This window comes from Rhea pennata, chromosome 3, assembly GCF_028389875.1.
Source record: "Rhea pennata isolate bPtePen1 chromosome 3, bPtePen1.pri, whole genome shotgun sequence".
NCBI classification, from domain to species: domain Eukaryota; kingdom Metazoa; phylum Chordata; class Aves; order Rheiformes; family Rheidae; genus Rhea; species Rhea pennata.
The window spans coordinates 27,312,773-27,440,874 of record NC_084665.1 but is presented as its reverse complement, the minus strand read 5'-3'; the positions used below and the strand labels follow the sequence as shown (position 1 = coordinate 27,440,874).

At 39.5% G+C, this 128,102-nt stretch overlaps 2 protein-coding genes across 11 annotated transcripts; both read left to right on the top strand.

Annotated features, from left to right (window-relative positions):
* Positions 1-12,591: 12,591 nt before the first annotated feature.
* Positions 12,592-115,525, top strand: TRERF1 (transcriptional regulating factor 1). Of its 10 annotated transcripts, XM_062571870.1 has the most exons (19): positions 12,592-12,903; positions 13,064-13,266; positions 41,883-41,938; positions 83,812-83,909; positions 91,846-93,493; positions 94,107-94,156; positions 94,891-95,041; positions 95,985-96,233; positions 97,395-97,469; positions 99,657-100,026; positions 102,111-102,171; positions 102,979-103,118; positions 103,872-103,975; positions 105,369-105,444; positions 110,088-110,176; positions 111,021-111,134; positions 111,890-112,078; positions 112,592-112,800; positions 113,452-115,525. In XM_062571870.1, the coding sequence occupies exons 5-19, from the start codon at positions 92,111-92,113 to the stop codon at positions 113,771-113,773; spliced, it is 3,582 nt and encodes a 1,193-aa protein (XP_062427854.1). In that variant the 5' UTR covers positions 12,592-12,903; positions 13,064-13,266; positions 41,883-41,938; positions 83,812-83,909; positions 91,846-92,110; the 3' UTR covers positions 113,774-115,525. The 10 variants fall into 10 exon arrangements, with proteins under 10 accessions (XP_062427854.1, XP_062427853.1, XP_062427858.1 ...); XM_062571869.1 differs by lacking the exon at positions 13,064-13,266; XM_062571874.1 differs by lacking the exon at positions 12,592-12,903 and having other exon boundaries at positions 12,975-13,266; positions 94,110-94,156.
* A 1,823-nt stretch (positions 115,526-117,348) lies between these two features.
* On the top strand, positions 117,349-122,431 carry MRPS10 (mitochondrial ribosomal protein S10). The gene is made up of 7 exons (XM_062571879.1): positions 117,349-117,453; positions 118,625-118,689; positions 118,790-118,862; positions 119,960-120,099; positions 120,575-120,683; positions 121,844-121,933; positions 122,232-122,431. Exons 1-7 carry the CDS (start codon positions 117,418-117,420, stop codon positions 122,316-122,318), a joined length of 600 nt encoding a protein of 199 aa, XP_062427863.1. The 5' UTR covers positions 117,349-117,417; the 3' UTR covers positions 122,319-122,431.
* Positions 122,432-128,102: the final 5,671 nt, after the last annotated feature.

Here is a 128,102-nt window from a genome sequence, read left to right as displayed (position 1 = left end):
GTGAACAGGAGATAAAGTGGAAAGCATAAAGATACTGCAGCCATCATGCCGTCTGGTGAATGCTCTATGAATGTCTTGCAAAGGCAGTTATATAACTGATTTTTATTGTATTAGGCAACAGCAGTATTGCTAAGCAAACCAATGTGCAGAATTAGAAAGCTTCTTCCACAGCGAAAATGAGGGGAAAAAAAGACAGTGGAAAGGTTCTTACAATAAGAGGGTAGCGTAAGAGGGGATGCATCTTCATTAATGTATCACGTCAGGGTGGCAACATGATTTATTCATATCATGCGACGTCTTAAAAAAATACAATGCAAACTCAGGCCGTGGTTATTTTGCTGTTTTCTGCACTTTAATATGTCAACAATATAGAACTCAAGCTGGTAAGTTAAAATGCCAGCCTCTGAAAGAGATTTAGTGGAAGCTAAGCTAATAATCAGCAATGAGTTATGCAGGGAGAAAAAATAACACAAAAGTGAAGCGAAAATATACACAAAAATTATGCCTGGTCTCATTTGATTCACTGTAAATTCAGAGCAATGCTAACAGATATTTAGACATACTAGTAAAGCAAGCAGTTCCATGAGCTGGTACTGAGAACACCTAAGCTTGTTTCCCACAGGTGATCAACTCTGACACCTAAAAAGGTGCAAGCCCCACTTAATTTTTAATGCAGCAAATGCCTTTTTCCCCTGCTTACTCTCTGATACCTATGAATATACAGGTTTACGTTGCAACCTTCCCCCCAGCAGGCCTTTCTTTCATGTAGCTATTTTTCAAGACTGCACAGACTTAATTACCCTTGAGGCTTCCACCAAGGTCACGAGCGTGGCAAACAAAATGAAGTTATGGGAAGGAGGGCATGCAGGCAGGTATATGCTTTGTTGCCTTGAGACCCCACTTTAAAACCCTCTTTAAAAAAATGAACAGTCTTGATATTGAGTACCAACTGCAGCATACAAGTAAGCGCAGCCTCAAAGGTAAGCGACCCACACTGCAATAGTGAGCGTAGGATTCGGCACGGCAGAAGGCTCAGCGGGCAGGTCCAGGACAGTGGGTAAGAGCCCGAGAGCTGCTCCAGCGGAGGAGGACGCTCTGGCTCACGGCCTCTTCGGTGGGCACCTTGCAAGATTTTCAGTCCTGAGCAGAAGGGGAATCTTGCTTTTCCATATTCGCAGCACTAGGTGGCAATACCTTGCGTAGCCGTTTCGTTGCAGAAGTCCTCTGCTGCCGCTTCCAGTCCAAGCCCTCGGCAGCTCCCACTCACTCCAGTCTGCAACCGGAAGGGTGTGGGTGGTGGCACTGGAGGAGCCATCCGACTTAGATCTTTCTCTCGAGTCAGGCTTTAACTGCTTAGTGACTTAGCACTGAGAAAATTGAAGGCACTTTTGGAATGAGTCAGGCGGTAGGAGGACGAGAGGCGCGTTGTGAAGTTGCCAGGGATGGCGGATGGGGCCTTGGGCGGTGGGGAGAGGGGAGCAGGGCTGGCGTGGAGGTCACTGCCTGCCCCACACGGCACCTCCGCTCCCGAGGCCCTGACCCACCACGCCGCAGAGGAGCGGCGGCGACAGGGGACACGGAGGGGCCATGAATAACTCGACACCCTGCCGGTGACGCTCAGCCCCGCTGCTTGCTCTGAGCTGATACGGACATGAACGGGTGCTGACCCGGTGGGTGAAGAGCTCTTGGCTCCGACTCAGACTGTGCGTTTGTCCAGTTACGCAGGGGATGCACAGAGGAAATGGGAGTACTGCAACCCACGAGCAAAGACGGGGTAGATGAAATATCAACCTGGGAATATGTGAACATTTTGGACAAGTGAACTAATTCTTCATTTTATCCATTTTCCCCTTCATTTACACAACAGAGTCATTTTAAATTAGAACAGATTATAACAGATTTAATTTAGATCACCAGGGTGTTTAGCATGCTGCTGCTGCTGCATTTTCTAGTGTATCTTTCTCCCTGATTTTTAAGAGCTAAATAGTTTTAAATTGTGAATTTGTAACAGAATGCATGGCTGCTAGATGATCCTACCCAATTAGAAAATTTTCACTGCAACATGATTGGTTTTGCTAGATAAAACTACTGAAATACAACTGAAGGTAGAAATAAAAAGCATTTAAGTGCTGCACGTCCACGATTTACTCTTCGGAGATGCATTTAACGCTGTCTCCAGCAGAACAGCTTCATCCATTTTCCAAACATTCATTTGTTTATTTCAAGATTAGTCTCAGTTATAAACAGACATTAAATCACCTCCAGGCCCTAATACATTGTAATGAAGTATTGTAAACCATGTAGTATGTTGGTTTAAACAATGTAATCAAAAAGCAACAAAGCCATTTTCTTCCAGCTCTCGCTGGCTCGCTAACTTGTCCTGTCTGTTCAAAGAAAAGTTCTTTTTAGTTTGCAAATGTCAAGGTCAATCAGAGGTCAAGTTTGTGCTTTTGAGCCATGGTTCCTTTCAGGTTATTGGCTTTGTTTTATTGCTGAAAGGAACCATCCATTTTGGCATATAGAGCAAAGAAGTCATGTAATCCCATTAAACACAAAACCAACATGTACAAATAATGGCGAGGGCTTGACAATTGCACAAAAGCCCCCTTTTTCTGCCCACAGCGAAGCCTGCGTGGAGTAATTAATGGGCCTCCGATGAGCCTGCCTGCACTGGGAAAACTGCCTAACTGGTCCTCAAATATGTGCGTGCTAAAACTGGCTAGAAACACAGCAAAGAGCCACTTTTAGGCAGCCTGGCTTGATTCCACTACAAAGCCCAGGGATGGGGGGGGGGGGCGCGAGGGGCTACCTGTCAGGCTTCATCTCCAAGCAGAATATGCAAGGTGGCACAGAAGGAGACGAGCAAAATCCTGGGCAAGAGATCCTTGAAAGGAAAGAAGAGAGACTTGAATGAACAAGGAAGAAGAACAGAAGCATCTGTGGAGAGTTAAGGATAAAAAGAGGTATTTGAAATTATTAGCAAATAAACTTGCTTTGTTGGCAGCAGAGAAAAGAAGGAGTGGAAAGCTGGGATTACCGCACGCAAGTTCAGCTGTAACTAGATCATTATGTACTGGGCACAAAATCTAAAACTTAAAAAATTAACTGCAAATATCACACTGATTTCCTTAGTAAGAGCGTTTGTGCATAGTACAAAGTCAGTAAAAAAAAATAGGATGATGAAAGAAGGTATAATCAGAGGTAAAAATGGAGCAAAGGCAGCATAGGTTAATTTAAAGAAAACCATCCTCACAGTGGTATTTACACAGAAGTAACGGAGGGAATTCTTAAGGACTTTCATATTTGATTAATTATGATCAGATGCAAAAAAAGGACTTAGAATGCTGTGAGTTCTACTTGTCACTTCTCTGAGGACAACCAAATACAGTATGCAAAAAGTACAGAACTGATTAAAAAAACAGTTATCATAAACAACATTCATAAAATTGCTTTCAGATCCCTTAGAAAGATACGTAGGTTATCACAACCTTAAAATCTCTGTCTGCTGGCAAGGCAAAATGTTACCATGCTCCAGCATCCTACTGAAAGCGCATGTACTGACTGCATCTATTACTAATAAAAAGAGATGAGCTGATTGAGAGGGCAGATAGCAATCGCAGATAAGACGAAGAACTAGATGAAATATAGGCAGGAGCTGCAGAAACGAACTCCAAACCAGACATACAATTGAACATAATAAACATTACTGAAGTGGAAATGGAAAGCAGAGAAATCTGCATTACCCAGATTGTGAAACAAGTCTTACAAAAAGGCAGACAGTAAAAGTTTCAGGACTATCATATTACAAGGTCAGATAGACAACAAAGATGCTTGGAGTATAAGTGTGGAGCTGGTCCAAGAACTTCAGATAGCCTTGTAATAGGAAGGGAAAGACGCTGGCAAATTACTAACAAAGCACGGGCTTCATCCTTACACAGGCTTGAGGTTTCAGGAGACCCTTCAACAAGAATTGCTTTGAATGGTGCGATCTTAAATCAGAGGTCTGGTGCACATGGAACGAGCCTCACGCAACCCTGGGCTCACTCCTGGAGCTGAGCATATTTTAAGAAGGTCACAAGTTCAGAATTAATAATTAGGAGCTGATTTTTTTGTCCTTTTTGTTCCCAGTGCGCTACTCAATGGGGGCAAAGAAAGTGAAATAAACCCACAACTCCCCATCGAGGGGGGGGATTTGCTCAACTGACATACAGCAGGTATAATTAGCTCTTTTGTTTCTCCTCGTGGTTCGGAGAAATTATGGAATTATCAGTGTCTCAGTCTTCAGCTGTCACTAGCAGGCAGATTATTCAGCTGGTGTGGGGCTTAAAACAGAAAGTCACGGAGTTGTACCTGCCCTTCTGAGGGCTTAACGGAGGTGCTTGCACAATATAAGGACATAAATATTGTAAAATAAATATGCCCATAAAAATGCAAATTAATGTCATTATTGTTGAATAAAGTGAATTAGATTCCTCAGATGAACTCGTCAACTAAAGAAATCTTAATTTGAGAAACCTCTCTTCCCTCTCTCATGCACCTCCCTATATTTCTCCAAGGCTTTCTAGCAAGCTGGCGATGCTGTAGGTACCACAGACTACAGGGTGAGCCTTCCTGCCCCTAGTCATCACTGGTGGGTTCCCAGGGAGCTCTTGGATAACAGGAGGGCAAGTTAGTACTACACATGGATAGAAGAAAAACTCGGAGACTTTTACAGGAAAGTTCCACATTAGCGACCCAGAAGTCTTTTTTCCTCTCTGAAAAGAATCTCATTCCCAACTTGCATCGTTAGTTCTCTTCTCAGCAAGACAGACTTAAAAGTCTGAGAGCTTTAGTCTCACAGACCTAAGCTTGCCTCAGCCTTTTGTGTCTGGCGCACTAGCCAGAGATTGTTCAGACGATCCTCTGTTTAATTTCTGAATTTCCATATCGATTTGGAGAGTTACAGGCCATCTGAGTGGGAAGGAGGTAGTTCCATCATCTCTAGAAGCAAAATTTGTCCATTAGAAAATGTAAGACTCCAAGGATTTACCTATGCACACATTTATTTGTCATCTGCTACCCTTCAGCTGCTGCTGACAAAACTTCCATGACTGCAGATCAAAATGCTTTTCACCTACTATTAATTAATTTTCTTAACCTGCTTTATAGGGCTCCCTTGAAATTCCCAGTCTCACTGCAACTATAAAGTAGCTCCATCACATTTTCTGCTTTTTGTTTTTCAGTGCAGCTATCAGCTCCTCAAGTGCTTTGGAGTGAACAAACAAAAACACTGACACAGAAATGTAAATGTGCCTAAATGCATTTCCATCACTATAAAAATATGCAAAACAATACAACTTATTTCAGCTTGATGATATATAGTGCCTTATATCACTATAAACAGAATATATTGTGTATATATTGAATATACAATTAGTCTAATCTCATTAGCTGATATTTTTTAATCATGACAGCTGTGTCCTTACATTTTAAATGTATATCTGCCCATAGTGACATATGTGAAAAACAAAAAAGATATGTAAGAAACAGCAGTACAGTAAAGTCGACCAGTATATATGACTATAGCAAACTTGCATAAAAATTCTGGTTACAGGTCTGAATGCAAAGTTCAAAGCAGAACATGGGGCAGTTTTTTCTTTTAAACTGTCTCAACAAATCCTACATAAACTACATTTAAGTCTGTATGAAATCAGCAAAGTAGTTTACTTCTGAGGAATACAAAATAGAAAACCGAGGAAATGTTGAAAGAAGGGTTATATAATTATTGTGATAGTTCTGATCACATGCCTGAGCTCTTTCCAAACAGTATGCAGTATGCTATACGCAATATAGCACAATATTGTGTCCACCTCTGATGGACAAAACCTGAGAAAATAACACTGCTGTGATTGCACTGAAATTCACTATATGTACTTGAAAAATCTTTATCCTTGATCTTACTGGTCAGCGTGGACGTGGATGTGTTACACATTGAGGAAAAGAACCACACTGACTTAATCATATCTGTATTTAGATATTATCCTTCTATTACAGAAAATAATTTGGATTCACTGCAAATTAAAACTAAGATGCCAGTCCTTCTTCTGTTCCTATCACCCATCTTTTCCATAACTGCTTACTTTTTATCTTTATCAATTTTTTTGCATATAATCTATCATTTTTCCTTCCTGTACTCAAAAGTATGATTTCTCTCATTCAACAAACACCTTATAAATGAGTACAGCTTTCTGTAACATGCTGTAAGAAAGACTGTGTTTGTTTATTTTACCACTTTTTTTTTTTTTTTTTTTTTTTTAATAGCTAAGCAAACAGAACTCATGAAGACTGGTGGGAGCATTCAGCACAAGTCATAGGGGACACTATGTTAAATCTATCACTATGTTTTACTTCTGCAAATGAGACTGTGTATTTCATTCGAGCAGTACAGTGCAAGGACATTTAAAAGATGGTGTGTTTTCTCACACAACACTTTTCAATTCTTACCACTGGGAGTGCATGCCAAGGCAGGAGGATAACATTTACTACTCGTTGCACGTCGGTCAAAGCTCCAAGCACTTTGAGTTGGATGTATAAATACAGAAAAGACTGATCTGAAAAATAATGGTCTCACTTTGAGACAGAACATGGTGCCAAGACTTAACGGACTTGGCTTCTTGCTTTAACTCTGCTGCTGGTTACCTGGATGACCTTTGACTACTTCAGCTCGCCAGTTTACCCATCTATAACATGGGGACAGTGTTACTGACTTCCCAGTTTTAAGGCCTTCTCTATCTGCTCATACAAAAAGCTAACAAGACTAGTGGTTTTGAAGTTTAGAATAGCTGAAACCACACAACAATTTAAAATCTGGAAATTATTTTAAAAAAAGAAAGGATAAAAGTTTCACTTATATTGATTTTACAATGATGAATGTATATTATATCTTTTATACATCTGTATATTATCTCTTATGTATTTAAAACAAACTTTTATTTAATGAATATGAATATATATAATCACTATACAATGATATATAAATTTCATATGTATGATAGATTTGTTAATGTATTATAAATACCTATTTATGTATTTATACATATTTATGTATCATATGTATACATGTTTAGGTATTTGATAAATAGAACATTTCATCTTTTCCAGTGTGTGGAAAAGCCACACAAGCTGGAAAGTTACTCAGGACATGATCCTGCAAGATGATCCATGTCGCTAGGTTTCTTGTATGCCCATGTGCACGCCCACATATTATTCCTCACAGGATGATAGCAGAAATGATTCTTTGTGGAGAAAAGGGAACTGACACAAACAAACAAAACAAAACAACCTGGGGGAAAACAAAACCAGAACGTCCCCTTTAAAACTCTGAACGTCTCTAGCTCATCTTCCTCCCTACAGCTCTCACATGCTTGCAAAACGGAGTAATAAAGTCATTGAAAAAAAAATCTCTGACTTGGCACTATTTCTAATTTGCATATCTGTAACGTCTTTACCAAAACATTTTTAAGCACTTTGCATGCTTTGTTTCACAGTGTCCTCGGGAAGAGGCATTATACCCATTTGCAGACAACTGAATCAGGATGCAGGCAAGTTAAGGCCCAGGATCTGCTGGGAGCTGCTAAGTGCTCCCATCACACAGCTCCCTGATTCAATCACAGCTCCTTCAAAGCCCTGGGTGCTCAGGCACCTCTTTCAGACACCACCAGAAAAACAGTTAAGTAATGTACTTGTGTACAACTGGCTCTGTGCTATGTTAAAAACAGATTCCCAAGGTTCGAGTGAAGACAAAACTACAGCTTTTCAACCCACAGAATTGACCAAAGCGTAAACAAAGTGGGGTGTGTTTGGAGATGCTGAGGGTTCACTTTTCTTCCCTTTTTCGGAGGTGGTAGTTCACTTCCTGGACTGACCTTGCTAAAGAGCATCTTATCTGCTAGATGAGATAGCAGCTGTGGTTTCACAATTAAAGGCAATTTAAAGTGGTGCTGCTACACAATCCCACTTTTGGGCACACAACTCTGCCTCCTTCTCTGCTACTCACCGGACCAATTCAGTGAAGCAATTCAGGGGAAAAATTAAAACGGCTTTCTGCCAGTTGCATGCGTTGATCTGGCTCACCAGGGGAAATGGATTGAGTGCCAGCGCTGGTGCAAACAGGAGGCAAAAACATGCAGCTAGAGGCAGTAACTTGCAGAAGGGACAGCGGGACTATAGCTGTCCGGGTTTAACTTGGTTTCAGCTGTGGTGAAAAGGCAGCCGCAGGGCAGGGCTTTCACCAGCAGTTTAAATGACTGCAGCATGGGTCCATACTCCTTCTCGCATGTTCTGCGCCATTTCTTATGCTGTGCAATCAGCAAGCTGATCTGGCTGAAAACTAAAAAACAAACAAACAAACAAAACAAAAAAAAAAGTCTTACTTCCAATATTAGTTTTCAAATAGCAGCAGCACAGTTTGAGACCAGGTTAGGCAGCAGCTGGTGAAATCTACGTCTTTCCCACACATCTCTGCTCCGTCCTCCCCTCAACCAGGGCAGCAGCTTTCCTGGGCAACAGGCAACTGAGATGAGCAACACTGAGACAACTACTTGTCTTACATGGGTCTGCTTCTTATTGAGGCTGTGGAAGCAGGGAAAAGGATTTCTGCTGTAATTGTCAGTACTTTGGGTCCTGATGCATTTCTATTACAAGTTACTCAGCTCCATTTCAGACTTGACCATTTTCCTAACTTGCAATGGATATGCCAGGAACTGATACCAAAGAGTCAAAGCTGTTTTATCCTAGAAGGTCTCAATGACCTTAGCTTACTGGGAAGGGGAGGTAAGAGTGAGACACTAAGAATTAAGAAACACAAACACAAGAGAAGGGTTGTGCACACTACCTTCAAACACCACAGAAAAATAGAGATTCTTGAGCACAGGGGTAATTGGAATGATATGCTTGCAGATCTCCAAGCAAAACCACTGCCAACTCTCATTTATTTTTCTGGTACTCAGGAATATGAGATGCAGTGGATACTTCCATTATGACACACAGTGAACATTACAGAAAACACACTTTAACTCCTTAAATTATTCTTAGTCTGCTAGTATCACCCCTATAAGGCACTAGTGTTCCTTATTTAGCTTATCAACGATACTAAACCAATCTAGGAGAAAAAGAATGAGTAGAGTCATGCAAGAAAACTGACAAATTAAAATGAAAAATCAAGTCCAAACGTTTAACCACGAGGTCATCAATAATTAAACAACCACTAACAGAGGGTGTATTTGCCATTTCTGAAAACCTACACACTGACTGACTTTGTTTTGAGAAATAAACTTTAAGCAAGCTCCTGTCTTTATTAAAGATATTACGGTCCACATTATGTAGGACGTCAGACCCCATGACAGATTTTTTTTTTTAATCTTAAAGCCTGTGTCAGGACACTGTAAGGGCCAGAAGGCCTATGTTAAAACACAGCTAAACCTGATGCTAATTTTGTCTGACCAATTTGATAATAGCCTGGATTTTTTTTTTTTTTTTTTTTGATAACACATGTCCACAATTCAAAATCCTGCCTGGAAACAAGCATCTAAAGTCAAGAAACTGGATGGACATCCATATTTTGGCTGCTGTGATTTTGACCAGTAAGACACTTGAAGACTCTTGCATAAATGTGTTTCATTAAGGAATCTTAAGCGATTTATTTTAAACACTACAGGCACTGAACAAAGTTATGTTGTCTTCCATCACAGTCATATTGTGTTTTCTTTAGCACTGCATTTCTTGGAAATTCCATAGATTCAAGGGAAATTCTTCTAAGAAAAATTAAGCTAGGCAGGACATTTGGGATGATAATGACACAACAATCCTATATCAGAAAAGAGTTAACCAGAAGGATGAACAGAGAACGCTGTCATTTCTAGACTTCTGCAATGCTTTCATTTCTAAAACGATGATGCTCAGAAAAAAATTAAAATTCAGTAATCTCTAACAAAAATCTGACAGAGCGATGGCAGTTACCATAAGACGTTTGCTGCTTTACTGTTATTTGTAAGTGGTGGGAGGTTTCAGGAGACAGCCGAGCCAACGTGACAGCTTGCTAGTGCCACAAGAGGCTGCTCCCCAGACCTTCCCCATCCCACTCCCAGCCATGCGGTCCCCATGGCTCCCCTTGTGCTGACCCTGACGCTCAGCCCACCTCCCAGGGAGCCAACTGAGCTCACTAAAACGGCACAAAATTAACCCAGAGAGTGAAGTCTCCTGGCTTAGTGACCTGAACCAGCTTGCCACGGGCCGAGAGGAGCACTGGCGGGAGGGCCAGGTAGCGGGCAGGGAAGAGTGAGCATGAACTCTCCTGATGGCAGTGGGCTAGTAGGGGACAGTTCAGTCAGCTAGGACTTCACCCCTGGCCTTAGGGTTCCCAGCATGCACATTCTTCTCAGTTATCGTTACCAAAATTCTGTTAAAGAAAATCATGATCAAGACATAGAATTATTCTGAGGTTTAATATGGTGAATAATAACATGACTTGTTATTCAAAACTGGGAAGCCTGGTACTCAAACTCTCAAAGATTACGAGAAGGATCAGGAAAACTGAGAACGTAAATGAAAGCTTTTTGCTTTTGATGAAGACCGATTCATAAATTACAGGATAAGTACAAAGAATGTAGCCTAGCTATAGCCAGCCCTCATATTTTTCTTGAAATATTGTCCAATACCAATAAACTATTTTACCTAATACAGAACAGATCTGTGTATCTAAATGTGTTATGGCAGAATAACACAGGTAGTTTGTAGTTTGTCAGAAAGCTGCTTGATAAGGGCTCTCTGCTTACATTTAGACTATTTGGCACATTTGCTTCCATCTTGAACACTGTAACAAAACCCGCCATATTTTAGGCAAATCAAATACCACCACCAGCCTGGCCAACACAGAACTGTCTGCACTGATTAGCTGAACAAGTCAAGTTGCTAAGGTAAACCTACAAAGACTGTGTTAACATATATTGCTTATTCTCAAAGGTCATTTTGAAAATCGTAAGTAATACAGGCTGTTCTGGGCTTCAGAATAGACACACAAACACAAAAAAAAAAAAAGAAAGAAAGAAAGAAAAGGAGGCAAGGCGTAAGTTGAGTTGTGGTTTTAATTCTATTTTCAACACAGTTTACATGACTTAGAACTCTAGCAAGCAAACAAGCCTACCTTTGAATTCAAAACAGCACAGATTCTGCCTAGCTCAGCACAGAGAAGTTACAATATCTAAATGGTATTTTTCACTTAAGTAAAAATAAAATTAGAAAATGATGACTATTTGCCTGAGGAGGGAAAAAAAAGGAAGAAAAACCTTTCTCTTAAGAAAAACCTTTCTCTTAACACTTTAAACAACAGTGACCTTTGCATATAGTGCAGTAGTGCAGAGTTAAATGGCCAGTTGTGTGATAGCACACTTCCTCACTCTCCACACTGTAAATCAAAACAATCTCATAAAAGGTTAAATTACTAAAACCAGTGGCCCAATGGAAGTGTCATGAAACCAGGAAACCAGCATGGCCATAAAAAGAAAACGAGGCCGATGGTAACCATTATAACGTAAGATCGAATCAGAAACACGAACACCAAAGACGTGTTTCTGTTCAAGTTATCACCCCTACGAGTTCTGTCTGCCCTCTGCCCCCCCCCCTTTTTTCTCCTCCCCTCTGAAAAGAGAAGTAGGCCCTAAAACCATCCCTGTTTCAGTTTCTCTCTTTCCAGCCACGGTTTCTTACAGTAACTTGTCTGCCGTTCTCCATGAGCCTAAAGAGAGCACGCTGTAAGTGGGGGGCAGATACGTGATACCTACGAGATCCAAAACCCTTCCCTGCAAGAGGATATTTTGGTGCAATCTAATGCAAACTCTGAGCTCCACGGAGGCAGGACTGACAGAGAACACGGCCCCCAGATTTCTGCAGAATTAAAAACAAATAAATAAATGAAGGAGAAGGAGGATAATTTAAGTGGCAAAACGCGATGGCCACAGGAGCAAGCTTCTACCCGGCTCCTCGCACCGGGGAATCCGCTGTCGAAGCACCCGCGAAGACCGGCAGCCGCCCGGAGCCCCGGGCAAGCCGCAGTGCCGACCCCCGCACCCCTTCCCCCGGCGGGGAGCGGCTGATGCCGCGGCGGCTGCCCCGGGCGGTGGCTGCCCCGGGCGGTGGCGGCGGCGGCGCCTCGCCGGGAGGCCCCGGCCCGGCCGCGCCGTAACGGCGCCCCCTCCCCCCCCGCCGGCTCTAACGGTCGCGGCACGCGGCGGCGGCGGCGGCGCCGCACCCTCCCCCCCCGCCCGCTCGTCGCCGCCCGGGCGGGAGCCGGCCCCGGCCCCGGCCCCGCGGCATGGGGCGGCCCCGCGGCCCCACCGCGCCCGCCCGCGGCTCCCGCCGCGCCGCGCCGCTGACAGGTCGCAGCCGGCGGCCCCGGCACCTGCGCGGCGCCCGCAGCCCTCAGAGGAGGGGCTGCCGCCGACACCGCGCCGCGGCCGGGGCCGCGGCCGGGGCCGGGGGCGGGGGGAGGCGGCGGCGGCGGCCCGAGGGCGGCGGGCGCCCCTCGCCCTCGCCCCGCCGCGGGGCCGGGCGGCCGCAACCGCGGCGCCGCCGACACCTTACTTCCTGCTTCGCTACCCAGGGCCAGACCCATCGCGGCGGAGGGATCCCGCCGCCGCCAGCAGCAGCCTCCTCCCCTTTCTGCTTCTGCTTTTTTTTTTTTTTTTTTTTTTTTCCTCCCTCTCTCTCTCTTTTCCCTCCCTCCCTCTTCTCTCTCTTTTGCAAGAAAATAATTTGACAGCGATTTGCTGACACCGGGATTTTTTGCATCAGGACCGAGGGGAAGGCGAAGCGGCGAGCCCCCGCGGGAGCGCGGCGGCGGCGGCGGCGGCGGGGGAGGCCGAGACGGAGGTAAGTGCCGGTGCCCGGAGCCGCCCCCGGCGCGGAGGGCGGCGGCGGCGGCGGCGGCGGGGGGCGCCCCCGCCCGCTCCATGTGCCGCCGCCGGGTCGCTGCCGCACCGGGGCCGGGCGGGGGGAGTATGTTTCCTGGCGGAGCGATATTTGTTTACAGGATGAGCGCCGTACTGTAAGTAAAGTAGGACCGAGCGAAGGCAGCTCTGTAATAAATCTAATAATATTGCAATTGCTCCATCAACGCCAAAAAAAAAAAAAAAAGAAAGAAAAAGAAAAATAAATAAATAAATAAACTGCGCCCAGCCCCGCCAGGTCCCTGCTCCCGGCTCCTGCGTGCACTTGTTGCAGACTTAACGCCAGGTAGGCAAACGCTTAGCAAGTTTCATTTTTGCATTAGCTGGGGTTCGCTTAAAAAAAAAAAAAAGAAAAAAAAGAAAAAGGAAAAGAACCAAAAAAAAAAAAAAAGTTTGCAGTTCACTTTCGGTCCGTAGCGCCGAGTAGGCGAGGCCCTGCCTCCTCCTGCAGGCAGCGCGGCGGGGCGGCCCGCGGCGGGGGGCGCCGCCGGCCCGCACCCCCCGCCCCCGCCCCCGGCTCCCGGGCCCCCGCGGGGCGGCGCGGGGCGGCGGCCGCCCGGTGCGCGGGCGCGGAGCCGCCGCGGGGGAAGTTGTCAAAAGTCGCGCGAGGGGGCCTGGCCCGTGGCGGTGCCGTCCCGCGGCGGGACCCCGCGGCACCTCGCCACGCGTGTGGGCGCCGCGGGGTCCCCACGCCCCGCGCCGCCGGCAGAAACGCGCGTGAAGTGATACGGGTGTAGGTCTCCTCGCTGCTAGCGAGGTCGCCCTGGGATCGTTCCCGGAGCCCTTCCTTACCTTCAGATGACACTGTTGCATGTGGCCTCTCAGCAGTGTGAAATTCCCCACCACCACCACCCCATCGCCCCCCGGAAAAAGAATATATGGGGAGTTGGTAACTGTCAGCGTGCAGACTACTTATTTTGTTCGTTTGTTCCCTCTAAATATGTGGAGTAATGAACAAAAACTGTTCTCCAGATATTTAAATACCAGAGAGATGATTTGCAAGTAAAATTAACTGGCAGTTAACCAGTTAATAAATGGATAATGCCTACTCATCCTTCTGCTGACTTCACAGATCGGTTTTCGTGTCTACCAGTCAACTACTCAGACTTGAACGTGCAAAACGTAAACTTACAGATTTTAATGTATTAGTCTAGTAGAATCTGACCTGTTCTTGCTGTCCCAGTCCATAAATACTGATCAGAATTCCTGTAGTTACTGTCGGTGTTCATGGATTCTTACAGACTAAAATAATAGCAGCAAAAGCATTAGAAAATATGATGACCCATAACTAAACTATTTATGGAAAATGTTGCAAAGTAATTAACTGCATGATTAATGTTTTTATCCCCAATGATTACCTGCTTAAAGTTTTATATCTCTAACAGCTATAATTTTCCTGTAAGTATCTAATGGGAAGAGGGGAGAGTTCACTTAGCAAGCTTGGGCCTTGCTTCTCTGTCGGAGCCATCCCGCTGGCTGTGTGCATCCCAGCTTGCACACTGGCCCACAGGCTTCCTCTCGCGGACCTGGCAGCTGTCCGCGCTGAGGATGCGCTGTTGTGATGAGATGACCTGTCTTTATAATACTGGTGTGGGTATAAGTCATTTCTGTGGTGGTTTTGGGGCGCGCTGCTGTTTGCTGTGATTGGTTATATACTTCATGGTCTTGTTTGGATGCTGAATTGGATCAGAACAGAGCCATTTCTTTAATGAGACACATCTGTCTAAAAATACTTAACACATATCACTTTGTTACCCAAGTGACATGGCACATTGCCCCCTCGTATGTTAAATTCTTTTTCCTAAGGCATAACCCAAAGTGCTGCTTCATCAACGCTCCATGTATGCACATAGGGCCTGGAAGTTAAGCTATGCGGCTTTGTAACAAACAAAAATATGTCATGGCAAATAAACTTATTTACAAGTTATGAGAATTCAGATAAGTAATTTTTCCTTTTTGTATGAAAAAAACACGTTATACACATTTTTCTTTTATAACTCATCTGCTGTGTCTACTTTGGAAAAATTAAATGCTTAAATATACCATAGTTACAGGTTTGGGCACAAGTAAGTACTTTTACGATCCTTTCCACTATGACTGATAAACAGCTTATATTTCTGAAGTTGGGAGACTCCCAGGAAGGAACTGAACAGCTTTGTCAGTGTGATAGTCAAACCAGTGCACCTTGAGAAGCCCAAAAACCTCAAGTACAAGTAGTACAACTTTAATGGAAAAAGCAAATAAAGGCACTGTATGATGGAAACTATGCCTGAGTACAGAGTGCAGAATCAGGCCCTCGGAGAACTGAGAAGGGCGCCGCTGAAGCGCTCAGGTGTCCACCAACGTGCTGCCATTGGCTCCGCAGTGGAGGGATGGGGCCAAGGGGAGCGAGGTAGGGGTCCTGCCTCCAGTGTTTACATCACTCGCAAACGGGCCAATGTTAGTGTAAATAAACCACAACATGACTAACCTCTTTATCTGATATTGACTCATGCTGTATTTAGATAGACTCAAAAAGTCTTCATTTCCTATCCATTTAATTTTCTCGACCTTTATGTTACTATTGATCACGTCTGTGAGAGTATTATTATACGTATTTAAGACCATAAAATGAGTCCTTGTTTTAGATTTGTTTGACTTTTGTGTAGCACTCATCCAACCTAGGTAGGAAGGGAGAATTCCTGGGTTTTAAATTCTAGATTCTGTTACTTTCACTTCTTCCGGTCATTTTAATTTTTCCAGTGATAAAGCTGTTTGCCATTATAAATTGAGATTATAACTTAACATCAGGTTGGGAGTATGAGAGGAGCATAGGAAAAGCACTATTGTAACATACCATAGATTTCATAATTTTAGTGTTAATTTTGTGTTTAATTTGGCAGGGAATATGTCATTTAAAAATTTAAGTGTTTAAGAAGATTTTATTTTCCCTTTCCTAGTTCTATAGTGGGACAACAGTAACAAACCAAAGAAGACAGATCCTGTGGTCTGTAATGTCATCATAAAATTATGGTGCTGGAAGGTGATTTTATGTCTCTTTATGATGTGTCATAGTAACTTTCAAGACAAATTTCGTTTCAGCTTCCTTAGAATTCTTTTTTTTTTTTTTTTTTTTTTTTAAGCAAGAAGTGTTTTATAGATATAAAGTAGTTGTTGATATGGAAATGATATTCTCCCCCCTGCCCTGCCTTAAATTTTTTTGAGGCTGCATGTTTTCCAATGAAAAATTAGGATCAAAATTATATATTTTTCTGTCTCTAAAATTCTGTTTAATTCTTTTCACTCTCCTCAACCTGTGAGGTGTGAATAGAACCATCTCTACATGCATGTATCAATTCTGTCTGGTGTTGCTTGTAAGCACTCGATTATTTACATAAGTAGAGCAGCATGAGTAGTCACATTGACTTCCATGGCACTATCTAGAAGAGTAGAATTAGTATGCATTTGTGTATTTGTGGGATGAAGGGGCTGGATTTGAAACTAAAGAATTAAGGTAGCAAATTCCATACATTTTGCTGCATACAGAGTTATAAAACCTATTCTTAATCTGTCTGCCCCTGAGAAACTTCTTATTGTAATCAATTGCAGGGTTGTGAGGGGAAATCAGGCCTTCTAAGATAAAGACAAAAATAGCACATTTAAATGTATTTTAAGAAAGGCTGCTCTTCCTTCAAAGAGTATGTCTGAGCATAGTTCAAAGAACAGTGGCAAAATTTTATTTTTTTTTCCTCTGTGCTTGAAACCAAGCAGATTTAAGAGATACATTTAATTTACTTTTGAGTGGCATGTGTTTATGTACAGTGTTATCTGGCAGTATTTCGGAGGGTATCCTGAGATCCCTTAGCTCTTGAGAGCTGAGAGCCTTGCACCCTCTACTTGCATCTGCCTTAGGTGCTAGGCTCTAGGTAGTCTACAGTCAAGCACGGTCAGGAGGATGAATTAGGTAATATACTCAGTCAACAAGTCATATTGGTACTTGTTGGCTATTGGTTGCCAACCAATAGCACAGAAATTTTTGAGAGCTATTTATTTTCTCTGCTTCTGCCTTGGCTATCCTGTTGCGGGGTCTCATAGTGAGGCCCCACGTGGTGGCTGGCGGGTGTGGATTCACCTAGCCCTGCTTGAGGACAGAGGCTGGAAACAACATCAGCTCTTTGTTCAGCGCTTGCGTCCTCCAGACAAGTACAAAATAGGCCCCCAATTCTGAATAATAGTTTATCCTTTAAAAAGGCGTACCTAGTTCTAGTATTGATCAAAAGAATCGACTTAAGCCCAGTGACATTTTCCTGCTTTTTTCTAAAATTCTATTTCTGAGAGTTCTATGAACAGAACGGTTGAAAGAAGAAAGACTTTGATTTGTGTGAAGAAAAGCTAGAAAATGTGATCAGGTTACAACCTGCTGCTTTAAAAACCAGAAGGCAAATCTAGAGTTTGTGTTACTTTCTTCATGAGAGAATAATGATTTGAGGGATCTAGTGCATGCTTTTAACATGTGCTATATTACTTATTTTATAATAGGGTTTTTTTTAGATTAAACTACATATTACAGTGAGGATGTTGCAACATTTTGGATGATTTCTGTAGTGTTAGGTATATTTTGAGGTTCTGAGTGAAATGAGTTTTGTGGTTTTAGCTTGCTCTATAACAAAGCGTAATATGTCTCACACAAGCAGCCCACCTAAGTTTTCATAATTGATGGATGAATTGCTCTGGAAAGACCCAAGATACTGATGTGATGTGATGTAGACTCAAAAAGTAGTTGATCTTTTAGTTTGCCTTTCTGCAATTTACAGTTCAAAATTTGTTAGAATTTTCTCTTGAGTTCCTGATCTTCAGTATTCCATCCTCAGGCCAGTGCAGATCGCTTTAGGGGCACAGATGAACACAAATACTGAATTTACCTGCCCCACCAATAAGACATTTATAGTTTTGTAGGCCTTATCAGAAATGTTCTGATGCTTTTTTAGGGCAGCTAGAAAATGTTTGCTCTCTTTACCCTTCTTCCCCTTGTCAACTGCTCATTGTAAGATTTTTGATAGAGACTACATTATAATATGTCCTTGAAGTGCTGTGCTGCAAGGTTTTGTTTTGCTTTTGTTTTTCATCCCTCATGTTTAGACTTTATTGCCTCTATAGCAAAGCAGAATTGTTGTAGCTACTTTTTTTTTTGATATTTGGATTTTTTGTGGCAAACATCTTCGTGTTCACTAATAAGGAAAAGTTTTGTTTCAAGTATGTTAAAACTGCAAAAATAGGGATTGGGGAAAGATTTCCCCAACAAAACAAGGTGCAAGTCAATTGTTAAATTATCAGCAGCTTTGTCTTAAAAGATACGTCATGGTGAGAGATTTTTGTTCACATTGTCCAGTTAGAATGACTCGTACTGGGACTCTTAAAAGATTGGATCTGTTTGCAATGCAGAACTTTTATCAGCTCCTTTCTCTTTAAATAGAAATAAATTCCTAAATAATTGCAATGTGGGGGTGTGGAAAACAAATCTTATCCAACCCCATGTAGCAAGGGACTATTAAATTTAAAATCTGATAATGACTAGAGTTCTCTACCTTAAAAAAATTTCTTGACTGTTAGTTGGCCATAAAAGATGCTGTACAGACCCATTTTTGTCTCTGTTCTCCACCCCCCCACACACTATTTTCATTGATGGGGAAGTTTCATTTCCTTTATTAATATATTTTTAGTGTGTGTGTGTTTAGGGGTGTGTGTGTAGGAATGGAGGGAAGTCTGTGTTCTAATTTTTATATTTAAAAGAAAAAATCTCATGTTGATGTATTTAGACATGGCCTTAAACACATTTTCCCCTTTAAACCAAAAATTCTTCTGGTAAATGTTCATGTTAGGGGAGCGTGGTGTTTTGCAACAGTTCGATATGGGTAAGAGTCCTCTCTGAGCTCCAATTGTATTAGCAGAAAAGAGCTTTTCCCAGTATTGTCAAGTTTTACATGCCAAATCAAAACTAGAAATGCCTTTTCCTGGAAAGGGCTCTGCTTACACTTGGAGGATTATGCCAATTACAGCTATATGAACAAAACTTTTACAAAAATCTTACACTTGGCCTCGATAATGACTTCTTTCTCTTTCTTAGCGGAACACCCACTGCAAACCTTGCATGTGCTTTTGGACAGATCAGTGTGGTAAACACTACAGTCCTGTGGCAGAAATGCATATAGGCACTCTTGCAAGATTATCAGTCTTACGCGTTATACTCTTAACTGAGTCCTAGTGAAATGAATGCTGTTATTGATAGAGCTTTTCATAGGTTGAAATAGCCCTCTGCTCTGCACGCAGAACTGAATACAATTTATCGCTGAGCAGGAAGTATATCATGTAGTATACTGTTCATATGCTAAAATACATTCTCTTAATTAGTGATCCCATGTACTTTAATTTTGAATTCAATTTTAAAATCCTGCACGTTAGGAAATACTGTATTAATTTGTGAAAGTTTGGAGGCATGCAATAGGTTGCTAGTAATATTCATTTTGGTCACAGGCTAAATATTATTTACTCTCTTTGGGCAATGTTGCAATGTATGAAGAAGGGATAGATAAAAGAGAATTTTTTGACAAGCATCTGTAACTCATAGCTGTTTCAGTAGGAGTACTGCTAACAGTTTTGTAAACTGAACTTGTACCATCAATGCTACATCGCTGCTACCTGTCTCATTTTCTGTTGATGGGGAAGATACAATAGTGGAAGATCCTGTCTGTTCCAGAAAAAAGGAATAAATAATTTCATAGTTATTTCATATGCAATTTTCCTAGTTATATGCTTTTTTTTATGAAGATAAGATTTGCTTTGTTAGCAACAACAGAAGTTTGTTAAATAAAAAATAAGTGCTGACCACTGTTGAAGCAATTCACATCTGCTACAAAAATTAGTTCTTAAAGGACCCTACATAGCTAATTGACCTTTCTTTTCCCTAAAATGTAGGCTGCTGAAGTCCTCAAATGCTTATGGTGCTGACTTTGAGTTCCTTAAATATCCTCCCAATTGTTTCTTTTTAGCCTGCTTCTGATTCATTTTGTCTTACCCTGAATATAAAAGCTGGGTGTAGCTTGCGTAGAAGTGGTCTTCTTTGAGTTGGATGCACTTCACTTTTAGCAAAGACAGAGCATTGCATGTTGCACTCTCTCTGAAGGCTGAAAGCATCACCTTTGCAATGGTACCTTGATTGCAGTGAATCTTTTAATAAATAAGAGTTCTGTGGCCTTTACCAAAGCTGTATCTGCTGAGCATAGGAGGCTATAATCGTCTGAACCACAAGTTTACATTATCTATAGCTCAGCATTTAGGGCAACTGTTTTGTTGCTGCTTGTACCCCTAATATATCAGGGAAGGAGGATGAAAGCAGTTTAATGGCTAATCCACTTGATCCTTTGGGGTTTCTCTTTTATTTTTTGTTACTTTTCAAAAGCTTATATTCTGGGTTGCAAAGGAAAACTTACATCTTCTGATAGAACAAAATAAATGGTTAATGTTAACCTGCGTTGAACAGTGCTGCTTTGCAGAAGCGTTGATGCTTCATACGTCTCTTCAGCATGCCATACAGTTCAAATTCAAGCGAAGATCTCCCATGTGGTTATTTGCATGTGTTCTCCCTATCTCTGTTTTGTATCTGCAATTTCAGTATGTGCTTCCAGAATTATTTCTGTTCATTTCCAATCATTCTTCAAAGATAACTGGTGAAAACCAACAGGCTGGTTGTGATTTTACAGTAGCAGAAGGTAGACAACTTTGATCTCCTTGTTAAATGAATTTTCTTCATGTGTGGGCTGGGTGTGTAGTGTGTTGATTCAGTTTTTATTGATCAGTGTAAAAATGTAAATTCAGCATCATAGCAATGATAATAAACAAGTTTTTGAAGATATTGTAATGAGTTCCTGGCAAAAATAGGGCAGAAAACCATCTCAAGAGGTTGACATGCTTTAGTGATGAGGTGCTGAACCAGGATACTTTTATATAAAAAGGACTAGGTGAAACTGAAGTTTTTACTTTCCTTGGCAACATAACGGATGAGAGCAGTGGCGCATTGAGCAGAGCAGGATACACTATCTTTTGTATACATTCAAGTGTCAGAAATGGCATTCTTGCCTCTGTCCAGAAGGACTTTTCACCATCCTACTTGCTCCAAGATAGGACAGATTGAAGGAACCACATCTGCTTTGTTAGAGAGTGTCTCTTGAATTCAAGCAATGAAGCCCTAATTTCCTTTCGGACTTCATGTATAAGAGTGCCCTGTGAACCATCCACACGTGTTTCGGTAAGCCTCCGTGGCAGAGCATCAGGTACAGAGCAGAAGGGAGAGGAGGCAGATTTTTAAATAAACAGACCATGTATGCCTGGAAAGGTGAGATTCATATTCATAACTATGTTAAACCTAATAAATAACAATATTACAACTTGCATCATATTTATGAGTATGATAGAGACGTATCTCCATTTAAGATGGCAGTGGTACTTTTAAGCCAAAATATTTGCAGAAACACAGGCAGGTAGCTTCTCCCACTTTCTTTCATTGATGCTGTGTGTTTCCAGGACTGGGGGAGACTTCTGAGTGATGGTGATGGACAGTAATTCTCTATATTTTTTCATCAGATAAACTTGTTTTATGCTGTCAGAATTCAGTAAACTACTATCTGAGCTCCATGGATCAGGATGAAAAAGTATTGCTGCTGCCTGTGTGTGTGTTTGATAAATGAGAAGCAGAATATCCCTGAAAGAAGAAAAGTGTTTTTTCAGGAATATGAAATTTTGAAAGAGCTAGATCATAATGAACTTTAATACTTTTCTAAAGTTGCTGCTATTATAATGAAAAAGCATGAATAAGAGAATATGCCTTGCAGGTAAAATGGAAAAAAGGCTTCTCCATTTATATGCTTGAAAACCAAAAAGGCATTGCAGAAGATGAATTTTACCCTTCATTTTGCCTGTAGTAAAAATTAGCCTTTGAAGTTTAAACAGCTTTAGATTTAAAGAAATAATACACCTGAAAATGGAGGTGCGCAAAAAAAAAGAGATGGTGATAAATCCTGTTTTGTTTATGAAAAGTACCTATGTTAAACCAAATGTGGCTACCTGTGTACTACTTAATATGAGCAGAGGTGATAAAATAAGGCCCTAGCAGATTTTCATTTCAACAATTTTCGAATTTTAGAAGAAATTTTAATCTGAATATTAAATGTGTATATATAAATGATAGACTAAACTCATACAATTAGAATAACTAATGAAAGGAACGATACCTTCTCACTTAAGATCTCTTAGCATCCCAAGGCTAACTATGTGATCGTTAGTTAAAGTAGGAGATCATTAAAATAACATAGGCTTACCTGGTTTTAAAGACCAGCTCTCAGCCAGTAGGCAGTGGTCCAAAACTAATAGGGTTGCAATGCAGACTTTTGGAAATGGTAGATAGATTATTACATTAAGCTGTTTGATGGAAAGCTTTCTGTTGGATTATGTGCACTATGTATCGGGCCAAAGTTTTCAATTTTAGGTCATCTGTAGCAATGTCTGTTCATACTGTAGTCAGTTGAACTGCTTGTGTGACTGTTTGAAAGGAGGTACAAGACTGAGTCTTGATACTGATACAGCTCTTAGCTGTAATTATTATGTTCTGTAATCATTGTATGCTTCTAATTGAAGAATTCTAATTACAAAGTGGACAATATGCTTCAGTTACGTAAAGAAAATCCTTACATTTAAGCCCATAAATTTAAAACATAAACATTTTTTTCAGGCAGAACCTTTGCGAAGGTTATTTCTGGAAAATCCTTACTGCTATTTATGTAAATTGCAAGAAATGAAAAAAGAGAACAAAAGAGCAAGGCATCTTATTTTAAGATTTCCTCAAATGTAAAGTCAAATGTGCACGTTCTAGTTATCTGTAGTACATCTGTGTTGTTCTGCTATTGGTTTTACTGCCAGTACACCAGATCACTTAAATTTGTCATTTCTTGCACTCCTTGTGCAGTCAGATTGCCTGACTATCAGCCAAATGTTGGAACTAGGAAGTTCTTTCGATAGCAGGGTCACGATGCCCACTGACATAAGACTCTCTTCACAGGGCTCCTTCCTTGGAGATACAAAAGGGTCTTGCTGAAAGAAGACATGAGGTGTTTGTTTGTTTGTTCGTTCTCGTTTTTATGGTGCTGTGTAGGCAAGTCAATGTTGTGTTAGGTCAGTGCTGTACAATAGCAGTAAGTTCTTGCACCTGCACCTATTTACCTATTAAGGCAATAAGAATCACTCCTTGAATTAAGTGAAGCTGGATTTCTGATCTGTTTACAGATCAGAAAGAAGAGAATGGAAGAAGAAGTGGTGTTCAAGTGAATGAACAAACTTTCAAGCTGACTCACTGTTGCACATACAGTATATGCTGTACAGATTAGTCATCGCTTACTGTAAATCTTTCTTTATGATGCTTGGTGGACATGTGGCTGTATCAAACAACAGTTAGCTGGCTTTGTAGACTGGGAATTCAGGTAAATGTTATTTCCACAGTATTTATACATTAAACAGCAACAAAAAACACAAAACCTGAAGACATGTAAATTACTGAGGTAAAGGCAAAAGAAATCTTTTAGTTATCTCATGGTGTTACTATCTCTCTTAATCTGTGAAAGTAGTAGGAAAGCGAATAAATTATGCAACAACTTTTTTTTTTTTTTTTTTTTTTTTTTTAAAGAAACCTGTGCTTACATGTTACTAGTACTAAGCAGTGTTCTGCCCTGTCCTGTGCAGGTTGGTTTGATTTTTCCTTTTTTTTTTTTTGTGTGTGTGTTTTTTTCCATTCGGTAGGTTTCAAGCTGTGTAAAACACCAATTTACATCTTGGTAACAGAATAACAATTACAGGGAAGGGTATTTATCTATTAAAAGCACTGCTTTCATTTGCCAACCAAAAACTAAAGGAAGATTACCCTGTAGATGAATTTTCTCATAAAAGTTCCCAAGTTCCAGAATTATTTACTGGCATAATAGGTATGCATAACGCTTAAGGCAAAGTTCGTATTTAAGGAGTTACTTTGGAGGCGGAAAAGTGATTTTTTTTTTAATTTTAAAAAGTTTGTAAAGACTCTTGTGCAGCCTTTTCTGAGTTACCCAAATACAGTTAACTGTATGTTTTGTGCTTTCTATCTTTTCTTTCAGTGTCTTTTTTTCTATTTGGCTGAAGTTTATTTTCCTTTTAAATTTAGCTGTGCATATTTTTAATTCTTAGATACCTTTTCTCTCTGATCTTAACCTGTTTCGCTTGGCTCTTTTTATCTCTCCTTAGAGAATTGTTAATTTCAGACGGATTGGACCGAAATGCCTTCAGAGTTGTTACAGCAAGATTTTTTTTTGATAGTTTGTTTAAAATTACTTCCTCCCAAAAGAAAAAAAAAGCATTTCATTGAAGAGTGGGAACTAGAGTCTGCTGGCACTGTTGGGTGGGATTCCACTGAAGTTACATGCCTCCACAAGTGGTTTGGCTCGGTATTCTCAAAATGATCTGATCCGTAGTAGTGTTCAAGTCCTCAGAAGAGCAGGAATGAAATCTGAAAGAGAGTTATTAAATTTTGAGTTATCTCACACTATTTATTTGAAATGGAGGCCAAGCAGTTTGCATATCTCTGTATCTTGGATCTTAAAAAAAAAGATTTTTTCCTCCACTAGCCTTTGTGTGGAAATGACATCACAGCTTCTGTCAGCCACGCTAAATTCAGACCTGTTTCTCCTCCCTGCTGGATTTTTAACCGAGTATTAGCTCTGTGCTGTGATTCCTTCCCTACTGACTCTGACACATTGATAACTTAATTTTAAATGCAGTTACGGCCTTCTGAATTTTGTAGGATGAAATGTGAGAAATAAACATCTGGTCTAAAACCTTTTGAAATCAATGAGAATGTAATTTAATTCATTTCTGTGTGCAGAATCAGAGTCAGAGCCCCCCAAATACTGTGCTGTTTCTGGGGTCACTGATATGGAGCATTAATGGCAGGGATAATGAGTTGTCTTTTTGCAGATTCACTGACCAGGTGATCTGATCTTGAGTTTGCTGTGTTGTACTGTTGTGTAGGTAAGTCCTCTCAGCAGTGCAGAAAAGAAATGCCCATATGAGGTTGGCTAGGTTTTTGAACTAAAGCTAATATTCCTAGATTTTTGTCTGAATGTCCCATATGCAAAGCCAAGCTCTGTAATAAGGATTGCATTGTGGGCATGCATGTTAGATCACCATTGATTACCACCGTTGTGGTAGTTTTTGATCTTACTTCTCTTTCCACCGTCTGAAAAAGAGCAGTCACTGAGAAAGACATGGAGAGACTTGTAAATCGCTCTGCACTTGCAGTGATGCAGCTGCGTCCCTGAAAATCGTTTTTGGATATTTTGTGGCTTGAATCCTCCGGTATCCCTGATATTTTTGTCATACTGTCTTCACATCTCCATAAATGGCTCTCTTAATTGCCATTCTCTCTGAAATTCGGCCAGGGAACTTTTAGCCAGGTATAACAGATTTCTAATAGACAATTCAGAGGTGAAGTATTGTATGTTTCAGTGTGTCAGGGAAGTCATAGTGCCCTTAAAAATCCTTTTTTTTTTTTTTTTTTTTTTTTTTTTTTTGCATTTCTGGTTAATAACTAATAAAATATAGAGCACATAGGGAAATGGCAGATGTTGTTGTTGGGTTTTTGAAAATTTTTTATTGTCCTTGTTTGTAAAATTAAGCACACAGGATTTCACAGGATCTTGCAGAGAATTCAAGTGGTATTGTACAATCATGTGTTCATGGACTTTTAATCCAGTCACATACATGTAAGAATCAGAATCCAAATCAAAAAAAAAATACGTTGGAGCAAGGAAAGATAAACCAAATGGGATAAAAACATAATACTGCTAAATACCTATTGTTATACTAAGTGAAATGTTTAGATTTGTGCTTCCTTTTTCTTGATTGTCCTTCTTGTTCTTCCCTATGTAAGAAAATAACTTGTGGTAGTAGCCGTTCCGCTATCTTTCTCGTATAGGTAGATTAGAAATCTATTACACTTGTATCCATGTACACAAGTAGTGGAATTATTATTCTAACACTAAAATGTGTTTCTGAGTTCAGGTACAGAAGGAGTAGTGATCTTACAGCTTGACCGCAAGTGTGTTTGGTGATACTCACGTGGGCATAGTTGGTTACAGAATTTGGGTCAGCAGAACAGTATATGATGAGCTGTCTAACACAGGACCGTAGTGGCTCTAAGACTTGTTAACTGTATTGTGTTAGATGTGGCCGTATTTAGCAGTTAAAGAGACCATAAAAACTTTACTGAATGATTCTACTATTTAATCTCTTGAGCTGGACCTTAAACTACTACAGGACTTCTTCCTTTCTGAAATAATTTTAATAGCGTATCCCATACCACTCTGGGGAAAATTTATTCAAGTTAGACGCTAAAGTCAAGTTTATGCTTTGTAACTGAAAAAGATGTACAGCATGTGTTATAACTGTATTTGATATTCCTTTAAGTGTTTCGGAGAGAAAATTTAGAAAAAAATATTTTTATGTATATTTTTATATAAAATATATACATATACCCTGCAGATCTGAAAAACAATGAACATATACACATATGCATTACATTGCAATAGTTTTCTTGTGGGGTTTTTGTTGTTGTTGTCCCTCTCACAAATTGCAAACCTGTAATTTTTCATGTGCTGTTCTTTGGCCCTTTCTACCAGAGAGGCTCAATCTATCATGTTAAAAAAAAATCAATAAAAAGTCTAGAGGTTTATTTATAAAGTAGAGCATGGAGACAGGGTGCAAAATTCCATTAAAATGGCAGTTTTGTGCTAGCTATATCTCTTTGGGACTAAGCTCATGATATTTTAAACTATTAAAATTATTATAAAAGTGCTTTTAAAAATACCACAAATCACAGCAAAGCTTTTCAGTTCAAACTTGCCTTTATATAGTGCACTAGAATTCAGCTAATGTATGTTTTTGAAATGTCTGATGTTGGCCTCAAACACCATTTTAGCATCCATTTTAGAGCTTTGTTATAGTTAATAATCTTTACAGGTTTTTCTCAAGTGAAAATACACGGATATAGCAAGTCAGAATTTATTTTCTTTCAGAAGCATGAATGTGTGTTATGTCTTGCAGTTGCAGGTCTGTGTAAATTAATTATTTCTGAGAAGTCTGTAAGCTTCTAATGTAATCATCAGAATTGCTTGGCTTGGCATACAGTACTTTGTTAGAAGAACTTATAAATTAAGGTGGCTGTGTTATTTTATTTCATAGCAGTTTTCACCATTGATGTGATGATCATCAACTCCATGTTTCTTCTTGCCAAAAAAAAAGGTGCCCCTGTGCCCATAAATGTGATGCTGAAGAGTTTATGGGATTGTGTCTGTATTAAACCTCTCAAATATCAGAAGCAGTGTGTCTGAAGTGCAACCTCCACGCCCCAATATCTTTCTGACTTATTTTAATAGTTGAAGTAGACTGATCTTGAAACTGTTGAGTTTTAAATATAAAAGGCCATGCATGGTTTTGTGTTGTGTCAGATTTTTTCCTGAGATGGGGAGAATTGTTTCTAATGAAAATACCCTTTGTTTATTAAAAAAAAAAAAGAGAGAGAGAAAAAAAAAGAAAAGAAAAACCCCCCAAAGATAGCGTACTGTTATTTGGGTAAGAAGAGATTTGTATAATGTGAAGTTTGGAGTTTTCTGTTTTTTAATCTCTAGTGGAAATTTGTATGATTTGAAAGATTATGGAACTATGTGGAACTGAACCAAAATCATCCTTTTCAATCTCCAGAAGGCAAAGCAGGCCGTCAGAGAGCAGAGCTCTTGTGAAAGCTACATAAATGAATGTGAGAGAAGGCAAAAGAGAAACTCCGACTGACCAAACATGTCTCTGAGCTATAAATACGTGCCCTATCACACAGTCAGATCCCTGCATACAACTGAATTACCCAATCCGTCTTTTCTGCATTATTCATTCATCAACTTTTTCTTTTCGTAGTAATTCACAATCTAGTTCTACCTCACTTCTGTCTGTCTTTGCTTGTATACATTTTCTCTTTCTTGTCTGTATTAAGTTGGAGTAAAGTAAGTCTCAGACAACTCAGAAAAATGAAAAATTAATATGGCCCTTTCACTGTTGAGTAACATTAAGATCTTAGTCTATGTAATTACCATGTGGTAGGAAACTGTGGAAAATTCATGCTGATATTTGGGGAGTGGAGACTCTAAAGGAAGACCATTAACCTTGAAAAACATAAATATTTTTCTGTCCATTTTTCTAAGTGAAGGCAGCTAAAATATATTCCATAAAGTGCTTCTCCATTTGAAAAGGAAAGTGTTTAGCTGTGTTACACAACTTTGAGTAGAAATTATAGTTAGTTTTCCCACTTTTGAAAGAAATATCCTCCATTAATGACCATAAAGGAGAATAGCATTAATGGGGAAAATATAGCTTCCTGTGCAGCCCTTATAATCTAGGGTCAGCAGTCTACCAGAAACCAGGATTGCAGGTGGGTTAATTTGATTTGGCCAATTTGTGACTGCTGCCAGCTGAGGCTGCCCCCCCCCCCCCCCCCAGTCAGCTCTTCTGCCCTGTGCAGAGCTCTAGGGCTCTTCCTGGCTGGTGAGGAAACAAACTGGCTTTCTCATGTCTGGGTGCTTGTACTGAGCGATGCTCTTGTGCCCAGAGTGATGCAAAAAGCCATAAGGTAGGGGAGGGAGGCTAGAGAGATGATAAAAGGTGTGAAAAGGAGCAAATGAGAGAAAGTAACGCAAACCAAAGTATCAAACTGAGAGCTTTCAAATGCAATCATTAGGTTAGGATGCTGCAGTGTTTGGATGATCATCCAAGATAACTTAGAAAAGATGATGTTTCTGAAGGGAAATTAAGGGAATTAAGGGAAATTAAGATCTCTTTCTCTCATCTAGGAATCCTGCAGCCCTTTCTTCTGCTCTCCATACTTCTTTAGAAGTTATTTTTCCAGCAGAGTGGTTGGCAGAGTAGCTGTCTGCAAAGCTTTTAACACACTATGCTTTAGAGCATTGATTTCCATTTCTTCTCTTTCTCTTGTATGTGAACATGTTCTTATTCTAGTAATAGGATTTTTTGCATGGTTTCCTCTCAGTTTTATGTTTTTTTTTTCTTTTATTGTCTTATGCGAGTGATATGGAGATGTGAGAAAAGTAGTTTTTATAAAATATTTGCACTAGGGTAGGCCTGCTGGGCCCTGAGTATTGCAACATGTGGTGTGCCAGTGCTGTAGCACTATTTCAGGAGTGGATCCTCTTTTTCAGTAACAGCCACTCCTTTTCTCAGCTCCTCTTCTTTCAACAGACAGGGCTAAGTACTGTGTTGTTATGACACCTCTTTTCCCTCTGTGCCTACAGTTGTAGTGTTTCTCTTCTGTCTCTTCCCCCCTGGTAGGACATGTGGCAGAGGATGTGGGACATGTTGATTACAGAGAGCCTGGGCAACTCATGGCACCTGCCGTGGCCTGAAAAACTACTGTCAGAGAGCTATATTCATATTGGAAAGCAGGGTGTTAGGACAAGCAAAATGACCTGCAAGGGAAAACTTGCTACTTGTCTCCTTACCTGTAGTATTGGCCTTTTGCGGGTGGTTCTTGTTGAATGTGGGTCATTTGTGGTGGGGTCATTGAGGATAGCAGGCTTGCAAGGTGCATTGTCCCAGCACAGTGAGTGGCCAGCTGGTAATTTTTGCAGTCAGTGAAATATTTTGGAGTAGAGTTGAACAGCTCTGATTTAGCTCTGGATCAGAGTCAAAATGAGTGCTTCCGGTTCGCCTCTTGGGTAGGCGGTGACAGCTTTAGCTTCTGAAATTCCTTCAGGAACAATGTGGCCTTTTGCTTGCTGCCCACAGGGTGATCTGCTATTAACCATGTTGCCCTTCCGCAAGCAGTATTACAAGCAGATGACAAATCCTTGGAATGTGGAAGGAAGAATGTCTGTGAAGACTATGCCTGACAACTGCTGTTTGTGTGTCTTGCACTTCATTTACATCATTTTGACCCTGTACTTTGGCAGGGGCAGCCAAAGGGTTTCTATTCCTTAGCCATTGCTGTGCCATCTAGCTACTCAGTCTTTCTCTGTTAGTTTCTTCACACAGATGATGAATGAGGTGTATGGTTACTTTCAGTGGTGTTGGTTTCTCTTGCTCAAATACTGAAGTCCACTGACTTCCCCCCCCTTTCAGATTTAGCATCAAAAAAAGATTCCCCAAATCAGTTGGACAGAGACTTTGTGACTTGATTTATACTTCATTGCATAGTCTTCCTTTCTAGGATGGAGCATGGTCTGGTTCCAAAAGAATTTGAATGTTCCACCTAGCACATTCTCTTATTACAGAGGCTTGGGACATGGTGATTTTCTGGATCTCTTCTGCTTTCTTCATGTGAAAAAGTTTGGGGTTTTTTTTGTTTTTGCTATAGGAGGTTGTGTGTTTTAGGATTTTCTGTGTTTTTTATAGGCCTTGATGTTCTACGGAGCTTTCCGAACTAAACAGGTATCACGTAGCTGCTGGTGACTGGTGAGGACTGTCCTTCTCATGGTCCAAGCCCCTCTATATCTATGTTTTTATTTTTGTGACACTAACTCTGCAAAACATTTGACAGAGTCACCATTTAACCAAACTGGTGAAACTTTGTTTCTGGCTTTGGGGAGTTTCCCCACCAAATCTGCTGATTTTGCCACTTTTCCAGGTTGTGCATCCATGCCAGCATTGGCTCTCTGCTGCATCAAGGGCCAAGTCTGCAACAAGCAATGAAGGACTCTCTAGTTTTTATATATATATATATATGTATATGTGTGTGTGTGTGTATATATATATATATATATATATGTATGTATGTATGTATATTTTTGTCTGAAGAGAGGAAGTGGTAGATGCCAATCTTTCTCTCTCACACATCCTTCCATGTGCATCTTGCTGGTGGCCACCCAAAGTGTCCCCTTGAGATGTTATTCCACTGTGACTAATTTCCTGGCTTTTATTTTGAAAATGTAGTCATCAAAGCTTGCACAGATCAGCTGATGTGAGTTCCATTCTGTTTTGTATAAGAAAACCTAGAAAGCATAGTTCTGGGAAGAGGTACTGGAGATGGTTTTTGTGATACGAAAACAGGGAGGAAGGGAGGGACGTTCCTTTGGAATGGGTACTCCTGCTCTTTTGGACTCACTAAGCCTGGGAATCTGGTAGTTCAGGGTTTCTTCCATACCTATCTCTTAAGTTTTGTAAAATCCTTTGAGCTACTTTTGTATGTGCAAATGGAAAATTCTAGTATTGCTACGTATGTGTAGTCAAGGTCTAGAGAACCGTGACATAATATAAAACAAAATGCTTTGGGCTTGAATCAATCAGGGGGTGGGGGAGAGGTGAATATTCATGGCTTTCATAATTTAATTGGTGTATTTTGATTTCAAAATGAAGATTAAGTGCATTGGGAAAAGTAGATGCACACTCTGCCAGCTATGAAAACTAACCAAGATTATAATTGTTAAAAATTTATACTGTTAATTATAATTCCATAAAAGCTTCATGTCTGATTAGTAAAATGATCCACCTATGTAATAAATATTGCCATATCTTTCCATTGCTGCTTATGCAAAAAATACTACTAACACAAGCATTTATATTTTACCATTTATGTGACACTGTATCTTAGGCATAACTCTATTAATAGTTAAACGTTCTTAAAAAATAATTTAACTAACAGACATACATGTACTAACACATGACTTGAGCAAATTTTAAGGCATTGTTTTCCCAGCTATAGGAAATATATAGCTATATATTTATTTTTCTCAACAAGTAAATACTACTCCAGGAAGGTGATTTTATTTTTTTCTGTTGTTATTACTTTTGTTTTGATTTTTTTTTTAGGACAACTGCTATCAATAAAAATTTTTGTTTGAAGTATTAATAAGGTAGGGTCAGGTATTTATATTTATTTTAATGTGTGCTGCTCCTTTGAAAACAAAAGCCTAGTCTGCAGTTGGTATACAACTGTAGGTGTTGTAAAATACAGAGCATCATGTAGAATAACAAAAATAAACTTTTGTTTACTAAAGTAAACTTTTGTTTTATTTTGTAAGTTTACAAAAGTAAACTTCAGTTGTAATAGATACCCTGAATTAACTGAAGTGCCTGAGGAAATGACCGTGACAGGTCCCTCCTTAAAACTGGTCAGTTCAAAAGCTAGCTGAAGTCTACTAGAAGCATCTTCTAAGGCTAGTGCAGATTGAATATCTGAAAACCATTATTGCTGGATTTTGCATTTATTGACAAAGCTGTCAATGCAGAATAATTTTCTTGAACTTCATGGAGTTTGTTCAGATCTGTATCAGCCCAACAGCTATCTGAAGCTATCCTCACTTCCTCATTGTCTGGAAAAGCCAACATACTTCTTAAAAACAGTGGGGAAACTAGCTGCGCATTAATCTCAGATAACTGGGTTCTCTTTCTCTCTCTTTTTTTTTTTTTATTTTTTTTTTTTAAGTCTCCTTTTCAGACAGATTGTTTCCTAGGAATGCTAGGAGAAATGGTTAAGTAAAGAGTTTCCTGTTACCAGTCTTATTAGTCTTAGCATTTGACTCCAAAAAAACAAAACAAAGCCCACTAGCCTGTCAGAAGTCTTACTAAATCCTTCAAATAGCCTCTGCTTTACTGCAGCTACCCTAATATAAACAAGAGTGAATAAAGTTCATATTTTCAGACTTGTTTGGAGCAAAAAAAAACCCTTAGCATTTTGGAAACTGAAAAAAGGGGGGACTCTGCTGTTTCAGTATGGGAACTGAAAGAGAAGCAAAAGGCTTTATTGTAAGTATTCTGAGAACAAGGTTAGTACATTTCTTTGAGCCTTTGATAGTACAAAACTAGCTTTCTTGCAGTGAACAGATTTTAAATTGCTTAGCTCTTTAGGAACTGGTCCCTATCATTGAATTTGAGGGAAAAGTTAGTAAGTCAATAACCTAAAATAACATTTTGTTAAAGCCCTACACCAGTATAAAATATTTTAAATATTTTTTTTAAAGGGGGGGGGAGCAGCTAGTCATTTTTTTTTTTTAATTGTCCTGCAGGGATAGGACAGCAAGCTGTGAAATAGTTTTTATACTTACTATCTTGATTTCAGCCTGTGTGGAGATTCCACTCCAGGGAGTGCAATCATGCGATAAGCTGCCTAGTCAAACGTTTCTTAATTGCAGCATACTGGATTTAGAAGCTTTCTGAGGCATTCTCTTTGTGGGATATTTTGCAGGATCAGGACCATGGATTATTTTCTTAACATACTATCAGTGTCCCTTGACTGAATATGATAAAGAAAAAAAAAAGTTACATACATACCCTAAAGGCAAATAAAAAGATAGTTCACCTTTTATTTTCACTATTGGCAGAGTAGGTTTTATGCAATCTCACCAGGTCTGTTCAACAGCAATTCAAACAGACTTCTAACTTCCTCCAATTATCCCGACACTTAAATGCTGTAATGCTAGTAATACGTTTCTTCTTTAAGAAGAGTAAAGAGAGGCAGCAGGAAGTGAGGATGTAAACGGCACATACTTCTCAGAAGCAAAAAGAAAAGGACATAAGTGTTTTTCTGACTTCAAGGAATCTTAAATTTATGTAGGAGTTCTCGCTATATTAATTTTATGAAAGAAAAATGTATATATTCCACAGTGTTGATGTGATCATATTCCTAAATTTAACAGTGATGCATTATACAGACACATTATAATAACTACTTTGAAATGGTTTCTGTTTTATTAAAGACCTGATCAGCTAGTAGGGAGTAGAAATTATGCATTTTAATAATAACAAGTACTGGCATATTTATTTTCTTTTTTTCCCTGCCCATTTAAATATCTTATCCTTTCTTTTATTTGTTTGTGTTACTCACTAAAACCTTAGTATATGAGATACTTGTAATTTAGCATTTTGTGTAGTAATCTAATTCAGCAAAAGTATTGTGATTTTTTTTAATCATTAAGAAATAAACAAAATAAACATTCTGAAAGTCCTGGGTCTGGAATCCCATTATTTTTCATTTAAAATTCTTACTTGTTGGTCTAATTCTTTTCAAGAGGGTCTGCTGCTTTCTGGAAAAAAAAAAAGTGATGCTCAATGAATATCTTGGGATAATATGGAAGCTTTTGTAAGATGTGCACTGACCTACCTAAGAAACCCAAGAGAAATAATTACAACCTTTCTTAGTCTACATGCAAATGCACTTTGCAAACATTTTTCCATGCAAAGAATGTGAACTAGTTACATTTTGGAAACTATAGGTATATGGAAAGTAGACTATAAAACAGATGCCTCTTACAGGAGATTTTTGAAGAGTTCCATATATGTGTGTGTGTATATATATATGTATGTATATACACACACACATATGTATGTGTGGTATGTATGTATATGTACATATATAAAATAATCTGTATATCATATTATATTATTAGGCATCTTTACGGGTGTATAAGGAAGATTTCTGCTGTAATGAAATATTGCTGTAGCCTAATTTAGGACTTGACAAATCCGGTTTTATAGGGCTGAATTATAAGGGATACCTCATTATTTGAGGGGAAAGCTTTTACTATTATTTTTGGCATCCTTTTCTTCTCTTTGCTTGGGTTGTGCTGTTTAGGAGCTGCTTTGGGCAAGAAGTCTCAGCTGATTCTTTTTCAAGGGAGCTGTACAGGATGAAGTCATAATTAAGGATCATATCCTGGCAAGCCTTTCTTACCACATGTGGTCACTGATTTCAAGTTAAATGCTTACAGTCCTCCTTGCTCCTCTGGATAAGAAATGTAGATCTTTGGAAAAGTACCGTGTTCTACCTTGTACTCAGACGTACCTTACTGATAACCTGCATTGTTATCAGTAGCACACAAAATATAGCTACACAAAAATGACATGTATATTGCTTAAAAACAATCTTTCCTTCTGTATACAGGTCTCTTGATTGTCTCTTAATTTTAAACTCTAACATGCTATTGCATACTCTGAATATAACCTCACTGTGACTTGCAGCAGACTATAGAAAACATTACAAGAAAATGTTGTTTAGTAAATTTAGGAAGTCTACACAGAATTTTGAATAGCAAATACCTCTTTAAAATCTTTTAAGACTGCTTGCACTACTCTTGTGTTGCTGTTTACAAGTATTGTCACAACTGAGAAACAAAACTGAAAACAGAAGTTGTACATTTGACTGAAGTGAATAGCAAATTTTAGCGGGAAATAGTATTTCTTTATAGAGAAATGAGTTTCTTGTGTGCAGGGCTTTTGTTTCCCCTGCTTCCCTGGCAAGGAAAGTGGTTAATTTTAAACAAATTACACTGACTTGTAACTACAACCATATATGCACGCATATGTGAGCATGTGACAAAGGAAAACGAGATGTGCAGTTCAAACTCAGCCAGTAAATATTTTCAGAAATCTTTTATTCTCCTTCCTAGGAGAGAAAAATTTTAACCTGTGATCCTGTTTTTGTGTTACTCTTCATTCTGTGGCTCCTCAGGCTCTCCTTCCAGTATATGCTTATCAAAGTGGAGAAGGGAAGCATTGCCAGATGATTTGTGTGATCAGCCATAAGTAGTGGATTGAATGTTTATATTTAGAAGGAATATTCAGAATAACTTGCTTGTAAGCAAAGGTTTAAAATTTGGATATAAGCAAGAATTCGCAGCTTGGTGTGCACTGAATATGTGCTACGTTATGTGGTTAGTTATAAACCATTTGCTAATTTTTAGTGACTCTGATGTTTAGTCTTTGCCCTCTGTTTAGACATCAGTAGCCAAGTGTTTTGCCTCTCATTTAGCCTTAAGTTGCTCTTTTTTTTGATGTAGTCACCAGATCAAATTATTTATAAAATGAGGACAGCCTTTTGGATTTTGTGTGTAAACAGTCTTAGATATGTGCACAGGCAAAGAGATTCTTGCCTGTTTATCCATAGCTGAAGCACAGGTATTAATAAATAGTGTGTTCCCCTCTCAATAAATGCATTTCCTCTTCAAACTTCATTTATGTTCTCTCTGTAAGGCTCAGATTTCTTCTCTAGATTACTTGGAGAAATACTTCCACCTAGCCCTTGATCAAGCTATTAGTTGCAGTATGTTTCTGCCGCTATGATTATTTATTGTGAGCCAGGGTAAGGGAGTGAATTCTTCCTGAGTGGCTCCTACAAAGTGTTTGCACAATCAAAATGCATTGCTGTCATTGGCATTTGAGAATAGGGTCTGCTATCTTTCTTTCAGGTGATGTACGGGCTCTGAGTCTGTTAATTTTGGAATTAATAGCAAAAGCCAGCAGCCTACTGCCAGGCCAGCTGGGGCCGTTTAAAATTTTGGAGTCATTTTGTTGTAGTTGCTGACCCTCATTTGCCTCAGTCTGTGTAAGACACCGCTGAGTTACAAAGTGCTCTTGCAGTAGGGATTTTGGGGATGAAGGGGATGGACTGTGAAGACTGGAGGTCGCTGGCATTGCCCCAGGCCTCTGTGCAGTGAGGCACTCGTATTGCTCCCTCTGCTGCATCTTTTTGGACATGAAGCGCTGCCGACCTGTAAGGTACCCAGCAGCGTGGCTGTGTTCGGCTGAAAAGGAGATGAGAGAGCAAGACGCAGGATGCTGTGAAAGGGGGCTGAGGAAGGTGGACCTTAGAAAGGTTTTGAAGGTACTGTCTGCTGCCAGGGCAACTTCATTTGTGTGGTAGTGTTTGTTCTAGCATTTCTTTTTTAACAAAACTTCAAACAGCCTTTTAGCCAATGCTAGCGAGGCTTGCAAATCAAAACCAAATCTGAGCATAGCACTACACTTGAGCGAGCTGTGCTAATCTAAGACAAGCGTCTGTTTCCTGCTTAGAGCTTCTCCCCCATGTTTTCATTTGGTGCATGTACAGCACTGCATGCTGAAAGGCGCTTTTTAGACATGAATTAGTTAAATATGTGCTAGCTGGTGTCCAAGCTCACTGTCTTGGGCGTTACTGGCTACCTACTCGGATTTAGAAACTATCTGTTTAGAGTCAGGCAGATTACAGAAAGAGTCTGTCATTTTTGAATTAATATCTAGAATGGAGTGATCTTGTGTTCTTTTTGGATGTTACATAGATTTCTGTGATCAGGCAACAAATGTAATCTGTCAATAATAATAATAATCTCTTTGAGAAAAGTCATACAGTGAAAGTAGCGCTTGTAATATGTGAGCAGAATATTTATATAGCAAATATGTTAAACAGTTACGATCCTGAATAGTCCAGCCCTACTGCTTGCATAAAAGCAGACCCTTAAAGATGCTATGGTTTGATCTTCCACCAGTAAGTCGATGATTGCCTTGCACTTTCTTTACAGCAGGGGAATTGAAGGGAACTTGCCATCAGTTCTCAATCTACTTTTTTCCAGACACTTTGGCCTCCACAAATTGTATAGCCTTCCTTTTCTCTGCGTGGGAGAGTACAAACTGCTGCTGGAGGCAAGGAGGAGAGATTAACATTCATCTGTTCTTCTCTCGCTCTCTTTTCCATCTCGTGGGCATAGGGGAATTATGAATGTGCCACTCCTTCAGGGAGTCCTTCTACTCATTACCCTGATGAGCAGACCACAGAGAATTTGATAAGGTTGTGTGAGTTGCACATTGCTGATTAAATAGGCGCATGGAAAAGCTGAGCCTGGTGGCTCCCCAGAAGAGGCCAGAGAGGAAGATGGAAGGACTGACACAAGCCATGTTGTGGGTTTCTCCGAGGTCGCTTTTAAAGTGGGACACTTGCTGACAGATCTCCTTTTCCAGGGTTTGTGCATACTGAGGGCTTAATGCAAAGTCTGTCTCTTCACAGGTCTCTGATGAAAAGTGGTATAAGATTATTTTGTGAGGTTATTCTGTTTTAAGCAGAGATATTTACTACTTTGATTCCAACTTTGATTTAATGCTGCATGTATACCCAGAAATAATGATGACAATATATTTCAGAAACAGACTTTATTTATCTATTCATTTTTAAGTCCTTACTGGCATGGAAACTAAAGCTGAGATCACAAATGCTTTTCCAATTATAGTAGTGATTGATAATACTTGATTACAAGACCAAGAGATTTTAGTTTCATTTTGTGGGGCTGGTGAGAACAGGAAAGGTCTCTCAAACACATACTTCTACATAGTGTTGCTGCAAAGGCAGAGGCTTTCATTCAACATTGCCCTTTAATATCCTTTTACTCTTCTTATTCTCAAAAAGAGACAGGTACTAAGGTACATGCACACCGTAAAGGAGGGGGGCATGTATCTACTAATGGCTACTTCCTTCTGCAGAAGTGCACCAACTTTACTGATACTAAAATTACCTATGCAGAAACAGTGATAGGCTCATTGTCCCCACACTCTCCGACTGCTGCCAAATCAGAGCATCTCTCTCAATTAACAGTCAGGTATTCTTTATTTCTCCCTGCTTTCTCAAGTCCTAATTGGAAGTGGTTAATAGTTAGCATTTCCTAATCTAGGAATCTATGAGATTTGTCCTCTTAATCAGGAGCACTCACTCCTCATGCAGTTAGTAGGCCCTGCAGTTGGGAGGACAGTTGGCCTCTTCCTATTATAGCTCCTTCATGCGTTAGCAAAGGTAGGCAAATACCACAGGATCCAAAGAATGATGGCCATGGTGGTCTAGAGGTGGATGAACTGCTGTATTCTGATATGGACAACTGTTGTGCGAACTACAGAATTTGGCAAATTATATGGAACTAGCATCTTGTATGAGGTGGTAGAAGTGTACAAAAGCTGTATTTTTGGAGGGATGTGACAAGGTTTTACCCAGGGGATAGCATGTGTATTACTAACAGTGGCAAGGAATTTTTATGGAGTTGATTGTTAAATTTTTGGAAGAATGTTGCTGATAAGAATCAAACGTGGCGAGGTCAGTATAAGAGGAAGAAAACCTCCCACTGAGACAAAAGCAGGGGAAGGGAAACATTACCACATATGGGACTCGTTTAGTCCAAAATAGTCCATGCAGTAGTTTCTCTAGCTGTTCAGCAACATGTTACGCTGGTTGAACTTTTCAGCTCAGTCAAATCTACTTTCACATTCCAGTTGGGCTTTAGGAAAGCAAGCACCATCTGTATCCCACTTCTTTTTTGTTGTTGTTGTTTAGCGTTCTTTTTTTCCCTTTTTTTTAATATTTTTTTTCTTTAGCTTGAATGCCAGTATCTGCTGATGGCATCACATCAAAACTATATCCCCTTGTCTAGGGGCAAGAGTCAGAAGAGAGGACATGTCTCCATCCAGAGTACTTTCAGTCCACACTGAAACCATTGGAGGAGCATCTGCATTACAGTTTGGCATCCCTGTTCTGCCACTCTCTGTAACACAAAAGTAATGCTGCCCAGAGATAGTAAATTTGAGTGCCTTCACTGCTGGCAGGATCCACAACGCTTTATTTGTGAATCTTTAAGATGTGTTTCTGTGAAATGCCCATGGAGTGCTGGGATGGTTAGGAGCCGCTATATTGACGTCTGAGGCAAAAAGTCATAGCATTCTTTGCTTGTAGCCTGGTCATTGGGCTGTTTTGGAAACCGTTTAGGTTGTGGTTTTCTGTAAGTTGGTTATTAAAATAGGTCCACTATTCTGACAGGAGCTAACATGAGCCCTTAGCCTGACACAGGAAATGAGCAGACTTGTTTTTCTGTAATTCTTCTCCTGGATCCCACCCAGCAAATGTCCACTCAATTTTGATTTATTTATGAACGTATTTTTTCTGAAGTTAATGTGTCTTTTTCTGTTGTACTTCTCTTTCTTATTTTTTCCTCACTATAGAAGTCAAGTGCTGATTTCTGTTTTGATGGAACTGTGTGAAAATGAATGCTAGTAGAGCAACAGAGAGTTAAAAAAAAGTCCATTAATTAAAAATATTTACACTGGAAGCTGCAAAACATTTACTCTTTGAGTAAAACAAACTTCCCCATTGTTCTTGTATGATTGCTGCAGTTTCTCTGAAAACAGTCAGGAAGAGGTTGTGCTCTGAGGAATTTTACTGGGTTGGCAGGGGAATAGGAGTGTAGGAGTACTCAGCTGGGTTCTTGGTCAGGGCTTCCATTCAGTGGCCCTCTTTCTCAAATTTTTCTGTCCCATGGTCAGAAGAGCTCTTCTTCATATAGAAAACCAGATTGGAATAATGTTGTTATAGTCTTTCTGGTAACACCAAAAAAGAAATGATCCATGTGCTTACGATTGAAGGCGTTCCTGAATGAAGCAAACTGCGACTAAAAAGAGGAAATAGCAAGAGTGAGTAAACTGTGTCAGTGGAAGATGAGGAAATGATATTCGTTATATGAAAGTTTTCTTCTTAGCACTTAAAATGTACACTAATGTGCACTAAAAAGTATAGAATACTTTTTAGAACTCAGTTCTCTTAGCAGCTCTCCTGAATAGGTGAATGTGTACTAGTACTTCCACTTTGCTGATGGAAAACTGCAGCACAGATTGGTGAAGGATATGTCCTTTCAGAGGTGCTGAGCACCTGCAGTTCCCATTGGGGTCCATTGGAGCTAGGGGTGCTCTGTGCCTGAGGAAAAATGAAGCAAGAGAAGAAGTCAGAGATCTCAGTCTCCGGTCTAATACCCAGTGTTTTCTTTGTGTCTAGTTTTACACTATGTGCACAGGAAACCCTTTGTAGTGTTACTACAAGGAAAATAAGTAAACATGAAAATAATTTGCTTTAAATTCTTCCATTCCTGCCATATCCCCCACAGATAACTAGATTGAAAAATTAAGTTAAACCCCAGACCCCCAAAACTAGTATTGTCTCCTACAGAGTCCCATTTCACTTAGGAATTTCTGAACCTTTTCAGTTTTACAGTGGCTTTTAGGGTTTGTGGGCAGAACACTGAACTCCTGGATGTGGAGGGTGGATATTCCTGTTTCTTCTTTTAAAGATCCTTGATTCACATTTCTACTATAAGCAGACTTTAGGCTTTTCCAAGTGGCTAACTGGAGGATTTCTTCTGCCCTACTGCCTTCCTAACTGGTTAGATTGCAGATCATGTCTCCTTTCTTAATAGTTTCAACTGGTTAGATTGCAGATCGAGTCTCCTTTTCTTAATAGTTTCATGTCAAAGAGTATTCTTTCAAGCCTAAGTTTATCATGACTTTATGTTTTGTGTTAACAGTTTCAGGGTTGCAGTTTTGTTAGTCAGATGCATAGCATTTTTCCTGTCATTTTGGGTATGCTAAACTGTGTTACTTTTATGTATACAATAAAAACATCTTTGTTGCATTCAAAGGTTGATCCGCGAAGATGCTGAGACATTAAATATGCTTGATCAGGGTAGGCATAATTTAAACTTGGGTGTGAGAGCTTTGTTTCATCTATTTCTTGCATGCTTTACCATATTTTAAAAAGACCATTTGGTGACAGTTTTTTTGGCCTAGCTATAACAGGTGCTGCATTTCCAGGTTTGATATGCTGACAGAAAATTGTCTCCACAATGTATAGCACTGCTTTGATTACTTCTAGCTATTACCATTGATCTCATCTTACAACCATTCTGATTGTATAATTTGACATTCATTCAATTTAATGAGGGGATGCTGCAGTCTTATTTATGACTCACCAGGTCAACCTGTACACTTTGGCCAAAGTGTAACTTTGACCATGTTATCCTTTGCAAAGGAGGAAGAGCATATATTTTTTACGAAACATGTTACAATCTCTTTAATACCTTTATATCCAGGTTTCCCAGATGACTGCAGACAAGAGGGTGACTTGCCTGGGGTATAGATTATAATGAATTGGAATAGAAATTTAACTTTTTTCTTGGAAGTTATAATTAACTTTTTGTTATAAGCTTATCAGGTGGTATTAATGGAGTTTTCCTTTTATTACAGATGGAATTTTATGACTTGTTGAATTCTGAATAGAGTGAGGAGATGAATCTGATAAGGTAAGAGAGAGGGTAAGATAAAAATGTTATTGCACAAAACACAGTCTCATTTAGTTTCTTCTAATTGAAGACAGCTATTTTTGTGCCTGTCTGACAGAACCTGACAAATAACTGAGACATTTATTTCTATGTTACATTTGTCTCTGATCATCAGAACAGACAGTCAGGTATCAGCTCTGCTCTACACAGCTTCTGTCCTGATCCTCTCTGCTGGTGGACTGATGTACGAAGTCTAGAAGAAAAAAAAAATGCAGATCTTTGGAGCATCAGGTTAGCCAGATAGGTAGACTTATCCTAGTATCGTAGAGCTTTAAGTAAAAGATGAAGTAAAAGGGTTTTTTTTTGTTTTGTTTTGTTTCAGGATTTTTTTTTCTCCAGGACATTTTAAAGCCCCTTTTACTTTTAAAATGCTTTAGTTTCTGTGCTTCAGAACACACTTTTCTTGTTGAAATTTTTTTCAAAATTTGACTGTTTTTTATTAGGACGGAATGTATATTAGTAGAAAAACTCTAGGTTTGAATTTGAAACCTGTATTTACTGTCCTTAATGTGCTAAAGGAGGCCTGAAATTTGCTCATTTTTAATAGCAGTGTTTTAAAAAGGCAGAGTTCAGATAGCTACTTTATTTCTCTTTCATTGTCTGTTTCAGACACTTTGACAGACTAAGAGTAGATTTCTTTACAATTTTAAGTATTGGAGTAACCATATTGCAACAACAAACAGTTGAACATAATAGTAGTGTGATGTAGGTATTAAGAAGACTGTCACTATCAACCCAGTCCATCACTCTCCAGCTCTGTCATTTGTTTATTTCATTTTCTCTCTTGGCCACTTGAATGCTGTGACATTTAGAGGCCTCAAAACTACTTATTGTTCTTTTAGGTTGTTGACTGGAATATGTAGTAAGAATAATTAAATGCATTATGTCATGTATGAGGATCAGGACCAAATGCTGTCTTTCCTGGGATCCAGTCTTATAGACAGTTTTGAGATTGTTTTTCATTTCAGTTTATTTTGCTTAATAGAGTTACTCTTCCGAGAGTAGCTATCCAAGTAATAACTGAAAATGTAAATGCCACTCAACACTGTAGAGATTATACAAGAATTAAAGACCTGCTTGCTTCTTAATTTTTCGCATGTGGTAGGCATTTTCCTCTTTGTCCATTCAAACTCCATTCAAGCTCTTTCATTCCATTGCTGAATTCTGTTATTAATATTTTATTTAATGTTTTACTCACTACCCAAAGATGGCCTTGTATGTATGTAGCTATTAAAATACAGCTCTTCAGGTGAGAGGTCTTGTAATCTAAAGTGCTATTATAAAAGCATCTTACATGCATACCTCACTCATTATGTAAATGACCTTTTTCACTTGCATGTGTTTGAACCAGTCCCCATATGTTCCAAGAACTTTTAAGGAAAGTTACTCAGCCTGGGCTGCATTAGTGCCACTCTGCTGAAGTGCTTCAGCTACAGGCTCATCATGCACTGATACACTTTCTTTTGCTGTATCTGAGGGCTGTGTAGTATCCATGATGGTGTTGCTGTTGATGCAGGGTTAATGTGTTATATGCTCTCATTTAAAATCAGCATGGCTAGTATGGGCTAAACTGAAGTTACTTTTGCTCAGACTAGTTTGTTGTAGTGGATTCTGCCAACTGAGAAGAATTTTTTATCTGATATAAATGCAATACTGGATACTTGTTGGCATGCATGTGAAGCAAGACCTTAGTATTTGTACAGACACTGGTATTTTTCCGATGATAATAGTTCTCATAATTATTTGTCTGACTAAATAGTTTCATTTTGTTTAAGTATTGTTCTGCTTTGTTGTGAAGGGGATATCCATAAACCCATGTGCTTTAACATGGACAGTTTTTTGTAGTGCAGCAGCTAATTTCTATTTTACAGTCTTTCACAGGGTGGACTTATTCTCTCCTTACCTCATAAAATGACCACCTAGGGAGCTTAGCGTCTTAAGCAAATTCTGCTGCTTAGGGCCTTGACGCCTTCTTTAGTTATGGCGTTATTGCAAGCCCCAGGCATGTACAAATCATGAGTCAGATCCCTAGAAATCACAAGACTGGATATAAAGGAGATTCTGAGAGGAAGAAGTAACCTTTTTTTATTGGTTCTTGTCTTTCACCTTAGGAAGAAAAGACTGTCCTTGTTTGGTGTGAGATCATTTCAGGGTTGAAATTAATCCTGGGCTATGAGCATGTATCTTGTGCAAACATTCTGTTTTCTCAGCCTTCAGAGGGGACTCTTCTTTCTGCAGTGGCACGGTGTTGAGAAGTGCCCCTGTCTCGCTACCTGTCCTCTTGTAGAGCAGGACGAAGCTGCAGTTGTGTTCATATTCTTCTCAAGGCCTCAGCTTTTGGGTGTCTCTGCTTCTTCCACCTACGCCTTACTACCTCAGCAGTATTTTCCCCCCTCCCCCAACCTTATTCTCCACTTTTGCATTCCCCTGCCCTTTTCACATTTGAGTTTTCATCCTTCTGGACTGAGTCTGGAGCCTGCCCCAAACTTGCCCTCAGGCCTGAGATCCTGTTTGGGCCTCATGCTCCACGTATGTGGTTATTTCTTGACCTGTTCCTGCTGTTTATTTTTCTGGAATTGGGCTTCTGAAATATTTGCATGTTTCTTGCTGCCATTGTGATAAAATGGATTTCTATCTTTTAGCCTCATTTAAAGCAATGGAAGATGATCTTGTCTTTGCAGGAAGTAATCTTGCATTAATCCAACAAAGAGTAGTCATAGCGACTGTCTTGTAGTGGCCAGCTTTTGGCTAAAATCTTGTCAAGTACGTGACAGGCTTGAAATAAATTAAAAAAAAAAAAAAAAAAAAAAAAAAAGAATAATCCTTTTCTAATATGCCTGAAGCCTAATGATGAAATTGGGAGACTTGGCAAGGTTGCACTGATGTTGATGAGTGCCAGACCTCTCACTCAGCACTTTCTTTTCCTTCCTCCATATTTACCTGTGCCCCATATTTATCCTATTTTCTTCCAAGAACCTGAGGCACTTGTGAACTGCAAGTCAAGTTTCACATAGGATGTGTCTGATAAGTTCGATCATAAATACAAAATCATTCTATAAGATCTAAACTATTTTCAGAGGTACATTTATGTGATGAAAATTACTTTGATCACTGAAATGGCGTTGTGTCATTTTGGAAGGAAATGACAAGAAAGTAACATTTCAGACCTGTTTAGCACCCCCCGGTTACCTTAGACCTGGTGAATTGCAGCTCCAAGGTCACTTGTCTTACAGTTACAATTAGATTGCCAATTAATATTAATTATCTAAAAAGCAGTACATTGATGTATGTTCTGTTATTAATGGCTGGGGCGTACTATATTAGTGCATTTTATAAAAGCAATCTGTTTTGCAAACATTTTCTGGTTGTTCTTTTTTAATGAGTCTTGGCAGTGAAAACACAAGTTTAATACATTCAGAGGTTTAATATGTTCAGAGCTACAGTAACTCATTGAAGTATTTGTGTTTTCATTTTACTGGGAATCACTGTTGATTTCAATGAGACGAAATTGGTACAGAGTCAAAGAATGACTTCTGTCTAAACCGGTGCGTTGTGGTTTCTTGCTGCTTTAATACATGTGATATAAGTGTACAGTTCTTGTATCACCACTGTATTAGTTTTAGTAATTTCCTTTGACATTGCATATATATATTCTTGTCTCCACAGAAGCCATCTTAGAAAGATCTTCAAAATAAGAAAGCTTATATGAGTAAAACAGTAGCAGGTAATTTGAGTTCCTTTTTATTGTGTTAGTTTGTTATTTTGTCAGAGTATATGGAAAGTACCTGGAAAGCATTGGAAGAGAAACAGAGTCATTCATGCACAGAGAGAAGCCTCTAGATAGCAAAGCTTGCAGGAAGGATAGCAGGTGGAAAAAAGGTCTCCATAAATGTAGATGTTAAGGTAAATTCTTTCTGCCTTTTTTTCTCCAGAAAATGTGAATATTTAGGCATTCTGATGTTGTAAGTCATAAATACTTAGCATTTCTGAAACAATAAATTACTTCAGTGCCTAAATGTGTAGATTAGTGTCAGCCTCAGAGGATCAAGTGAGTTAGAAGGAATGTTCGAAGAACTCCAAGTAGGTTAATATTAGGCAGAACATAGGAAATAGAGGAGTACATTGAACTAATGTAACAAAGGCCTAGATGTAAGTTTGTAATGAAGACTAATCAAGTTATGAAAACAGAATTTCTGTAGTTCTGCTTTTAATGTAAAAATGGAATACTCACTTCCCCCTTCCCATCTTTGTCACACTAGGTTTCCAAAGCTTGATGTTATAAGAGTCAAGCCTTTTCTATAAAAATCACAATGGGAAATTAACCTGTGTAATACTTTTCAGACTATTTTTACAAAAAAGACCAACTTTCACTGTGGATTATCCAGTACAGCCATACTATGAACTGCCTGGTTGTTTAACATATAGGTAACTTTGCACTCTTGATCAAGCAATTAAGAAAAACTGAAATTGGTACTATAAAACACGCAGTAAGCCTATGGGGCTAATATGGAAAAAGCCATTTTCACCTTTTGCTTACAAAGTGAACTGATGTGAAGTTCCCCTCTGGGTACCTAAAGTGTAAACAAGGAAGGGTGTAGTTTAGCAGTGCAGTCTCCAGGCTCATGTCACCCAACTTTCACCCCACTCCAGTACCAGCTCTGCCACTTTTCAGGGTCTTGGCGAGCCTGTGCAGAGTGCTAACATGGACAAAACTCCTAGCATTTCCTCAGGGTGGACTGAGCTTCCTGGGTTCTGATGGGCTGGTTGGCACAGAGGAAGCCTGCAAACATGCCTGGGGATGTGGCTGCCCCTTCTGGGGTCAGCTCTGGCCAGAGCAGCCAGCGAGCGCTGCCCGTCTGCTAGGGCAGCATGGGTCTTGCTGCCGCTTGCCTCTTGCCAAGCCCACCGCCTCGGGGTGACCAGTGCTTCGCATCTAGTCACAGAATGGTTGAAGTTGGAAGGGACCTCTGGAGATGATCTAGTCCAGTTCCCCTGTTCAAGCAGGATCACCTAGAGCGTATTGCACAGGATCGTGTCCAGGCGGGCCTTGAACATCTCCAGAGAAGGAGACTCCACAAACTCTCTGGACAACCTGTTCCAGTGCTCTGTCACTCTCACAGTGAACAAATTCCTCCTCACATTCACGTGGAACTTCTTGTGTTTCAGTTTGTGCCCATTGCACATGCATCCTGATAGCATACGTGGTGACTCTGTAACTCAGGTGTTCAAAGTTTGTGTTTAAAAAACCCCAAACTTGCATTTTGGGGGGTATAAATGTATTTATCTTTTCCCTCTGATCTTGCTGGTGTGACTAGAGGTCAAAATAGCTACAGGGGAAGAGGAGCAGTGGTCTTGGGCAACAAGGCCAGCGTGAAAGCAGGTGGCCCTTCTAACCTGGCCAGTCTGTGATGTGTCAGCTGTGCGGCTGTAGAGAGGCAGAGAATTTCAATGGCTTGAAAACAGAGTTGGAAGCCAGGAACTTCTAACTGCAGCTCTGCTAATGACTAGCCTGTGGTTTTGGGCAACTCCCCTAGTCCTCTTTGAGTCAGCTCCTCTGTCAGTAAAGAGGGGATAATACTTCTTTTCTTTGTAACTCATCTTTAAAATGATTAATTATTGTGCAAAGTGCTTGAAATGTCAAGATTCTGCCATGTATTGTTACTGCTAGTATAGAGAGGCCTATCTGAAGTTTTGTTAAGAAACCCTAGGTCCAAAACCAAAAAAGGTTTGGGGGCTGTTCTTTTTTTCCTTATTAATTTTTGAAACAAATCAGATTGACTCTCTATACCAAAGTGCTAACCACCAACGCTGACCATTTGGTAGTGTCGTCTTCCCCTCCCCTTTTCATTGCTCAGCATAACTCTTTTCTTTACTCTTCATATCAACCTCTTCCTAAATAAACTAAGGGGAGGGCGATGAGGAGTTGAAAGGAGAATTTTGTTTGAAGCTGAAGGTGAAATTCTAGTAGTGAAGCTAAGCCTTTCCTGATAGTGTAGAGAAATGTTCTTTCTAAAAGTCATTCCACATTGAGGCTGTCCTTAAATAAAGGAAAAAAAAAAAAAAAAAAAAGAGGTTCCAACTATGGCTTCTGTTTTGAAGCTGAAATTAATTAATGCCAGTAACTTACTGATTAAAACAACAACAACAAAAGCTTTCTAAAAATAATCCAAGTTTTGGAGGGGGAAGCTCAATGAATAAAAATTGTGAAATTCACATTTAAGATTAAACTCCATTAAAAGAAATAGATATTTAATTTAAAGGAAAATATTAGTTCAGATACCCAACTGAGCTTGTATGTGCTCTGAGAGATACAGAAGGTTGTGTTTTTTTTTTTTTTCCTGTTAGTCTCACACAAAACATGACTGACCCAGTGCTGCATGTGGTAACTTCCTGCTCTCGGTTAAAGGGCTGATGCTTTAAGGAGTTGAGGGCTCCCCCCATGCCACCAATTTGGGCCATGGAGCTGCACAGGGCAGGCGGCTGTTATGTTCTCATTGAGAAAGGTAACATGCCATGTCTGGTGGTCATCTTGATACTCACCTGATGTACTGTGAAATTGCAGAGGTTGTTGATGATTTTTGGACTTCCTAAGCCCCCAAGGAATGGGCTTCAGTTTTAGAAAAAACATTCTGTGAAGTTCATGCGTAGACATTTGCCCCCCATAAAGATCCTCTGTTATCTGCTCAACTTATCTTGTTAGTGCAGACCATAAACTCTCACTTGGAAATTTCTACAGTAAATCCTTAACTTCTGTTGTTAGTTTACACAGATTCCCACTCTTGACTATTACTGACAAAGAGTGCAACTTGTTCCAGTTGTAAGTTACATTCATTTTCCTCCAGGAGAATTTTAGTCAATACAATTTTGTGCTGTATAATTTCTTAAGTCTTGCTTATGGCTGTAGCAATGTAGGGTTTTGTCAAGAGTGGCAGAGTGCTATAGGGAGAAGCTTGTGCTTCTGAAGAGATGTGCTCGAAGAGCTGTGCTGGTTGGAGTGACCTAAATGCAGAAGTCCGTATCTCCAAATGTATTGCATGGCTGCAAAATGATGAAGATGTAAATAACTGAGGGGCCGGATAGATATTTAGTCAAATGGATAAGATGTGGTAAGTATTTCTTCTGGGTACTGCATTTTGCAAGCATACTGTCAATCAGTTTCTGAGCATACTACGCATCTTATCGATCAAGTGCAGTTAGGTGCAGTCTGACAAAGGAGATTTATTCCGAACACTTCAAAAGGTTTTCTTCTGCCCAGCAGCATCTTTTTGGGAGCATAGTTTTGACTAGGTATTTCTTACCTTCCAAGTAAAGTTTCGTGGTGATGTTTAGCCATTTTGTAAGTCACTTATAACCATTACTCTCTGTGATCAGCAAAATAGGCTGACTTTAACTCGCAGCAAAAAGACATATTTTCTGAAATTTTAGCTGTTCTTGTGGTGTTTTCTCTTCTGAAGTAAACAGAACAGAAATAGATGTTATTTTCCAATAATGGTCTTGCCGTTACTGTTTGTAGCTAATACTCTCTCTCTCTCCCTGCCTTATACAAAATTATGTTTTTATCTATCCAGAGGCTACATTTCCTTACTTAGCTACAGAATCACACAGGAAGTTCGCTGTCTGGATGTTGTCTGCCATGACCTCCAGTCATTTTTAAAGATTGCTGCCTTCCAGAATGCAATCCCTCAAGTGTGACTCTAACGATTCTTTTTTATTCCTATAAGTTTGTAACTTTTTGTTATTGCTGAATGAAAACCAGTTGTTGTTCAGGTAGATTATACTTGGCAAAAAATATAACTCTGCTATAATCTGCGTCACTTTTTTTTTTTTTTTTGCCATTGCTCTGGATCTTGTATTCTGCACAGATTACACAAGAAGTGATTACATTTTTTCATTGGTATTGATTGTTATATTTATTATTATTATGTATATTATATTATTTACATATTTTTAAATCAATTATCATTGATCCTTGGTAAAGGTAATGGACGGCATCCCCTGGGAACCCCAAAGTAGCAAAGTTGGGGGGGAAGGGGAGGTAGGGTACATTGGTCACTAGAGATCGTTCTTAAGGAATTTTGCATCTCTAAATTGAACTTCTTGTACTTTGAGGTGTGGGTTTGTGTAAACATAATTACAGCTCTAAAATCTTGCTTTTAAATATTCTCTATATGTGTGTGTGGTAGTTCTTTTGTTTTTGCTAAATAACATTTTTTTAGGGAACTATTTATATCACTTGGAGTTTTTTGTTGTTTAAGGTAAGATTTATTGTTGATAACTTTTTTTTGTCTGAGTCTTATATGGTGATTAAGGACCAGACAGTTGCATATTACTTTCAGTTAATAGTGAAAAGGAACAGTTTGGCAAAGACTTGGCTAAAAATAAATGAATGTCTTTCAATTTCCTGTGGGGCTTTTTTTGTGCTGCTTAATAACGAGGAGGAATAGAACAATCTTCTGCTTCTGAGATAGATGTATTTCCAATTTTTATGCCATTGAAATATTTTTTTAAAAACAATAGAGAAAAATCACAAACTATTAGAACACATTTGTCTGCAGAGTGTGCATACCAGGATGGCTTTTTTTCCTTATTCATTATATCAGGCAAAAAAGTTAACTTACTGCTTTAGTACTATATAAGCACTCTGCTTTGAAATGCAGGGTTAAATCTTACAATGTAATGCTTTCATGATTCATTATTCACTGTATAACAGTTGCCTGTAAGTATATGTAAGTATATGTAAGTAGATGTATTTGAACATCTCTTAGAGATTAAAAAGGCCAAACCTTTAAGTTCCTTAGGGATGTTGTACACATCCTTGTTTTATGCATCTCGCTCTGCTCATTTGTAAAGTAACTTGAATAATTTGCTTAAGGCAGCCCAGGAAGGCTTTGAGAATTGGAAGTAATGGTACCTTCCCACCAAAGTCATCTTTCAATGGCTGTTGAATACTTTGCTTTGGGGTTAAATGTTAGTGGTGTCTCTTTGATTCTTGGATTATTATAATGTTTAAATGCTTTTACTTACACAAAGGAAAAGTATGTGCTCACTGGCCCTTATCATGGTCTGTGCTATTAAAAAAAGACAGGCAAACTAGGATACTTGATTTCGTCCCGTTTGAACTTTCTTTACATTTGTTGAATAGACAATTTGAAAGAACAAATTACCTACTGTCCTTTTTTTGTCTCAGCTTTTTTTTCTGCTGGCTTACAGCTTAAGATATCATCCCCTATTGTAGCCTTAAGAGGGTAATAAAGTCTTCTCTCAGTGTTCTCTTAAGTTGAACTAGTTATGCCATCAATCCCACTAACAAATCTCAGATGAAGTAGAACTTTTTAACACAATCCTGTCTTGACATCCAGCAGGCTTTCACTGACTAAAAAACATGGAAAATGTGCATGGAATGTGCCTCTGTAGTTTGTGATGCAACTCTTTTCTTCACTGTTCTTTTGTACTTCTCATGCTACCCAGGAAACTTCCCTTTTATAACAAGGTGCAACAGGGGCTTTTACAGAAGCCGTGAGAGGCATCAGCGTTCTCTCTCCAGCAGTGAATGCACGTTCCACACATCTGTTACTCAGAAACCAATCGTTCCTGAGTTTTGGGTTGAAGACGGGAGCTAGCTAAGTGTGTTCTTGTTTCTCTGAGTTCTGGGCATGGTGCTAAGGAATGAAAGAGATAAGACGGCTTACTCTGAATACCCTACTGAAGAGTGGAGTCTTGAGCTGCTTTGTGGCTCTAAGACTCCTTGAGAGACAAAAGATGAAACCTGTTTTTTGTTTAGATTGGAGAGGTACTGTAGGGTCATCTGTAGAATGACATGAAGTTCAACGAGTAGTTTCTAGTTTCTGTTATTGCATAAGGCTTGGATAAAAGTGGTGATGGGCACCCATTCAACAAAACCATAGCTGACATTGGTTAATGACAAGACGTTCTCTTGGATTACTAAATTACTTCTCCTTGAAAAAAGGAGGAGGGCTGTGTCCAAGTGTCAGAGTGATGGAACCCGATGTGAGATTCTAAACCAGTAATGTTCTTTAAGCCACTAGTGAGTCACATACAGCTAGAAGCTCTAGTGCTGTCTTTCATATAAGACAAGATAACTTTTACTTAGCCTAACTTCTTTGCACACATGATTTTCATTTTTGCTACTGAGATAAATTTGAAATTATTTCCTTACATATTTGGATATTGCCTTGGTATTAAAATGTTAAGTCCTCTTCTAGTTTCTTGTCCTCTCTTTTGTATACACTGTATTTACTACTTATTAAAGAAATACTGTCACATAATTACATAAAAAACATATCTGAAGAATAGTACAAGGAGAGAGAGAGAGAGAGAGAGAGAGAGACTGACCTATGTTATTTTTCTCTTGCTTAAAATGAATTGAGACTTATGTGATATTTTACATGCAGCCTTTTGCTTATCCAAGGAAGTTATTTTTAAAGACTAGACCCTTAGAGTATCCTTTTCATTTGGAAGGCATTAACATCAGCTTTTCATGTCAGCCAATGTGCTGGTATCTGGGAAGTAAAAATATAGCCATATACTTTGCTGTTGGTGAGACTGTTGTCTGTATAACTAGTTTCCTTAGGAGGTGACAGCTTCTTCCTGAACGATTTAACTATTTAATCATTAATTGTTATATTAAACAAGATGTCTGGGAAGTTCTGCCAGAGACTTGTATAGGTGCAGTAATAGAAGAGGGAAGGGATGACTGTTTCCTGAAGTTGAATCTGGGGCAGGAAGGGCTTGAGTGTTGGTCCAGAAATGCTGAAATACAGAATGAATCTGAGGCAGGACATGGGTTCTCTTCCTGGTTAAACCAATGACTGACTGTGCTTCTGAGTTCCTAGCTATGTGAAATGAATTATAACATATGCTTCAGAACTATTGTGAAGGTGCTAAATTAATGCTCTCAGCGGAAGATCACAGAATGCTTTGAATAAAGCTTTATAAGGTGCAGAGTGTTCTTACTATTAATACCAAATAGTTTGTGTGCATCTCTTAAATGACAAGGAAAATGAAATGTGCCAGATTTGTGGAGCTGGAGAAACGTTTGCTCATTATTTTCAAAGAGCTAGAGAGTGCAGATGGAGAAGGGAGGGCTGAAGTCTAGGTACGGAGGAAAAGTCCCATATACTGTCATCATAGAGGTTATTTTGAAATCCTTCATCTTGTTGCCTCCTATCTGTAAATCCTTTTTGTAGATTTCTGAGTTTTTCTGCGTATGGTAAAAGGGAACAGAATGTTCACCAATATAGAATAATACATCATAGAGGAAGCTGCTGCTGAAACTTTTATTTGAAGAAAATGTAACAAACCAGGAACTGCTATAGTCCTTTCTTAAATAGGAAATACATGAAACCACAAAAGATAAGTGCAGTGCTAAGTGACTGGCTGGAACCTGTATGAGAAATTTGGCATTAAAAGAGACAGTCTCTCGGCCTACTTTGTCAATTGGATCATACTTCAAAAGCTGAAAAAAGGCCAACATGTAACCTGACAGCAGAATAACAATTAACAGCATTTTAGCACGTCCCATTTAAGCGCTCCACTTTTAAGCTCTGTCCACTCCTTTCAAGTGATGACTATCTAGTCTGCTCAGTGAAGCTGAAGTTCAAACACATTATGTAATGAAGAGGGTCCTTTGCTGTCTGGACAAACCCTTTGGTGGGCTTGACATGGGCTTGGAGGAATCACTGGGTTCATTTGAAACCAGATCACAGAGAATGGGAAAGATTAATGTTGTTTCAGATGGCTGGAGGTTCTTCTACTTCAGTTATTTTAGTTAGAGAGGTGTGAACTTTCTGTGAGCAGGTGAGAATTAGGCTCCCTGATTTTTTTTCCTTTGCATACTAGCACATTCAGAAATGAGGAAATTGCTACCCATTTATTTTATGATGGAAACCAGAACAAAAAGAATGCCTCTTACTGAGAGAAGCAAGTCATCCTCTTGGCTTGCAGGAATCGCGGCATGTTGATCTAGGCGTTTTCCTGCTTGGCAAGCTGGTGATCCTCTGACCTGTCTTCAGTTCTGATTAATAAAATAATTTTTTTTAAAATGAGTTCTGGTAGGTATATTCTGAGGTAATTAGTTAAATGTCCTAAGGTAGGCTTTGTGGCTAGTAGTTAATTCACCTAGTCCAAAAAACCTGCCCTGGTTTAACTTAAACAGTGCTACCTGAGGAGATTCATTGAAACTTGTTTGATCTTTGTTAAAAAGTTAAAGCTCTATTAAACTTTGACCTTTGTAGGTGTACATTATGATATTTCTGTGACCTAAATAAAACAATGTGGGCAAAGCAGCGCTGGATTCTTGGATCTTGACTCCGGATCCCTGCTTTTCCAGGGAACCGTGTCACGTAGCCTATAACATCAACTGACTTTTAGCTCATTGTAGCAATGAATTTGGACTTTCTGCTCCTGCTTCTTTATATACTTTCTAGTGCAGTATTTCACAGGTGGTGCCATTTGTCTAAAAGAAGTTTTTAACTGTAGAAAAGCAAGCAAAGTATAATTAAACTGCAGTTTGGGCTATGAATATTACTATTATTTAATAATTATAAGAATCCTCCTTTTTTGAGCTAAAAGCATGGATTGCTATGTTTTAGCAAGTTGTTCTGACAGACTTCTACCGCAGATTCTTTTTTAATATTCATAATGTCTGTTTTTTAAAAATACTCATTCTTGTATTATAAAAATGTATCTGAGATGACAGCAGAGAGCAAAAGTTTATTATGCGTATAAAGATGAAATAAGTTAACCTCTTTAAAATGTATTGTAGATATAGTGCTCCCTCATTTGAAAAAGTTTCATGACTCCATTTAACTATATCAACATGTTTCCATAATTAATTTCCAGCCTACAATTGTATTATCTTTTGTCTAATGGAATATCATCATATTAACTAAACTAATAACCGTGATGTTAATGTTGCTGATGCTTTATTAGATACTAAAACAAACAAACAAACAAAAAAAACCCAAAACAAATAACAAACCACAATCCTGCATTCACTTAACCAGGATATATTTTAACTAGTGAAGCTTTTCTGTGAGGGGAAAGTAAAGATAGCATTTAAATACTGTATTCAGTGCTCAAAATGAACCAATATACAACAATGCACCATACTGCTGCTTGTGAGGACATCAGACACATCAGTGCTCTTCAACACTTTTCTGCAAAGAGGAACAGGTATCATACCAGCACTTCCGCCACATGTATGTATGTCTACATGTATGAAAAAAGCAGAAAAATAAAGGCAGTGAGTACATATGGGTAATGAAACAATCTAATTATTTGAAATGGGAAGAGAGAGGTAACTATAAGCCTTTAGCTGGTAGAATTAAGATAATTTTATTTCAGAATCACTAGTAATCATACTGAAGAAGATTTCTTCTTGTTAAATAACCCCCCAGAATAATGGGTGTGGCAAACAATGACATTATTTGTATCACAAAGGCTGAATACCTCTTTTTTGAATAGGTTTATTTGAGTAATATGAATGTTAGCACAGACCAGTGTAAGTCTGTACTTTATACAGAGGGAAGGACTTACTGCATTTTGGAGAGCAGTTTACATTCAAAGGGATTTGGGAGTGATGATCAACAACAACAACAAAAAAGCTTAACTAAATACAGACTTAAGAGAGTGGATACAGTCCTTGAATGCAAAAGCCAAAAATGTCGTGCAGATGTGTAGAGTTATTATGTGTGTAGGATGGGATAAAATCCTTATTGGAATACTGAGTCCAGTTCTTGTGTGCCTGCTTTAGGAAAAAAAAATGCTAAAAGAGGAAGAGAGTTTAGAAAAGAGCTGAGAGATATGACAATTTGAAATCCTGTTTTGCTGTGAGATTTTTTTTAAAAAAATAGTGTGCTTATTTAAATGAAATGACAGAGTTGTATTTTGCAAATATCTATAGAGGAGAGAAGAAAGCATAGAACTCTTCAGGAGGAGGAGAAGTTATACTTCAGAAACTGAATAGCTCAAAGTCGAAACCAGATGAATCTGGGATAGTTGTAATATACAAATTATTAAATAGGCTAAATTACTCACTGAAACACCTTCCTTTGGATGTAATGGATTCTTGATCATTTGCTTGCGAATTGGAACTAAGGGTTTGTAGCAAGGGAGATTGTTGCTGATGTATATGTTCTGGACTTTTAACAAATAATGTACCTGCACATAGTTCTGTGGCATACTCTATGAAAGAGGTCAGAAAGGTGATCGTAATGGTCTGTTCTACTTTTGGAATCTATAAATGATGGGAAGAGACCACCGAATCCTGTGGAATTAAATACCATCCAGGTCTTGACATTGTGCACGTGCTCTTATTTCTTGTCTGTACTATCTGTAAAAGTAGCATGTTTTTTTTTGTTTTGTTGTTTCTTTTCTCTCTTTGCTAAATCTGCCTCTTTTTTGTTCATGACTTAAGAATTCTATTTTCACCTTTTTAAGTCCTGCCTACACATCCATGTGGAGAGGGGCATCTGTAGTGAGGGCAGGCTGTTAGGTTCGGGGGATTTTTTTGGTTTATTTCAGGAAGATGAAAGGAGTCAGACAAACTAAACTTTGCATCTCTCTAGGTATCTGTATGGAGGAAAACTGCCCAAGCAGAATAGGAAAAAAAAAAAAAAAAAAAAAGAAAAAAAAAATCAGACCTTCTTTGTAAAGCAGCAACTTCCCCTTTCCCTGAACAAACTTAAGGCAAAGCAGTTATGCTTTCCTTGGTCTTTTGTGAAATACGGGGTAGTTCCATGGGTCATGAAAAATGAAAAGCTAACACACCAAGAACTTCTCACCTTTAGGTAGGTTGTTCAGATTCATTCCCTATCAGTAATAACTGGGAATTTTCTTCTGGCAGCTGTTTGGTTACCTGTGCAAAATAAAGCTTGTCTTAATCTAATCTCAAATACAGGCATATTTTCATCACACAGGCCGATCTCTGGCACGCTTTGTGCCAGTAAGTGTTGCCTTGTGTTTCCACAGAGAGGGGGAGGTCACAGTAGTGCAGGTTCTTGCCTGTTTCTGCATTTGTGTCTCCAGGCCACTGCCTGGATTCTTGGATTCTGTATGACAGGACATCTGTGTCTGTGTTTTGAGTCCTATACCACAGAAGTGGTTTTCCAAATATACTTAGTGATGTCTGCCCCTTTTCCCTTTTCTCTGCCCCTTGATGAAAAATACTTCTGTATTCCTACTGAATATATTATCTGTTTGGACTGTGGCTCATAACTGCTATATATCACTAAAGGTTTGTACTATTTGTTGTGAGTTGGCATGCTGTTACGTTCATATTATAATAAGAAGCAGGTGTCTTAATATGTGTTAATTCTGATTTTGGGCTTTATAAAGTCAGCTTAGTGGAAGTCTTTTGTGCCATATAAGTTAAGTCTGCTTCTTCTTACTTTTCGGGAGAGTGCATATTTTTTAAGTACTACAGTTCTTATTAAGGAAAAATTGTTTCTGGTTTTGTTACTGGCTTGTTCAGATAATTAAAATGCCAAATGTAGTGCAGAATTCAGAATCGTTATAAAAAGATGAAGATGATTGCCTATTTGGCTTGCTTTGTGAATTTGGAACTAATCTCCTCAGTTGCTTATCTGTAAAACCAGAATTACACATAATTGAAGGCATGATTTATGTAGAGTCCTCCTACAGTATAAGCTCCCTGTCAAGAAACTAGTGAAACTACTCTGGCTTTTTTAGGATAGTTAGTAAAAGCACTGAGTATGAGCCATGTCCTGTGTGCCATCTGCAAAATGTTAATACTGCTCTTTAAACATCCTGCTTAGTTGCTCCTTGGAGAAGGGTTGCGGAAGAGACTGCTTTACTTGCTCCTTCTCTGTCCGCTGTTTCCCAGTAGGGTGCCAAGGAACATTATTTTAGCATCTGTAACTGTCCTTGCAGGCAAGGCTGCCCAGTTGCTGGCTGTCTGACCCTTTGTGTGAGTGCAAGGAACATTTCTGCATGCCGGTGAAGTTGGCATTGGGGGGAACCATGACTTCACTGCCAACCAGTGGGTCACTGGTCCTTTGCATCTGCCAACTGAATTACTTGTATGCTTATCCTGTTAATCAAGTCACTGAAACGATGCAAGGTAGAAAAATAATTTTGCATGAAGAAAAGGCTAGGTTTCACCCAGACCATTTTAGTGGCCTGGCTTGCCACATGGTCTACAAATAATTTCGACTACCTTAATGAGGGGAGCAACTAGCTGCAGTGTGGGGACAAGAGCCCTGCCGAGCAGCCTTGCTGCTGTAACCAGCAGCTGCAAGATGGTGGCCTGAGTCGTGGAGAGGTGGGATGTTGGCTGGTGTGATCATGTGCTGGGGATGGTCTAGAGACATGTGTGGAGCAACAGGAGGGAGCAGAGCGTTTGCCATCTTAGCCATGATCTCCGAGCTGATGGGGTGCTTCTGTTATGATACTGCATGGATGAGAAATGTACTGAGAGAAAAAATGTTTTAGTTGTGATATGTCCAAAAGTAAAACTGTACTATATTTTCCTTTAGTAAAGAGAGAAGGGCAAATCTTCCATTAAAATCCTTCCTGTGTACGCTCCCACCTAGTGCTTTTGGTCCTTCCCTCCCCTCGTAATTACTCCCAGGAACTTAGTATCAGTTGCCAGTTGTCAGTCACTCAGTTTTGCAGTTACTGTACTACTAAGCCTTTTAATTCCTTCAAAAGAGAAACAAGTTAGTGCTTGATGTCTGTCTGCCCTTGTACTGCTACAGTTGCCTAGCAGCCGGTGGGAGGCACAGAGAGGAGCAAATTCACCCTTAGTTGAATCATCTGTGAAGAGAAATGAGAAGACAGTTATTACTGGTTTGATTCGTTAACATTTTTTTCTCCCCCCCCCTTTACTGTGTGTGTGCACGCACGCACACATGCTCTCTCTCTCTCTCTCTCTCACACACACACACACACACAATTACCTGCCTCTGTCCAACAGTTTCTTTCTTCCAGCTTCTCGTAAGCTTTAAAATGGAGTCGTCTGCGTTGAGACAGCACTTACTGCTAACAGATTAATGCAAAATAAAATAGTAACCTTAGCTGGCGACTGTGCAGTCTCAATGCATATTGTCACAAATGTATCACATAAATGTGTTAGTCTTTCAAAAGAGCTGAGTTGGTTAGACACTTCAGTTGACAAGATTGTGGTTTTGCACACCAGTCTCATATTTAAGCTTTCCATTTTTGGTTGCAGGGTGCTTAATGTTTTGTACTGCTTTTCTATCAGGGCTCTGACATAGACTAGCCGTCCTGAATCTTACTTCAGTAGTTTAAGGCATCTCAGCCTTCAGCTGCCTGCCCAAGGCATCACAGCCTCTTCCTTCTCCAGATGTGGCAGAAGGCAATGTGTGCCCACGCCCTAGCCACACCGATGCAGGATGGTTTAAAACTCAGGCGTTGGACTGTGAACTGGGGTGCCTGGGTCTGCTCCAGGGCTTGAAAACTCCCATAAAGACTGAAGAGAGAAACAGGCAGCTGAGGGCAATGGTGTCCGTTGAACTGCCACAGCACCTTTGCTGCATGCAAAGGATGGAGGTGCAGGCTTCCAAAAGAGGATGTGAAATAGCTGAGCCTAACTGTATTCTGCAAGGGTTCACAGCATCCTTCTTGATGGTTCTCTTGCTAAGTACTCTAGATGCCCTCTTGAGTGAGTTGTTTATCCTGTTGCCCACTTTCTTGTCATGCCCATCTTTCTTTCTCTCACTTTAGAAAGACAGCAATCCTTGGCAGAAGGGGTTCCTGGGACCTAGCCAACTCTCGAAATAACAGGAGACCCCAAGAGAGGCCACCACCTGGTGGAGCAGCTCCTCACACTCTCCTGCAGCCCTTCCTGTTCCTCTTCTTTCCTTTCCTGCTTTGTCCCTTCCTCTTACCTTGGAAGAGCTGCACACAGGCCTCTCCTGTGGTGCTTTTCCAACCCAGTCAGTGGGCAGGAATCAAATATATCTTTAGCATTTCAGTCAGCTGAAGACCAGTCCAGTCTATGTTGGAGTTTTGTTTGTGTTCCAAGATGTCATTCATGGAATTGATTCAGTTCTGTTCCAGAGGGCTTTCTATGCATTTAAGCTGGAGAAGAAAGAATGTCTCTATTGCCTAGCTCACTGCTTATCTCGCTGAAGTTGTAAGTGCCACAGTAACATACTGTTCTGAAGCAGAGACCATCTTCATAATCATTCAGTTGTGAAGTGTTCAGTGCAGTGGGATCCTTCCTTCTCTGAGAACCTTTATTTCTGACTGAGGCCTCTGACTTGAGTGCAAATGAATAATGCAAATAGAGAAGCTGCTGGGTGTAACAGTCAAATGTTGGCCACTGATTCATGTGTCATTATACCTTGCATATTAAGACAGGCTTCTGAATGGCCTTGGAGAGAAGGAACAAGCATATGATTTATATAAAGAAATACATTGGATAGCACGTGGATTTTCTTTTAAAAAGGATAATTGTGTTAATTTGCTTGAGAGACAATTACCTCAATGGGATTGATTCGTTTAATTAACTTGGCATGCCCGCAGGTTAAATAGTGAGTATAAATAGGAGGACAATGGGGAACGCATCATTAATGTTTGTTTTGCAGAAGGATTGACTCATATGTAAATGACATGCTGCAAGACTGCCAGGCTAACCTAGTTCTGGTGTGATTTCTAGATACAAAAATCTCTCATGCTGTTGTAGATAACACAGGATTCATACTCTAAGGAGTAAGTTGATCAAAAATGTACATTGTAGCACTAATGATAAAAATGCTTTACTTCTGCTATAAACATCTTGTATACAAATATTGTTGTGATCATTGCTGAAGAATAGTGACTGAGGAAGCCAGTTTGTGCCAGACCACTCCAATGGAAGATCCCTGATGCAAGCCAGCAACTTCTTCAGTATGTCAGCTTTCTCCTGACATATAAGTGCAGTTCCTTGTTTGAAACGCTGCAAATACTGCTGTGCTTGTTCTAAAGTGGTGTCTTTAAATCCCTTACCCTGGATCTAGCATTCTTAGACTGAAGCCCTGCAACAAAGCTTTATATTTCTTCTTTTTCTGAACTTCCTCTGCCTACTGTATAGAAATACTTTTTTGGAGGATTAGGTACTTTAATGGACCAATTCTGCAACCTAGGTGTGCAGTTTGCCTGACATTTGGGAGGGCAGTACCTGATACTTGTGATGTTCTTTGTTTTAAGGTGATCAATTACATTGAATTCCCACAGGGGAAGTTCTGAACTGTTCTGTTAGTGTTTGGTTCTGTACCATGAAAATCTTACATTCTGAAAATACAAAGAGAAAGGGAAGGTGTTTCTGATATTTTTCCTGTCTGAAGTAGCTCAATGTGCTCATTGTCATGAGCTATATAGAACTGTAGTCATTTTCTTGAATCTTTTTATGGTCTTCATCATAGCTTGTGGCAAAAAATACTGCAAACTCTGCACTGAATTAAATAATAAAAAGAAAGAGCAACAGAACACCACTATATAACCAAACCAACCAACCAAACTCATTTCCTTTTAGCAGCTTTTAGTGCATTGTCATTTCAAAGATTCCCTTGTTTTTGCCTGAGAAAGTGCAGGTATTTAGAAGCATCATAGTCTCTCCCACAATTCTTTTTGTATATTCCTGATATTTTGACTATCTTCTGTTAATGTGATTGTTTCAAATTGTTGAGTCTTTTTCAGCATGGAAATCATTCTTCATCCATAACTATTTGTGTTTCCATTTTTGGAAGTTTTTACTATATCTGCTATCTCTTCTTGGTATCAAATGATAAGGACTGAATGCAATATTATGATGGAGAAGCCCGGCTGATTTATACTGGGGCATAACAGCATTGTTGGTATTATCCTTTAGATAATCATGTGAATGTTTTCATTTTTAAAATGGAAAAAAAGGACTATTTCTAAATTGTATTGCTCTACATTTAGTAGTGGTTTACATTCATATACTGAAAACTTGATTTAAATATTAAGTTGCTACAGAATTGTTAAACCTAACAATGAATCTTGAGTAGTTCGTACTGTTCTTTTAAATGCACTTTGTTTTCTATTGATCTGCAGTAGATTTAATTTGCCCCTTGGCCTGACATCCGGAATTCTTTCCAATTATCTTTGTTTTTGACCAACTGTAAATAATGTTGCTATCTGCAGATTTTAGTTGCTCAGATTTTTGGAGAGGAGAGAGGAGGTGCTGCCCTCATCCCTTTTCAGTTCGTTCAAGAATGTATGAAACATTGCTATCCCAGATACAGACCTGAGCATGTCCCTCCCTTAATCTTTTCTTGCCTTACTGAAAGCTAATCCTCTTGTTCTCATGTATTTTCTGTTTCTCTGCTAGTCTCTAATCTGCATAAATGCTCTCCCTAATAAAACTCAATTTTCTTAGTAGCCTTTCCAAAGGATTTTGTCAAATACTGTTTGCAAGTTAGATTCACAGGCTTTTTAAATCCATACTTTTGTTAACAAGTCCAAAATAATTTTGAACAATAAAGGAAAAGTCATGGAATTGTACCTATGTTGAAGAAGCCAAGCTTGGAAAATTGTATCCTCTTCCAAAGCGTTTGAATTATATGCATCAAGGGTATATCTCTTCCACTTTGAGGACACTATTGCTTGACCCTTTGTTTGCATAGCTCTTCATTATATCTTAAACCTCATATCTAATTAGTCTGTTTTTAATATGCAGAACTGTTTTTTCCTCCCTCTCAAACTATTTCCAGCCACGGTAATTGTTCTGTCTTATTTCTCTGCCTGAAGAGAGTTGTGGTTTGTATTTGTTGTTGTTTTGTTCTACTGGCAGGTCCTTCAACTTTTCCTCGTCCTCCTTCTGCTAAGAAGATTCCCTTTCCGTATTCTTCATTTGAAGCTAGGACGCCTATTTCTATTTTAGGTCACTTCTGAAAGTATTTGGTCTCTAGAAGAAATGTTATACTCTGGCCATATGCACCCTGTTTTCAAGGAAGGCCTTTGCTCTTTGGAGGGTTAGTCACTGTTTTGCCCTATTGTAACAACATATGAAGGGATGCCCCCACCGAGGCAGATAAGAAAATTTGTTTCTGAAAAATTGGTGTTCCAGCAGAGGACTGTTAAAGTGGAAATTAGTATTTCTCTTAAGAGTGAAGCCTTACAGGAATGAAAACCAAAGAATGCAGTGGATAGAAAAACAGGTTACATGTGCTGGAGGCACTGCTTGGGAGGAGAAAGGACCTGTATGACAAACAGCAAAGGGGCCCTAGGGCAGAATAGGGAGCATGTTGTTTGAATTTCTGGATTTAGTTTAAAAAAATCTTCCAGGATACTGAGACAGTGTGAAGAGCCATCAGGAATGTAAATACAAAACTGAAAAAGACGTTGAAGAAGAAAATGTTTTAGAGAACAAGGACGTTCAAGGAGAATGCTTACAGATTTGAATAAAACAAAGGCTATGTGTTGGTACTCTTGAAGAAAGCCATGCAAAGCTCCAGGTTTTTAGTGGAGAAATGGCATCTCTCTGGTATCTTAGAAAGCCACATTTTCAAGTAGAATTGAGTTTGACTTGCTTTTGTTGTTTCTTTATGTTGTCAGCATTGAGTTGTGTGCTTATTGGATACATACTTCTCACACAGGACAGCTAAGATGTCACCAAGGATGGTATTCTGAAAAATATTTTCCATGTGATCCTAAAATAATACCTTTCGAAATGGAAAATGTTTTTTTTTTGTATTATTTTATAAGAATTTAAATCCTTCTCCCCTGCACCCCCTTCTTTCTTTCGCTAAAGTGCAGAACATAGGTCTACTGAAAGGCTGATTTTTAAGAATCAAATGAAATTTATGCATATTTTAAATAACTTCTCACATCAAGTTTCCAGAGATTTCTGTCTCTCTGCAGAAACGTCAGGGAAATTTGTCTTAGCCCAATATTTTACCAGGAAGACATTTCAAAAATGTATGCTTTCCCTTCACCCCCTTTTTAGTTCTGTGACAAGTTGTGTGTCTTCTCCCTTCCCCTGGGTGCTTCTTGCTAGTGCTGCTTGCCTGCATGAGTTTAGATTGGGATAGACAGGCATGTCTGCTTCCATCAGCCAGCTGTTACACTCCTGTGTGTGTATGGATTTGTGTTTGCAATAAACCAATTTGTTTATCATGCCTGATTTGCAAAGATTTGAGAAACTTCTTAGCGCTACATAATATTCTGTGCAAGGGAAGGTTGTTACAGTTAAGAATAACTAGTTCATAAAGTAGGACGAAGAAGCTGTTTTTACAGGAAAACTTGCTGTATTTTGCATCTGTTTCTTTTGAGTGATGAGTGAAGAAAATCATGGTTTTTGCTTTTAATTCTGTCAATTCCTGTAATGCTCAGGGAAAAAAGAGTGAATAGAATTTACAAGATTATTGCAAGATTATGCAATGGTCCCATATCTGTGAGCAGTTCAGTGAAAAAAAAAAGTCACTGTTACTTGTGCTGTCACTTAAATGTGATATGAGAGAGAGACACTTCCCTCCCCTGCTTCCTGCCTCCTTTTATGTTCTTTGCAGTATGAATATACTAACATCTATTTGAAAGTTATTTTTGTCACCGTCACCTAGGCCTTCTCCTTCACATCCAGCTCAGAAGCAATGCATACATCTCAAGAAAGAGCAAAGCTCATATTCAGATGACTGCAAAAGCACGAACAATTGTCTGAAAAGATGGTGGCCTCCATTTCGTTTTTAACTCAGCAATAAGATGTTTTGTAGTCGCTTCTTTTTCCAGATCAAAAAGATAATTTCCTAGAATATAATAATTAATAAATGCAAATACAGTGTGAATTTATCAGTCACCTTGTGCTACAATGAAGGAAGAAAAAGAAAATGGGTATAGATCCTTGTTCTGCAGTGTGTTGAGGGCCCTTGACTTGCCCTGAGGCAAACAAACAAAATGAGTAGATACAATAGAATGAAAATTCACTTTTACTCTTTCAGCTCCTCACCACTTCTGGTTTTGCATAGATGTGACGGAACTGTTGTTTTTGAGTGTTAAATAATATACATACTTATATAAGAAGAAGCTCTATCTCTTTTTTGTGGGAGTGGTACTGTGCGTTAAGATTTTTTTCAGATATACGACAGCAGCTTTAAGGGCTGCTGAGATTCTAACAAAAATTCTTTCTTAGAGTGCCATCCAGTGAAAGAGCGCAGGTGCTCAGTGTCTTGTTTGTTGTGCTAGAGGTGCATCGGGGACATTTGCTACATGCTACTCAGCTTTGACTACAGTGCTGGTTTTACTAGCACAAGGAACGCTTTGGTATGTTCAGAGGTCCTTCTAATTTAGTTATTTTTAATGGGTGGCTTGGTGTGGGTGGGCAGATTTACTTGTTTGGGCATAGGATGTGTTGGGGGGGTTTCAGGTGGGCGAGTGGGTTTTGTTTGTCTGAGCATTGGGTAAAACCCCAGAAGTGGCTCTCTCCGTGGTTCTCCAGCATAACAATGGAAAAGTATTGAATCTTTGATGTTTACTTTACAGAAATGTTTACCTCCTCTGCATTCAGCGCAGTTGCACCTGCCTTGTCACAGCCTGCTTTCTCGATACCTTCAAGAACTTGTAACGTCTTCACTAGCAATGTGTTGCTCTAACTGCCTATGTGTAAAACCAAATGACTGTATGGTCCCCCCAAAAAACTGTTGTTGGTTAGTTGTTTGAAAGGTTTAACTGCCAGTACTGCCAGTGGAATTTATGGAACAAACTGCAAAAGACAGCGTTAACAGTACGATGTTTTAAGTGATAGCCTGTTATAGTTGTCCTAAACTTAGGCTTCTGACCTGTCAGGTGATTTCATTAGGCTACATTTACAAACAGAAGAGATAAGGGAGCCCTTCTTTAGGGCAGCTCAGCAGCAGCTTAACTTTAGTGCTCTGGTCACTGTTTGGAGAATGTTGCTCTTTTCATCTGTTCTGTAGGAAACCTGGAGAGATGAGCCAGCCAAGCTGGTGGTGGGGTCAGTTGCACCCTCTTCCCAGGGTTGTCAGGTGGAAAATCCTCAGGAAGCAATACTGAAGGCATGATTTCGAAGCGCTGATGAAATAGTTCATCCGGTACATAATACTCTTTACAGCAAGGAGATAGCCTAGAAGAAATGCTGACATCTTCAAGCAACGTATTCCTGCATTTCTTGCTTTTATAAATGCAACTGACCATTGTGAATACGTAATGGTACGAGAACAGCTTCTAAAACTACCCACTGTTAAAAGAAAAATACAAAGTAGGACTGCTCATAGTCAAATGGGTTGCAGAACATAATGCATCATTTTTTTACTCCTTTCAGTTAAGTAGTAGTTAATATGTGAACATCTGTATACAAAAAGATTCCTTCTCCAGCACTAACAGCTTTTGATAGGCATTTTCTACTATTATAAGAAGCTGATTCAAAACATTCTCTTAAATAAATACTTAAAGTATTCTTTTAAGTATTTCTTCCTTAAATGACAAATCAGAGAGCAGGGAAGCATTTGAGATAGCATATGAGATTTTGACACAACCCTGTGAATTTCAAAAGATGGAAAGTTTTGTATCTGGAATGACTTGAAAAAGTTGCTAACATGGCCAAATTTATTTTGTTTTTATTTTAAAAATTGAATGAAAAATTGCTATAGGAATTTTCCCCTAAGAAGCTACATTTTTCAGTAAACGTGTAACAACTTGGACAGGGCTAGCAACTTGCTGATGGAAATGTAGTCTGTAAGAGGCTGTTGTCATTTGAATTAGTTGAGAGAAATAATGTGGTGAAATTGTATGCGACTCCCTTTACTGAACAAGCATATCTGCTTTTTATTGCTGGAGTTCATAATTCATTGTAATCTTTACAGTGGTTGTGAGAAAAGTCATGGATTTATCACTGGAGGAGGAAAAAAAGGATCTGTTTTTTGGGGAAGTTGTTTCTTGTTTTGTCATCTGAGGACTGCACGATGTGATCTGTGGGGAGCTGCACCTTAAACTGATCCCCAAACCAAATCTAGCTGCAAAGTAGAGGCCTCTACTTAAAAGGTTTACTTTTTGAACGCAAGGCCAGTTTGTGGTGACCTGCCTTGGTTTCAGAAAGACATTGCAGCCTCCATTTGGCACCTTAGTTGCATGTGACCTGCTTATGTGCGATAATTTTTCCCACATACGTACTTTTCCATTTCTCTGCTCTTCTTCCTCCATTCATCTCTCATGTCCTGCTCTAACTGCAAGTGGTAAAAAGGGTTCTGTCGGAGCAGACCCCAGCATTTCCTCTTAGAGCTCCTGTTCAGTTTGTCTGAAATCGGTAAATGCAGATTTGTTGAACATCCGAAACAGATTTCTGTTGGTTTTGAGGGTGTGCAGAACGTGCTTAATTTTATACTTTGATGGAATATGTATTACTGCTGAAATGAAAAGTATCTATATCTTAGAAAATGTGCTTATGTGTTTATTAAAAAGAGCTATTTTAGATGGTTCTTTTGTGCTAACTGTACTTGTCTTAGGAACAACATTTCTTTTTAAATTGAATCATATGCTTTCTTTCAGAATGCACTTAACATGATCATTATTCATTTGTACTATTTGTATCTTGTTTAATTATATAAGTTAACAAATCACTCTCAGATTACCTTTTCTTTATTTGCATTAGAAATTGCATCATGAGCAATGTTGTCATTGGACTGCCTACTGCTGAGGCAAGAGCTGTAAATAAAGTGGTTTCTGATGGAAATATAGGAGAACCACAGAACCACTATAATTAAAGTGCTCTGTTCTCTCTCTCGCTCTCTCTTTTAATTTCTACATATCTTTTTATAAAGTGTACCAAGTTTCTCTTCCTCCTAGCTATGCTTACCCTGAAATAGTCACTTGTTACTGACCCAAGTGACTGTTTGCTGCTCCCACCCTCTCTTTGACATTTATAGATTTTTGCTGGTCTGTCTCTCTCTGACATGCTCAGTGTTTCAGTACACTTTTCTGAGTGAGTGGATGGTATTGGGAAGCATACCTGAGTGCTTTTTTTTTTCTTTCTTTTTTTTTTTTTTAATACAGAATTCTTGTATGGACAAGAACATTTTTAGATAAGAATAATAAGATGGTGTTTTGTGGGGAAACATCCGTGTGAGCATCTTGTGATCTGCAGGCAAATGTTACTGAGAATTGAGTTGCTGTTTTTGACTGGGAGGGTGGGCACATTTTGCCACTTGTGTTGCAATGGAATACTCCATCTGCTGTCTAGCCAAATCTCTTTCTGAGTATGAAGATTTAGTGCCAAATCTAATATCAAGAGAAAAAAAGTGATGTATTTTCTTTAGTTCTCTGTAAATGCTAAAATCCAATGTATCTGAGAAAGTGGCCAAATCCAGATCTTTTTGTGTATCTGGTTCTTTGTTTCCTTCAGAGTGGCAAATACTTGTAATTCCAGTTGGTTGCTAATTTGGAGACACATAGGCAATGTATTCTTTTTTTTTTAAAAAAAGAAAAACACTGTTTTGTCAGTTTGTTAGTTAATTAATTTGATATTATCTGTTTTGTTTATAGAGTTTATAGAGAGAGTTCTCATCACAGACTATTTAATATATTGGATTCTTGTCTTTTGTGGTGAATGTTATTTTTAAAATTTTTGCAAAGGCTGATGCTATGCCACTATATATATCTATATATATATATATATATATATATATATACACACGTATATATATATATATATATATGTATGTATATATACACACACATTAAGGAGGTGCAGTCAGTGTGTCATCCATTCTTAAGACTCAGGATTCATAATACTCATGCACTTTGCTCCAATCATATGTAGTTATTTAATATTCTGATTCTGTTCACTGACAAAATATTTTTATTTGTTTGATACAATACTTATGAATCATTCTGCAAGTTACCTAATTCAGACTGATGATTTTTAAATGCACAGTGTGAAAAAACAGGAAACTTTTTTTCTCCCTGCTTCACAAAATCCAGAAGTGTGATCTATCAGCATCTCCTTTCCCTCTGCTTAATAGAAGCAAAGCAGATATTAGCAGCAATGTGAGGCCATAACTGGCCCTCTGTGGTGGGCCTTTAAGCGTGGGAATGGAGTCAAAAGCCTGAAGTGTGTCAGAGTTTCCGTCTTACTGAAAGTCTTTCAGTTTAGGACTGCCCAAAAGACATTAATTCAATGAAAATTGCAACATTTTGAAGTCTAGAGCAAGTTGCCTCTAATCTTAACTCGAAACTCAGGAGACGGTTTGTACATTTTGAAGACATTGCAAAAATTAGAACAGAAATGAGTTTACCATCTTGCTAAAGACTTTCCTTCTACTGAGCATCTTCTTGTTGTTAAGAGCCTATAAGAAGTCCAGAAATAGACATGAGACCTGGAAGAGGTAGGTGACTGATCTAACGGATCTGGAAATTTTCAGATAGTGTGAACTAGAAATCTCTTGCTGACAGTGTCCAGTGCCTGGGGGGGCATAAAAAATCTCTTCTGTGTGTGAAAGATCTATACCTTGGACAGCAGACCAATGAAGTTAAGTCCACAAGGTTATACTATCAGTTTTTCCCAGGTTAAATTAATTGTGTAACACTATAAGAAATAAAAACAGTGATCAAGCATAGGTTGTACAGTGAAGCTGTGTGATAATTATCAATGGTGAAGTTGTATAGGGTGCGCTTGGTATTCTTTTTAGCTCTAGAGGAGGGTGAAGACATGACAATTCTCAGCTGTCACCTTCCTTGACAAGTTCATCAGAAATCTCAAATTACAGAGATCTAAGGTCTATCAGTTTCAAGATTCCATGACTTAAATAGTTACATGTTGACCAGAGACAGTTACTAGTAATGTAAGTTTACTGTAAGAAATATTTTTTGGTTCAAGACTTTCTAGTTCAGACTACGAATACTCGCTGCATGTTCATAAATCACGTGAATCTCATTTTCAGGTCCTCCTGAGAGGAATGGACATAGCTATCAGAAATAAAGATATAATTGTTTTTCACATGGGTATTCAGGGCTCTGTTACAGACCACAGTGTCTAGGCCCTGGTTTACTGATAAACAGAGACAGACATCTCAGCAATGCATGCGCTTACCTGTGTACAGAAAGTACCAAAGAGTAGGAGATGTTTTTCCTCTTTTTCAAACATTGTAAGACTGTCTCAACCCATTGGGAACTCCTGATGCTATTCCTGATACATTCATGGCCTGCTGAGTCCCAGTCACTGCCATTTGTCCTTTGTGCTGCAACTCTACCAGTATACCAGGGACATAGCCCAGATATCAAGAGAGAGAAGACGAAAAGTGTCTAGAATTAAGGTGCATCAGACTAGGTCTTCTCAGTGTTCAGTGGCTGTTTGCTCTGCATCATGCAGAACCACTGTAACCATGTATGTGAAAAGACAATTCTCTGTCTGTACATCGGTGGTTTGGCTTAATAGAAGGTCTGAGGGGAACAATGCCTCAGAGCCACAGAAGGTGTCAGAAAGTTTGATAACTCAGTCATAGGTCTATTTGCCTCAAAGAAAAATTGAGCAGTGAAAGCCTTTGTACGAAGATAAGACTTTATGCCATCCCTTTTACCTTTTTTGTGACAAGGACAGGAGATCTCAAAGACACTGGGCAAGTTCTCAGAGACGCTTGGCCCTTGTAGCCAAGAAGGCCAATGGTCTCCTGGGGTGCATTAGGAAGACTGTTGCCAGCAGGTTGAGGGAGGTGATCCTGCCCCTCTATTCAACCCTGCTGAGGCCTCATCTGGAGTACTGCATCCAGTTCTGGGCTCCCCAGGACAAGAGAGACATGAAGCTACTGGAGAGAGTCCAGCTTAGGGCTACAAAGATGATCAGAGGGCTGGAGCACCTGCCCTACGAGGAACGGCTGCGAGAGCTGGGCCTGTTCAGCCTGAGGAAGAGAAGACTGAGGGGGGATCTTATCAATGTCTATAAGTACTTTGAGGGTGGGTGTCAAGGGAATAGGGACAAACTCTTTTCAGTTGTCCCATGTGACAAGACAGGAGGCAATGGGCACAAACTAAAACATGGAAAGTTCTGTCTGAATATAAGGAAGAATTTCCCTGTGAGAGTGACAGAGCCCTGGCACAGGCTGCCTAGAGAGGTTGTGGAGTCTCCTTCTCTGGAGATCTTCAAGGCCCGCCTGGATGCAACCCTGTCTAACAAGCTCTAGGTGATGCTGCTTAAGCAGGGAGGTTGGAGTAGATGATCTCCAGAGGTCCCTTACAATCTTACCAATTCTGTGATAAGGACAGCCCATTCATACCATTCTGACCTTGTAGATCTCAGTACCTCAAATTAATGAGATTGCATACTGAAAATTTCAGTTGTAAAGGAATTTCCATCCATTAGTGAATCTAGAATTGGGTAGAACTAATATGGATTAGATGGAGAGAGATGCCATTTTTGAGATAGCTACAGATTCCTGGAATATATACCAGCAGGACGTTATGGGATCACATAGAATCATTTGGGGTAAAAATTGATGCTTCCAGTGCTAGAGAAAGTGAGGTAAAGACTGCCTTACAGCTTCTGTAAGATAGGCTTCCTCCATGCCAAAGCTCTGAAGGGAAACCAAAATGAAAATCAAATATAGCAGGAATCTCAATTAAAAAAAGAATCAGTTCTATTAAAATTTTCCCTTTTCAAAAGCATTTGTTAGACTATCATGTTGTTATACTATAGTATAACATATATAGTGTACAGTGTAGTATAACATATATAGAGTGTAATGTAACTATATATAGTATAGTGTCTGGTAAACAGACTTTCCATAGCTTGAATTTACAGTCTAGGAATATTAAGAACACAGCAGAATATAATACTCTTCAAATTATCTTTTGTCTTTTACAGTAACTGCTTTTCTAGAAGAAGCCTCATCTGTGATTTTTCCATAAGGATAATTTGATCTTTTTGGAGTGTAGGTCCATTATTTTTAAAAAACAAAAGTACAAACCAAAATTATATTACTTATTGTTCTGGCCTAAACCTTAGCATCTACAGGAAAAAAAAAAGTTTGTAAATTGGGTATTTGGAGTTCAGTTAAAATTGTTTGCACAGTACCTTTATTATATGTTAGCAGTCTTTCTCATTGTTGTCTTTTAACTAAAGCATGTTAGTAAGAATTCCTTATCACAAGATAAAGGATTATCTGTATTGCTGAAGCTTGTAGATATTCTGGAGAAAATCTTAAAATAATATTGTAGGTCTCCCCATGAGGTCTGTGCTTGAGATAAATGTCCACTCATTGAACTGTAATCTTATGCTCGTGTATGTTGATGCTTTTCTCCCTTAGACATAGTCTTAGGGGAAGGCTATTTCAGAACGTCCCAGCTCTGTGTTTGGTTCAGTATTGTAAGCCATCTAAGTGTGAGCCTCAACTCGTGAATAGCATGGTACTAGGACATATGACCTGTTTTGCTTTTGAGAGAGGTATTTCATTTTGTCTTTTTATTTCATAAAATTGTATTCACATTGTATTCATTTTTCATGTAACTATTCAACTCATTATTCAAATAGATTCTCATAGATGCCTTTCTTGAACTATTGCAGCTTACATCAATGCTAAAAAAAGCAAAACAAAACAAAAAACAAAACAAAACTCTTTAGAAAGTGTTGCAGCCTACTTGTAAGTTAAGGACCATGGGATTTGACCTAGAGGAATAATGTTTCCTTAATACTGAGTGCTAGTGATGTACCACTGGAACTAAATGCATCTCTTTGAGTATTTTAAGTCACAAAGTGGTAATGCTAGCCTTCACTTTAAGTGTGCCACTGATGCTTTATCTGGGGATCTTCTTCACAGTGGGAGAGGTTCCCATGACTTGTACCTCTGCTAGCCTGCACACCTGAAGTTCTCACACATCTGCTTGCCTTGAAACTTCCAAGAGATCTTTAGTTGCTTCCTCTGGTCAAGGGAGACTGAAGTGCTACCTGCTCGTATTCAGTTGGTATTGTGTGAGTGGCTTTTACTTCTGACTTGTTAGGCGTATTTGTGATGTCTCCTGCCATTCATTTCTCTTGCAATTGTTTTTACCTCCTGTTTTAATTGTAATTTTAAAGTTGACTCACAGTACCACCTCCCCCGTCTTTCCCCTCTCCAGCCCCACCTTTGCTGGTATTTGCAGTGGTGAGGACTGTTAGAAATGGCATTACTTGTTGCCTACTTTAGTCATGAAGAAGTCCACAGTCGGAACTAAACGTACCTGAGGTTTGTGGCGTTATTTGACAATCTTCTGGTCACATCACTTGTAGCCAGTGTTTCTTAGGCAGTTTCTAAGGGTGCATCAGCGAGGAGGATAGCCATTCACCCTGCATTAAGTCACAAATTTTTCTTCCAGACAGATCTCTTGGGTAGATAGAAACTCCAGAGAGCCCTGAATCTGTGTAAGTGAAAAGTGAATAGAAGGGAAACCGTGAGCATGTCAGCACCACCACCACCTTCTTTGCAGAATCCCATGATAAATCAGATAATACCATTCTGAGAATTACTTGCTTACTAATTACTGAAATAACATTACCTTTCTTTGTGTTCTTAATTAACGTTTCAACTCAAGTCTGGGACTTGGTGATAAATGAGCCTTGAATTCCATGGGTTCAGTAAATTATGCAAAACTAAAGTCTGCTGACTTTTTCCTCCATAAAACAAATACAACTGACCTGTTCTCTAAACAGAAATGGTCAGAAATGGTATATTCTAAAGGAGAAAGGTCCTTTTATTTATTTTTGTTCTCCATTTGCTGATCAGATGGCCACATGTGCATGTGAACAATGCAATAAATAAATATTCTGCTAAGTCCAATCTTAGCTAAGATAACCTTAGAAGGTCCTTTTGCAAACTTTTAAATTGGGAGAAAATACATTACTTAGAAATTGGTAAGAAAATCATAAACTCTGTAAAAGCTTGATCTGGAGCAGCCCAGATTTCCATATAGCGCACACTGAAACTTAATATCCACATAAAATAATCGATGAAAAATGTTGTTGTAAAAATATTGTGTACCAATTTGAGAGAACAGTCTGTTGAGAGAGAGTTGAAAAATGAAGGTGGGTTCTGTAAAATGATACTGAATTAGCCAATACTGGCCTCACAAATGGTTCTTTCTACTATACTGGCTTTCAAAGCTTGAGACTTCACTTTAGCTCACAACTTGGTATGTGGGTATCTAAAAAGCGTTGTGTCTGAGTGCGAGACTTATCTGAGCAGAATTTATGCTAGATGTGTTACCTGGTTTGTTTAAAGGTGTGAGAGTTTGTTCTGATGCTTTTGGAGGCCTTTTGCAGATAGATAATTTATAGGGGCTTGTTTAGATGACAGCAGATGAGAAAATTTGATATCTCAAGAAAAGGAAGAGAAACTGGTGAGCAAAATGTAGAAGGCCTTCCAGAAAGGAAACTGAATGGCTCAACTAAACAGGACCTTAGAATATCCACCACAATCTCCTAGCAACAAAAACTTCTATGAGGTGCAGTTGGCACACATCCACTTGCTCAGAGGACGATTATATGTCATTCCTGCTAGAATCAGGTCATTGTGACCTCAGACAGAAATGGAGCTAGAGGTTAGAGATGATACTTGGGCCCTCTGTTGTAGAGCACCTAATTCCACACCTCTGTGCAGCGTACCATGCCAGAACCCTGGATGGGCCGTGAGGAGAGGCAGGTCTGTGGATAAGGTCTATGAGCACATGCCAAGTGGTCCATAATGGAGCTAAAAATAGTAAGAAATAGTAAGGCACATAGTTCTTTCAATTAGAAGTGTGATGCTTGGCAACTTGCCAGGAATTTTGAAGGCTGATTTGGTCAGCTGGTATATAATTTAGAGCAATAAATGACAAGTATGTTTATTGATATCACCTTCTTCAAAGTTTTTCTGGCTTAATTCGTTCCCAGGAGAAGGTCCTATGAAACTATACTGTACTGGCCATTAAGAAGATTTCCTTTCTTGTTAGGTCCTCTCTGGAAACTTTTTTCTACCATTCTCCTAAGAAACTAGCTGGCAGTTTCATCAGAAGTAAAGCTTTAAGGACTAATTTACGTAAAAGGCCCTTCCTTAGGGCTCTCTTTAGCTCTTGTTTTTCCCGTTTGTCCAAAAAATCAAAACAAATCACTGGGAGGAAGAAACATTCTCCTTAGCTTACCTGGGAGGAAGGGAAAAAAATATTCTCATCTATATTTTCTTTGCTTATACTTTGCTCGGGATAAGCGTCAAGCAGGATGGACTTGTTCTTTATAGAATTACCTGTGTCTTTGTTGCTTTAATATCAACAAAATATGCTTGCAAGGTGTCCTGTGTGCTTTGTTATCATTTGGCAAAATTTGAGAGTGTTGTGCTGCTGGACCTGCATTTAGAGGGGGAAGTACCTTCTGAGCTGTTAGGGAGACTGGGAACATGCATGCTCTGAACTGGAGAAGCCCGTTTTCAAGGCTTGAAAGGCTGTATATCTGTACATTTATAGTAACCAGGCAAAATATTTGCAGGTTAACTAGAAAACCTTTTGGAACTGTTGCTGTTTTTGCAAGTATTAATTGCAAATTCTGTGTTATGTGTCCTGAATTTGTATTTGACCATTCTTCCCTGCCTGCAGATTAAAGGCACCATGCTATTAAAATGCATAGTCCTTCTCCCCTTTTTATGCTACTGTATTACATACTAGGAGAGGAAATAAGGAATGAGCAAATACCACCTTCTCTGCAGAAAAGTCTATACAAGGGAAAACAGATTTGAATAGAGATGGATAGGAGCTTTGAATGAATAAGAAGATACTGAGTGGAGCTAATACTTGTGGGGAATAAATTTATCACACACGATTAAGAAAGTTTCTAAGTGTCAATATTCCTTTGAAAACGGTAAAAGTAATTCTAAAAGTTGAATGGCGTGGCATTTAATTATGTAAGGAACCAGAGGGGCTAAAAAAATAATAACCTGGTATATCAGAAAGCAATTTAAAATATAAGCTGGAGAAAATGGAATATTTCTGTCACAACAAGATGAATTCTACCACTGGCTGCATTGATTTAGTGTCTAAAGTTTTGTTCTAAACAGATCTGTAACTATGGAGGAGAAAAAACGTACTTCTGTTCGCTCAACCTCCCAAGCCAAACCATTCCCCTTCTCAGCAAGAACAGTGATGAAGATTTGGATATATATACAAACAGAACTTAAGAATTTAATTAGCTCTGTTGGTTGTACAATCTCCAGTTGTCTGATTTAATTGTCCCTTTCAAAGGGATCACTTGAAGCAGAGCTCCATATGCTATGTGAATGTCAGTAAACTAAGCTTGTTAGTGTACAGTACAAAGGCCAAAACTGAATTCTTGTGGGTATTCACAGCCTTTAATAAATAATGTGATGGTTCTGAGGAGGAATCTTTCTTTACGCCCACTCACCCTTAAGATGTTTCCCTTCAATTTGGAAATGAATATTCAGTTGAAAGTTATTATACATCTCATGTCTTTCAAAATGTTCTTAGTACTTCATATGAGTCTATCTGCGGGGGGGACAGGACTTTATTCTTTCTTTTTTTTTTTTTTTTTACCCCCCCCCTTTCTTTTTCTTTCTGCTTTTACCTTTGCACAGAACATTTGGAACAAAGCAGTAGCTGCTAGACTTTTAGGTTTGCTTGCTTATTTGTTTTGGGGTTTTGTCTTGGGTGTGTTTTTCGTCGTTGTTGTTGGTTTTGGATTTGTTTGGTTTTTGGTTTTGACTGTCAATAATATTTCCTCAGCTGTGGATTTCCTGCTGCATCTTCTCAGGGCAGAGATGGCAGGGGCTGTTCCATGCAAAGGTGGCACAACAGGTCCAAACATGAGGTTATCAGGGCTATTAATAGAAGATCTTGATTTCTGAAGTGTTCTGAATTCTGCCAAACTGAAATGACTAGGGCTAAAGCCTGTTACGGGGAGTGGCTGCTTGAAGGGGGTTTTGTTCATTTTTTGGGGGGGAGAAGTTGAGTGATTGGGGAACTTCATTTAGGGGAGCAGCTGCTTTCCAGCCCTTTTGCTAAGGGAAAGTATAGTTTGGAGGAGGGGTGTTCTAGGAAGTAGGGCTATTTGCTGAAGTCAGTTTTGACAATGATTTGTTTGAACAGTTCAGCCACCTCATAGTCTGAAGTAAGGAACTAAAATTTTGCAAGAGTGTAGGCTTTAGGTATTCAGAATAACGAAAAGAAGAGCTGACTGAAATGTTACAGGAGAATTCCTTGTACGGAATGATTGGATGATGAAATGCCAGAGGAAATTGCATGTAGATAAATGAAAGTAATGTGTGTGAGAGGAAGGGGAGGAGGGAAGGGGGTCACAACTTTACATACCCCAGGATGAATTCTGCACCAGGTATTATGGTTCTGGAAAGAGATTTTGTAGTTAAAATAGTTCTATAAAAATGGCAGCATAATGCTCAGTAAAATGAGTGTCAGGACTCATTAGTGAAGGAACAGAAAACAAACCAGAAAAACATATATGTGCCATTGCCTAAATGTGTGATATTCGCCTATCTTTAATAGCGTGTGCAGTTCTGTTTTCTTCCTCCTCCTCCCTTTTCTCTCTCCCAATCCACAAAATATGCAGAGAAGATAGACTAGAATTGTGCAGTGACAAAAAGCCACGAGGAGTCTTCAGCTGGGAAAATGTCTGACACTGGAAAAGAAGAGGTCTGCAAAATCGTGAATGTTGTGAAGAAGAGTAAGGAATGCACGTCCACAGTACCTTGCAGGAGACCTAGGAAGATGGGGAGGAATGAGCATGTGAGAGGAATGCAACAGAAGAGGATGGGTCTTCAGGTGACTCTGAGGCTTTGAAACTGCGATGGGACATGATAGATGCTGATTGTCACGTGAATTCAGAAAGCAAAGGATCAGATTCATAGGCCTCAAGGAGGCGCAAGTCATTAAAGACTGGGAAAATGTTCAGGCAAAATATCATGTTTGCCTTACTTTCACTCTCTAACATCTAATGTTGGCTGCTGTTAGAGGCTGGTTTTGGTACTATGTGGTCTTTATGGTCTTACCTTACCAGTATGGTCACTTTTGCATTCTTTCACCGTCTTTCTGAACGTATGTTGGGTTTTGGCCTATATGTAAATTGTTGAAAAATCTAGCATGGTGTCATACATGCAAGGCTTGAAATTAATAATCTCTCTGTGTGGAATGAATGTCCTCTGTCCCCCAGTGTGCTGCAGAGCTCAGCTTTATTGGCATTCGCATAATGTCGTGCTTGGCTGAGACTGGGGAGGCTTTTCTTGTGCACTTAAAGCTTGTGCCTGCAGTCGGGCCCAGACTACGGGTGAGGAAGCTATCTGAGTTCAATATGGAGTGGACAAGAAATGGGTGGGTGGCAGGGCGTAGCTCAAAGGGAAGCCTGAAGAAAGACACCTGAATAAAGGCAGAGGAAGACTGAGTACTCAATACTGAAGGCGTGAAGCTTGGTTTTGAAGAAGAAAATGCATCCTGGAAACAGTAAGTTTTTGAGAAAGGAGTAGGTTAGGGAATGAAGAGAAAGCAGAGAAGCAACCAAGTGCAGGAGTTGTAGAAATGGGCAAACAGATCTCTTCCTACAAAAATGCGCTTGCTTCTTACATAAGGATGGAAACAGGATTTGTGGAATCTGCGATTCTGCTGTCAGAAAATACTTCTCAAACTTGGAGAAGCTTCCTGCTAGTGCTCATTCTCCCAGCAGATGAAAGTCTATTACTGCTATAATTTACTCTGTTCAACTTGACTGGCGTGTGTAGAGGCTGTATTACAGACTGATTGAAGAAGCATTCTAGCTTTTAGACAATACCATGTAATGGAATATCTTACCTGTGTGAAGTCATTTAAAAAGGATATTAAGCCAAGCTCTTCCAGATTAAATGCCAGAATGAAAGTATGTTTTGTAACTTCAGTTTGGCCTCATTTTATGTAAATGCACTTTATGAGAAATCGTTAAACAACTGTATTTTTCTTTCCTCCTCCTACGAAATTCCAGTCCTGCTTGGTGCATGTGATGGATTTGCTGTGAAGATAAATCAGACTCCTTCAGAGGAAGGCTATGTTGGATCCCTGATTGATTTTCTACTCTTGTTTGAAGTTATATAGTGAAAGATAGAGGGAACTAGGGAAACAGTGTTTTCTCCTGGATAAGAAACTGAATGTTGCCCAGAGGAACTGGATTATATCTTTACCACAGAGTGGTTGTGTGATGCAGTCTTTTAAAGCAGGCATCTCCAAGGTAGTCATTGATTACATGTGGTGTTTTTTCCTGGATTCTGCTTTGAACATCGGTTTGCTTTACATAAATGGTAGATGCCTACACAGTATCTCAAGTCAAAGCTGCACTTTAAATGTAACCTTGTATTATCTGTTATCTGAAGCAATAGGTCCTGCCCACAAAAAACTAATAGATTTTGATATTCATAATTTATTTGTGCCATAGCATTTCATTTGTAAGATATGCCATTTGTCTAAGATATTTCCTTTGCTATTAAATGTAATACAATACTCCTGAAGCATTTCAAAGCTGTAGAAATGAGTACATAAAAGGAAATATCTTGCATGCAGGAAGAATCCTGTCCTCAGAAGAGAATTTGAGTACTGTCTAAGAAATAAGGTTCAGCCAAAAAGCTAAACATGGGCTGAGGGAGGGCAACAAAATCACAGAGATGGTTGAGAGAGGACTTACCACATTTGGGAAGAAACTGTATTCTGATGGAGCTGTGGAAGTGAATCAAATTAATGGTACACAACTGATGACAATGGTTCTAGTATTTTCTTTTCTTTCTTTCTTTCTCCTTTTTTTTTTTTTTTTTTTTTTTTACCATTTCATATTGGCTTTGTTGGTCTGGTTTGTTTTATATACATACTCTGTTATTTTTCTGGTAGCTTAACTTTCATTTTTTCTGTTCAAAGAACAATTTAAATGTTGTTTAATCGTGACCAATCAAGAACAAACAATTTAAATAACAGGATGCTCTCCGTAACCCTTATTGTAATAGAAATAGTGAGAAATACAGCAAAGAAACTTCTTGTATCTCAGTTAAAATAGATGAGTTATTTTTTCACCTCCTGGGAAGGTTATCAGCTGGCATTTGTGTACGGTTGGATAGACAGGCTGTCACTAGGCAGGAGAAGAGAAATTCCAAATTACTTGTTTGCTTTGTATTCTCACAGAAACGTGTTTTTGGTGCTCTGATGATACACAGAGTGTCTAAGTTCCTAATTCTTATACTTCAGTTAGATTCCTAATGTTATATAAAACAACATCCTGTTTTAGCAAATACAGCTATTCCAGAGGGTGTGTGTCCAACATTGCTAGAAATATTTATTTTCCTTTGGTAGATGGTATTTGTGTCCTTATATTTGATCAGTCTTGTTCTTTTAATATCTAAAGGCTGCTGCACAATTGCAGCTGTAGCTTTGCTCTTGGATGCACATGGCCTACAATTGGACAAACTTGAAGAGCAAATAGAATATTTGCACTGCTTTCCTCAGTGTCATGACTTCTCATGGTGGGATTTGTTGCATCTTGGTCTTCTGGGCAAATTCTCTCCCTGTCCTAATTTTCTGTTACTCCTCAAAGCAACAGCAGAAATTCAAGGAGGAGATTGATGTCTTGAAGCACAATGTAGCTACAGCAAGGATGGGAAGATTTGTGGGAAATTACTGTGGTGTGTAACTGAAGGTAGCTGAGGTGTTGCACCAAAAATGCTGACGCTGAGCTGGCAACGCAACATCATGACTGCCTCAAGTAGCGTAACTAACACTACTGGCTATGTGATCGCTTATAGAGAAGGAATATGGCTTTTTGCTTATCCTGGCATCAGTTCTGCAAAGGCTTCTGCATGCACTAATTTAGCCTTCCTTTGGGATACTTCTCATGGTGTTTTGCAGTAACATTCGGGGATGGATGCTTTGATTTTTCTCTGAACAATAACGTGGCTTGTCTAAGTACAGATAAAATTCCTGCCCTTTGATATGCTGCCTAGAGTTTACTGCCATCTTCCATCCTTTTTTCCCCTGGAAAAATACCTAGTTTTGCTTTCAGGATAAAGCTTATCAGATCAATATGTTATAAGCATGGTAAAGTTCAAGAAACTGACTCCATTACTATCATGAGATGAAAAATTGATTTAGTTGCATTTTCTCTGTATTAATTCATTGATGCTTTACGTTCCCATAAAAGGTATTATATGCTCCTCATTTTCCAGCAGTGTCATCAATCCTAATGAAGAGCAAAGAACAAAAATTTTTATTTTGTATACAAGACAGCTGATCTGACTTAGCTCTTCATTTATAAATGCTGCTGTAGATTTTACTGTTCATCTGCTCCTTAGTGGGCTTAGGTTATATGTAGAATCTAGAAACTGGGATATTAACAAAATGGGAGAACATGGTACAGGAATATAAATCTAGATTACTTTTTTATAAAAGCTGATGAAATTTTGCTGGAAGCAGTTGTCAAGGAATTAAAATGTTATTTGAGAATTTGATGTACTTTTGCAGCATTTGGTTCTGCATTAGTTACATTTGGACTACTTCAAGTATTTATCAGCCATTAATTCACTACCTCTGGCTCCCTAATGCCTGATGACATTTTATTCTTAACCTATGTGATTATGTATAAGAGCTTTACACATGTCTGCTGATTTACATACAATTGCATATATGTACTTTTGCAGCTCTGACAATAAAGGTGAATGAATCAGAAGCATAAATAAATGTAAAAGTGGCTTAGTGGGAGAAGCAGCCAACAGAAGAAAAGATAAATAGGAAGGGCTTTCTTGGCCATTCCTGTTGTTGCTTTTCCCACCATCTCCCTGCCTGCTTGCTGTAGGAAGCTGCCAGAGATGGTTCATCTGCAGAATATCTTGGAACTTTTTGGTTTAATGGTAATGTTCAATGTTCCAGAGCAGATAGATAAGTTAAAAATTAAACAAAACTATGTACTGTGACTTTGGCCACTGCTTGTGATGCAGCAGTTATTTCTTAATGATATTTAAACAGATTGTGGCAAGTTCTAAACAGCTGTGCTAATCGGGGTGTGGGGGAGAAAAAGTTATTTTCACTTTGGCTTCACCAAGGTTAACCTTAAGTTTTCCCTATCTTTCTGAATATTTCCTATTACAAACACAAAGCAATGACACATCAGTCATCCTAAAGGTTCAAGACACCTGTTATAGATTTAAGGGTGTTAAATACCAGCATGATAAAACAAAATGGACAAAGCATTAAGTAGATGTGGTCTCATTAAAGCATATCTTGTTTGAATGTACATGCAAATTTGTTAAAAGAATTTAACTTAAAAGGTGGAATTTATTGGGAAAGACAGTCAACAGGTAGGATATATTCAGGTAATGAGAGGTTTGCTTTCTGTGACATCTGTAGCATTTCAGCTCACGTTGCAATGAGACATGGGCGTGCACCAAGCATAGTTACTATGAGTCAATCCGATAATTTTGTAAGCAAGAACTTGCTCGTACCCAAGAGAATCTGTGTGTCTCTGTGCAGCGCTACCAAAATTTACCATCAGCCAAGGTCTTCTGTAAAAGAAGGACGTTTTTGGCAGGTTAGGCTTCATAAGGAGGTTTATCTCCCATGCTGGATATTTTGATCAAATGTGTTAGTGTTTGGATTGTGCTGTGAACCTGTCCTTTTGGCTTTTATGGAACATGAGTGTGAAGCGAAGATTACTGCTGAGCAGGGCAAGAAAATTGTTTGGATTTATTTTCCTTACTTGGCTGGGGGAGGAGAGTCTTTTATTATTATGGAACTGCTTGGGCTTTTTTTGAGTTTTTCTTGCATGTAGTTACATCACCATGCCTGGAGCCTATTATCAGAGATTTTTAAAGTATAATTTAAAGAAGTAAATCTAGTGTGAAGGTGACAAGCCGCCAGTGAGTGACAGGAGGAAATTTCTGGTCAGGTCCCTGAGGTTATCTGTACTGTGCTCTCACAAACTATCTTTTATGCAGTTGTCTTTTCTGGCAGGAAAGACTTTCCAAAATCTGTTAGCAGGGTCTGACATGAATGGAAAATTTCCCATTGACATCAGTGAACTGTGAATCACATCTTAAGCTTCCTGACTTGTTTCGTTCAGGGCCTTCCCTAAAAGCCATTTTGGCAGAAGCACCTACAAAAAAGAATGTGTTGTTTTCATTTAAATAATTTAAGATGCCTTGTCTAGATATCTCTTCTGAACTAGTTGACAACCTGATTGTATCTCCCACACCTTTGACTTTCATTAATCCCTCCCTTCCTGAATGCTGAACCTTCTCTTGTTTGTGTAACATTCATTCGTCATGTAGTTTGCAAATTCTGGGCCAGCAAACTGTGCTTCTTTGTGCGAGCATCTAGCATGTCTTTGGGTTCTGGCAAAGACAAGGAAGATGCTGTGATATCTTTACAGTCTGTGCAGCAGAGGCACAATCTTGTTTTATTTATTGCATCAGCGTAAACCATTCCTATTTTTTTTTTTTTTTGCAGTGGGCACCAAACTGAGTAATAAGAAAAAATGATTTTACTGGTATTTCAACCTGTAATTTGAAAGAACTTGGAATTTCAATCCCAGAGGTTTTGACAGTGAAGCAAACTCTCACTATCAATATGGAAAAGGAGTTTTTATTTGTGTGTGTGTGTGTGTGTGTGTGCGTGTGTGCGTGTGTGTGTGTGTGTGTACTTTTTTTTAAGGGAGTTACAGCACTAATAGGTGTCTTTTGCAATAGAGCATTGAAGAATGGAGTAGCATGAAGCTGCCATATTGACTAGAAGTTAGTAATTGGTTGTGTTACAATAGAAAGCTCATTCTTGCAGGTCTCCTCATGGCTTGGGGGCAGTTGGTGATCTTTTAAAAGGTAATCATGTGGAAAATACAAATTTCTGTTCTTTGGCTCTATGTTTAGATACATCAGTTTGAGATCACAGAATGAAAGCAGCATGAAATGTTATGGCGAAGACAGCACAGCAAGAAACAGCAGTCTCACACGTACTCACAAATCAGGTAATCATAGCAGCATCATGTGTCCACTTTTTTTGAGTCTGACTTGTTAAAGGAGACTCAATACCTGTTGACCATCTTCCAAAGGTTGTGCTTCTGCATCCCTGTAGCTTTGTTGATGGATTTCTCAAATATGATGTTTGTATTGGCTTTGGGTCCTGTAAAACGTTATTTTATGTATCCTAATATGTATGCCATAGGAGATCCCCACGTATTTAAATCTCTTCTAAAGACCCACCTTGGCTAAATTGTCTGCTACCAACAAGATGGACATTAGTTTGCTTTATAAAAAAAGAAGCCATGATGTTCTGTTATTTGAGGTCATTAGATCTGAAGAATCATTTTCAGATGGGTCCTGCAGCTGCATTTCTAAAAAGCCACTTTCCTTTGGGGGAGGTATTGGGCTCAAAATAGCTTGTTCCTCTCTTCTGAAAGCTTAACCATATGCTATTTCCCGCATACTATTTCTTCTTTCTTCTTCTTTTTTTTTAATTGTTTATCTGTCTGAGGATGTTTCCTTCTTACCTGTTTTTGCAAATCCCAGCGTATGTTCTCTGTTTACAACATTTATAGTTACAGAAAAAGGCAGTTGCATTACAAGGTTTGGAGCATAAACACTGTAGAGGTCAGTAAAAAGCTGGTTAAGTGTGTTATAAGGATGCTCACCTCATACTAAAATAGTGTGTTTGGCATTGCTGTGGTCTCAGCAATAGCTGATGGCTTGATGTTTGAGTGGAAAGGCATAAAAAATGCTCCCCTGTACCCCTAACCCTGCATCAGCAGCATGAGTAGAGATGGTAACATAGCTGTGTACAATAAGTGGGCAGTGTCTAACCTATCTGTTTTTAAGTTCTTCTGTGCCAGGGTCTTGTCAGGTCTGCAGCACTAGGGTCTTGCTGGGGGAAGACAAATCACTCAATGCAGTCAATTCTGTAATAGAAATAAACCAAAATATGAAAGTGAGGGTGCTTTTGATAATGGAAGATGTATATCTTCCAGGAAGCATATAAAAGAATTGTCCTTGATCTAAGGCTAACCAGAAGGTACAACAGTTTATTTCATATAAGCAGTCAGTAAGCTTAGATCAGCTGTGAAGACATTTCAGAGAAAGGACATTCCCTTCAGCCTTGATCAAATATGCAATAATATATTGGTGCATACTAAAAATCATGTTTTTATTATGTAATCAGTGCCTTTACAGAACCCTGTCCTCTGTAAGCTTTTTAGTCATGTAGTTTTAGAATATGCAATTCAAGTGCCCTTCTAGCTGTAGTAGAGTTCTTTTTTATTATTATTTTGGGGTATATTTTCTTTCATCAGTACTGTGAGGTGATATTGTCATTTTATATTTGCCGTTTTTGTGGAGTAATGTGATACATGCATCAGTGACGGTTCTGAGAACCCTTCAAAGTATCTTGAAACTGTAACAGCATTTAGCTGACAACAAAGATAATCAAATTTGCAGAAGCAACCTTCTTAATTTCTTTGGAATTCATGCAACTTTATATCCGTTACGCCAAATTGAGTTAATGGTTTTGTTTAGAAATCAACCCCTTCTTGAATAGCAAGAATTATGTTAGTTTTAGGGAGAAAAAATTTTTAAATTACCAGTGCCTGAGAATGTATTTTCTACTTGTAAATTACATCAAAAGGAGAGAAAAATGTTTCTATTTGTCTGTCTTCTTCTCTCTTCCTCCTTTTCTAGAGGCTTTCCTGAGATGATCACAAACTCTTATTTTTGCTGTGCTTTTTTTTCCTCAAACTGCACTGAAATGGAGAAATTGCTAGGTTCCCCTCCCTCTTCTTACATTCCTTTCTCCTCCCCTAAATCCAATGTGTTCTTTATTAAACTGAATTAGGACATTCTAGTCTCTCTTAAGAGTAGAAATGGGAACAGCTCGAATGAGCAGCCACATGAGATTCAGCAGCCTTTCCAGCTGCACTGCAGAAGGAGCTCAGCTGCAGCGGGAATGATAATTTTTGAAGGATTTGTGCAACTGTTGAAGATTTACCAGCATTAATATTAAAAAGCAGATAATCTATTTTCTCCTTCCCTTTTAAGAGTGCATAGCTCTCCCACTACTTTCCTCCTTTTGCTTCCCTTACATACTCTTTTCATTTCTGCAATTATTTTATCTACTTACATTCTCATACACTAGGATGTTGTTTGGGTTTTTTTTTTTTGTGTTTTTTTTGCCTAACGACGCCAACGTTTGGGTGCATATATGGGCATGGATTTGAGACCGCTGCCATTCAAAGCAAGTCAGAATTGAAGTGCAGTTGGAAACATGAGCTATTGTATCCAGTATTACAATGAAAATGGTTTTCAGCCCTAGTCATTTGTCCTTCAAGTAGCTGTATAAAATTGTCTTTGGTCCTTGAAATCCATATTGCTATTCTGGCATTAGTTCTAGCTAGAACAGCCAAAATCCCAACACTTTTTCACCCTTGTTTTCAATTCCTGCCTGTATTGTTACATCAGATGTGTATTTAGCGTTTCTGTCTGAAGAAAGTGTAGGTATCTGGGTTACCCTCTTTGTACCTATCTTCCTCCTTTTCTCTCTGATACACAATCACCTTGCTTGGCATTAGAAATTACTCATTCTGTTTCAGTACCATGCTACTTTTCTTGCATGCTTATTTCCTGGGCCAGAAAAAGAGAGCTCGGATTTGAAATGTGGCTGCAAGAGGAGTTATGGAAGCAAGCAAACCTGGCATGTGAAAAAAATTCTGCAGCAGCACAGAGGTCTTCGAACTATGCCATTATTCTTCTCCCCCATTGCTGTGCTTCTCAGCCATCCGGTGTTACTGCAGTCTTTACATCCAAACTTGTAGTGATAGCTGTAGCTCTGCTTCTGGAAGCTGAAGTTCGGTAATGCTGGGGTGTCCTTTTTTATGTCGTTCCTTGTTGTTTTTAAAACTGCTCGTCTTAGTGGGTACTTGGTGGTAGCTGTATGTTGGTGGTGCCCAGCTAGAAAGGTCATGCCTGTCTGTGCTATTGCATGCTTAAAGGCTGCATTAGAGTTAGCCAGTGTGAAAGGGGCTGCTGATACTGTTGACATTAATGGAATGGAGTCTGTTAGAGAAGGAAGGACTGTGTAATTGTGTATCTGTCCTAAGGAAAATCAAAGAGAGAGCTAATGTAAGTGACGGTTGTCAAGTGTCTTGACTAAGGTATATCACAGCAAAATATCCCACAATTCTGAACAACAGAACAGGCCAGTAAAGACATTCCAATAAAAGAGGCTAAAAATTTGAATAAGGTAAATCCTGTTTTGTTTCTGTTGAAGCTGAGAGGAAGCAAATTTTAAAGGAAAGAAATAAAGGAAGGCGACAGAGAAGTACTCTTCTTGAATTTTGGCCCTCCATAGTTAGAAATGAAGCTTTATATTCTAGTAACAAAAAGAGAGCCACTTGAGAAAGCCCTGTCTCAGCCTGCCCAAGTAAAGGGCAGTAAGATGTGATTAAAACCTCTTAGTGAGCTGTTTCTGGTATTGGGAGAACACACAGCAGGGACACACTTCTGATACCTTAAGTTACGTGTTACAAAAATATTCTTTAGATTGCTAAAAGTGGTCACTATTTTGAACTGACAGTGTGTTAGAGTTCTTTACAATGTAAGGGCAGATTGCACCCCATCAAATGAGCAGTCTGCTAATACTGTTATTTGTGAGTAGCTCTGTCCTGCAGAGACCTGTTGGGCATTGAGGCCTTTTTTTGCTGATGCCTTCTTAAGCATGGAAATCAAGGTCTTTATCCAGTTGTCATCTTTTTTCAGGCTGACTCTTAATTCATCTGTAGAACATGTAGATTTTTGATTAAAGTGACTACTAAAAAATTTAGAGTAAGTTGGGTAAAGTATAAGATCCAATTGCATTTTGATTCACAGCTGTGCACCGTACTGAGACAGCTTAGATCAGTGCTGTAATAACTTTATGGCCCATTAATGAGTCTGCTTCCTTCAGCATCTGCTCTTCTACAGTCTTTTGTCATCCCTCTCTATTAACTTAGTTGAAAATGAAATTGGCTGGTATTCAGTCCTGTTTCTTCAGCCCACATCCAACCCAGCTTTCAAGCACTGACTTACTTGGAGTGATGTTTTGCTGTGAAATTCATGTGGATTCAGATAGTTCAATAGAGTAACTGTGACTATTGTTTATTGTACTTGAAAAATTCTGCAGGTTTCATGATCTGTATTGTGTGATGGAGTTTGGGAGGATTTTTTTTGAGGGGGGTGTGTTATAATACCAACTCTCTGATATATTGCTGCTTGCCCTTTTCTCTAAGATCTTCTGACTCTCCAGTGATATGGTTTATTAAGCATGGAAAATTGCATCATCTTTATTGAAGACTGATAACATTAGAATATTCTTGCGTTTTATGTGTACCAGAATTAAGCTGTGGCATGCTTCCAGGAAAGACTAGTAATATTTGTATTTCCTTTCAGTTGCTTGTATTTGAAGAGGGAGGCAGTTGGAGCGTGTAAAGATATTTCAGCAAGCTTGCTATGTCTGTGGCTTTTGATCTGGAGATTGGAGCTGTACGAGTTGCAGGGGACCACATGGAAATGATAAGAGTTGGAGTGAAATCTTGTCCCTGTTGAAATCAATTGAACTCCAATTAGTTTGAGTCCAGATTCCATCCATTATCTTAAATAGGGTGTTTCTCTTTCTAGGCAGTCTAAAGAAATGCTTCTGTCCTTTTGCATTTGTTTTCATGTTTCTTTGTAATGATTCCGTAATTGGGATATATCTGTAATGTCAAAAATGTAATAGGTTAAGTAGCATGAATGACTGTTAGAAAGAAAATAAATGTAGAATTGCATAACCATTGCTGCCCTAAAACTCATGCTGCTTTTAGAAGTTGGGTTACTTGATTAACCATTTAGTAGTAATAGTTGTTGCTAATGTCATTGAAAGAAACAGAAAACATTCAGTATGCTGCCAGTGGCTTCTTAGTTGGCCTGAGACTAACTATTGTGCCTCCAAAGCCTTAATAATGTCATGTGCAGCACTGAAATACTCTTTATTAGTTTTAATCCAGTGCCATGTATTTAACCAATGTATACCCTTAGCATTTTATTAGAGTTGATTGCGGGTGTGCAGCGTATACAACATAAACTCCTTGAATTCAAGCCTCTTCAGGCTGGTATCTCAGGGACTGGGTTATTACTAATTACTTTTGTCAATATGCCTGTGCGCTTTTTTTATCCATTACCTGAAGGTAGAAAAAAATGCTTTTAGAGACATATGGTTTTCTCCCACCAGCTCAAGTGATGCTTTTGAAGGAATGTTTCCATCTTTGGGTGGTGTCCCCCACTCCCAACCCCCCCCCAAAAAAAATCCAAATTTTCACGTATGACTTCTGAGTCTTACGTGAAGTGGCTGAGCTTTGTAGTCTTTTTATCACTTGGTAGGTATTTTTTAATGTAATATTTTATTGTAACTTTTCAGGTTTTTACAAATGCATTGTTTCTGTGTAATTGTGGTGACAACTCTGTAACCACCCTAAGAAATGTATCCCACCTCCCAAACTGGAGGTAAGTTGAGGATGATGGGGCTATTGGAGAGGAGGTGTCTCTGAGCATCTTTTCTTTTGAGAGAGGTTTGTGCTAATATTTCAAATACAGACCTTTTTGACTGTGTTTTCCAGTACCTCGAGAACTGATAAGCCCCCAGGTGAAAAAGGTGCAGTATACAGCGTTTGGCATGTGTCCAGGGGCTGGCTTTTTCTCTGCTGGCCACAAAAGTCACTGTGGCTGCTGGAACAGGTGGTAGGTAGCACATGCCACCATGGTGGTCCTACAGGCGGGCAGGGTGGGGGCTTAGGAGCCTAATTGGCCATTTGATTCTTTTTTATATCTTTTTTTTTTATAAATCATGTTGATGTTTTCTGATGCATTAAGCGTAAGCACTCTTACTGTCCTCCTCCTGAAACTCTTGCGGTCTTTTAATTATCTCCTGTAGTGTTTATTCTCACTTACTGGTTTGTATCACTATCATGTCTTGTTATTAGTGATTAATACTTGTCACTTCAAACAGAAGCTTTATAATAAGGGCCAAACAACAAAGAATGTAATGTGAATTCTAGTACCGTTAGTAAGTGAAAATGGGGACACACCATCTCTGCACAACAGGCACACCAGTTGTGACAGACCCGCTAGTGCTTTACTTCCTTTAGATGTCTTGTAGAAAAAAGTGTTGTCACTGAGCCTTCTTAAATGGGCAGGCATAAAAGGAGATGCATATCCCTATATAGGATTCCCCCTTTCCTTTAAAAGATGGTGGCCTTTCAGTGTGAAATATCACACAGTGTTATTTTTAGGCCCTTTGAATGTTTTGTGTAGGCTTTGTTTAGGTTCTTTTCGTAATTTTTAGTAGGAAATCTTTGTAGTTGGGTTGTGGCTGAAGAATCCTGTTGGCAGCCTGACCATTCATTGTTGACTGATACCTTTTTTAATCGTACATCTGTAAAAATCTGCAAGGGAGTGTGTTCAGAGAAAATATGAAGCAATCTATATTTCTGAAAGGAGAAATAAGCTTGCAATTATTCTCAGCCATTGTTTGTCACATGAAAATATTATGTGTTAATGGTTGCAGACTATTTACACAAAACCTGTGTGTATACCCTGAAAGCCCTCTTCACTGGGAGCTGTTTTTTTTTTTTTTTTTCATGCTTTATGCCAGAATTGAAAAGTGCTGCTGGTGGTAGGGCAGGTTGTTTGTGTGTGTGTGTTTTGGTTTGGTTTGGTTTCTTTTGTGCCTGCAGCTATATATAAACCTTGGTTAAAATGGTTAAAATTTTCTCCATCAGTGACTTAACATTTATCCATCCAAATCAGAGATTCTCTTAAGTTTAGAAAGGTAGGCTATCAGTACTCAGGGGTCTTTGGTAAGCATTACATTTAGAAAGGCAGATGTGAAAGAGGTAGAGTTATGATTGCTTTTGGTGTTTGTTTTGTGTTCTTGTTAAAGTTCAGCATCAACCTCTTTTGCGTTAAAATGCATTTATGTGTGTAGGCACAGCGTGCATCTGGATGTGTGCATATAGACAGGGTGATCATTTCTTACTCTGGAATAGTAAAACAAGCCTGTAATGTGCCTATATATTTTTTGCTGCTGTTTTATTCTTTGAGAAACAATTCAGACATCTGTGAAGTGTTGCTTTGACTTCGTATTTATACACTAATAATGATAAATGGTTACATTCAGTATAAATTATTCCATTAAAATAATGCAAACTGAAAAGGGTAACAGAGTATAGAACAGAAGTTGGAATTCAGCGACCCTTTGTATGAGTTGAATTATCATAAAAATTTCCATGGATTGGTTTGGTTTTAGCATTAATCTAATTCCATATAGAATATGAACAAACCTATGCGCACAGGTGTGGTTGGGTTACTATGCTTGTGATTTTATTGTCATAGCAATAAGTATTAGCCTTGCCCCTTATGTTTCAGTTACACTGTATTTTCATACCACTGGTGGACACCTCCTGTAAATACCCTGGAAGTTTTAAGAATCTGTGAAAGGCTGCAAAACCTGGATAACAATTACATTTTTTTTTTTGTATGTCTTTTTGCACCCAGAAATCTGAGTGCTTGAATTCAAAGCTATGTTTTTCTTTTACCTTCCTTTTCAGGCCTTTAGGGAGGCATCTGTGATGTCTGCAGTATGACTTGAGTTAGCGTTACTAAATGGGTGTATTCCTTCTGACAAGATGACTAGCAGTAGAAAGGTGATTTAGCTTGATAGTTGTCTGGCTAAAGCCTAGTCTTGAGAGCAGTATTTGGCCATCTGGAGTTGCCTGCGGTGGAATAGCCCAGCTGCTATAATTTTGCATATGATTTATTTTCCAGCTAGGAGTTTTAGTTTTCTTTGAGGCAATAACCATTTATGTAGAAAGCCAGCACTTACCATGCTTTTCTCTTGCTTCACAGGTGCCTGGTGCACTGAACCTATTAACTGTGCAAGATTTGTGCTTTGGTCCTCTCTTGAAGATGTGAAGCAACGTCGAGTCTGAAATTGGAATTACTGATAGACTGGAGGAAATCTTAGTCCTTGTGATACACATGGACATGCTGAATTATAAGTAATTCTAGCTTCTTTTCCTCTTCCCTCCCCTTCCCTTATTCAGCTATCTCAGGGTTCATAGAGATTTCAGTGGTTTGTGTGCCTGTAAGTTTGGAAGAAAAGTGACCAAAAATGGGGGACCAGCAATTGTATAAAACCAATCATACTGCCAACAACAATGAGAACTTGTACTACCAACAACAGCAGATGAACTCCCTTCCATCTCTAAATCATAGTTATGGGACATCTGTTATGGATGCTCCTCAAGCATCTCCGCTCTCTCCCCAGTTTCCCCAAGATTCAAGAGACAGTATAGCTTTGCCTGTAGGTTCAAAAAGTCTTGGGTCAATGGATACATCTAGACAAACAAGTTGGACGCATTCTGTCTCAGGAAACCATGTCCCAGTAAGGAACAATTTGAATAATCAAAATGCAATGTGGAGCCCTCTCGGGCAGGGGGAGTCTCATGATGGATACCAATATTCTTATTCTCAATCTGGTGAAAATCGATCACAAAAAATTACCAGTGGGGTCCTGCATAAATTGGACTCCTTTACACAAGTATTTGCTAACCAAAATCTGAGAATTCAAGTCAACAACATGGCTCAGGTTTTGCACACGGAGTCTTCAATGCTGGATAATTCTGGTGATAGTGCACTTCGGCAGCTACTGTCTCAGAAGCCAGCAGTTGAGCAACAGCCTGTAACTTCCAGTATACAAAGATATCAACCAGTGCCACAGCAAATGCATCAGAATTTTGCAAGCACACAGCAAAAGCAACAAATGCAAGTCATGCAGCACCAACATTTGTACTATGACTACCAGCAGCATTTATCACAAATGCAGATGCATTCTGCATTTCAGCAAGGACAGCCACATGTTCAACAAATGCAGTCTCAGCAGCTCTTACCACAACAGATGCAGCACTTGCAGCAGGCTCAGTACTATGCTCAGCCGCAGCAGGGACATCAACGGCTTTCAATACAAGAGATCCAACAGCAGCAGCAACAGCCAACTCGGCAACAGCAACAGAGGCAGTGTCCAATGCAAATAGCTCAGTATTATCAAACGCAACCTGTCATGCAACAGTTACAGCAGCAGCAACAGCAGATGCAATTGCAGCTTCCTCCATACCACAGGGAACCTGATCCAAAGACTATGCATGAATCACACCAGTACCCTCAGGATCCAAGTCATCCTGTGCAGCTTATCCAGTTGGGAGCAGTGCCTCAGTATTGCTACCAAGATCCCCACGAACAGTATAGGCATTTGTACCCGCAGAGTTTACTGCAGCAGCAAGAGGATCAGCAGAAGCAATATCCAAATGAGAGCCGAGGTCAGACTCTGAACTCTCATGTTGGCCTCACTCCACCAGAGACAGCAGAGGACCCCACACGGCAGGAGATTAATTCTGTAGGTAACACGGTTCCTCATCGAACTCTTCTACCGCTGTCAGGAGTTCATGTGAACAACAAAAGCTCTCAGCAAGACTCTCCCAGCACCATGTGGCCTCAGGTATGTAATATTTTTGATCCCTGCACAGACAGACTTGTTTTGCAGAAGAGTAGCAGTATGCAGAAATTAAGCAGTTGCAGGAGACCTAGAAAGCTGGGGTATGAGCAGTGGGTGTTACCTGGATGTTTTGGGGAACTGTGTTAACAGGCTTCACCTGTCTACATTAATGTTGCTGGTTTGGCTTCAGGCCAGGCCAGCAGCAATACCCAGCTGTTATCATGGGGACTATGGGTTCCCTAACAAGAAAGGATTTGGAAAGTTCTGAATTGGCTTCTGATGAAGAGGAAATCAGTTACAACAGGGTGCTTCTGCTAATATATCAGTACCTGGGGGCCTGAATATATGTGAAAATGTAGTCAACTGCTTATTTCCAAAAGTAATACCTAAAAATCAAAGTGAAGGCCTGAAGCAGCAGATGAGTGTAAGAAAATGCACTAGCCGCATAAATAGAGGTACAGATTTGTTAGATAAATGTAAGGTTCTCAATTCAGATGTTTTTAATATTAGCAAAATCATATGCAAAATGTAAACATAAAGCTGTGAAGACCTTCATTTATGCATTGATATTACCTGAAAAATACTTTTCTCTTCTTTTCCCCCTCTCCATTGATAGCAGATGCAACTATCAGATGGCAGAGTGCAGCCACTGTCTCCAGAACAAAGGTATCATAAATTTTGGTCTTTTTCATTTAAACATGAGAAATACAAAGGAATGTTGCAGTTGGGAGGGAGGGGAAAGTATTTTGGGTAGGTCATGGATGCTGGCGTTCCAGAAGCATCTCTAGTTTTGTGCTTTCTGGAGATGAGTTTGCATGGTTTCCTCCATCCCCAGCAATAAAATAAAATAAGTGCTTTATATATTTAAAAAACAAAACAAAGAAATAGTGGAGGCTGGGGAGCAGCATGCTTTTAAAGCTCTATTGCATCTGTGTGAGAAGGGGTGATTCACTATTTAGATTTCTATCTTTGGCAGCAGGATCTTTGGTTTTTCTTAAGGTCTCACCTCTGAAGAGCTGAAGTGTCCTCTATCACTGTCATTTGCTTAAGTAGGGGTCTTAAGTCCAAGTGCTCATTAAGTGTGGTCACCAGTAGGGCAATGTGAGTCTGTCACAAGTAGATCTTTTCTTCTAACCCATGGGCCCTCAGGCTATCTCAGACTGAGGGCTGTGTTTTGGTGAGTGCATCTTACTGAAAACTGTCCTTCTGTCCATCTTGGGAACAGCTGATCTAGGTTATTGCCCACGTATTTCACAGCATTCACCCTATGCTTACTTGTGGCTTCCTAACTATTTAATTATAAAATTTTCTTGATATTCTCAGTTAAAAGGCTTCCTTTACCTCAAAGGGAACATACCAAACTGATGTCTCCTCTTCTATTCCATGCTAAAAAAAAATAGCGGTCAAAGCAGAGAAACATTTCCTGAGAAAGCTGATGCGAAGAACAAGCTAACATGTTCAATATGCTTGAAGGAGTTTAAGAGTTTGCCTGCTCTAAATGGTCACATGAGGTCACATGGAGGAGTAAGAGCATCTCCTAACTTCAAGCAGGTAGCAGTTCATTTTACTTCTGTATTTGGCTCTCTCCTTTTCATGTTGATGTTTGCTTGCTTTGCTATGCTTTGCTTTGCTACCAAACCTTGTTCTCCCCAGTGCTGTTTTGTTATGTCACATGCTACTTAAGTAGAAATATACATAATCCTGCTAATTTATAGGCCAGAAGTCTTGTTTAAAAGTGAGAGGCAAGGGAGGAGGAAAGGAAAACATTTGTGCCTCTTTGTTTCTCTGCACATTACAAAAACACCCTACAAACTCATGGCAGGAGCTTCTAATTTTTTCCCCCTCATGTTTGTTTATTATATTAGAAATATCAGGAACATCAAGTCTTCCTTATTTTCATTTGGACTGCGTGGATGACTAAGGGATGTTTATTGGAAGCATTCCCAAGCTTTAATTGAAGGAGCAGGATTGTTGAATCTTTGACAGCTTTCTTCCCAAGTGTTTTAGTTCTATAGGTATCAACAAATACCAAACTAAAAATATGAGTTTGAATTGTTCTAAATAAAAATAACTTGTCCTGTCAAATAGTTTTTCATTGTCCTAATATTTTAGAAATTCAGTCCTAGTAGGTAATACTACAGCAAACCAAAGAACTGGTAGCATTATGCCATCTGTGTCTTTTTGGTTTTAGGTGAGTGACTGGGGAATTCTGCCTTCGTAGTCACAGAAAGGGCACATTTATCTCCCCCTTTTGTGAGATAACTTACAAAGATGTTTTAAGTGGCTTTTTAGCACTAAGGCTGAATCTTTTGTAAAAGTTGTATGTAATCTGCCAACTTGATTCAAGGCAATGATGGAATCCGAGCCACGGTGCTACTGTGTGTTTCATAACCATGGCCACTTCTTTTCAGCCACGATGCCTACAGTGCATGGCATATCAGTCCAGAAGTAGTCCTCTCTCACTGGGGCTGAAAGCCTTTAATTGTCTGTACAGGATGAAGGAGAGAAACCACCACAGCAGCCGCTGCCTAAAGAGGTGGATAGCCTCGCGCCCATCGTCATGCCAGTGTCTGTCCCTGTAAAGCTTCTGTCACCCGAGCCCAGCACGCAGCCCTCTGCCAACACTGCCACAGTCAAAGACAAGCCTGCCAACCCTGTGTCAGATGATGAGATGCCAGTTCTCGTGAAGATGACTTGCTCTCCACCGTGCAGTCCAAAAGTGGCCAACCCCTGCTCATCTGCTGTGAGTGCTGCATTTCTTGCCATGAACTGTGCTGTGCTTGTTAAATCCCTTTGCTTATAGTGCTGCTACATTCTAAAATGTCCATACTTCAGAATATTTTCTAGAGTCCAGAATCTTAATGATACTGAATAAACGAAAAAGGCCTGTAGCATCTTATCGTTTCTTCCTCAGTCCTTTGAAAATATTAATTTTCTCTTTTTTGGGGAATCAAGACCTCAGTTGAAAATAAATTATTTGAAATTGGAATGTGATATTCTTTTATCCCACTACAACAAAGGGATTGAGTATCTTTTTACTGTTTTTGTTTTTTCCTTTTCAGGCTGCTTCGTTTTTATGTTATTGCTTTAATTCAGCAGTTCTATTTCTTCCTGTTTTTCAAGTCAAATGTATCTATTTCTCATTTCAACCGTAGAAAGGAAGGTTCTGTGCCGTATATATTACAGTATATGCTGGTAAGCAGATACGAAGCTTACCTACTCAGAGTTTTACAATCTCTTTACTTCTCTCTTTACCTCTGTATGCATCAGACCTAAGGGTTAATTGCTGGGAAATCTGAAACAAGAAAACCAGTTATGCTTAGTGCTTTCCTTTCACTCGTAAAACAGAAATTGTTAGTGTGATGAGGAATTGATGAGCACTTGAATGAGACGTACAAATGCTCTTTACTGTTTTCCAGAAAGAGTACTGGAGCAAACAGGGTTACTTATTTCACGTTTCAGTGCAGGAATAGCTGCTGCTTGCTCCTTCAAATCCATGCTTGCAGAGAAGGGCATGAGAAGGGATTACTGGGAGGTATGAGTACTGTATAGTATCATCTGTGTAATGCAGAGAAATATTCCTGTGCCTTTTTTTCCTTTTTCTTTTCTTTTCCTCTTTCACCCATGCTTGTCCAACAACGGGACAAGAGACACCATCATGGGTGGTTCTTTATAATACTGTATATTTAATTTGTATATTCTTTATAATATTTGCCTATTTATCACCTCTTTCTGAATCTTTACTCAAACATACACATTAATTTAAACATATATAAAATCTTTTACTCTCTTCCTTTCAGCTGAAGATTTTAGGCGTAAACTTCTACTTTACTGTAGTAATAACCAGCATCTTACAATACTTAACTTGTAACTCAGCAGTGCAGTTTCTCCTTTCTATTTCTAGTTTCTGGAGAGAAAGGGGGCAGTCTTTTCTGAATCCTTGAGCTCTGAGTGGGAGATCTTCGCCAGAGACATCAGAGTAGGTGGCTTGGGCTTGTATATTTCTGCAATGTATGTGAAATTATTTGATGAAATCTGCCAGTGTTTGGCTAAATGCGCATTCAAAATCATGCTTGCGGTCTTTGTTATTACCCAAGCAAACTAAACTTGCACAGTTTCCTCCCTGGATCCTATTTTTTTTTTTTAATAAGCAGTGGCAATGGAAGCATTCAAAGGTCACATCATCTACAGCTTCCTCTTCTTCTGTGAAGGGATTGTGCCACTGGAGACTTCTTTATCCCAAAGAACTGGAGCTGTGTTGCTTTTATTAATACAGTGCTTTGAGCTGTGCAGAAAAGCTCACACAAATTCATGGAATAAGTAGAATCAAACAGAACAAAAACAAATATTCAGCAAGACTAAAGGATGGTTGGTGAACCTAGCCAACAAGTGAGGTCCAACAGGATATACCCAAGGTCAAACTATTGAAGTGGGGCAGTAGGGCCCTAGAGGATACATCCGTTTTTGGATAACGAGCATCAGTTTCTGAAGTTTCAGAAAGCAGAGAGGTGATTCTGCGTTGAAAGCCCATGGACATCAAGAGCTCTTTTAATATTCGTATTTGTTTTTGAAAGTGTCATTGGCATAACCCCACTGCAGCTAAGTTATGCTTAACTATACACAGAGTACCATAGGTACTCTAGGAGAGAGGGGCTTACAGGATTTCTGAGATGTTATTTTGATTGGTTTGTTTCACGCTAGTGAGAAAGGAGTGCCAGCTCTTTTAAGGAGCAGAACAAAAAGAGCCCTTAATCTATGACTTAGATTAGGTTCTGCTTTTTTTTTTTTTTTTTTTTTTTTTTTTCAGTTCAAGGCTCTTCCCCTTTTTGCTCTGTGAGCAGTAAATCAGTAAATGTTCATCATCATGATGGACTCTATCCAGGTAACCCTCACCTGTAGTTTTTCATTTTTCTCACTGTTTATAAACTGCAAAATACTCTGTAAAACTGCATTTTTCCTGCAGAAAGAAAGCTCTTCCAAAACTGAATTTTTTTAGAGAGAAAAAAATGTCAACAGCTGTTGGAGAGGATACAGCCATGATCTAACAGAAAGGACAGGACCTCTGTAATCAAAAACATTTCCACAAGCTGGAATGTATTAACATAAGGGATAAAGGGTGACAGTACTAATGCTCCTTTAACATGGGTTTTACTGGGTGAATGTGATTCTCAAGAACCACCCATGGCGTAAAGATATATATTGTCTAAACATACACTGTAATGATTTACCTTTATATAGTAGTAGTGTTTACCAGAGAAGGCAGACATTCTGAAATAACCCTATCAGTCCAAAATTTTATTCTGCTTTCCAAGTTTATTCTAAATAAGATCGATAGTCTGAACACCTAAAAGCAGTATATTTAATACTACCAACTTCTGTGTGTCTTGAAGCACAACCTTGGAACCTATTTCTTTCTTTTTTCCCTAAGAAATCCCAGGTTACAGGTTAGCACAACTCCTGTAGCTTCTGCCCTTTGTGGACTGCATGGATTTAGTATTAAATGGCTTTAACTTTCAAACTCTAGGAATGTTGCAGTGTCTGTTTCCCTAGTTGTCATCTATTACCCATTTTCCTCCAAGGAAAGAGGATAGAGTTAAGTTCAAGATTCCTTGCAGCTGGACTGTACTCAAGCTGATGGGAATGTAGTGATAAGAGGCAAAGAATTTGAATTTATTACATTTTTTGTCTTCCTTTCCTGCTGCTGAGTGCTGCAGTAATTTCACTGAGCTCATATATGCCTCTCCCAGTCAAACAAAATAAATGCATTGGAAAACATCTTGTATAAAGTGTCTAATAAACTGTGACTGGGAAATGAAGCAAGTCCCAAGAGCCTGTGTATGTTAAATGCTAATAGAAATGCCCAGGGTATTCAGGAAGAGCTAAAGAAGGGAATGGGAGACTGATAGTCTTGGAAAACCACTCTCTTCCAAAAGCTGACAGCAGCCTCTCTGTATCTTCATATGGCTCAGCCATACCTTAACCCAGAGGGATCCATAAGGAAGATGAGGGTTATTCGTACAGTTTTTTCTTTCTCTCTTGATGCTTTTGCATAGGTCCAGGTACTGTGCTTTTCTGTGGCTTTTGCTCTAGGCTGTGGGGGCTAATGTGCAATGCAAATCACATTTAATCATGGCTAAATATTAAAGTTCTGTATATTTTCATTTAGGAAATTAGCAAAAAACCTCATCAAAGTGCTGCAAAATTAGAAGAAAACTTCAAACCACTGCAGGACAAGAAGAAGTATCGACATAGACCCGAACCTCTCTTCATACCTCCTCCTTCCTTCAACTTCAGTATGTCCCACTCCGGTGCCACACTGTACCAGAGTCAGCTCCGCTCCCCCCGCGTCCTCGGAGACCACCTGCTAGACCGGACGCACGAGCTCCCCCCTTACACTCCGCCACCAATGCTTAGTCCAGTTCGGCAAGGGTCTGGTCTCTTCAGCAGTGTTATCACATCATCTCATTGCACCTCTCATACTCAGCTGCCACTTACTCCACTGACACCTACTCCACGGGTACTCCTGTGTCGGTCTAGTAAGTATTATATTTACCAAGTGGCAGCACGTAGTAAATACAGCTGTGTTCTTTTCTGGTGTAATCACACTGATGATTTTGCATGTGCTTACATACAGATGTGGTTCTGTAACTTCACAGGAAAAGTCCGTCTTTATCAGTGTATTTGCCTTGGGTTTCACAGAGGTGGTGTTAAAACATAAAGTGGAGAGAGGAGCCTAACCAATGAGTGAGCCTGTGATCTTTCGTTTTGGTCTACCTGCAGAAAGGAACACTATGCCTCTCATTACATCAGAGCCTTCTGAAGTGAAGGGAAAAGACCTGGTTGGAGACGTGGCTGATTTAAAGTGTTTGTTACTTAGCGCTTAATAAGAAAAGGTTGATAATTGTACATCATCATGGTAGTAGAAGCCTGTCTAAGTTAAGACGCTTCCGTTGTCTATATCTATTTAAATTCTTTTTGTGTTTAAATGTTGAAGGAAGATATTTTTTCCTTAGTAGGCTGGAGGAGTCCTTCCAGTAGAAAAGAGATTGTAGCTGCAGGCTGAGTTACTTCAGACAGGGTCACCAGAGGGCTGCATTACATACTTTGTGATGTAAATTGACTGTGCTATCATAGCAATTCCTTAAGGTTCCCATGGCTAAAAATGTTACATGTTACCAGCATGATTACTCAAGCAGCAAGTTAAATTCCTATACACAAAATCACTATATGTGTCCTGTAACCCAAAGAAAAGAATCTCATCTCATTCTTCCCTCTTTGAGGTTGGTAAGTTTATACCATCGAAGTTGCTGACCTTCGAGTCAAAAACAACCATGTAACCAACTTCTGTAACCTGTACTGATATGTTTTAGCTGCTTGTTTTTCTTTTTATGCTACCAGACCATACTAGTCCCCTTCAAAAGATGAAAAATTTGCTGAGTGGCATTTACTGTGGCTGCTTCCAACAAAAAGCCGCTACCTCACTCATGTTCTGACAAAGGCATTGACTCCTGGTTTTGTTTGACTCAATTCTCTATCTTACAGTCTCCTCCTGCTTGCTCTTTTTGGCAAGTGTTTAGAATTTGGGGCTGGTGATCTTGTTCAGAACAGTAGTTTGCACAGAAACTTTTTCCTGCTCTTGTAACTTCATTAAAATCTAGTTGTTAGTCTTCTAAAAGACCGAAGTAAAATGGGTACTGCTGGCTGTAGGGCTTTTTGTGCGCACGTGTGTTGCATTTCAGTGATACTTTACAAAATTATTTAATCTCTCAAAAGATATTCTCAGTGTTTTAAGAAAACCACATGTTCAGAATCGTAAAAGTATCTGGCTTTTGACTTGCAGTGGTTACAAGTTTAAGTTGAACAGACCAACAGGTCTGTAGGTTAGGTAAGATAAAGAATGGGGAAGAGTTGAAGCAATAGCTTTTTTGAAGAGAGAGAAGACTGTAGAGCAAAGAAGCCAGACAACCCTGTAGCTATGAATGGAGGTATAACAAAGACACAAAGTTAACAGATACAGTCAAGTTGGTTAGGGGAATTGCAGGGAGCCTCATCGAGACGTAATTGTAAAATGGTGTCAATTTATGGCATACTGCCAGAATAAGTCTTTCCCAGCAGAGGTACAAAGATAAAGCTCAAGTGATGTTCTAGAGAAAAATTATAAATAACTGACTTTTGTATTTGTAATTACTGATCAGAATGCCAAAATAGGAATTGTTATAAAGGTGCCTAAAGCATTGAATGGATTCTCTGTATTCAGCTAATATACTGCACAGACTAATGTTCTCCTCCAGACTGCGAGAGCACAGAGAACTTCTAGTCTTTATTGATGATACACACTTTAAAGTAAGCTTGTTTTAACCCCTCAACTGTTACGCAGTCTCCTGTGTGTGGCTGATTACTCTTCTACATGAGAAATACACTTGATTACCCAGGAACTGAGTAATCTTGAGCCAAATGTATCCCAAGTGCTGCTAAGTATCCCAGATATCTCCTGAATCACTGATTTCTGCAAAATATTAATAAGGAGGTAGTAGTACAGCCAAGGGATGTGACATGTCAGCAATGATATAATTGTTAATAAAATCTGTTTTAAGCACAGAAACTCTAATCTTTGTTTCAGATAGTATTGATGGAAGTGTCATTCCAGTGACGCCTGGGCCCGGAGAACAGACTGTTGAACCGTAAGAAATGATATATTTTTGATGCTGTTTTTATAGACTAGTTCCACCAGTTCAGCCTCTCTTACATAGAGTGGGTAGCCTGAAGTGTTTTGAACCAAGCAGGTAATTTTCAGCTTCCTGAAATCATGTTGGGCTGGATGCATTTAACATATTTTACCTCTTATTGGGAGCTGAGGACTCTGGGAGCAAAGTGTCTGTGGGGAGATGTGGATGTCATGGTTCAAAAATGTTAGGAAAGGCTTCACAGGAGCTAGTGAAGGTGAAAAATGGCTAGTAATGTCTGGGAAAAGGGCAATAAGGAGAATATATCTTGATCCAGTACTCCAGTTCTTAAATTATCTTTGGAGGTTTGGAGAAGTGTTATTTGGTGTGTTCCCTAGGGCAGGCCACAAACAGTGTTGTCCGTTAGCAGAAAAGTGTCTTTCTACTCTCTGCTGAAGAGTACCATGCTCTGAGTATGGAACAGGAAGTTACCATTTCTGCGTCTAGCCTCTTTGGTAGTCAGCACTTCGGTAAGCTAGCTTGGTTTTCTGTAAGGTGTGATGTCTCAGAAAAGTTTACTCTACTGTGTATTGATATTTTTGTTTCCGCTCTCTCCTCCCTCCCCCCTCCCCGAGACTGATCCTCTCTAATAATCAAAATACTTATCCCAGTGAGAGTAAAGCATTGCACAAAGCAGTCTGACACAATTTCCTGCCACTCTGTGTAATAAAAGTTTAGTTGGGAACAAAGTGAAAACTAATATGACATAGTTTTTTCTCTGCACATTGTATATTTAAACACTTGCTTACATTTTCATCTTTGTAGACGAATCAATATTGGGTCCAGGTTCCAGGCTGACATTCCTGAGCTTCAGGACAGATTGCTAATGGAGAAAGATGTGCACAAGGCTACTTTGGTTTGGAAACCATGGCCAGAACTGGAGAATAAAGTCTTCCAACAAAGAGGTACAATGACTTGCTGTTTTAATAACTCATATGTAATGCTATGCGTGCTGAAGAAATTCACATTGATTGTGTGCTGTACTATACATTCGAGAGATATTAATTACCATGAATGCTGAGCAAAAAACAGAACTACATGTTACAGATTCAAGTAAGAACATTGTATGGTGACCATTAAGGTGAGGTGAGGATGAAGGGTGTTTATCCTTAAACCAAGGAGAAAGGATCATTGCTGGGCAGATGGTTTGGGGACATTGAACTGCCTGGTAAGGACAGAGATCAGACATGGAGAGGCAGCTAATGGTTCTTGGGCCTGTCTTGGGACCATAATTGAGGGAAAATAGGATGGTCTCCGTGGCTCCTACCAGTCCTCAGCACAGTTTGCTCTTGCTTCCAGCATGATTTATTTCTGTTTCTCTGCCCTGGCTGGAGCCTTCTTGGCGCAGCAACATCATTGACCAAAAAACCCTTCCACATCACTGACCACATACCTCTCTGAGCCACTGCCTTACAGCCAAATCCCTGGCTCTGGCACTGCAATACCCAGTCCATCCCAAGGATGCACTTCGCAAGTCCAGGTATGTCCCCTCAGTGAGTGATCCTAAACCAGGAGGAGAAGGTATGCAGGAGGGAGACTATGAAATCTGCTGCCTCAAACTTGTTCTCTTTGAGAGACTTTACAGAATGCTTGGCTCTTGGATGTTTAACTGACAGGCTACGATGTAATGCACTCAAATGTTGACTTGTTTCTGACAGTGGAAGACCTTTTAAATTTGAGCTGTTCCAGTGTGTTACCTGGTGGAGGAACAAACTCAGAATATGCTTTGCACTCTCTCTTTGAGGCGAAAGGAGATATTATGGTAAGATAAGAAGCTGAAAGGAGAGAGATGCTTCTCTTCCGCAGATAAATTAGCATGCTTTATTAAATGGATTTAGATTTGGTTATACAAAAAAGAGATTTCCGATTGATTAGCAGTGATGTTTTAAACATCCTGCAACATTTTTGAGGAATGGCTTTTTTCTTCCATTCTTCAATAAATTTAAATTTCAAAGCAGTGCCTCTCTGGAGGCTTACTGCACATTTCGGATAGATAAGATTACTCAGTTTATAGCCTTGGGGCTTTGAATGTCTCCCAGTGCTTTCTCCAGCCCTAATATTGCACAGGCTTTATATTTGGTCACAGAGGGCTTAGTCTTCTCCTAACCCTCATAAAATCCTATTTTGTAGCAGCAATCATATCTGTTTAATTGTTCAGAACCATGGGATAATTGCACATGGTTCTCATATAGATAATGCATTAAAAACATTATCAGTTTAGTGATGGGAGTGTTACCAGCTGGGGCAAAACATCCATTTTGCCTGGTGTTAAGGGAAGACAAGCTCTTACCCTCTTTCCTGAAAAGTCAGTTTAAAGTAAAATACAACAGACCACAGGGCTGAAAGGAGTCTCCCAAGGTTTTCCAGCTCAGTGGTTTTTAACTTGGATCACAGTGTCCTTAAGCTCTGTTAACTGTGTCTGAGGAGTCTGGGACAGGTGACTGGGAATAGAAACTTACTGTCAGGGCTTGAAATTTGCTGTACAGGGCTCTGCATCTTCAGGGGAAGAATTTCAGGGATCTACAAATCATGTGTCTCCCAGATCCAAAGGAGGATTAACTATACTTGGTGTCACTCCTATTGACCTAAACAGATGTTCTAAAAGACTTCCAACTATAAGATACACTGCAGCTTTTCCCAGGAAACTGTTCCAGTGCTTCACCATTCTTACAATTAAAAACTTTACTATGAAACCTAACCAAAATCTTACCTGTTGCAGTTAAACCTTGCATCTACTTTCTTGTCTGCCATGGATATGGAGAAAGTCCATGTTCCCTTTTATGTTTTATCATACTATTACTATTTCCTCCCCACCCTAGGGCAGGTAGCTTAAAGCAACGTAACAGTTGTTTCAAGTCCTTTGAAAGCATTTGTAGGTGTGTTTGTATGGGGTAAACAGAAAGGAGCGAGGAACTGGAAGTTAGTAAGTATCCACATCTGTGCTTATTAAGGCTGGACAAGTTTACATTAGGTGCTCTTATGTGAGGTATAGCATAAATGGACCTTGTTATAATTTGATGTGACTTCGTATGACAGAAAAGAAGAAAAGACAGTAAACTATCTCATATGATAATACAAGCTAATCTTTTATATGCAGCTGTACACTGCAGCTCACTGCATTTGCTCATTCTGTTTTTCCCTGCTTATTTGTTTAGGTTACTCTTGAGAAGCTGCTGTTGAGGAAACCAGTGAGATTGAAGTGTCATCCTTTGGCAAATTACCACTACGCTGGTAGGTTTCCTTGTGATCTTTGTATCTGTTGGATTATAGAGCTCAAGGCTGGCATCCCAAGCTGGAGCATGGGATCACTCTGCTGTTTGCTACAGGGATGGCAACCTCTGATAAGTGGTGTGGACAGTGCAGAGTGATACATTGTGAGTTTTTTATTAAAAGTTTGGCAGCTTCTTACTTGACTAATGATGTATAGAAACATTGTGTCCATGATGATGTTTAGGTCTGGAGATGTAAAACTACCTCGAATACATATTTTTTCTTTTTAACTCAAAATTTAATTTGATCCTTTAAAATTCTCGATATTCATAGATCATAATTCACTAGTGGTTAAGATCTTCAGTTTCTAGTATGTAAACACCTGCTATCATGCCGCCTTCTTCTGTTGTGGTGGTGCATGGTAAGTGTATGTGATAATCATAAGCATCCTTCCAAAGAGTACTGTTAACTCTCACTGGTGTTGCAGAGCACTGAATACTGAGCCTCTCTCTGCGTGGATCTAAACTAAAAGCAACTGGTCTGGGATGATGACTTAACAAACACAGCCAGAACGTCCCTTTAGTTACAGAGCAGAAGTACTCTGTGAAGTACACAAGATAGTGTTGAACCTAAGTGATGTCACCTAAGCATAGCAAGGTAGCAAGTCTCTTCCCTGTGCCCTTTTCCACTTAATGCTTTGTAGCATCTAATGACTGCTTTGACAGGCAGACTGACTTGGGTTTTACATAAGAGACTTAAGATTTCATCTCTAATTTTGACTTAGTAAGAAACAAGCCAAGAATCTTCTGGAGGTCAGTCAGTCAATCATAATATTCAGGGTCTTACAGTCATTTCCAGTGGCAGTTATTGTGTCATGTCAGTATAGTAATAAGCTGCATTTTGACTGTAGCAAGTGACTGTAGAGCTTCCCAAGCAGCAAAGACTCTTTAGTAAAGAAAATCCTTAACCCCATGGCCTGACAACAACAACAGAAACGTGGCTGGTGTTGGCTTTGATGGCACCTGATAGTGAGTGAATAAATGTGAGAATGAGGCTTTAGGTCTTGATGGGGGGAGATGTCTAGGGCCTTTGAGAACAATTCTGTTGCCATCTAAAAACTGGACACTGAAGATGGGATGGAAAAGAGGGACTTCAGCCAGGGACCAGGGTGTCTTGCGGCTCTTGTCTCATGAGGTAACACCAGAGCATATTTGTGAGATGATCCCGAGGATGTAGGCAGGGATGAGAGCACCGAGATTGAGATCATATCCCAGCAAGCCTCATTCTCAGTGAGGGATCTGATTAGCAGAGCAGATAAGAAATTTCTGCCTGTGTGACAAAAGAAGAAGAATAGTCTTTACTGAAACAAATTCACAACACTTTAAGAAAGTGTTTTACTGTGATACAAGGAGGAGCCAGGAGAGACTGTTTGGCTTCATCTTGCACAAGAGATGACGCTAATTCTGGTGAACTAGCACTGAGACCTGTGAACATCAGAGTATTCCTATTTCTTAAGCAGAAAAGGAAGTTTAAGTCAGCTTACCACAGCACAACAAAACCTCACCAGTCTAGATTTAAGTCCCGTAAAATAACAAGACAAAGTACTACTAATGCTCTTGAATACAACATGTGATTGCAACTTATATTGGCAGCCACGTGCTAGCACCATACAGCTCTTGAATAATAGCTTATTTGTGGTTGATAATCATCCACTCTAGGCGTATGGGAATTTCTCACAATGTATTGCATGAATAGCTTACTATAACTTCAAGTGACATTTGTTTGGGTTAACTCTTTGAGCTTCCTGCTTTGTAGGAGAAAGATTCAGAGATGGCAGCCCTCAGGCACAGCTGTATTTAAAGCTGGGTAGAGCAAAATAGAGCACAACACTGACTCATGAGAATTAACTGATACCCCAAACAGTAAATATCCAAACTCATCCTCAGCACCGTATTCAAACAAGGGTACAAGTGAACAGCTCATCCTCGAAACTTGTTGGCTCATGAGGGAAGCAAGTTGTAAAATTGAAGGCATTTTTGTTGTTTGCTAGAGGTGCTGGGCATTCTGACCTGGGCTACTTGGCAGAACACCCTCATCTCTGTGTCCTAATGCCTCACCATCTGTCAGGATGATATGTTAGGGAAGAGAGAGGGAACACGCATCTAACACAAGAGGAGTGCTGTAACAGGTATTTGATTTGTTTTTCATTTGAACAGTGGAATTTCTCAGGTCTGAAGTTCCCTTGCAGTGAGAATTGCAGGAAGGAGGCTCTCTGAAATAATGTGCTTCATGCAGTCTCAGAATTTCTGATACATATTGTGATGATGTGTGGATCATACCTAGAGTTAAATTACGTAATGGATTTGAGCCATCTCTCCAAGGTAGCTCCCTGGGTGTAGCTCCCTTGAAATCCACGGGTTGGGCCCAGAGCCGCAGATTTGTAGAATATATTTATTGTCAGTTAGTAGTGCAAAACCAATATTGTAATATGGCAGATAAAATGAAATTTGGAATAAATGCCTAAACGTAAAGATCAGCTTTAAAAATTAATCTGTATTCCAAAATTCTTTCTTGCTGCATTGCAGATCCCTCTATACATGTTCTCTGTATCTCCCTCAAGCTAACAAGAGCAAAAGCGGTTTCCCAGCAACCAGAGTTAAAAACAGCTTTTCTTCTGTTTCTTTTTTCTACGCAGGATTTATTCTATTAATTAGGTTACTTCCAATTAACCCTCGTAATCTTATAAGGGTCTTTGCTAATACCATAGCTATTGGGAAACTGTGTAAGGCCTGAATCCTCCATAGGTGTGCAATAAAATTAGTTCATTAAAGTGATTTCTCCAGGAGCGTGGGGTGGGGGCAGGGGAGGATGACCAATCTATCTGAAGAGGTTTGCTTAAAACTAAAACCCATCCTTTTGATGTTGTCATGATTTTTTTAAAAGTTACATTTTTGGCATACTAAATCAGGCCCTGAGGGAGCTGCTCTAAAGGGAAGGGTAAAGGCAAATGAATGCCAGATTATATAAGAAGGGGATGGTGTTAGTTTGAGATGGGAAAGATGGTAGGGGAGAGTGTCATCAAGAAAACCTTTGGTGGGTAACAGAATAGATAAAACTTGCAGCTTGAAGCCAGTGCCTTTCTCTGACTCATATACATGGTGAGCTTTTGTGTGTATCTCAGTGAAAATAACTAATGCATGTTTATATCCAGTACTGGAAAAACCTACAGAAAACAAGTTACAGAAAAGTTAATTTTATAGTCTTCAGCATATGACAGACTGGTGAGATACTAAGCTTGTGCACCTGAGAATTGACACTGAAAAGCCAAACATTTGTAGTAAATGAAAAAGGTATAAATTCTTTGTAGATATTAAGTAACCCATAGAGTTCAATACCACATGTGGTGCCAGCGCAAATCAGTTGAATTCAGCATAGTGGCAAGCACTTACATGGAGAATGGCAACATTGACAAGAATATTAGGTATTTCTTGTAATGATAAAACTTTCAGATATTTCAGACACTCTCAGACTGAAGTAGAATCTTTTTGTAGAGTAAGTAATTTCAAAGGCATCTGCCCTGTGACTTCTTGTAAATTCTTCCTTTAATATATATAATGTCCATTCTTACAAACAGGAAATTGGTTTGATGCAGCAGAGCAATTAAGTGTTCCTTCTATTTGACTAGTACTGCAGATTTGATTGGAAACACAGATTCATTTCAATTTAAATGTTGACTTCACATTTTCATGGGGAGGTAGACTGGTGAAGCAAATACAGAATAGTAATATTTGAAAGCTTATATACAGCTTCCATCAAATGATCAGAAAGCACTCTGCACTTACTGCACACTGCTTTAATGGGAGTGTTTACATACCATCTCTCTGTACTTGTGACCTCAGTCACAAAAAGTTAAAGCATCAAGTCATACATGTGAAGAGTTGCAGAAGTACCTTGTGAGAGTGACTCTCTAGAGAAGAAAATGATAGATGAACCTCAGTGCAACTGAATGTGAAGTGGCATATATTGGAATAGGCAATACAAGCATTTAAAATGATGAGCTTTGAGCTGATATTTCCCATATAGAGTAAGAGACATATGGTACGAATCTTGACTGATGTGGATGGATAGAGACTGAGTGTTTATTTCCCCTTCCAGCTGAAGAACTAGGGGTCATCCAGTGAAGCTACTAGGAGCTAAGAAGCAAAGAAAATGAGATGATTCTTTATGCAGGAGGTTTACTAACCTGTGAAACTCCTTAGCAAAGGATGTTGTCGATACAAAAGGTTTAACTGGTTGAAAGGAAGACTAACCAGCACTTAGAAGAGATAGTTACTAAATAAGCCAATTGTAGCAGGCTCAGGAGATCTCTTGAAATGAAAGTGGTCAGAGGCATTATAGGGAGAGGCATTATATTTGCTTGCCCTGATCTTACTGTTTCTAGGTAATTGTCTGTGACCACTACTGGAGAGACAATATTGGGTTAGATGGACTCAAGGTCTAAGTCAGTATAGCCATTCTTGTATTTGCATAGCAAGAATCACTGGAACGTGCTTAGGATTTCCCAGTTCTTGCTCCATGTACCAAATTAATGTACAAAAAGGTGGTAGGTTTATACTGCAAGAATTAATTCACTGAGTTTTGTTGTTGGTGGGGCTTTTTTTTAGGTTCTGACAAATGGACACATCAAGAGAGAAGGCTGTTCAAAGAAGCATTGTCCACCTACAGCAAAGATTTTATATTTGTACAAAAAATGGTAAAGTTGTTTTGTCAATTTTTCCCTATTTGCGGCATTCTGTTGTTCGCTTTCTGTTTTCCTTCCAGCGACAAACCAGCTTGCTGCAGGCATAGAGTCAATGGTGGTTAGAAGAATGCCGTTAGGAATGATACATTCTCTTTGGTGCACACATGTATGCAAGTGCAAAACCAGTAAAAAACTATTAAAAAAAACCAAAACACTTCAATCAGTTGTGATCCCCTTGTAATTATGTGCTAAAATAAAAAGCCTGATAAGCACACCTAAGTCACAGCATTTCATCTACGAGACAATTACGGTGTCTCTCTAATGTCTCCATGTTCTCTGGCACTCTGTTAAGAGGAGCCTGGGTCATGAGCATCAAACCTCACTTCAGAAAGGTTTGAATCCTATTAATAAGAGAGAACATGTTTCGGCTTAATTTTCATGTTCTGCCACAAAGCAGAAAAGATAAGGTGTGTATGTCTCGGGGCAGAATTGGATACATTACTTGTCAGTTCACATATTGAAAAACATTTAGGTTTGTGAGAACCAAATCTTAATTCCTAGATTTCATGATTGTACTGTATAATTAAGCTATAAATGTATATTCTCAATCATCATCTCACTAGAGTCTGGAGAATCTCGGAGAAATGTACTGAAGCTAAAATAATCAGTACAAACTTGACTGAAAAGTAATAAATTTAAAATGTCCTGCAAGAATATTACCGTCATATTCAAATTGTCTTTCTTTCTCCATTTTAATGTTTGAGAAATAAAACTAGCATCTTAAGATTTTTTTTTATCATGTTGAATGAAAACTAAAAATTAATGTTGGACTATTTCTGCAATTACTTAACTACAGGTTAAGTCTAAGACAGTTGCACAATGTGTGGAATACTACTATACTTGGAAAAAAATCTTGCGTTTGGGACGGAAACACAGAACACGCTTAGAGAAAAAAAGAGAGGAGTGCCTGGTAAGTTTAAATGAACGTGTGAAAGTGTAACTCTCTTGAAGTTACTCCTGTTTTGAGCAGGAGGTTGGACTAGATGACATAGATCTCTTCCAACTTAACTTATTCCATATTTCTAAATTACGTTGCATATAGGAACTCTATGACCTCAGCTACACTAAGATTTTTGCTTTCTTCAACCATATGAGATAAAAGTGTTTTAAAAGTGCATCTTCTAACTCTAGTCCAATAATTAGGGCTTTTACTATTGTTGAAGCAGATGAAGCTCTGCAAATTATTCCTGTGCCTATGTGTGTATGCCTAAAGACTGCTCTGCCCTTCTGGCACAGATAGCATTTACTTAGACTGGCAATAAATTCGTTGTGTGCCAAGTCTCTGTCTCAAGCAATCTGAGCAATCTTAAGAGATTTTTTTTCTATTAAGTCATTTCATTAGACTGTGAATATAGTGTACATTGCCATCCTAAAAGGGGGGGAGGGGTAATTGTATCTTGGTATCTGTAGACCCTCTGGGCCACAGCTTTGTAATGCAGACAGAGGGTGTTTTGAATGCTGCTACAAAGCTTCTTGAACTGTAGCTTGTCCCTTAAGAGGTGGTAATTTCTGCAACACCAAGAAGTTCATCCGAGATGGTAGGGGAAAAAAAAAAAAAAAAAGCTGGAACCTGGAAGCAGACTTTGCTAAACAGCATTCTGTTCCCGTACATTTTCTGTCTTTAGCCATATTTCTAGTATTTCTTAAATGCAGTATCTATTTCAGACAAGTGGAGAAGAGGAAGTTCTAGAGGAAGATGAGGAGATTGAAGAAGACAGAAAGGAAGAAAGAGAAATGCAGAAATCTCCTGACCCACCTGCTATTCCTCTTGTTGGATCTATAGATCTGCCTGCCCTTCAGAGTCTCACACTTTCTTCGTCCTCCTTTATCTGTGAAATGCCAAACTGTGGTGCTGTACGTGCATTTGGTATCTTTAAATAATGGTAGTGGTTTTGTATCATAATGAATAGTGAATTTTGGAAATCAGATTTTATATTTTTCCCTGCCAGTGGTATGTCCTGAGTATCTATGGACAAATCATTTTGCTTGCTTGCTTTGAATTCCCGCAACATAAAATACAGACAATACACTAATACTTACATAAAATTGTTTCCTGAGATGTCGTATAGATGAAAAGCACTGTATAGTTAGGGCTGTGATTGTTACAGTTGTATAACTAAAAGGTAATGAGATAGCATAACTCACTTTGTTATATTTGTGTTATGAGTACATTTCTTTATGGGATATAGCTGGGGACAGCATTTGACTACATGGATTATTTGTGTATATCTGAGGTGTACAGTTTTTTATTTTGATATGCATTCAGCATATTACTTTCTGTAGTTCCTGTTCTAGTGCAGTATTTTTTGATTTCTTTTTGTTTCCTTGATTTCTTTTTGTTTTCCTTTCCTTCCCACCTCAAACCAGGTGTTCAGTTCCCGGCAAGCGCTAAATGGCCACGCACGCATCCATGGAGGTACGAATCAGGTGACAAAAACACGATGCACCATTCCAGGCACTAAGCAGAAATCTGGTACGCAGAGCGGATACTGCTCCATCAAAAGTTCACCTGCCCACAGTACAACAAGTGGTGAAACTGACCCAACAACAATTTTTCCTTGTAAGGAGTGTGGCAAGTAAGTGAATATGACTGTCTGCAGTACTGCATCAAATTTACCAGTTTATACGTGAAATGAATAGTGTTGCAATTGTTTATTTTACCCCAGTTGTCTCAAAAGAGCACTGTTTCTCCTAAGACACTGTGTTCTGTTACCAAATCCTTCAGAGGTTGGTTTGCATGACATTTTGGATGCTTTCCCCTCAGCATTTAATCTCTCTAATTTTCCTGAATTCACAACCTGCTGGAGTTCCTGGTTCTGACACTGCAGGCTCCCGTTTCACCACTGACTTGCATGTGGCCATGAGCAACTTGCGCAGTTTCTTTGTGCCTCAGCTTGTCCATTCTAACATGGAATTCCTTCATTTTCTCCATATTGCATAAGATTGTAGTGAAGCTAAGTACAGAGAGAATTAGGTTGTGCATAGATATTGAAGCAATTGCAGAAGCTGCAGAATACCTTCAGCAGAGTTTGAGAAGGCCATTATGATGCTGTCAGGATGCATAAATCTGATAATCTGTCCCCCAAATTCTCACCATGGCATTGCAGACTTCACTGACTTCTATTTCAGGACAAGGAAGCAAATGTACTGATAAGTTGTTGAGTCTTTTTTGGCTCCTCTCATCAAAAGCAATACATTCTTATCTTTTTTTTTCTTTGAAATTTTAGGGTATTTTTCAAAATCAAAAGCCGCAATGCTCATATGAAGACTCACAGACAACAAGAAGAACAGCAAAGGCAGAAGGCTCAGAAAGCTGCTGTGGCAGCAGAAATGGCAGCCACTATTGCAAGAACTACTGGGCCGGTGGGGCATAGTGTGATCCCTTTGGATCATATGAGTTTGGTTAAACATGTTGAAAATGTAGGTGACATTGAAAATGACGTTGTTCAGGAATTAGGTGATGTCATGGAAGAGAATGAAGTCATGGATGCTGACCTTTTATTAGATGATGAAGATGCAGATCTATTGCAAGATGATGCTGAGCTGTAAATAAGAGTTGTTCGATAGACAGCTACTGAACACAACCTGAATGCATCAATCAGGAAACTTGGACTGCTTGTTTATTCCCCACTGATTGTAAACTACCTGTTGAAAATGATAATTCTTTTATCCAGGTCTAGAAAAGAAATCTGCTTTCTTTTTTTTTTTTCCTTTTTTATTAATTTGTGTTTTGGGGGAAAATAAATAATTGGTACAAATATTCTTATAAGGTGTTTTTATCTGGGCTCATTTTGCTGAGTACTTCTGAGGCCACTAATTAGAGAAGTTTGTGGTTCTGCTGTCATTCTCCTGCAGCCTTGCATGGTAGGATCTTTACTCTTTAACTCTACAAGTTTCATTTTACCCCGTGTAGAAGAATCATCTTCACACACTTCTGGTGGATTTTTTTTTGCCTACTCTGGATCACTTCCAGCATCTTACAGAGACTAAATGTCGTTGCTATTAAGGAGGTGATTAAATTCTTTTCCTTCATGCTGCCGTTTTAAGGGAGGTGGAGAAAAAAAAATCTGATTTAACTGCCAAGTAATTACAGGAGTGATTATATCATCCATAATATCACAGTACTTTTTCAGTTCTGTCTTGCCTTAATGCATATGTGTTAGGCAGTTTGTAAAGGCATTGGTTATACTGTATACTTCAGAGCTTCCATTTTTAGCAGGATTTTTACCCACTGATTCTAAAATGACCTAATTCAAGGATTGAAGAAAGAAGATGATTGTGCCGTGGCTCTCATCATCTGATGGGAACACTGAATCAGGAACACTGCCTTGTTAATCTGATTGCACTGGAAATATATTTTGCTGTGACAATAAATCATACTCTTGAATAGCCATCTCAGTAGTTTTAGGAGGATGTATTCTTCAGCAGTTCAGGAGCTTATTCTCTCACCAGGCAAATACAGGGAGATGTTTCTGCCTACGGGACAGAGATTGGTGGAATATATGCCTTCAGCAGCACGTTACTCCTAGGCATGCAATGTTATTGTGCCATTTTGTGTCTTCCTTTTCTCATTATGTTAAATTCAATTTTTATTTATTTAGTAAAATATACACCAAAGGTGAGATGATGTTACTGTTTAATTACTGTTTCTTCCCCCTTAGGCTCCGATCTACATGCTGTGGTGCTGTGGGTGTCTAATTCCATTTATATAAGTTTGGATCTGGTTCTCTGTGTAAACTGAGTCTCAGAAGAATTGGACCTTGCAGTCTTAAGCCACAGAAAGAATTGGAGTTAGGTTGCGTGGACCATTAATGACAAAATAAGAAAGTACAAATTTTAGAGCTTTCACAGGTAATGGCACTGATTTTCTTGTAAATCTTGCACAGTAGAAGAGTGTTGCTGATTTTGTAAAATGTTTTGTAAGAGTGATTTCAGATCTTCCAATTTTCAAATTTTTTTAAATAAGTTGAGCTTTTGTCTGCCTTCCTAACATCTTAAGCAGAATCTGAGAGATGGTGTGGATCTTATTTTCTACTTCCTGTCTTTCTCGTATGACTATGCAAAATGAGGGTAAACCACAGCACTTCTATTTAGACGTATATGACCACAAGTTCAAAACCAGTGGCAGAGATGTGATCTCCCTGTCAGAGCCAAATACGTGAAGCCAAATGACCTGATGTTTCTGCTCCAGGTCAAATGTTCTGATATTTAAGAACAGCCCTTCAGGAGAATGGGAATCACTTCTCAGTTTCAGGTTAGTGAGGTTCCCATGTCTGATTTATTTTGATATTTCGGGGTTATTTCAGGGGTTTGTGGGGGGGGGGTTGTTTTGGGAGGGTTTTTTTGGTTGGTTGATTTTGACCAGTGGGTGGAATTCCCTTCTTTCTGCTGTAGAAGAACTGATGTTCTCAATTGCTGTTACCTGTGAATTTTCTGGAGACCAGAGAGCAGCCCTTCTCTTTCCTGATCCGCCTGCGAGCACCCAGCCAGGTCCCGCGCGTGCCGTGAAGCTTAGCTTTACGGGAGCCCTGCTGCCCAGGTTCAATGGACTTGGTGTTCAGCTGTACGCAGCCACCTAGATCAACTGAGGCTGTAAATTTTGTAGACTGCACAAGTAAAGTTTTGCGTATTTTTGTGGCTTGCCAAGTGGGAGATTTTGTGCACAGTATTTTGTGTTGGCTTTTAGGGGCCTGTGGTAGAAACAATCCAGGAGGGTCTACCTTTTCTCTTCCAAACTTGCACCGTTTTGAACCCTAAGGACCTTTCTGAGAAAGGCTTCTACACTGGAAAAAAAATGGAAAGATGTTTTCAGACTGCCCTGTTAATGGTAGGAAGAAAACTGAATATTTAAGCAAAATATTAATTGAAAGGAGTGAGAGTTCTGTGTGGAGAACAGAGTGAAATGTAGAAACTTGTGGACTTGATTCTGAAGAGCAGTTCTGTATTTTTCTAGCAACAATTGGACAGGTATTTGTATGTGCTAAACTATATATATAATATCTGCCTGGATCTGTAACATTAATCAGGTGCTGTTTTATTGCACAGCCAAGATGATAATAGAAAAAAAAAATAACCAAAGACATTTATTCATTAACAAAAATGCACATTTCTTAAATAGTACATGATTATAATTTAGGCCTCAAATATTGACTTCATATTGTTGAGTGTTGCATTGGCTGATGTTAAACAGATGCTGTTCTACCTGTTTGTACATAATTGGACATAGTTTTATTTCAGAAAGTTGTTTTCTTGCTGATGGTTGGTGATGCAAAACTGTTCACTATTGAACTTAGTCCTCTTTGATAAAAACCTGTACATAAAAAAACATATTTTATGAGAAAAATCTTATTTTCAGTATTTAACTGTTATTTTATTAGAAGATGGTTGTAAATATTTTAGGTGCATTAGTGTAAAAAGCAGACTGTAATTTTAGGTGGCAGAGAAAGTAATGAAATAAAAACTATACGTTTGATATAGCTTGTGATCTATGCTGGTTTCAGGTTCCTGCTGTTAGCGTTGAGCTTGCATGTAACTTAATTGCAGGTCACGGCTTACCTGCATGTGCATTAGGGTGGCTTAATTTCACCCCAGCCCTGAAATACTGGAGGTACCAATCCGACCCTGCGTAAGGCGTATTAGCTACTGTTTGCACGCGTGAAAGCAAAGGGGTTTATGTGTCGTTTCCTGTGAATTTTGTACTTCGGTGAAACGTAGTTGGCTGTGTTTTGCTACCAGCTCTTACGCCTCTTCTGTGTATTTTAAGAGGAGTTTGGAAAGGAGCTTCAGCTGTAGAATTTGAAACCGTATGTAGGTTTTTAGAAGGATTCTGAATTGTTCCAGGCAAAAATGATAGCTCTTGTATTGCCTGCCGTATGTCTGGGGGAAAAGGAGTATTCCTGGGTAAAAACAACGAGTTACGTTTTTTTTTTTTTTTAATTAAAAAAAAAAGCCACTTGCAGAGAAGGGGAAGGAACTTCCCCAACCCGAATGTGCCGGCCCCGCCCCCGCCGCCGAGGCCCCGCCCCCGCCGCCGAGGCCCCGCCCACTGGGGCTGGCGCGTGCGCGCTGCGCCGCTGCGCGGGGCGGCGGGGCGCTCTTCCGTCGCCGCCGGCCTCGAGGAAGCGGAAGTTGGTGGCCGCGGCCGCTCTTTCCTTGCGCGCCACGCTCTATGGCCGGCGGTGGGGCGGGGCAAGATGGCGGCGGGCTGCGCGTGGCGGCGGCTGTGGCAGGTAAGAGGGGCGGCGGGCAGGGCGGGCCGGGTCGGGCCGCGCCGCGATGCTCGGTGCCCCCGGGGCTGCGGGAAGCCCGTGAGCGGCGGGGGAGGCCGCGTCTTTGCTTGCAGGGGGCGCGGGCCTGGAGCACAGGGAAGCTTTTCCGCGTGGAGGCGCCGGCGGTTGGTGCCGCCGCGCCGGCCCCGCCGCGCCCCTTGGCGAGGCCGCGTCGGCGCTGAACGCGCGGACCGGGGAGGCGTGGGCGCGTGGTGCGGCCGTGGGCGCGTGGTGCGGCCGTGGGCGCGTGGTGCGGCCGTGGGCGTCCTCCGCGCCGATAACGCTGCGCGGTCAAGCCCCAGTCAGCGCTGCTCTTCAGCTAAGCGCCAGCTTTGTAGCCAGGAAACTGCCCTTCCTCTTCTTACCGTCACCAGCTGTGTCTGATGGAGACCTTATAGGGTAATTAGTGAGCAGAATTACTTCAGAAAACTGCTCGTATTCACTGCTGATCTGTAATTGATGTATAATGTGTAGTGGAGAGGGCTGGAGGCCTAATGGAGTCGTGTAGTTAGACATAGTTATGCTTAGCTGTGAACAACTAAATTAAGTTCTGTTTTCTTTTTCTTTAAAAAAAAAACAAAATAATAATAAAAAAAACTCCAGTAGCGTATAACTTTTGCAAGTTGAGAATTATTGGAGGAAGACTGAGAGCCACATAACATTCAGAAGGGTGAGGGCAGTGCTGCTTCTTGATTAACAGTTGGATTCCTTTTTTTTAACAAGGAAAACACGTTATCCTTTCATATGGTTTATTTACTACTTTATTTACTATTTCTGTTTAAATGTTCTCTTCAAAAGAACAAATGCTCAAAGTCACGAAGAACATCTTCATGAAAAAAGAGTGGGGAATTACAGTGGCTGCATTTTTGCATTTATAGGATACTCTTTTCAATAGCTTTTACAACAGCAAGTCCTTGTCGGTCCTGACTTTTGACAGACCTAATAGACTTTACTTTGGAAGTGGAGCTAGGGAGAAAATGTTACAATATGCAGAAGTGGTATCTAGTCTGACAAACAAATGCCTAGGAATGTGTTCCGTTGTAATATGCATGGAAGTAACTTTTAATAACTCTCTATTAATTGGCTAGTTTCTGATTTGGAAAAAAAATAGCTGACAGTTTATTTTATACAGGGGTCAGCTTTTCCTTTTCATGTCAATTATGCAAGCAGATTTATGGGAAGACAGTGCTTTCTTCTGTAAGTATAAAAGGTTCTCTTTCTTTTTTCCACTTCTCCCCTCCATGTTCCCTAAAAAATCCAGCTTTAATGCTGATTTTATACTTTTCAACTTGCCTAGAAACAATGATTTGATGGGAGTACGGCTGGCTGGATCTGATGCTGATACTCAGGTGCATAAGACTAATCCTTTGGTAAGTAAGTGTTTCATAGGACTGTATTTTTCATGTGGTCTTAATAAAAAGGGTGTACAGAAAAACTGGAATTCTTCTATCAGCTTTTTGAAGTTCTGCCCTAATTTGTATTAGAGAAAGAAGCAGTTTAGATTATTGATAACTGAGATCTCTTCTTCAGCATGATTCCTATAGCTTATAGTTTGCTGCAAGAAAGCAGATCTGAGAATGCACAACTGCTTTTTCTTTGGACCCTGCCTCTTAGAGAGTTGCTTTCCTGTGTAGCTGTAACTCTATGAAGTACAAGCTTTTTGGCCCTGCTGAGTGCTTGCAGTAACCTAGCCAATCCAGGACCTTTGTTTCTGGGTTGGACGCTGGGAGCCCAGGGCTTGTAAGGAGGAAAGCTTATGAAGGTGTGTGGTAGACATTTGCCTGTAGAAGCTGAGCACCTTGGTTTTGACCTGGACTTCAGAAACACCTGTTAAACCCATTGTATAATACAAATGAGCAAGCCAAATCCTACAGACAGTGTTAGATCTGCAGTCCCTACCCAGCCTTTCTGGCATGTGTGGTACTTACTGAATTTATTGCACTGTACTGTCTGGGAGTAAACCTATGTGAAATTCAGTGCTTCCTACACATATCAGGGTTTTCTAGATGAACACTGGTCCCAGGCCATCAGAAATCAAAACTCTAGAAGTCTTAAAGTTCCACCTGGACAAACAGAATGGATAACGTGCCTAGGGAAACCTGTTGTGTTCAGGTAGCCTTGCAGCTGGCTTAGGAAAGTGCTTTTCTTGACTTTGCTCTTAAATTTATCTGGAGTCCTCTTGCCTTCCCTGATCAAGAAATCTTATCTGTATGTCCGAAAGTTAGCAACCTCTTCACACCTTTGCTTTCTCTAATCAAACTGAGGACTGTCAATCAATGTAATACTGTCAGCCTATTGAAAATAATCTAAAATGAGCAACTAAATAGTGTGTGTTTCACTGTTTTTGTTTTTTGTTTTTATTCCTCTTTTACAAATGGGACATACAGGCTAAGAAAATAGCAGTTCAGTGCATGCCTTAGTTAAGGAAAACAGAGTGGTAACTTTTTTCTTTTCTTACCAAACACAGGTATCTATTTCAGATGAGCCAGAAACACTGTACAAGAGACTATCCCTTTTAGTTAAAGGCCATGATAAAACTGTGTTGGACAGCTATGAGTATTTCGCAGTGCTTGCAGCCAAAGAACTTGGCATTTCTATTGAAAAAGTGTAAGTAGTTAATCCTTGAAGCAATGTGGTAGCAGCTGCTTCTTGCATCATCTGCTGTTCTGTGCCTACAACTGTATCTTTCTTTTTCCTCTAGAAAAGCAGGTGCAATCTGACAGCATTTCTTCTCAGATTATAAATCTAACACTCATTAGATGACAGTACAGTCATCAGAAAACAGCAGCAGTTATACACTCAGTACTGTCACAATAAAAGTACCTTTCAACTATGCTTAAGCATGTTGGTCGTCCTCTCATTAGAGCTGTCAGTACCCTGGTTTCTCTGAACTAATGCTGGCTAATACCAGAGTATTAGCCATGCACATGTGGGTTAATACTGAACTGTACCAATGCTTAATACTGTCTTGTGTATCTTCTAAGTGTCAAATAAGAATAGGCATCTTAGCATAATCTTTCAGATAACTTATGTTGTATCCTTTCTGTAAAATATTATGAAGCTTTCTTTTTGTTGTTTTTAGACATAGACCTCCGAAGAAGATAGAACGATTCACACTTTTAAAATCTGTACACATTTACAAGAAGCACAGAGTTCAGTATGAAATGAGAACACATTACGTCTGTTTAGAGGTAAGTTGGGGGTGGGGGGAAGCATGTTTTAGATGCGTATTTCAAAGACATTGATTTATGTTGAATAGTTCAGGAGTGAACACAAAACTTAGTTGGGTTAGGGATAAGAGTGATGGGAATAGTAGAAAACAGTTGACCTAGGTACATGAAACATAACACAAGGTTTTCTGACTGTGCAGCCTATATAGAACATTTTTTTGGACCAACAGGCTGATTTTGACCATCTTTTCAGCTGGGTAGGGAATGTTTAAGTGATAGAGTAAATTTTATATCTTTGTATGTTTTATGCTTTTGGTATCCAGTGGGATAGAAGCTTTCACAAGAAGATGCAGCTAAATCATTGTCTTTACCAGTCCCTTGAGGGTTCTCTCTTCCGGTAGTTTTGTCTGCCATTTTTGAAATACTTTAGCCGTATGCAACATCTTGTGGCAAATTAAAAATTGCATGGAGGAAATACAGGGAAGGAATTATATACAAACTGCTGGCTCTGTGGCTGATACAAAAACTTACATATGTTTAGAGCACAGCTGTGGTTGACTTTCTTAACAGAAAGGTTTACTGCAATCATTTTGTGTCCTCTGTGTCTCTTACCATGTATCTTCACAGTGCTTAGCAAAATGGGACTTTGCCTTAGGTTCCCAGACATTATTGTCTGTGAGGAGCTATTTGTACTGCAATAAGTTTACTAATCCTGAACGACATAACTTTTGCCATCCAGGACAAAGTAGAATATCAAGAACACAGGTGAAATAAAGTTGCAGGACTTTATAACTCTTATTTTGAGAGTATGCAACGGCTGCTAATTTTCACGTAATCTGTAATTAATTTGATCTGGTGTCTGCAGCCTTTTATGATCCACCACTTAACTGTAGTCAGTGCATGTGATCACAGACAGGATGTATAATTCTGTGGTGTGAAATAGCTACTTTATATTTGTGTAAGAGTTGTATACAGCTTGACTGCCCCAGTAGAATGTTGTGGAAGCTGCCCTCCTGTAAGATCTTTGATCCCATAGCAAGAGTTAGAGAAACTAGAGCAAAGTCTCTCTCTCTCTCTCTCTCTCTCTCTCTCTCTCTCTCTCTCTCTCTCTCTCTCTGTTCTGTTTGAAGTGTTAAAAGTAGTAGTTCATTTAAAAAAAAAAACCATTATTTCTGTTTTAGTTAAAACATTTAACAGGCAGTACCGCTGCTGTGTATTTGGAGTATGTTCAACGAAACTTACCTGAAGGGGTTGCCATGGAAGTAAAAAGGGTAAGTTTCCATCTTGCATTATTAACTGTTGTGAGATCAAGTCTTGATGTAAGTGCTAACACTTAGTGAAGTCTGTGGAAAGTCAATAGAGGAAGTGTGCATAGTTTGTAGGGACCATTTTCCAAGTATTAGAGGATAAAGAGGCTGTATCACTTGAAAGTGCCACTAGATGGCATTTTTAATCAGAAATATCTCAAAACAGAAAAAATAAAGCCAAGTAGTTAGATGTTAATTACTAACATGTACTAACTATATTAGTTAATATAATAGATATTTTTCTTTTTTGCTTTGCTTCTAGACTAAGATAGAAGCAATACCTGAGCACATTCAGAAGCCAATTTGGGATACACTACCTCAAGTAGAAGAAACTGAAGTCAAGTCATGAACTTGGCAGATACTTGGATCCATTAGTGCTGGAATTACTTGTTCCTGTCAGCCTAATTTACTGAGAGATACTACTGTTAAATAAATTTCTCTTTTATAAAATAATCATATAAACTCTTGTTCTACCTAGTTATTCCTGACCATAGCTTCAGCACATATGTACTGAGGAGGTGTGAAGGCTGTTGTCAAGAACTGGTCATCTGTGATATGTTTGAAGAAAGTTAAAAACATACGTGTGTGTGTGCAAATTCTAAAGTATCTTGCAAAATCCAACTTGTGTTCGTTAATTGTTTAATATTATGGATGCTGGTTTGTTAGACATCATCTGCTATAGTTCTCTTGAAATAACACCAGGTGTACATACACAGTTTTCATCTTAACTTGTAGTAAGTCAGCAAAGACAATCTTACAGAACGCTGAGGTATATTCAGACTTTTGTAGGCTCCTGCAATTCAAATGGTATCCAATGGTATCCTGGGGTGCATTAGGAAGAGAGTTGCCAGCAGGTTGAGGGAGGTGATCCTGCCCCTCTACTCAGCCCTGGGGAGGTCTCATCTCGAGTACTGTGTCCAGTCGTGGGCCCCCCAGTACAAGAGAGACATGGAGCTACTGGAGAGAGTCCAGCGTAGGGCTACGAGGATGATCAGAGGGCTGGAGCACCTGCCCTGTGAGGAACGGCTGCGAGAGCTGGGCCTCTTCAACCTGGGGAAGAGAAGACTGAGGGGGGATCTTATCAATGTGTACAAGTACCTGAAGGGAGGGTGTCAAGGGGACGGGGCCAAACTCTTTTCTGTTGTCCCATGTGACAGGACAAGAGGCAATGGGCAGAAATTGAAGCTCAGGCAGTTCTGCTTGACCGTGAGGGGGAATTTCTTCCCTGTGAGAGTGTCGGAGCAGTGGAACAGGTTGCCCAGAGAGGTTGTGGAGTCTCCTTCTCAGGAGATATTCTTGGCCCGCCTGGCTGCAACCCTGTCTAACATGCTGTAGGTGACCCTGCTGAGCAGGGAGGTTGGACTAGGTGATCTCCAGAGGTCCCTTCCAAGCTTACTGATTCTATGATTCTGTGATTCTATGAAATAGCCTCCTTTCCAGTCTTACTAATTGCTTGCCACCAGAATAATACAGTCACTGCAGTACAAAGCTCAGACTTCCACAGGATTAAATCCCTTATTTTAATGATGTGTTTGCAGAACAATGTTACAAATGGATACTAAAAAGTGTCATTGTGGAGAGGACAAACAAAACAAAAAATGTTTTATTATACTACAGGGAAAGGCGTAGCCGTTTTCTAAACTTGGCTGGGTTGGTTATTCTATCTGGACACTAATTATGCTTAGAGGGGGGAAAATGTGTACAATAGCAAAAGAGTGCTTAGTTAATTTGAAGCTTAGTTCACAGTGAGTCAAAGAAAATAATACTGTGAACAGAGCCGTCATGGAGTTTACCTTCAGATTGGATTAATCACTTTTACCATTACTAGGTTAGCAGGAAGGACACAACTGCAGGAATCTGCCTCATACCAATAATACTGGTCGGTATTAAGGGAGTGGGCTTGACTGGTGTCAACAGAATTTACAGAAGGAATACACAACTAAGTCACAGGGCAAGACAACAAAACCGGGGTTAGGCTGGATCAGGCTTTTCAATAGCACTTGAGAGCCTCTTATTCACAGAAGAAAAGAAACCTAGTGTTGCTGTTGGAGCAAATGGACAGTCTTAGTGGGAAATAGCTGAAAGACAAGAAACCAAGCTTCTGTTTTGAAGATCAGCTGCATTTTCTAGCCCAAAGCTATTTTAGAAGGGGTATTTTGAGATAGTTAATGTAGCTTAGACCACTCAGGATAGAAAGGAAGCATTCTGTGACTCTTCTACAACATGCCTTAGGAAGAAAAAGGAAGTTTAATCAACCCCCTTATGGGAAGATAGTCTAGTCATTGCTTCCAAGTGCTTCTTTCCTTAATTTCAACTCCTCCTCCCTCATTCCTAGTATTCAATCATACTAGCATATATTAAAGTCACATCAGGCCTTATATAACATTTAAGGAAGAAACTGTGAGCTGACCTGGTTAAAGCTGGTGCTTCAAAGGAATGGTCTCTTTCAAGTCTGCATTATTGTTTTCAAATTTTTCATCTTTTGCATAAGCCACCTGTCAAGTTCAAGCTACACCTAGTCTCCAAAAGAAATTTGACTGCGCTCAGTACTGACTGAATCATCACACCTCAGTTTGCTACACAGTTAAGTTGTGGCGTTGCCTTTTATTGTCTTTAGCACTCTGTTCTCAGCCTACAGTTTCTGGCTAAATGTATCTGTATGTGTGACTAGTGGTTCTACCTGAGGAAGAAAGAGCTTTTCAGACATAGAACTCAACTAAATTCCTTAGGATGAGTTCAATACCACTGGCCTTTTTTAAAAGGAAAGATGAAGGGAAAAGATGGACTAATGTTCAGTAGCCCAGCTTGACTTCCAGTAAGCGGTAGCTCACAGTCTCATCCTACCATTAGGGCACAGATTCTCAATCCTGCTGCTCTCGCCCCTGGCTACTGTTTCATTAGTCCCCAATTCCTTGTCTTCTGCGTTAACAAACAGACACACAGCGTCATTCAGAGGTCTGGATTTCAAACGTTCAGTTAAGCTAATGCTTTTCTCTCTGTCTTCATAGATGGAGTTTTACTATTTATAAGCTTAGGCAACAATAAACCTTGAACTTAATAAACCTTTACTTTCCCTTCCTCTTCCTAATTCAAGTTTCCCTGTGTTTTGTGGAATTCAAGCATAGCCACCTCTAGTCTGAAATAAAATCAAGTTCCTTCTACCCTTTTCCCATAACTGTATTGAATTCAAGCCTGCTGGATGTATCCGTACTACGTGATACTTGGTCCGTGTTGTAACCTTTCGGTGTCTAGAGCAATACTGCTGTGTTATGCGGAATACAAGTAAGTAACTAACAAGGTCTTGGAAATCTGTGAGAAAGAACAGCGGTTGGTTACATGTAGATTCTGTGGCTGTTCTCATAACCCTGAGAAGCAGTCAACATGAAGGTCAGAAGCTGAAGAGTAGTGAAATAGCGACCCCCAAAGTCAATGTGGCCCCTGAAATAAGTCTGCACGCGTGCGCGGTGTCATAGCCGGTTAGGCAGCCGGGGCGGAGTTGGGCTGGACTCCCTGCACTTGCTGGCCCCGGGTGCCGGGACTCCTGCCTACCGCAAATAATCATGAATACCGGAGTTTTTCCAAAGGAGGGAGAGGCTGCTACACAACAGAGGATCACGTCGCCTCCTCGAAGATGCCCGAAAGGATTGTGCCTGCCAACTCTCATCGTGCGGACGATCGGGACGAGCATTGAGGTGGTCCTTCTCGAGATTACCGTCGGGTGGGTCTGTTTGTAAGTATCTGCTAATAAACTGCTTGCTGCTGAAGAGCGTTTGTGTGTGTGAGGTTGTGCTGGTTTGCCAAAGTGGACGTTTGGCCCCCGAGAATCTAACTGGAACACTGGAATACTCTCGCTGAGCACTTATGAAACAAGTTCTAAACAAAAGAATTAAAAATACTGAAAAAATGATGAATTGTCCAGACAGTTATCCTATGAGCATGTATTTTATGTCCCCCCGCCCTTAGTTTAAAAGCTAAGACAAACTACCCAAACAATTTGCATCAACAGACAAAACCCACAGCTGTGATTTTTATTTTTTGGGGGGGGGGGGGGGTTGTTTGTTTTGGAGGAGGTTTTTTTTGGAGCACATGTTGTTCTTACTGCTTTATGACCATGCTCAAGCTTGCATGGATCTTGCGTGGGAAAAATTTTCAAGAGTCATAGAAAATAGGTGCCTATATAAAGCTCTTAAGGAAACTAAGAGAGGTAGGAAAACTAATAAATGTGGTGTGTGTGTGTGTATATGTATATGTATATATATAGTAAAAAGATTAAAAGTTGACAATCGCCAGATGTTAGCGAACTTTTGCGTTCTGTCAGAATCTCAGTCGAAGTAGCGACTGTGCTAAGCACTAGCACTGAAGGCAGCCAGACAGTCAAGACCATTCAGTCTTCAGAATCCTTGGGGGCTGCCAGGAAGCTGGAGGTGGCTTTCCTTACACAGATACTTCCTCACTAGCAGCTGCCAGCCTAGTTTGGGTGTCAAAAAACCAAAAACGAAAAAAGAAAGCCAGTCCAACATTTATAAGTAAATATTCTTTTAAATAAGTTGCTGTTGCGTATTTTCAAGTTTACAGATGCAAAACAACATCTGGAAAAAACAGGGTACGTGTGGAGAGACTTGTTCCGCTGTGACATTAGGATGACGTCCACTGCAGTAACTGCAGGAGTATTTTTTTTTTTTTTAGTCATTTGAAATTAAGTAGAAAGCATTAAAAAGAACAAGCTAAAACCAGATCCAGAGCATTTAGTTCTGTTATTTTTCTCTGAGCCATTTAACCTTTTCAAAATTGTCGGAGAGGCTCTTAGAGACAATTGTGGTAGAATCCTCTTACAGACTATATATTTTTTTTTTAAAGAAAAAAAAAAACTATCCAACTACCCTGCATTTCCAGGGTGCCCAGGGTTCATCTACCGCACGCCTGTATCCGTCAGCGTGCCCTCCCCCAACACACACAAAGAAATACTGCTACATGGTTTAGGAAGGTATGGTGGTATCAGGGCTTATGCGCCTAGTTCTTCTTAAAGAGGCAGTCTGAATTCACTCTTAGCGCTTCACAAAAGTGCTCTAGTCCGTACTTCTCCTGTTGTCGCACGTCCCGGGGTCATCGGTCACTCCTGGAACGTCACTGCAGTTTCACTGTTTAACCGGTGGCAGCAATCACATACCACCACCGCTACTAACTTACAATACGGTGGCTTGAATACAACTGCTTTAAAGCTTCTGGCTCTGGAACCCTCTCCCGGCAGTCACTGCTCTCCATGTGCAAAAAAACAAATTACCATGTACCTCTTACTGCGGGGAGAGCCAGAGATACTAAAGCAAGTTGGAGGGGAAGTCATTTACCCAGGAAGCTGTGTCGTGAGAAAGCTCTGCTCTTTGCAAAGCTGTAGCTAAAACTGCTCCAAATATGCTATTGTCTTAGAGCAAACTGCACTAAGACAGATGTAGTCTAGTATTTGTCACTTAAATTGGAAATTTGGGAGTAGAACCTTACATCCTGATCATGGATTTGCCTAGCAAGCACAACTAGGAAAAGCCACCCATTCTCTAGTTTCATTTTGGCAGCCACAAAAAACAACTGGCTTTACAAAATATCTTTCCTTACATGACAGTTTAGGATATTTCTTGCTTCTATTTAAACACTTCAACTTAAAGATTCCATCTCAGCAGCTTGCTTGACTGCTCAAGTCCAGTAATGCCAGTATGTTTCAGAGATGTTTTGTTTTCAGCTGTGCTTCACAGAGCTGAACAGAGGTCTGCTTCGCGTGGAGGATTTATTCTGCAAACACACTGATAGGAATTAGAGGAACTAGACAACTTTGCTTGAAGGCTTTTAGTATAGACATTGAGGGACCTCAACTTCTCTAACTAAAGGTTTCAACATGGCCTGGAAAAAGTGAATAGCTGTATCAACTTTGAGAAACAAATTATTGTTACTGTTACTAGTAAAACTCAAAAGCCAGATTTTAAGTAAGTTTTGCACCTGATTAAGTCACTTGCTTTTTTTTTTTCCACTTACTCTTTGTTGCTTTCCTCTTTTCCATGCAGTTAAACTCTGTTGTCTGCAATAGAAGATTTTTTTTAAGTGTCAGTATTAGCCATTTTACACAAAGATACATTCTCATAACACA

Coding starts and splice junctions, on each gene's coding strand:
- MRPS10 (XM_062571879.1), top strand. CDS start 117,418: ATGGCGGCGGGCTGCGCGTGGCGGCGGCTGTGGCAG. Junction 118,863..119,959: donor TGCATAAGACTAATCCTTTG/GTAAGTAAGTGT, acceptor TACCAAACACAG/GTATCTATTTCAGATGAGCC. Junction 120,684..121,843: donor CACATTACGTCTGTTTAGAG/GTAAGTTGGGGG, acceptor TTTCTGTTTTAG/TTAAAACATTTAACAGGCAG.
- TRERF1 (XM_062571869.1), top strand. CDS start 92,111: ATGGGGGACCAGCAATTGTATAAAACCAATCATACTGCCAACAACAAT. Junction 105,445..110,087: donor GGCAAATTACCACTACGCTG/GTAGGTTTCCTT, acceptor GCTTTTTTTTAG/GTTCTGACAAATGGACACAT. Junction 110,177..111,020: donor TTATATTTGTACAAAAAATG/GTAAAGTTGTTT, acceptor ACTTAACTACAG/GTTAAGTCTAAGACAGTTGC.